Source organism: Panicum virgatum, chromosome 4K (assembly GCF_016808335.1).
Source record: "Panicum virgatum strain AP13 chromosome 4K, P.virgatum_v5, whole genome shotgun sequence".
In the NCBI taxonomy this organism is placed as follows: Eukaryota; Viridiplantae; Streptophyta; class Magnoliopsida; order Poales; family Poaceae; genus Panicum; species Panicum virgatum.
This window is the reverse complement of record NC_053139.1, coordinates 8,055,555-8,195,382: the sequence shown is the minus strand read 5'-3', so window position 1 is coordinate 8,195,382 and position 139,828 is coordinate 8,055,555. Positions and strand designations below refer to the sequence as shown.

Sequence of the window (139,828 nt, the reverse complement as noted above, 5' to 3'; positions counted from 1 at the left end):
TCAGCGAGGCAGCCTCTTTGGTACCGGCTGGCTGGTATTTCCAACCGGTACCAATGGAGGCATAAGCCACCGGTTGAAAAACCCGGTGTCTTAAGTAGAGGCCAATGGTCGCGGTTGCGGGGCACCGGTTGGGAAACCGATGCCTTTGGCCTTTCTCAGCCGGTGCCCAAGGCCCGTTTTCTAGTAGTGTTGGGTTATATAGGCAACGCCAGCTGGATATGGCCGGCTTCCTGCAAAAGGCTTGCACGCAAGCGATAGTGTGCGCTGGGATCTGAGAGATGAATGCGTGTTGTCCGGCTCGATCCGGTGTCTGTCTGCTGGGCGGGCCGGCCGTGCTTGTGGGCGAAGGAAGGAGGCGCAAGCCTGCACGTTTTGTTTCCATTACCGAAACTTTTATGAGAACTAGGAAGGCCACCCGCGTATTTGCACGGCTATATGTTACTATTTGTAACATTACTTTTTTTTAATTGTTTCTATTTATTACTCGTGCGGTTAGATGTTATAAGTATCTATTAGGTTACAACCTTCTTTTATTTTGGCACTCATAAAGCAATATTTTTTCGGAAAATCAAGATGTGTTAAAGTGTTACCTCAATTTTGATGAACAAATAATAATTTACAAAGAATAAAATATTAAATATCATGAACAATTAATTATATAGACTAAATAATAAAAAATTAATATCACGAACAAATGAGTCAACATGGCCGAACAAGTTAATCTTCAAAACCAACAAAAAATTTGGTTTACGAACAAATTCGTTACAGACAAAAAAATAATTTTACATGATGGACAAATGCATCTACATTATAAAAAAATATTCTTATAAGTATATATACAGTTATACACATACTAAATGAAATTAGTATATAAAAACATAAATTATTAAATTGGAAGTAAGGGCCAAACTAGAATGCAACATAAAAAAGAAATACTAAATATTAATTTATTTATATCAATCACATAACTTACTCGCTAGAAGAAAAAATCAGAAAATAATGAAAGAAAAAAGAAATTGAATAGAAAAGAAAGTCAAATTATACTTATATATTAGAGAAGAAATATCTGGAATAGCAAACAAATAAAGAAAGTAAAGAAAGAATAAAAAGAAATGAAAAAAGAAAGATAAGTACGGCAATTTTGTATGCATGTGTGTAGAGTCAAATCAATTTGCACGTGCATACGGGCATGCACAGATCAATTTGCATGTGACCAGCCGCACGGAGCTTCGCTATTAGGCTAATCAGCCGCAACGAACCGCTCTATATTGGCCCAAATACATTAATAAATTAGCCCAACAGAGAATCTGTATTCGTTCAGACGATGGTTTCTCGATTTGTAGCACGAGCGACACGGAGCCACATCCCGAAGAGAAAGAGCCCCCCACTTGATCTCATTTGGGCTCGTAACCTTTATTTTAGAAATCGGCCCACTGCTACGCTTTGTCATATGCAAACAAGCAGCAGTCGTGCACATCCGAAACCGAATTAGTAATTGTGGTGATGAAGCCAAGCAACCATCAACGGCGCCAGGGAAAAGCAGAAGATCATCAAGAGAAGTGACCCAGACTCAGGAATTTCCTGATCAAGCTCAATGCCCAAACTATCAGAACGGAGCTCAATACACAAAGTCACAAACTATCTGTACATTCATAGTACCGTACACGACTGCACATCATACCTCAGACACTACCATTTTTACATGTAATAAATGAAATTTTAGGTTTGGGTAATTCCTAGTATACTAGTTAGGCTTAGGATAGGTCGATCGCTAGCTAAATTTGTTTAATCAAGGTCACCGCCGAGAAAACCATCGAACCGAAGGATGATCACTTGAGCCAGCTCGCACGCTCATCATCAGCCCCCGGATTATCCAGCGGCGAAGGCGCCGGCGCGCCGACCTCCGGGACGTCGACGGGGACGTCGGAGAACGCGGCCAGCACGCGGCGGACGCTCATGCTCCGCATGGGGCGGAAGCTGAGCGATCTCGCCTTCGTCCTCCCCGGCGCGAAGACGTCCGACGACTTGCGCAGGATCAGGTAGACCAGCGCCTGGACCAGCGCGAACACGGCCACCTTGGCCAGCGCGTCGCCGAGTTCCGGCGACACGGCGAACGGCGTCGCCTCCACGTTCCCCATTGCTGCTACCAGTGTCGATCACCTTGCTCGGCTCGATGCGCTGTGTGATCGGTCACTCGCTGTCGACGGCTTCAAATGATAAAGGTGGATGATAAGCTCTCTGTGATCTGTGCAGCTAATTAAGCTAAGCTTGTGATGATCGAAGAGATAGATGACGGCGTATGAGCTCGAATGGTTGGTTTGGTTTCTTCAGTTCTTGGATGGGGATTGGTTTATATAGGCAACACGGCCAGCTCGATATGGCCGCCTGCGCAAGGCTTGTACGCAAGCGATGGTGTGCGCTGGGATCTGAGAGATGAATGCGTGTTGTCCGGCTCGATCCGGTGTCCGTCTGCTGGGCGGACCGGCCGTGCTTGTGGGCGAAGGAAGGAGGCGCAAGCCTGCACGTTTTGTTTCCACTACCGAAACTTTTATCAGAATGCACCATCAGGGTACGCAAATTTGTCTGCCTCCGACCTCGGAGCTTCAGACCCAGCTAGCGTTGAACAGAGTGTCTTGGACTTGGAGGTTGACACGTTTGGAAAGCAGGGGTTCATCAGTTAGGTCATTTTTGTACTTAATCTGAATTGTTTGGTTGGAGATCAGCTTAGGCGATCGAGATGAATGAAGGATGCACGTTCAAGTTTCTGTAATAAGAAGAAGCAATGCCTGACTCCATTTGAGAAAAGGCAGAAAGCTCGATCAAGCTTATCCAAAATTCCAGATCCGAGCTGATTAGAGTGCAGTGTGAGGTCATTATGTAGCACTTTGCTTGTGATTGATGGTAGAGACACACAGAGAGATGTGCAATGCAATGCTGATCCAGTCCCGACCGACCTGGTTAGCCGCTAACCTAGCAGCAAGGATCGATTAAGCGCGATCCATTCTCGTGGCGTGTTCTGCCGGGTCCGGGCGGCCTGAAACCAACAGGAGGACACAGCGTCAGGGCAACGTGAGTTCACGTGGCGCCCGGCCGGCCGGGTTCTCCGGACGCGGTTCCAGGCAGCTAAGCTGGCCCTTGCAAGCCAAGCAAGCGCTCAGTGGTTTTTGCAGCGTCAGCGTTCGAGCCCATGCTTGCCTCGCAAGCCCCTTGGCGATTGCCTTGCTTTCTTGTTCATGCACGAGAACGGACAGGGCCCCAGCCGCGCTGGTGATAAATGCAAATGTGTGGTGTCGACAGGCCCATTTTTAGGCCCGTGCGACCACACATGCCCCACAACTTTCAGGGCCCCCAAAATATAATGAGTATGCTAGCTATAGTTATATAGTAATATTTGTTTTAGTTGTATTTTGACCTAATACGAAGCAAACTGTGGCATAAATATATCATAGAAGAGGAAACGTGCCGCTCGATCGTTGTCTTTCGATCCAATCCGCAGACCGCCACACGATCTTTCCTGCTTCCGCCGTCACCGCTCGTCAGGCATGACGCGATTCGCGACATCTGCACTTTTGTCTTCTGAACTTCCCTGGGCACTAGAGCCCCAGTTCATAGTTTCGCACAGGCCTCCGGAATTGCCGGTACGGCCCTCGTGTCGTCGAGTCGTGTTACTTAGCTTTATGCAAGGTGGCCGGTTGTGTGTCCACTCCTGGGAAAACAAAGGCATGTATGTAGCTAGCTTTGCATTGGCAAATGGACGGAGCTGACATGTGGGAAATTAATCATACGGACTACGTGGTTGGCAGCAGCTGCCTAAGACGACATACAACATGCTAAGCTGCCGGACCAGCCCGTTTTAGTCGGGGAGACGCGCGTGGCATACTGGGAGCCCGGAAAAGATGGTTGCCAACATTTTTGGGACTTTATTTGTTATTAATTGTAACTTTGTTAGTGGGCGAGCAACTGCTTTGGCCGAGTGGTTAAGGCGTGTGCCTGCTAAGTACATGGGGTTTCCCCGCGAGAGTTCGAATCTCTCAGGCGACGTTTACCCTTTTTTATCTTTTTCATTTTTCAATTCTGTTTCAGCTAGAACTACGACTTCAGACTCGTTATCAAACCCTTATCACCTCAAGTACCTACCCTAGCTAACACTTCTCCGGGCAGCCATATCTACCACTACGTTGTGTGGCCTCCTAATCACATTTTTTTACGCCAGTACCACCTCGAAACTTAGTTACATCTTACATTTCAGGACGCCAATACCACCTCCAGTCAAACTTAGTTATATTTCCAGCAGCTAGATTGGCTTAGTTGTACTTGTTGTGCTGTTGGAGATGTTAAATAAAAAAGACACGAGATTACAAATGGAGCTCAACTTTTGCATGCAGTTTTCGTCCACGGGCCAAAACATGAAATTCAGCTTTTATTACAAAATCACTCAAATTATCCACCTCAAGAACACAAGTTCATTGTGAGTACATTGACATAGAAAATCAAGGTGCAATGAAACGCACTCCACACATGCTTAGATCAATCGAAGCTTCAGCTGCACGATGGGCTCACGGAAAAGGCGCTGGCCGGAAATGATTGCGTGAACTGCTGCACCTGGAGCGTGAGCTGGTCACCGGCACGATCAACTTGTCTTAACCCAAGCCACCCAAACTTGATCTGTACCCTCACACCGTACACCTCATGGATGGGATGGATCCGGATCCGGATCCGATGACACCACCAACCGTGGTGGCGAAACGAAACTCTTGGCCACCGAAGGTGATAGGGAAGTCGCACTCCCTAGGAAGGGTCACCCCAAATTTACCTTCTGGATTGAGAGTGTATGACTGCACGCCATTGGGGAGAAGGCCACGCGGTAGGTTGTTTTTTTTTCTAGGACATCGTATGCTGTCGTGGTCGCCGCTGCTGTTAAGTTGACTGAAGTTGTAGATGTTGTAGCATAAGCCACATGAAGGATTGAAGCTACCAGGACAACAAGGAGAAAGTGGCTAGCCATTTCTGATGCCTATGAATGGGATTATTTCTTGCACAAGTATATGGTGAACACTACTACAAAAACCGATTAACCGATGCGCTTTGAAAATGCCTAGAAGGCGGGTAGGTTAAAAAACCGCCTCGGTTAATGACTGCGATTAACTAAGGCGGTCATTTTTTATTAACCGAGGTGGTTATAAAAACCGCCTCGCGAAATAGATTAACCGAGGTGGTTGTCCTATTTATCGAGGCGGTTAAAAATACCCGCCTCGGTTAATCATTAATGGAGGCGGACGTGTATAAGTCGTCCGCCTCCAAAAATCAGGCCCAGATGTCCAGCCCACATGAGCCCACTAACACCTCCAACCTATAAAAGAAACATCAAACCCTAAAATCACTTCAATCTCTTCCTCACCCCCGCAGCCGCCGCAGCCTTCCTCTCCCTCTCCCTCTCTTCACCCTCCCTCTCTCTCCCCTCCCACGCACGGACTCCACGCACGGCAGGGTAGGCGGACTGGCCGGTCTCGGCGAGGCGGATGGCCCCCGGCCCCCAGCGGCGCGGCCGGCCACTGCGGGGCGGGCGGAGCTCCCGGTCCCGGCGAGGCGAGGGCCCCCGGCCCCTGGCGGCGCGGCCGAACACGGCGGGGCGGCCGGCCCCCAGCCCCCGGCGGAGCCACGACGGAGCGGGGTGGAGCGGAGGGCCGGGCACGGTGCGCCGTGCTCGTCCGAGGCGGATCTGGCTGCCGCAGGGTGGATCCGGCGGCGGTGCCGACGGCCTACGGCGGCAGACCCGGTGGGCAACTTCTTCCTCCCCCCGCCAACGCCTCCTCTCCTCATCGACCTCACCCTCACCGGCCTCCCCTTCACCGGTGGTGGCGCAAGGCGGCCGGATCCGGCCGGTGATGGCCTAGGGAGGCCGGATCCGGCCGGTGGTGGCGCACCTCTCCCCTCGCCGGCGGGCCTCGAGCAGGGGGCGGCGGGCCTCTCCCCTCGCCGACGGGCCTCGAGCAGGGCGGGGATCTCACGGCGGCACAGCGGCACGTTCTTGAGCGCGCGGGGGCTCCACGGCGGCGCGGGACCTCCACGGCGGCAGGGCTCTACGGGGGCTGCACGGGCGGGCGGCGGCGGGTGGTGCTGCCGCGATGGGCTTGGCGGGCCTTGGATGGGCTCCACGGGCTTTCTCTTTTTTTTGTTTTTTGTTTTTTTATTTACCGAGGTGGGCACCAAACCGCCTCGGTAAATACCATATTTACCGTGACGATCGATCTGAGGCGGTTGTGGTCGCCCGCCTCGGAAAACCCATTTCAACCGTCTCGGAAAATGAATTTTGTAGTAGTGGAAGCTGAAACTGATGGGATGATATGGAGTTAAGCAGGTACTCGTGGGTATATATAGACCAATTTCCAGCCATCCGTGCAAGGCCGAATTGAACAGAATTTAATTGCATTTATTTCTGTGTTAACGCCATTCCATCCAAACGTCCACCATGCACAGAATTAATCTGGATTTAATTGTTTTTATTGTCAACAAATAAATTCCTATTGCAACGTCCACAATGTTACATTATTTCACCATTTTTTTAAACAATGCTACTCCATTTTCTTTAATATAATTACTAGGTGAATGCATGTGCGTTGCTACGGGCAAAAAAAAATTCATGAACAAACATATTAGCGACCGAGATAACTATAAATGCTTAAGTATACTTGATACACACAGACATTTTGTATACATACCAATAAATAACATATAGTTCCAAATAAATCCATAGGTATATCATTGTCACTGAAGCACACTCATATACAAACAAAACTATAGTAAAGTATATTACACTCAACAATATAACCAACAATATTAAAGGGTCATATTTTTTATCTAAAAACATAGAACCATGACTCTAGTGGGTTTACCAAAGCAAGTAAATTAGATTATAATACAGAGATCAAACACCTGCAAATGAAAAGATAAACAAGCATGATTATTCCTATGAAATACTGTTCAGTGTGCCCAGCAAACATAAACACGGTCAAAAGTGCCAGGCCATTGCAATTTCGATACCACAGTACTCTCATAGGCTGAAATAAACAAGTAAAATATCCCCTTCTCACAATAGTGGCAAACAAGTACATTTCAGCATGAGAATTAATTTAGTACAGAGATTATACATAAATAGAAGAATATGCATAGGACTCTGCTCTGTTAAATTAACAAAAGCACAAGCAACATGTATTTGTATGGAGCTCTCTAGCCGCAATATATCCATGACCAGACCTGAGACGCATTTTGAAGAGTAAGCATGAGCTTTTCTCGGATAGAGGCAGATGAACACATTGTCAACAAATCTGCAGTGATGAAACAAAGAAAAGTGTTAGATGCATAAAGATTGAACTTGGAAAACAACAACATTAGTTATAGGCAATAATTAGTACTATATAATACCTCTGTACTATGCCGTTAGGACCTCCTTGTATACGATATTCTTCGTAAATGTATATTGGGATCTTTTTCTTTTCTTTCTTGTTATTGATAGTCTCCTTACCCTTCTTTTTAGCATTTTTCTTCTCTTTTTTAGCTACTTCCTCCAGCTCAGTGGCATTAGGTGGAAGTGCTAGAATCTTGTTGTTTGTTCTAGCAGTTGCCCTTGACATTGCAACATACAATTGCCCATGTGAGAACACGGGGTCAAGAAGGTAAACACCGACGTTAGGAATAGTCTGACCTTGTGACTTGTTGGCCGTCATGGCAAAACTGAGCCGGATAAGAAACTGTTTCCTTTTGAATTGAAACGGGAACATCTCGTCATCAAAGGGGCACAAGGGTATCCGAGGGAGGAAAACTCGTTTTCCAGCATGCTGGCCCAATACGATTTCAGTATCGATAGTATTTCTTTGAAAACCACGGACAACCAACCTTGTACCATTACATAAACCATTTGCAGGATCAATGTTCCGAAGCAATATTATTGGACAACCTACCTTTAGCTTTAACACATGTGGAGGCAATCCATTGGGTGTAAGGGTGTTAAGAAACTCCGATGGATAATAGTTGTGTGGATCATCTACAGCAGAATCAAAACTATGATACTCCACCTCTCCACCTTAGAAAGATCCAATCATCTTCATATTAATCCTATCAACCCAATCATTGCGTGTGGACAAAATAGCTCTGGAAGTGATGTAGTCCTTGTCTGCCATGTTCTCATTAAGGTTAGGGAAGATGCATTCGATTAATCTATCAAGATCATTGCCATCTCCAGTATATGGCACGCAACTTTCGTCTGGGAGACGAACTTCACCATCAGCATTGGCCTCCTCTATTCCATTGCCAATGCGCAAAAGATATTCAGCAAACCATGGTCACTGTGCGCTCACATGTTGCGCACAAGCTTTAGGTGGCGCATGTAATCCCAAAGGTATGACCTGCGTAACGAAGCATCCACTATCTGAGCCCTTGACCCCTTCCTGACAACCGGTAGAACCTGCCTAAAATCTCCCCCAAACACAACAGTCTTCCCACCAAAAGGCAAATCCGCCGTATCCATTATATCACTATGCTATTATCCAACGCCTCCACTGCTTGTTTCTTGATCATAGAAACCTCATCCAAAACAATCAAAGAAGCAGTGTGTAGCAGAGTAGCTGTACCACTTTGTTTAGTGAAACTACAATATCCACCACTATCAATGGTAAGTGGAATCTTGAAACGTGAATGCGCTGTTCTCCCACCAGACATTAATGCATTATGGATGCAGTAACCCCAGACGTAGCAGTCGCAACAGCGATCTTGTTCTGACTGTGGACTTTGGCAAGCAAAGCCCTATACAAGAATGTTTTTCTGGTGCCACTAGGGCCATCCACAAAAAACAACCCGCCGTCATTGGAATCAATAGATAACAAGATCTCATCGTAAGCAGCCCTCTGCTCATTGTTAAGTGACTCAGATAAGTCCACATCATCCTCGGTGCTCTCTATATTTGATTCCTCAAATATCTCTCGTGGAACACCACAAGCGTCATCATAAGTGTTATCAATCTCAGGAAGAGGGAATGATTTTATATCCTTCCCCATTGATTGTAGCATGTTTCTAATATCAATTAGGACCATCTGCTCAACAATAGCATCTGATGGATTGTTGCGACGATAATCCTCAGACATTGCGTCCAAGTGTTTTTGCCAAAGTGTGAATACATCACTCGGTTCACAAAATACCAATATTGTTGCAAAAAGCCTTCATAGTGATGATGGCATCTGATACAAGGCAGCTTCAGAAAGACACTCGTCAAGTGAGCTGTCCTCCTCAATCAACCCTCTTTTCTCCGCAGCTTCACGGAAAGAAGGTTGTATAACGCCATCAACGGTTCTCAAATCTTCATATGAAGTTGCTCCAGCCACATGATTTAGGAGAATCCAGAGATAGAAGCGTTCACCTTCAGCTGGATGAGCTGATACGATCCTCCCAACTTGCCCAGTGTTAGCTCGTTTCCTTGGACGCCAAAATTTACCATCAGACTGTCATGTGAAAAATTCTGGGAAATCACGATATAATATGTTACGAGCAAAGTCGTGCAATCCGTTTGCTTTAAAATATGAAGTAAACATTGATTCATCAACACCTGGTTTATTAACAACGAGCTCAATCTTTTGACGATTGTGAAATGACACCATGTGCATGTCGGGAAGATGAAGCTGGAGTTGTTGTACGGGGGATGATTCTTGCTAAGGTCAAAACCATATATCCTCCACAACGCCTCTGGAGGGGTCACCCATCGAGCGTCTCTGTATGCTTTGATCTCATCTACGTTCCCTTATTTATCCTCCTGACCAGACTCCCTAACTGCTATTGAAGCCCGATCATGACCTTTGTATACATACTTGAATAAATAGTTTACCGATTTAATGCTGCTACATGCCTCAACATTTATGTGACAATTGAATGCACGCAATAGGTGTGGGTTATAAGGGACAACCCACCGATTGTCAAGCTTATAACCTCGAACCTTCTCTTTACACCCATTGTCACGACGACGATATATAGGGTAAGAATCTTTACCCTGTGAGGTGGACTCCGCGAATGGACGTGGATAATGATTTTTGCATGAAGAACGACCCTTAGTACACAGACAATTTGGATTTAGCACACCGCACGGCCCATGCATCATATGCTTAGTCACCATCATGTACAGCTCTGGATATTTCTTCTTGTTTGGCAACTCAGCACATCCATTTCCTTTTCATTATGAGCAAGAAGTGAGCATGTGGTAGACCCCTCTTCTGAAACTCCACAACATACACGAACGCCCGAACCTTTTCAAGTATATCATTCTTCAACAACTTTATTTTCATAGCCTCCAGCTTCGCCCTGAACACACGGGATACAAGATCCGGCCGATCTTGTGCTAACTGGCCTGGATACAGTTCATTCCTGATTCTCATCCCAATTAGGATTGTAGGTCATTGTTAGAAAGATATCCGGTTTACCGTACTTGCGTACCAAGGCCATTGCATCCATATATCGACGCCTCATATCATGAGGACCTCCAATGAATGTTGTAGAAAGGACAGTACGTCTTCCAACAGCATCAGCTCGGCCCTCACCAGCGTTCAAACTATCGACAAGACCCTGGTACAGGTCGGCCCTGAGACTATCCTGATTATTTTGGATGTAATCTAATCGAGAGCTTTCAATCTTAACATATGTATCAATGGCAAATTGTTGAAAAAACCGCTTGCCATAAAATATTGGGTTGAAAATACCAGGACGTATTTGAAATTTGTAGCAGTAGTAGTCACGCACTGAGACACATAAATTTCCAGCACTCCCTGCACGAATGGAGAATGTAGTTGTTATTGTAATTACTAAATCATATAAAAAAGTTATTAAAATAAACAATAAATATATGCATTTGACAATGTACCTAGATCCTCGCCGCCTGCACGTGCCTTTCGGACTTCACGAGCAGCATTAACTTGCTCCGCTGTGACTCCCACCTTTGGGATGCAATTGTGCCACCCAAGCTCACCCCTAGGAAAGAATAGTGGGCATGACAGAGCATCATAACAACCACGGTACGATCGAATGCCGTGAATAGATCTATCCTTCCCTTAGAGTACAACACTATGCTCGAACTGCCAATGACGCTCGCTACCCTCTATCCAAACTGCAGCAACCTCTGATGTGATAGGTACATTGTAGGTTCGTTGGTCCAACCTTTGGTCAAGATTCAATTCCACATGATAATCCTCCAGATCATCAACTGCACCCATAGTCCTAAAATGCTCAGAGTATGGGTTGCCCCGCATGATCGCAACCAACCTATCGATGACTTCCTTGTCTTTCCTTAGGCATTCCTCTCGACATCTTCGATAACGAAGCTCGAGCGAAGGATCATCATCATGGAAATACAACTCAAGATGTCTTGGCTCAGTGCCCTCCTCTTTACCAAATGAACATACATTGTGGTAAAATTGACCATGGGCACGGAACGTATACATGCCTCCATTACGCATGTTCGTGGTCATGCGATCAAGGTGACAATATAGCGAAGTAAATGAGAAATGACCGTTGAAAAACCTGATGTTAGAATGGAAGTGCCTTGCATCAGCATCTGAAGCCGTCCACAACCTCATAAGTTCAGGCGGTGTGTCGGGTGTGGATAAATGTATCTGCCCACTGCGACAACAAAACCCTGGAGTTTCGTACTCAAACTTCTTAGCATTGCAGTGCTCGCAATTCTCCACCGCCTCTAACTTATGTGTTTCAGATGGAACATTAGCATAGACCACGTCATAAGGATCCAACACATCTGGCACACCATTATCTTCCTCGTCAAGGTTGATTTCCACATTGATTTCGTCTTCTTCTTCTATATTCAATACAATAGATAATAAAATATTTTTAAATGATCAAAGGTTGGTACTGGTCATATTAGATATGTAGGACAAATACCGTGTCCGGTAAAAAGATAACCCTCATCCTCTTCCTCGTCCTCCTCAAATACAACATCCTCATCACCATCTAGGTTTTGGAGAGATTTACAATTTTTTTTTTGTAATTAGTACATATCAAAGTGAATAGTTTGCCGAGTGTTAATCAAATATAACTTAGAATAACTTACCATCCTCAACGAATGATGAATTCGTATGTGGGTTGGTGTCAGGTGATTTCTCGTTACTCGAATGTTGCATCCCTTGGGAATGTGAATTTAATACTACATTAAAATTGAAACAACATATCACCAAGAATTTTTCATGTTACAGAAAGCTATAAGGATGGTTGTAAAATCACCTGCATTTGCAACAGATGGTTGAGACCCTGGAGTTGTGTGGTGAGCTGATTTTAAGCATGATTTTCCTATAGAAGCATGAATTATTTTAGTGATCAGCAACATTGGTGTTGATGGCAGCATATTAGGTAAGAAATAAGTGGTATTCACCGTGATTGATGACGGCAGATTGAGTGGGAACGCCATCTACACTGGAACTTTCATCGGAAGAACCCATGGTATTTCTTCCTATCATTGACTCAAATAGGAGATTACGCCGCGCTAATAGGTTTTGTCTCTCCCCCGCAGTAACTCCGCGTCGACGAAATTTTTGCGTGATAGGAAACTCAATGCTTTTTTCAAGCAGTGGGTTTTTTTTTGAAACCTGATCTGATGTAGTCTGGATGTACAACGGCGTTAAATTTGACTCTGGAAAAACCAAATCCTCAGCTCTTACTGTGGGTTGACCTTCAGAGGGCAAGATGAGTTGAGGTGTAAATTGCGGATTTTCCATGGCGATGGAATCTGGATGTAGATTGTTCTCGTGAAACTCTCTTTGTCTTCTCTTGTACTCTTGACTAAGTTGAGCACAAGTCTTCTTAGACTTGGACTTATTTATTGACATTTGGGTTGCCTCTTTCTTTGCATGATATGCTTCTCGTCTCCGTTGCTTTATGCTATCCCTTCGATCTACGTCCAATGGCGTCGTCGACTGTTTTTTCTCATGATATAATTCACGACGGCGCTTATTTCTATGGGCCCGCTGTTCATCAGTTAAAACCTTTGTTTCACAAGATTCAACACTGACACCAGGGGCATCCGCACATGCGGTCGAGGGTTGATAGCATAGTACTGTAAGTATAAAGTTATATAAAGTTACTATTACATCATCAAACGTTTCAAATTATCTGACATACTTACATGCATCACGCAATTTAGCATTAAACTCATCCTAAAACATTGATTTCTAACACAAAAAAGCCAGTATATTTTCTAACACACAATATATCTACAACATTTGGTACAAAACTAAGAAAAAGTATATGCACATCATACATAACAAACTTATGATTCAAATCTAAGCAATCATCTACCTGGTGGGACATCTGTGCATGTGTCAGAGAGAATAGGCTTCACTATGTTGACCGGGTTTGCATCTAATTAAGAATGTTCCTCAGTACAAGTCTCTTTCTAATAAAACAAAATTTGTAATAGGGAAAACACTCTTACCTACTGTTTCATCGTTGAAAGGTAGACATGTGGGAGGCTCGACGACAATTGGAGTGCAAATGATGGGTGCAAGGGGTTCTTATTAGCACAGTATGAAAAAAAGAGAATTGAATAAATATCAGGCTGTTTAATTAGACAACCTACGAAAACAAAAACAGTAGTGAAAATATGGGTGTACTTTAACACAAACCTGTAGAAATTGATTTGCTCTGTGTTTCATCATTCTTTTTCTGATAACCTTCACACCCCTTCTTATTTCGTTCAATATTTGAATCGAATGACTTCATTGGAGTCAATATTTTATCACTTTCTCCTTTGAGCAAATCCAAACCTGCATACACGGACAATTGGTTTTGTGCCATGATAAAATTGCAAATGAACTCGAGGAAATTAAATATGAATATATGCCGTTGTATGTTCAGCCACAACTGAAACAGCGCACACGTCATCAACATTAGTTTTAAGATTACTTGTGGTAAATACCACTGCATATTAAAAGTCCATCAGATAAAATAGTAATTTAAAACATAAGTGTGCACAATATCAGATGTCCATCAGATGGCCATTAACAATTCAACCGTTAACTCGAACATGTGCAAACCTGGATCATTTTTCTTGTTTTGCCTCTTTTTGTTTCTTTCAATTGTATCAACTGACTTCAAGGGAGACAGACTTTTATCACTTTCTCCTTCGAGCAAAGCCGAAACTGCAGAGACGAACAGTTGGGTTTGTGCCATGATAAAATTGCATATGGACCCGAGCAAATAACATATCAGATGGAACAATAATTTGAAATAGAAGCATGGACAATATTAGATGGGCACTAACAATCCAACCATTAACTCGAACATGTGCAAACCTGGATCATTTTCCTTGTTATGCCTATTCTTGTTTCTTTCAATATTTGTATCAACTGACTTCAAGGGAGTAAAATTTTTATCACTTTCTCCTTTGAGCAAAGCCGAACCTGCAGACACGAACAGTTGGTTTTGTGCCATGATAAAATTGCATATAGACCCGAGAAAATAATAAATCAGATGGAACGGTAATTTAAAATAGATGCGTGGACAATATTAGATTAACAATCCAATGGTTAACTCGAATATGTGCAAACCTTGATCATTTTCCTTGTTGAGCGCATGACTCTTCTTCCTCTTATATGCCTCACGCCGCTTTCTGTTCTTCTCCTCCCTTTGCTCATCTGTCATCGAGGGAGCACTTATTTTTTCACGGTGATACGCCTCACGCCTCTTCCTGTTCTTCTCCTCCCTTTGCTCATCTGTCATTGGGGCAGCATGGGGTCCTCTTTCATGTTCTGTGCAGTAAGAAGAGAAACTGTGAAGCGAATCATCAACGTTGGGAATGAATCGAGAGAAAACAATACTACCTTTAGTAATGTTCAGAGGATCCATCTGATTTCACACGTTGTAGACAGCCAAAATCACGTCTTCAGATCAGCTGCTGACATGGAAGTACTTGAGACCTGGCACAAGTAAAGTATATTAACATTTGTGTGGGAACTCAGCTAACAGTCCATACAGATGAATTTTGCAATCGATCATGGCACCATCAGAACACAAGTGCGAATAAATACATCGTTGGTTGGTTGCAGCACCGTACTATATACCATGCTGACTGTGATGTGTACAAAAGTACAGTGCTAATACAACCCGTTTATTGTTGATAGCCTGCACATGATGATCCCCTTGCAAAGACTGTTCTACTAAAAATGATCTGCTAGAGGATGGCACCTAGATAGATCAACTTCGGTGCTGCAGAAAAACCCATCGCCTTCCATTGCACAGACTGACAGACATGCGCAAGAGTGAATTCTTGTGATGAAAATTATGGAAACATTGACAGGCTTAAGCAACACACGTATCTCCTGTGCATTCTGTCAAGCAGATCATGGGCTAACGCATCATATGGTATTTAAATTCAGAGATACAGATCACCATCATTTTGGAGTTTCGTCCAAATCACCATCTTTTTGGAGTTACGTATGGACTTACCAGCCGGCACTGATAGGAGGCAGCCGTCGTGCCTTTATTTTCGGAGTCGAGGAAGGCGGCGTGCGGTACGCAGGGACGTGCGTCGGGGGAGGGGCTTGTTGGGATCGGCCGCAGTTTCGGCGACGGAACGGGATGGAGCGGCGGCGAGCCGGCGATGCAGGCTACCGGAGCACTGGCGGCGGCGTGCCGGCTGGAACGCAGGGGATGGGCGTGCGGGGACCGCGACGGTAGTCCGGGCCTTCGGGGATGCACGCTACCGGAGCACTGGCGGCGTCGTGCTGTCGCCGGCTGGAGCGCGGGGGAGGTAGCCGAAGTGATGATGATGGCGGAGGCGGATGTGGTGGATGCGGACGGAGGACGGCGGACAGTAGGGCGCAGATGCGGCGGAGGAAATGACGGCGGGTGACGGGCACTGTGTAGGCGGCAGTTTCGGCGATGGGACGGGACAGAGCGGAGGCGATCGAAGCAATCGATGGTGATGGGATGGGTGATGTGTAGGCGGCAGTTTCGGCGAGAATGGGGTGGGTTCAAATATGTTTAATGAATTGGATTTTAATATGGAGTGTATTTGGGTGAGTTGAAATGGATTATATTAGTTAATAGGGTGGGTTGAGTTGGATTGGGTTGGGTTGAAATTAATTTTTTTATAGAACCGGACTCTGAAATTAAAATCCCGCGTTTATACTATAAAATTTTATTGAAATTGATCGAAATTTGTTGGAGATGACTCAGTATGACTGGCAGCTACTCTGTGCAAAACAGTGTGGCTAGACCTACATGTGGGTTCCATGTCAAGAGTCGGACCCTGGAATTAAAACCTCGCGTTTACACTATAAAATTTTATCGAAATTGACCGAAATTTGTTGGAGATGACTCAGTATGACTGACAGCTACTTTGTGCAATGCAGTGTGGCTAGACCTACATGTGGGCCACATGTTAAGAGCCGGACCCTAGAATTAAAACATCGCATTCACACTATAAAATTTAATCGAAATTGACTGAAATTTTTTGAGATGACTTAGTATAATTGGCAGTTACTCTGTGCAAAACAGTGTGACAAGATCTATATTTTTTTTTGAGAAACGAGTTTTTATTGGGTTGTAACCATAGTTTGGTTAATAGTTATTACATTATGAGCACAAATGTTTGGGTTGGATTGGTGTGTGGTGGTGGTGATTTGGGATGGAGTGGGTTCATATAATTTCTCTCGTAAAAATGGGATGGTGTTGGTATAGATTGGTTTCCAACCCATTTGCAGGGTGATCGGCAAGCGGAGGCGTTGCAGGGATTTGGCAGTTTCGAAAGCAGCACGCGGCAGCGGCGAGATGACGGAACGAGAAGGCCCATCGGACGAAAAGAAGGTCCATCGGACGAAACGAAGGAGGAACCAAAAAAAAATCACCGTTAGTCCCTTTTTAGTAGTAGAGAAGTAGAGATTGGTTCCAGATTCTGCAGATATATGAAATAATGGATTTTCATTTACAAATCAGGAAAAATATAATAGTTTGATATTTTCAGGCATTAGTAATCTCATGATTAAAGTGTGAAATATTTCACACTTACTAGTAATATCCACGCACTAACGAGACTCCACAACCTTGTCGTGTACCTGCATGTGACCAGTAGGTGGTGTGCTGTTTCTGGTGCATGACGGTATAGCGGGCAAACAATGTTCTTGGCCATCCTCTAGTCGCCAATCTGTCGGAGTTCCATACTTATTCTTGGTCTCTAGATAGCCAATGGGCCGGCCCGATGTCGGGCCGGCACAGCCCGCTGGTGGTCGAGCCGTCACGGGCCGCCGTGCCTCACGGGCTGTGCCGCTGCGTGCTTCCGGCCTAGCCTTCATCCCAGACATGGCCCTATGGGATGTTTTTGTGCCGTGCTGGCCCGTGAAGCCCGTCCTTGCACACGGCCCACCGGACCACCCCTGCGTCATCCTGTCATCCTTGCACACGGCCCACCTCTTGCGCGGCCACCTCCCCGCAGAGGACCACCACTTGGAGCCGCTCCGCCGCCGCGTGCGCCGCCTACCGGCCGCCGCGCCCGCGAGGTGCCCCGGCAGCACCTCGACGCATCCTCGCCCAGCGACATCGAGAGCAGCTCCCACCCGACGCCACTTCGGAAGATTGCGTCGAGCTCGGCATCGCCATCGCCGAAGTCGAACGACGGCTCGTGGCATGGGAGATGGAGTCATCGTCTCCGCTGTTGATCCCTTATATCGCGCCCAGCAACTCCCGCTCGTTGAGGAATCTGTACATGTCGGCGTAGTCGGCATCGGCTCCGGCTCCTAGTCCCCGCCTTCCGCCTCCGGCCCTCTACCACCAGCAACAGCATCTCCACCCTTGCCGCCGACGTCGGGGGCAGCGTTGACAATCTCCATGTGACCCTATCGGCTATCGAGCAAGAGCTAGGCGCCGAAGTCCGCCATGGGAGGCAGCAGCGGCGGGGGATGGATGGGGTGAGGGTGGGGACGGGAGGGGAACGGATTGAGGATGGAAGGATGGTGGGCTGGGCTTTGTTTTTTTTAGCAATGGTGGGCTGGGCATTGGTGAGTTGTAGCATTGGGAGCGGGCCGGCATGGAGCCCACGTGCCTGGGGTGCAGTCCAGGCACGGCCTGCTTCCCCGGGCCGTGCCAGCCCGAGCCTGTAGGTCACCGGGCCGTGCTTGGGCCGGGCCAAAAAAACGGGCCGAGCTAACGGGCTCAGGCTGCATGGCCATATATAGTCACTAGCCATACAAAGAATTTGCATTTTTGCAGTGCCCACGGCTTCCCAATGAGCTGTTTGAGCTTTGTTTTGATCGAACCAGCGAACTGGGCCCAGTAGGCCGAGGACACGGAGTACTCTCCCGTTGCGGTCCATCTCCATGTAATGGCGTCCGCAGAGTCAGGGTCTAGCCGAACGTTTTGGGTGACGCCCCAAACTCCACAAACTGCTGGATGTGGTTGACGGTGATGTTGGAGTTGGTGTTGATATCCCAAATTCACTGATTGGCTGTGATTGCATCCACACGCATATGTTTTTTCTGCTTTGAGATAGCAAAGACATCCGGCGCAATGTCTTTGGGCCAACGGCTTGCCACCCAGCCTGAGTAATAGAAGGAGGTTCTGATTCCATTTCCGATTTGGATTTACGTGGATGCTGCGAAAAAAAGTAGCTTGTCTGTCTCGTCCCACGGCGTGCCCAAACTAACCCAGGGTTTTTCTGGTGCCATCCATTCCTACCAAAGCCACCGCAATCTAGGAGGCCTCACAAACTTCTCAAGATCCAAAAGGCCGGCCCCAATTCCATTGGCCAAGCGACAGTCGGCCAGTTGACTTTGCACTTCCCCCGGAGATGTTCGCGTCACCTGCACATAGGAACTTTTTTCTAAACTTATCAACTGATTTGAAGACCTCTTTTGTAGTGCTTAGTGTTGTGAGTAGGTAGACGGGTTATGAGGAAAGAACAGATTTCGTGGGATTTCGTAAGCATTACTTGCCCGCCTGAATCACATTGCGGCCTCACCAGCCTGAAATTTTTCTGCAGCTTTGTCCGCTAGTGGTTGGAAGTCGACTTTTCGTAACCGCCGGACGGCCAATGGGAGCCTAAGGTATTTGATCGGGAAATGTGCCCTGACGGTAGGGAAGCCGGTCGGCCAACACTTCGTCGATGTCAATCTTCTCGCAGCGAATTGGCACCACCGATGTTTTGTGCACGTTTTTCCTCACGCCTGTTACTTCCCCAAAAGAATGCAGGAGGGATTTAAGCGCTTCTACTTCATGCTTTGCCGGTTTTAGGAAGATGACGATGTCGTCCACATACATGGAGACATGTAGTCTGGTTTTGTCCCTTGACACCCTGCTGAGAATGCCAGTGCCAGTGGCCATGTTGAGAAGCCATTGTAGCGGATCAATGGCGAGGACAAAGAGAAGCGATGAGAGCGGATCGCCTTGCCGAAGCTCTCGACCGTGAGCGATTTGCGGCCCCGTCACCCTATTGAGCAGGTCTTGCGACGTAGCAGTGGAGAAGGACGCAGCCACCCAATTCCTCCATTGACACGGGAACCCCATTTGCTGCCTTAAGGATAGCAGGTAATTCCACGCCGCACGGAATCAAAAGCTTTTGAGATGACCAGCTTGACAAGGAGCATTGGGGTTTTGTTTATATGGTAGCGCCTTGCCATGTTGCGTACGCAGTAGATTCTACGCCCTTTTGATGAATGCACTCTGGCTTTTGGAGATGGTCATTGTCAGTGCCAAGCGTAGTGCGAGGATCTTGGCGAATAATTTAGCCACGCTATAAATGAGGCTGATCGGCCTATAGTCGGTGATCTTGTCCGCGCCATCTTTCTTTGGGATTAACACTATATTCACATATTTGAGCAGGTCGTGGATGGTGTTGAGAGCTGCGACAAGCTCTCCTCGAATAATTTCCCAACATGATTTGAAGAAGTTTGCCGTGTATCCGGAGTGGACTCCTAATACATTTTTTTATGCCAGTACCACCTCCAATTAAACTTAGTTACATTTCCAGCAGCTACATTGGCTTAGTTGCAGTTTCTGCTATCGGGAATGTTAAATAAAAAGACACAAGATTACAAATGCACTTTGAACTTTTAAATGCAGTTTTCGTCCACAGGCCAAGACATAAAATTCAGCTTTTATTACAAAATCACTCAAATTACCCCCGTCAACAACATGCAAGTTTATTGTGAGTACATGGACATAGAAAATTGGTGCAATGAAACGCACTCCACACGTGCTTAGATCAATCAAAGCCTCAGCTGCACGCTGGGCTCACTGAAAAGGCGCTGACCGGAAATGATTGCGTGAATTGTTGCACCTGGAGTGTGAGCCGGTCACCGGCACGATCAACTTGTCTTAACCCAAGCCACCCAAACTTGATCTGCACCCTCACGCCATACACCTCATGGATGGATCCAGATCGGATGACGCCACCAACTGTGGTGGCGAAACGATACTTGAACTCTTGGCCACCGAAGGTTATGGGGAAGTCGCACTCCCTAGGAAGGGTCACCTCAAATTTACCTTCCGGTCGGTAAATTTGAGGTGACCCTTCCTAGAGAGTGCGACTTCCCCATCACCTTCGGTGGCCAAGAGTTCAAGTTTCGTTTCGCCACCACAGTTGGCGGCGTCATCAGATCTGGATCCATCCATGAGGTGTACGGCGTGAGGGTGCAGATCAAGTTTGGGTGGCTTGGGTTAAGACAAGTTGATCGTGCCAGTGACCAGCTCACGCTCCAAGTTCAGCAGTTCACACTCATTTCCGGTCAGCGTCTTTTCCGTGAGCCCATCTTGCAGCTGAGGCTTCGATTGATCTAAGTACTTTGGAGTGCATTTCATTGCACCTTAATTTTCTATGTCCATGTACTCACAATAAACTTCTGTGTTCCTGAGGTGGGTAATTTGAGTGATTTTACAATAAAAGGTGAATTTTATGTCTTGTCCTGTGGAGGAAAACTGCATGTAAAAGTTCAACTGCATTTGTAATCTCGTGCTCTTGAATTTATTATATGAATCTCTGACACTTTAGATGCAATTAGTCGATAGAAAACCAACCAATCTCAAATTGCCTATCTTCTGTTTACTATGGGCACTCTTTTCTGCAATGACATGGTGACCGGGTGACGTGTTGTCTCTCTCTCTCTCTCTCTCTTTCAAGGCCCTTACTGAAGAAAGAAAATAAATGAAGTTTACTATTCCACCTGAAACTGAATGTTTTCCAACGGAAATTGGTAAATATATACCATTCTGACAATACCGGATAATTACTCGTTTTGATAACTACTTGTACAACATTTACACACAGGAACAAGGCTACATCAAGGGAGCAAATACAGAGGCTCTTGTGAAGAATAAGAATAATAATACAACACAGGCTCACTAGAGGAGCAATGCTAATTGGCATTGTTTTTTTTTTTGCCAGACTGTGGTCTTCCTATACGAGTTACATTTTTGAGCCATTCCCTCAACTGTTATACTCCCTCCTTCCCCGTTTATAAGGCATGGTGGAACATGACACGGTCTTCTAAACAACACTTTGACCATTTATTTATCATATATTATATCACTTTTGATTATAAACTTATAATCATTGTAAAATATATTTGATTATGAATCCAATTATATGAAATTTGCATTATAAAAATAAAATTTTAATAGTCAAATTATTGGTCAAAGATGACAAGGTTTGAATCTTGATATACGTGTATGCCTTATAAACAGGGAAGGAGGGAGTAGGTTACAACAGAGCTTGGCCTTTTATTGGTTCACAAGGTTGCACCTTGCAGCTTAGCTCTCAATTCTGCGTTCTCCCTCTGTAATCGCTCAACCTCAGCCTTAAGCGCAGCGTTGTTATTCCGTAGGCATTCAATTTCCCCTTCAAGTGTATTATTTTCTCCCTGAAAAATGAAAGGCCAGAATAAAAATGCCACAGTAAGAGAACTTGTTAGATGGCATTGCAAATTCTATTATAATTTAGCTAGGTTGCTTCTTGCTGATGTATGTCTCTTACATTCTCCTGCTGTTCAGTGACAGGTAAAGACGGGAATTGGCCAGTGTATGGTGCGCCAAGCAAGACCTCCCTAATGACTTCATGCGCCGCCAAGCTATCAATGCCCATGTTTTCGTAACTCCAAAATGCACCCAGTGTTCCCAAGAACCCTTCATGACATAGAAATGTAGTCTGGACTTCACCTTTGGACCTAGAAGCAAAGAACAAAGAGGTAAGGAACTAGACTAAGTGGACATGTAGCAAACATAGTCATGGCGCCGGATAGCAAATTTCAGTTAGTACAATAATATTTATCACATCTCCCTAGGAATGAAAATGGTTAGAATTTTTTTGAGGGGGAGTGTGGCGGGCAAGCTGCCAGCCTGAACAATATATTATATGGAGTGGCAAACCACAAAGTACATCGGTCAGAAATGGCTGAAAGCAACATCGTTTATGCGGAAATGATTACTAGTCAAGCACAAATTTCCATATTTGTGAAGTTAACCATTTAGTGGCGACTTCAATACCATGTTGAGAAAAATTGGGAAAAATCCACTTTACACCCTCAACTATTATAAAAGTCAAAATTTTAACCTGTAACTACAAAATCGGATAACGAGGGTCATCCAACTGTTGAAATCAGGCAGATTTAGCAGCTTCGTGGTTTCAAAGTTGATTTTCCATTTTATGGAAATTTTAAAAATTCCAATCTAAAGTAAAAACAATAATTTATTTTAAATCAGAAAATACGAAACTAATACCAATTTGTTCCCTCCTAGTGTTTTCTTTTGCTTGTACTCACACATATTATTTACGAATAAATCAGATCCAAATAACTCAAAATAGAACACAAACAGATAGGTTACATTTGCGAACGACCCTCTAGCTAACTAGGTTAGATGGATTCAAGTAGCACCTCCCCTAGGTCCTGGTGTTGGTGTATATGTGAGCCCATGTATAGAGGCCCACATAGGATCTATATATCCCACCCTTCTAGAGTTTGGAGGAATACATCCATTATTCTCTCCTACATGGTATCATTAGCCTAGCCTCTCTCTCCAGCCGCCGCCGCCATGGCTGGCCGCCGGCGCGTCCACCCCTCTCCTCCTTCCCTCCCCTTCCCTCCTCTTCCTCTGCTGCAGCCTCCTCTGGCGCGTGGTCGCCGGCCGCCGCCTCTAGCGCGCCCAGATCTGCTGCGCAGGGCGAGTGGTCGCCGGCCGCCGCCTCCTCTTCCTCTGCTGCCGATGCTGCACCTGTGCCACACGCGTGGAGGCCCGCCGCGCCGCTCCTCGCGCTGGCCGCCGCCGCGGGCGGACCCTCTGCTCCTTGCATCCCCGGCACCTCCCCTGCTCTGGGAGCCGCCGCTGTTCTGGGAGCCGCCGCCGCGGGCCGCCGCGACCTCCTCGCGCTTGCCGCCGCCGCGGGCGGACCCTCTCCTCCTCCCTGCATCCCCGGCGCGCCGGCCCAGCGCCCGCCGTTGCCGCCCCCTGTTGCTGCCTGCCTGTTGCTTGCCGCGCGGCTGCCCCCTGCCGCGGGCGCGGGAGCCGCGCCCCTGCACGCGCCCTCCTCTGCTGCCGCTGGGGCGTGGCCCCAGGGGGCTGCCGCCGCCTCCTGTGCTGCTCCCTCGGCCGGCGCAGCCACTGCCGCTGCTGCCCACGCGGGCGCGGTCCTCCCTCCTCTGGCCCCGGCCTCTGCGCGCGCGTGGACCTTCCAGGCCGCTGCCGCCGCTGCGAGTGGCACGGGCGCCCCAGCACGTGCGCATGGCCGCCCCAGAGCACCGGCGCTGCCCCACCGGCGCTCCGCCCCACCCGTCGCGGTCGACGACCTGCGCAGCACCGACTCGCACCTCAAGGCCTACGAGCGCGCGCAGGAGATGCTGCGGGACCTCGAGGCCAAGCTCGCGCGGGCGCACGCCGCGCAGGCCGCCGTCGCGCACGCCGCGCGGGCCGCCGCCTCCCTCGCCGCCGCGCACGCCGCCACCCCGGTGCGTGGCTGCCCCAGGGCGCGCAGGCCGTCGCGCACGCCGCGCAGGCCGCGCAGGCCGCCGTCGCGCCCATTGCCTGCGCCAGCGACGTCCGCGCTGGCCATGGCGCGCGTGCCCTGGCCTGGGGGTGGAGCCAGGCCGCACTGGCGCAGTCCTTCAGCGCCACGGGGCTGACACCGCCGGTATCCTCTCTTCTGTTCGCCGACTCGGGTGCCTCCTTCCACACCACCCCAGATGCCGGTATCCTCTCTTCTGTTCGACTTCCACACCCCTCTTGTCCTTCTTCCATCATGGTTGGTGATAGGTCTTGCCTTCCTGTCACCGCCGTGGGTTCTGCTCTTGGCTCTTTTCGTCTTCCCAATGTCCTTGTTGCTCCTCAAATGGTTCATAACCTACTTTCCATTCGTCAGTTTACAGCTGACAATTCTTGTTCCATCGAGTTTGATTCCTCTGGCCTCACTGTAAAAGATTCGGCCTCCTGGCGTCCGCTACTCCGGTGTGACAGCACGGGGCCCCTTTACACCCTTCACCTTCCTTCTTCCGCTGCACCACTTTCGCCTTCTTCGTCTGCCGCTTTTGCCGCGACGCCGTCTTCCACAACCTGGCACCGCTGTCTTGGTCACCCCGACCACGACGTTCTGGCTCAGCTCAGTCGTAGTACAGATGTTCCTTGTACTAGGGCTCCTGCTGAGCACCTCTGCCATGCGTGCCAACTTGGTCGTCATGTTCGGCTTTCCTTTTCTTTTTCTTTGCATGCTGCGCATGCTTTTGATCTTGTTCACTATGACCTGTGGACATCTCCTGTTCGCAGCCTTTCTGGCTACAAATACTATCTGGTGGTGGTCGATGATTTCTCACACTACTCTTGGACTTTTCCTTTGCGTGCCAAGTCCGAGACCTTCCCCCCTCCTCCACTTCTTTGCCTGGTGTCCACTCAGTTCAAACTCACCATTAAGGCCGTCCAGTGTGACAACGAGCGTGAGTTCGATAACTCCACTTCCCATTCCTTCTTCCTCTCTCGGGGTGTTCAGATGCGTATGTCTTGTCCGTATACCTCTCCTCAGAACGGCAAGGCTAAGCGGATGATTCGCACGACGAACGACGTCGTGCGCACCCTTCTGATCCATGCCTCTCTGCCCCCGCGCTTCTGGGCGGAGAGCCTCCACACCGCCACCTACTTGCTCAACCGTCTTCCGTTCACTGCTTCTCCTGCTCCCACTCCAAACCACGCTCTTTTCGGTACCCCTCCTCGCTACGACCACCTTCGGGTCTTCGGGTGTGCGTGTTACCCTAACACCTCCGCCACTGCTTCTCACAAGCTGGCGCCCCGCACGACTTGTTGTGTGTTCCTTGGGTACTCCCCTGACCACAAGGGGTACCGATGCTTTGACCTCACCTCTCGCCGCGTCCTGATCTCCCGACACGTCGTCTTTGACGAGTCGGATTTCTCCTACTCCTCCTCCACACCTTCTCCTGACCCCGAGCTGGAGTCTCTGTTTCCGACTGACCCGTTGGTTCAGCCACCTTTTCCTGTCTGTCCTCTCCCTGCAGGTTTTCCCGGCACACCGGCGCCGCTTCCGGTGATCCCTGCTGCGCCGAGCGCGGCCCCGGTGCCCGCGGTCGCCCCACGCGCGGCCCCCGGACCTCCAGTCGTGCCGCGCGCGGACCCGGTGTCTCGTGCTGTGCCACGCGCGGCCCCGGTGCCTCTCCCTGCACCTGCGCGGTACGCTCAGCCGGTGCAGGTGTACCGGCGCCGCCGCGGTACGCTCAGCCAGTGCAGGTGTACCGGCGTCGTTCGGCGCCGACACCGGCACCGCCTCCAGCCCCGGAGGCTCCTGCGGCGCCTACACCGGAGCCGTCGCCACCGCCTCCTACACCGGAGCCGTCGCCGCCGCCTCCACCGACTCGCTCTCGAGTTGAGCCGACGGTGTACCACCCGACAGTCATCCATCGGGATCCTCGGCATATCTATCCCATGGTGACTCGGCGGATGGCGTCTCAGGCCGCGACTCTCTCAGCCATCGAGAGGGAGCCGCAGGTCTCTCTGGTACCCTCCTCTGTCCGCGACGCCTTGGCAGATCCTCACTGGCGTCGCGCGATGGAAGCGGAGTACGCAGCTCTTCTTGCCATCCAGACGTGGGACCTCGTGCCGCGTCCGTTTGATTGCAATGTGGTGACTGGCAAGTGGATCTGGACGCATAAGCGTCGGGCTGATGGCACGCTGGAGCGCTACAAGGCTCGCTGGGTTCTCCGGGGGTTCACTCAGCGGCTTGGTATGGACTATGATGAGACCTTTAGTCCTGTGGTAAAGCCTGCTACTGTGCGCATGGTCCTCTTGCTTACGCTCTCGCGCTCTTAGCCTGTGCACCAGCTGGACGTGAAGAATGTGTTTCTTCACGGCACTCTGTCAGAGACTGTCTACTGCTCTCAGCCAGCGGGATTTGTGGACTCGAGTCGTTCGGATATGGTCTGCCGGCTCAACAAGTCCCTCTATGGTCTGAAGCAGGCTCCTCGGGCTTAGTACTCTCGGTTCACCACGTTCTTGCTGACATTGGGGTTCACCGAGGCCAAGTTTGACACGTCTCTCTTCATCTACCGCCGTGGGGATGAGACTGCCTATCTGCTGCTCTATGTCGATGACATTGTGCTCACAGCCTCCAGTCAGCAGTTGCTTCAGAGTGTCATCTCCTCTCTGCAACAGGAGTTTGCTATGAAGGATCTTGGTCAGCTCCACCACTTCTTGGGCGTCACTGTTGAGCCTCGCCCGTCTGGTCTTCTCCTTCACCAGCAGCAGTACACACTTGATATTCTGGAGCGGGCTGGGATGAATGATTGCAAGCCCTGCTCCACTCCTGTCGACACTCAGGCGAAGCTGTCTGCTGATCTGGGTGATCCGGTGGCTGATCCTACTGCATACCGGAGTCTGGCTGGCGCTTTGCAGTACCTCACCTTCACCAGGCCGGACCTCACCTACGCTGTTCAGCAGGTCTGTCTCCATATGCATGATCCTCGAGAGTCACACCTTGCTGCGCTAAAGCGTCTCCTCCGCTACGTCCGTGGCACTGTGGATCTCAGTCTGGTGCTTCACCGCTCGTCCTCTGCTGAGTTGGTTGTCTACACCGACGCTGACTGGGCTGGCTGTCCGGACACTCGCCGCTCCACTTCCGGCTACGCCGTCTTCCTGGGCGGCAACCTGATCTCCTGGTCGTCCAAGCGGCAGCCGGTTGTCTCCCGCTCTAGTGCCGAGGCGGAGTACCGTGCTGTCGCTAACGGCGTGGTGGAGGCGTCCTGGCTACGGCAGCTCTTGGCGGAGCTCCACAGCCCGCTCGCCAAGAGCCCGCTCGTCTACTGCGACAACGTCAGCGCCGTGTATCTCTCCACCAACCCCGTCCAGCATCAGTGGACGAAGCATGTGGAGATCGACCTACACTTCGTGCGCGACAGGGTCGCCATCGGCGATGTTCGGGTACTCCCTGTCCTGACTATCTCCCAGTTTGCCGACATCTTCACCTAGGGACTACCCTCCTCGACCTTCTCGGAGTTTCGCTCCAGCCTCAACGTAGCAGGTGACTAGTTGTGGCTGCGGGAGGTGGTAGTTGCCCTTTGTACTCTCTATGTACTCTCTTCTTGTCCAGTCTTGAACACCGCTGCGCCGGTAGTTCAGACTACGGGGGTGTTGGCTTTCTTGTTGTCCAGCCTTGAACACCACTACGCCGGTAGTTCAGACTGCGGGGGGTGTTGGTGTATATGTAAGCCCATGTATAGAAACACATCTAGAGGCCCATGTATAGAATCTATATATCCCACCCTTTTAGGATTTGGAACAATACATCCATTATTCTCTCCTACACCTGGGTTTGACTCCCCGCTGTGTTGGGACATGTGGGTGGCGGGGGATCTGAAGCAAGGGCCATGCTTGGCTTTATGCTAATGCTGACAATGGTGACACCTTGGGCGGCATGTACCTCCTTGGAGGCATCGTTGTGTAATCCCCAACCCAACGGTTTTCTCTGGTTGAAAAACCTTACATTGGCGTCGTCGTCAAACCTTGTTCCCTCCTTGGAGGCTTTGCAAAGGAGATCTCACACCCCTAGTGTCTTTTGCTGCGGTAGCAGAGTCTGCGGTGGTGGGTTGGTTGGCGACTACTAGTTTTGCTGGTTGTCATTGTTGTGGTGGTGATTGGTGGCGATCCATGGGGGTTGGTGACAGCTTGGCAAGAGGCGGTCTATGTAGACCGGAGCTGAGGCAAGTCAGGCAACTACTCACGCATGCCTCTAACTACCTCTACTTCAGTTGAGATAGCCAAGTGAAGGAGTCTCCTTGCAATCATTGTCATGGTGGCGCAACAACGGTAGCACCTGGTTCTTCATTGGAGTTGTGATGTGTTTTAGAGGTCACCAACTATCATTGTGTGGCCATTTTTGTCGTGTGGAGGTGGCATTGTTGTGTGTTGTAATTGTGTTTTTTTCCCACCTTCTCTATTAATACATAGACGGGCAGTTAACCTGGTTGCTTCTCTCGAAAAAAGATCAGAAGCGCTTGTAAACTATCACTTTTATGGAAACAACCCCGTAAAGGGGATTTTTCATCTCCACATTCACTCCTACTAAATCATAATCAAAATTCTTACCAATATTTTAGGGAACGAGAGATCTTGTCCATAGTCTTTTCATGACCACAGACATAAGCACCTCTGAAGAAAATTCGCTTTAGGCCTGAAAGATTAGCCACGAAGTAGGCTATCTAGAAGAGAGGGGAAAATAAGGTCAGGATAACTAATGGATGATAACTAGTAACCACATATCTGGAGAGAAGAATACCTGTCCAATGTTGTAAGTGAAAGAATTCAGTAGAGCAGCAGCAAGATCCTCCATTTTGTAGTCTGATAGTTTGCTTGAGTTCACTTTTCCAAAGCTAGCTGCAGTAGTGGATGCTGGAAGACCAATCTGACAAAGAGAAACAAGAACTAATGGACACACTGATAATTATTCATTACAATGTCACATTAGGTTAACAACTTAAAAGTATTCCAACACCAATTCTGCAAACATATAATATATCTTGAACTTATATGTAAGGATAATTGAATATTACACATAATGGTTCAAGAATTCTAAGCTAATGTGCTTGAGTTTTATTGCTTCCATGATATGTGCACCAAAATACCTAAAACTAATCATATAAAGGAAGCATTTATTAAACATCCATCTTTTAAATAATGATGGTGGTATATCAGTATATGTACATAAATGCGAATAGGAAGCCTCTGATATTTACTGTGCCCTGATGGATGGAAAGTGTTTAGTTCAACTAAGATGACTGTTCCGTGCACTTTCTCCAATATAGTATTTTCGTATGTATTTTTTACTATGTATTTTTCTGATTTTCTTTTCCTGCTACAGAACAGAATAGAATACTTCCCAGGTTATCATTCAGCAGAGGCAGTGTGATTTTCGTGAAAAAGAATCTTAGAAACAATAAGCAGAAGACAGCTGTTGCACATAAAAGGCCTCTTTTCTTAGAGGATATAGATAAGTACCTTTGGGTAGCCTTCATCACCATATATGTCTCCAACAGTCAAATCAACGGACAAATTATTGCCCCTCTGGCTCAACTCCAAGAATTCTTCATAACTAAAAGGAAAAGATTTATTATGTAACCAAAGGAGAATCTCATACCAGTAACTGGATAGTACCTTGAACAGCCAGTCAAAAGCCTGGCGAGACCAAGAATAGTACCGCCACCTAGATGGGATCCTATAATTCTTTCAAATTTCCCCTTACCAATTACCTGTTCATGAAATCATGCTGCTGTGAAAAAGATTTTTAAAAGCATGTTGCTGACAACAGCTGACTTGTGAAGAATATGATTACTGGAAAGAGACGCAGTTTCAGTGTACCTCTATCATGCTTACACCTGATCCGATATTAACAAGAAGATAAGGAAATATATTGCCATCGTTCTCTTCATCTGATGATGTTCCATCAACAGGTGCTGCTGACTCGTGATGAGGCTCCTGTATCAATAAAAAAGCAGAGCAGTGAAAATACTACATTTAGCTTGGCAACTAAAAATCCGTGTATGTAGAACCTACATACTGAAAAGGTTAATAAAAACATATAGATCAGACTGGTCAAGGTTTTGTAATGTTGGTTACTGGATAAAAGCATTTTCATTATACAAAAAGCAAGAGACTAAAACTTCATGTGAATAGGGAAACAATGATAAAGATGCACAGGATATCCTTGTTGAAACTCACCTTCTCCTTTGATTCCTCAACGGTAAGATTTTCACCACTGAGATCTCCATAACTCATCAGGGCACCAAGAGCTCCCAAATACCCCTCATGTCTCAAGAATACTGCTTGCATTTGGCTCTGTGACCTGATCCATACATATGTTTAGATTCTTGCCAACCTAGAGTAACAGAAATCCTACCTAAAGTAGTTCTGAACGTAGAATCCTCATAATGATAAAGCTAGAGAATTCAGAGTCAGACACTGAAATATAGCATACAGTTCCCCTTTTTTTCTTATAACTAATGTATGTACAAAGTAATTGATTGCATACGAAATGCTTACCAGAAATCAATTGCAAAAGAAATGTTTTCCATTGTGCTTTTATGTCCACGTATATATGATCCACCAAAGAAGACCCTTCGGAGGCCCAGGAGTGATGCAACAAGGAAAGCAATCTGAAAGACACATACCGTGAATTGATAACAACAATAAATATAATAGAAATAGATGAAAACAAGATCGAGCAGTCTCTGACAGTGCTCCTATCTTGTTGGAGCTCATTTCACAAACTACATCATAGGTAAATCTTTCTATCCATCCGTTTCACCCAATAGAAATAAGGCAGCAAACTTCCATTCTCTCCACTCAACTTTAGAAAGAGGTGTTCTCATACCATATTTTTCTTCAAAACAAGCAAATATCTAGATTGTTTCCTTCAATAAAAGAAATCTTGGGTGTCACAGATGCAAATAGCTAATGAAGTAGCTGGCAGAATTTATTCCTATTTGCTCAATATTTTCATTTGAGAGTAAGAAGTTTAGAAGCACTGAAGCAGTCAGTAAAAGAAAAGGAACTTGCCTGTGCAATGTTGTAGGTAAAGGCACTCAATAATGTGGATGCAAGGTCTTCAGGCTTATAATCTGTCAGCCTTTTTTTGGAAGTAATAACTTTCCCAAAGCTAGAAGCAAGAGTTGATGTTGAAAGTCCTTGCTGGCACATGTAAGAAATGAATCAATCAACCATCCATGAGGACTGATGCACAGCGATGATAAAAGAAAAGATAGATAAGTTTCACCACAACAAAAGATCTCTTGTGGAATAAAAGATGATGACAGGCATTTCACAGCAACTAAGAAAGGAATATGCTAGAAACAGTCTTATCTCAAATTGGAGTTCTTTTGATTATGATTAAAGAATCATTAGATATCATTAGGGGAACTTATGTAGACTTAAAAAAACTACTATAAAAAGATTCACATAAACTCCCATCTCTAGGTTTACATAAACTCAAGATAAAACTCCTAATAAAGCTAGCAGAAGTCCTCTAATACATGAGATATCCCAAATATTAACACATGAACGCGATATGTTAGTTCTCGAAGATACACATGCATGCAAATGCACAGACCAACCAATCTAGTCATCAGAAACATAGATGTATGTATGTCACCAATCATATGATAAGCAGTTATGGTGTCACATGGATTCAGCAATGCTAGACAAGTGAGTCTATCCAAGGAAATTATATCTGTATTCTGTACTTCTGTAGGTTGTTATGGATCTTCACCCAGCCAAAAAAAGGAAAGAGAATTAAATATGAAAAACCTACATTACTACATAGTACATACTAGAGCAGTAGTGGCCCCACCAAAAGCTGAATCAGAAGAAACAAACATGCATATCAGAAATTAAAAACAAATCGTGACAGCGTCATAGAAGAGAAGTGATAGGCTCTATAATCATAACACAACAACAAAAGGGTGAAGACAAACCTTCTGGCAGACAAGCTCTCCGCATATATCCTTGACAATTAGATCAAGAACAAAGTTGTCCCCTTTCTGGCTTAGTTGCAAGAATTCGTCATAACTAAGAGAATTGTAACAAGTTAGTAGGGGGAAACAGTAAACAAGTCATTGCAAGATGCAGAAAAAGGTTGATATTACCTCTTACAGCCTGTTAAAAGTTTCGCTAAACCAAACATGGTACCACCACCTATGTGTGTCCCAGTTACCCTTTCAAACTTTCTATTTCCAGTGACCTACATTATGCTTAATAACATATTGTCATATGAGTTACATTGCATTGCGCTTCCAAAAAAGTATCTCTGTGAAGAATTACAACCTTCAATATGCTAACTCCTGAGCCAATGTTGACAAGTAGGTAAGGAAATAAGTTGTTTGGAGAAACATCTGCTGGATTCCTCTGTCCATTCATGTGTGTGAAGGCTGCACCAGGGACATTCTGCAAAATTCATAAGGAAAAACTTGTTATGCATCAAAATAAATAATGTACGGCTAATGAGCTGACTATGTAATTTGCTCAAGACTGTGATGGAGCCAAATAAAATAGTAGGTGAGTAAAACTTCAAAATAAAACTTAATTATTGTTAGATGTATATACATTCCTATGTAGTTTCTCACTTGTATAGGGTGCTTTATGCACATTTGTAGCACCATATCTGCCCCTTTGTGGCATTGCAATAGAGTTGAGTTGCTATTCCTAACATGGTATCACAGCCTAGGGTTTTGGATCCCCATCCTGCCGTCGCCGGCGAGCCGCCGGCGAGCTGCCGGTGAGCCTCCACCACCGGCCGGCGAAGCAGCTCCACTCCCTCTTCTTCAACCTCCACCAGTCCCGCGCCGCCTTCCCCTGTTTCCGCCGGCCATCCTGCTCGACGCCCCTGCGCGGTCCCGACGTCCGCGCGCCCCTGCGCGGCCCCGCCCCGCCGCCGGCCTGCCCCCGCGCCCTCCGCGGGCCTGCACCTGCGCGGCCCCGCGCGCCAGCCCCCGCGTAGCCCCGTGCGCCCGTTCCCCTGGGCGGCCCCCGCCCCGCAGCGCCCTTGCGCGGGCTCGAGCTGCGCGCGCTCCAGCTCCGCGCGGTCCTCCGCCTCCCGCACCTAGCCCCGTGCAGGCCGCGCCCGGCCCCGCCCAGCTCTGCTTGCCTCCTCTCTGCTCTGCTTTGCCTCCGCTCCGCTCAGTGTACTCTGCTCTGCTCTGCTCTGCATTGTCTGCCTGCCCTCTGCCTCCCTCCCGAGGGTTAAAAAAAAAGAGCAGGAGCTGCTCACTTTGTTCCGCCGCCTCAATGCGGCTACTTCCTCCCTTTCTGGGACTACTGCTTGTGCTTCTACTTTTCCACCACTGCCTCCTAACCCAGCCACACCATTTTCATGGTTCCTTGATTCTGGTGCTTGTTTCACATGACCCCCGATTCTACCCAGTTGTCTTCCTTGTCCTCTGTTGACCATCCTCCTGTTGTTCAGACAGCTGACGGCACCTCTCTTCCTATTACTGGACGGGGTGTTCTCTCGACATCTTCCTTTCATGTGCCTACGGTTTCACGTGTTCCTAGCCTCACTATGTAGTTGATGTATGCTGGCCAGATCACAGATCATGGATGTCGCATCATTCTTGAGTCCGACTCTTGTTGTGTTCAGGATCTTCGCATAGGACTTTTAGTGGGGACTGGGCCTAGGCACCATGACTCCTAGCGTCTTTGGGAGCTTGACTGGCTTCGCCTTCCCTCATCCACTGTGGCGAGTCCCTCCTCCACCTCACCTGCCCCCGTGGTTGCTACTTCTGCCACTGCACCTACCTTTGCTCAGTGGCATCGTCGTCTTGGCCATCTCTCCGGTTCGAGGCTTTCCACTCTTGTGGGCAGTGGTGTTTTAGGTCCTGTGTCTGGTGATGCCGCACTTCATTGTATGGGTTGCAAACTTGGTAAACAGTTGCAACTTCCTTATACATCCAGTGATTCTGTATCTCAGCGTCCTTTTGATCTCATTCACTCTGATGTCTGGGGCCTGCTCCTTTTGTCTCCAAAGGGGGTCACTCCTATTACGTCATTTTCATCGATGATTATTCACGGTTTACCTGGATCTATCTTATGTCCTCTCGTGGCCAGTTTCTATCTATCTACCAGCAATTTGCCACTATGATTCGCACTCAATATGACTCTCCCATTCGTGCATTTCGTGTTGATTCTGCTGGTGAGTACATCTCTGCTGCGCATCGCCGCTTCCTTGCTGACCAGGGTACCCTTGCTCAATTTTCTTATCCTGGTGCCCATGCTCAGAATGGTGCTGCCGAACGCAAGCATCGTCACATTCTTGAGACTGCTCGCGCTTTACTACTCTCCTCTGAGCTTCCACCTCACTTTTGGGCTGAGGCTGTCTCTACGACTGTTTTTCTTATTAATAGACAACCTTCGTCCGTACTTCAGGGCTGTACCCCGTATGAGCGCTTGTTTGGCCATCCACCCAACTACAGTCATCTTCGTTGATTTGGGTGTGCCTGCTTTGTCTTACTTCCTCCTCGTGAGCGCACCAAGCTAACTGCTCAATCAGTTGAGTGCGTCTTTCTTGGGTGCAGTACGGAGCACAAGGGTTATCGTTGCTACGACCCTGTTGCCCGTCGGATGAGGATATCTCGGGATGTCACCTTTGATGAATCCCGCCCTTATTACCCTCGTTCCTCTTCCAGCTCCTCTTCCACTACTGCGGAGTCTATCTCCTTGACTCTTCCTTATGAGTCTTTTCCGCTGTCGTCCACTCCACCTCCTGCTCCCTCTATAGTTCGTCCACCTCCACCTGAGCCTTCTCAGTTGCTCTCTGGGCCCCCTTCCGTCGAGGCTCCTCCTTCCCCTATTGTGTCTTCTCCGTTGCCCCTTAGTCCCACTCCACCTCCACCTCCACCCGAGTCGTCTTCCTCACTCCTCGGTCCTACTCCTGTGATGGTCCCTCCTCGTGAGATTACTCACGTCTACTCTCGTCGTCCGAGACCGCCACCTCCACCTTCACCCGAGTCTTCTTCCTCACTCCTCGGACCTACTCCTGTGGTGGTCCCTCCTCGTGAGATCACTCACGTCTACTCTCGTCGTCCGAGAACTCCACCTTCACATTCACCCGAGTCTTCTTCCTCACCCCTTGGTCCTGCTCCTGAGTCGCCATCTCGGTATGATCTTCGTGATCGTGGTGCTCTACGACCTCCAGAGCGCTATGGCTTCACTGCTGCTGCACTTGTTGAGCCAACCACTTACCGAGAGGTTGTTGTCCACACAGATTGGCAGCACGCTAGGGCTGAGGAGATTGCTGCCTTGGAACGCACTGGTACATAGGATCTTGTCCCGTTGCCTCCTCAGGTGACTCCTATTACTTGCAAGTGGGTCTATAAAATCAAGACTCACTCTGATGGCTCCCTTGAGCGCTACAAGACTCGTCTTGTAGCTCGTGGTTTTCAGCATTAGCACGGTCGTGATTATGACGAGACTTTTGCACCTGTTTCTCACATGACCACAGTTCGGACTCTTCTCGCTGTTGCCTCTGTCCGACAGTGGTCGATCTCCCAGCTTGATGTCAAGAATGCATTTCTCAATGGTGAGCTACATGAGGAGGTTTACATGCAGCCACCTCCAGGCTACTCTGTTCCAGATGGCATGGTTTGTCGTCTGCGTCGCTCCCTTTACAGCCTCAAGCAGGCTCCTCGGGCTTGGTTTGAGCGTTTTTCCTCCGTTGCCACTGATGCTGGTTTTAAGCCCAGCGACCACGATCCTGCTCTTTTTGTCCACACTTCCCCTCGTGGTCGCACGCTTCTTCTTCTCTATGTTGATGATATGATCATTACTGGTGATGACTCTCAGTTCATTGAATTTGTGAAGAAGCGTTTTAGTGACAAATTCTTGATGTCTGATCTGGGTCCTCTTCGTTACTTCCTTGGTCTCGAAGTTTCTTCCACGTCTGATGGCATCTACCTCTCCCAGGAGAATTACATTCAGGATCTTCTCTCTCGTGCTGCTCTCACCGATCACCGCACAGTTGACACACCCATGGAGCTCGGTGTTCAGTTGCGGGCCACTGATGGTGAGCCTCTTGCCGATCCGACTCGCTACCGGCATCTTGTCGGTAGTCTCGTCTACCTTGGGATCACTCGTCCTGACATCTCCCATGTTGTTCACATTCTGAGTCTGTTTGTCTCTGCACCCACCCAGCTTCATTACACTCACCTCCTTCGGGTTCTTCGATATCTTCGTGGCACTCCCTCTCGCCGGTTGTTCTTCTCTCGTTCTAGCCCTCTTGAACTTCAGGCATACTCTGATGCGACATGGGCCAGTGACCCTTTTGATCGTCGCTCTCTCTCTGCTTATTGTGTCTTCCTTGGATCCTCCTTGATTGCTTGGAAAACCAAAAAGCATACAGCAGTTTCTCGTTCGAGTGCTGAGGCTGAGTTGAGGGCTATGGCAGCGGTGACAGCTGAGATCACCTGCCTCCAGTGGCTACTTGAGGATTTTGGTGTGATGGCTTCCACACCAACTCCTCTCTCCTCTGATAGTACTGGTACGATCAGCATTGCTCGGGACCCTGTGAAGCATGAACTCACCAAACACATCGGTGTTGATGCTTCTTACATGAGATCGCAAGTGCATGATCAGATTGTGGCTCTTCACTATGTGCCTTCCGAGTTTCAGTTGGCGGACTTCTTCACGAAGGCTCAAACAAAGGCGCAGCATAGTTATTTTCTTTCCAAACTCAGTGTTGTAGACCCACCATGAGTTTGAGGGGGGGTGTTAGATGTATATACATTCCTATGTAGTTTCTCACTTGTATAGGGTGCTTTATGCACATTTGTAGCACCATATCTGCCCCTTTGTGGCATTGCAATAGAGTTGAGTTGCTATTCCTAACAATTATAAAGAGACACGCAAGAATATTTGTCAGTGAAATAAGAAATGACAAATGCAGCTAATGAGCTAAGGCTGACCTGCAACAAAAAGTTTGCTCCAGAAACAACACTATCCATTTCATCAAGCTTGTCCAAACAAACACCAAGTTTTTCCCGAAAATCATCAGCAAATTTATATGCTCCACCGCCTGTAGCCTGTGCATGGTATCTATCATATAATTTTCTCGATTCTTTGGAAAATAAAGCACAAAAGCATGTCACCCAACAATCTTCTGTTCTCATGTCATGCAACAATCTTCTGTTCTGAATGATTGATACTCATAACACCAGACATCAGATTTTGACAAGGATAGTTCCAATAACTACATGTACATATACGATGTCATACTAGGGAGCCAGGTAAAAACTCTGTTTTCAAAGCTCAAGGAAAATTTATACTAATTTTTCTCAGAGTACAATATACCAATATTATTTCTGTAACTCTATAAGAATTACCAGTGTCAGTAACAGTGGAGAACAATTATTCAAGAATAACTTGCAATCAAATATAAATAAGAGTATAAATATAATTAGACCATGTTGATAATTTTTACATGCCATCTAAAGAAAGAATAATGATTTCAGCGAATCTTAACCGCAGCATCTCCAGTGGCACAATGAACACAACAGAAGTCAATTGAAACATTAAAGTTAACAGGGAATTTTGGTGATAGTTTGTTTTGTGTACGTATAGGGGTAACCATTTTCCCAGAATGACCTTGCAAATAAATACAAGAATTGCCAACTGCCGAAACGGACTCCCTTTGCATTAATATCTCTATCATTTTGGCGATATAAATACATTAGCACAAGAAAAAGTTACCTTCAGCTGCACGTTCTCTTTGCTTGATCTTGTCCCTGACATACAAAATTACAATATTAATTCACAATAAAAAAGCAACTCACGACATAACCAAACAGGTAGGTTGAATTTAAAATGTGGTAAGAACAATATCGTGGTACGGGTCAGCACAGGAAATTACTGGACCAATCTATCCAAAAATCCAGAGTAGTTGTCAATTTAGATGCCACTTCTCAAAAAGGGAAACAAAAGCAGATCCGCTGCGAGTTCGTCATACACTGCGATGGAAATTTCTAAATGCGGCAAGGAATATCCCAACTCCTGAGCAGCTAGTGACCCTGTCATCAAGCCTCTAATGCTGTCCTGTACTCAATTCTCCCAATCAACAAGCTACCGAATTATCCGGTGCCCACATACTGAGACTGGTGATCTCAAAATCCAGGGGTGAGCGCCGTACCGTTGCAGCCGAGGAGCCCCTTGGCCCGGATGAAGTCGAAGCACTCGTGGAGCCGGCGCCGCTCGAACTTGGCGAACCGCAGCTCCGCGCCGCCACCGCCGCCCTCGCAGCTGGCCGTGTACACCAGCTTGATCAGAGTCCCTGCGACCACAAGGAGCCCGCCGCACCCAGCGGAATTCAGAAGGGCAGGAGAGCAAAATCGGGAGCCAGTGGAAGTGGAGACCGGAGGAACGCACCGCCGATGTCGAGGGCGACGAGCGGGGCCGCGGCGGGCTGGCGCGGGAGGAAGATGGGCGGGTTGCGGGCCTCGAGGTCCCCGCGGATCTCGGCGCCCGAGAGGTCGACGGCGCGGCCGCCGCGGCAGTCCATCGCTTCCCCCATGCCCGCCGGGCCGCCGTCAGAGATCGCCTCGCGGGTCCCGGGGTCGCGGCGCCCGCATTCGCCTCCTCGTCTTCGCCGCAGCCGCCGCCGCCGCCGCCTCGGTTTGATCGACTCCCGCGGCTGCTGACCTGCTGTGCTGCCGGCGGTTGGGACTCTCCCTCGCTGCTGGCTGGCTCGGTCGCGTGGTGGCGTGGCGCGGGCGGAGTCGGGCGCAGGCAGCGCGTACAAGTGTGCCCGCGCGATCTCTCTCGCCTCGCTGCTCGCTCACGCCGCGCGGCGGCAGTTGGTGGTGGCCTGGTGGCCTGGACGGGGCGGGTTGGAATTATACTCGGAATTATTTGGGTGGGGTTTGGTGGTCGGTGACGATAGGAGATTTCCTTGTTCGTGAAAATTTTTAGATTTTGACACTGTAGTGTTTTTGTTATTATTTGACAATTAATATTTAATTATGGACTAATTAGATTTAAAAAAATCGTCTCGTGCTAATCAATTAGACTATATAATTAGTTATTTTTTAACTATATTTAATACTTTATGTATGTGTCCGAATATTCGATGTAACGGATACTGCAGAGGGCCCAGAACAAAAGAGGGCCCACAGGCCAGAGGAATGGTAGGGAAGCGGAATAAAAACTGGGCACCTACAGCGGCCGCCCGCGCCAGGCTGGGCCGCCTCGCGCCGTCGCCGTGCGCTGGTTGTCTGCTTGACGACCCGACCCGGGGCCTCGGGCTTCCTACGCCGTTTAGCACAGCTTCACCTGAAATAGTTTCACTAGCAAAGTCAAAACTGGTAAAGCTAAAAACAACTAGTTTTACGAGATTTCTAGTTCAATTTAGCGCGGGTTTATAAAACGGCTTCACGCTACTGTATCTCGATTTGCGTAAATAGATGAAACTGAAGCTAAAATAAATCATTCCAAACAGACTCTTAATATGTCCACCAGCAAGTCGTGATTCGTGAGTGGTGGGGTCAGGTACGTATTGAATTGCCCTTTCGAGCTCAGTCAACCGTGATCGGTCCCAGTAGCATGGCGTCCATGTTTGGATTAGGCCGGGCGAGTCATTGCTGACGAAAACGAGCTGAGAGGGATCTCCGGCAGATTTTCTTCTATTATGTTTTCCTGCTGGCAGCGAGTGTGTGCGAGACTGACAGCGATCCTGGCGCGGTTGATCCACTTGCTCGGCTCAGCGGTCAGCACTCAGCACATGGATCACGCCCGCCGGGTAGCCGGATGTTACAACTGTTGCCGCCCAACCTCCCCCCGGTCAACTCTACACTTCCCGAGCACGACGAAAAATTGGGTGCCCGGCGATCCGGGCTCCGGCCAACCAATAACAAGAAACAACCCGCGCCCATTCAGCACGAAGAGAGGAGGGGGTCCAAGATGCTGTCCCATTGATGACTGCTAGAGCGAGCGGTCGCGGTCCAAGGGGGAGCTCGTTGGCGTTGCATTGGCTCTCGTCTCGTGGCGGCGTCCAGGGGGGCCGGCTCTTGTCCTCAATCACGGCACCGGGAGCACGCGATCGATTTGGATGGCCACACATTTCTCGCGCGACGCACGCGCAGGTGGGCGGAATCCCCGCATTTTTTTTTCTTTCTAACTCTTTTCGCAAAAAAAAATTCACATATAGACCCTTTTCATAATGAATTGCGCAAATAGACCTGGTAGTTGGCATCGTAGTCTAAGGCATCGAGCTAACACATCTCGACGCTGTTGTATGCGGTGCCAAGATGTCACACCCGCTCATCCAGCAGGTTGACCTGGCTGACGTGGCCGAGCCGAGCTCAGCGCCACGCCGCGCCACCCTCCCCCCTCCCTCCCCGCCTTGCGCCCTCCTCCACCCGACAGTTTGACAGCGCCGCCGCCGGCCACGCCTTGCCATCCCCAGCATTGGCTCGCGTTTTCTGTCGTGGTCGTCCTCGTCCTCTCCTCCCCTGCCCGAAGGCGCCCGAGCCATAAAGGCTCCCCTAGGGAGCCGACGCCGGGGAGGGGGGAGGCCTGCTGGCGGCCGTGTGGCTGTGCCACCTCTCGAGGTACATAGAGACGCTTCAAAAAAATCATTTTTTTGCAAAATAGTTCGGATAATTAGAAATTTAATGTAATTAGTTTAGTTTACATAGTTATTTATTATAATTCTTTTAGTTGATATTTAGTTAGCAATGTTTTAAAAAATATACTTAGCTATGTACTTATGTAGTTTAGTTATCAAATTTATTTAGAAAATAATGAACCATCTGTATGTAGTAACTATATAATTATGTAAGTTAGCTAGTCAGTATGTTAAGGTAGAAATGGAAGATATCTTCATGACTGTTGACATACCTCTTCCACCCAACCTCATACGTAATTCGGACTTGCCAGCTATAAACTCGCCCAGAATTACTATAATGAATTACCCCTTCAACTGAGATGGCATCCTCATTCGAATTCCATTGTAGCTCATCACAAGCACTACCAACCAGCTCACTAAACAGCGGCCAACTATCGAATATCAAACCAACACTCTCCATTCCAACATATTTGACATTCAAAAACTCATCTTTCTCCATAATTCCTCCATGATACACCGTCACTATATTGTCCATCTAGTTAGTATGTACAACACGAATCTTTGTATGAGAATGATACATTTTCAAACTAAACTTGCTTATATAATTACCAAACTATATAAAAAGGTCTGTAACTAAACTAAATTGCTAACTATAGTAACTCATTATCCACCTGTGATGCCTAACTACTTCTGCTACCTATCTAAATAAATTGTATACCTAAAGTTGATAGCTAACTACACTAAATATGCTCCATTTCTACCTAAATATACTGACTAGCAAACTTACCTAATTATGTATTTACTAACTACCTAAACAACATCATTTCCTAAATAAATTTTATAACTAAACTACCTAACTACATATCTACCTAAATTTCTAAAATACAATTGCTAACTAATATCTAACTATATCAATTATATATACTAATTATACTAAACAACTATGTCTACTAAACAAATTGAACTATTTTCAAAAAAAAAAAGCGGAGTGGTGGCCTCTCTATACCTCATGTGAGGTGTGAGATGGCCGCTGGCCAGCCGGCCCCTAGGGGAGCGGTAGATGCTCGGGACCGCGTCGCGGCGCGTGCCCTTGGGGGCCGTGCCCCCGCGCAGATGGCCGTCCACGGCGCGGGGCAGGGCGGCGCATTTGGGGAGGGCGGCCGGCCCTAATGCCGGCGGGGATGAGGCGATGCTGGCGGCAGCCGAGGACGCAGGGGCGAGCGCTGGAGGCAGCAGTGGCGGGAGGCGTGGGCCAGCCGGTGCGAACCACGCGGCGCGGCAGGCGGTGGCGAACGTCCCAGGGTTGGTGCTGGGTGTTCGGGCAAAAGGAGATAACGCGTGGAAGAAAGAATGAATGAAATCGTGTGCTCTATGGTTCGGCTCGGTGACATGATCTGTGGCACCGAGCCCTCAGCCACGTCAGCGCCCGCTCCGCACGACTCAGCATGCGGGCATAGCACCTCGGCGCTGCAGATTATGACGCCGAGACGTGTTAGCTCGGCTCCGTAGACTACGGCGCTGACCCATAGTCTATTTTCGCAATTCGTTACGAAAAGAGCTTATATGTGAAATTTTTTTCGAAAAAAGCTTTAAAAAATGCGGGCGGAATCACGCGGATGGCATGGTAAAAGCGTCGGGGGCTCCCGTCCCTGGAGCCGCTGGCTGGACTCGTCGGGATCGCGCGCCACGGGCCGGTGCTTTGTGGGCTTCAAATATGAATTCTCTGTGTGGGCTTTTTTCCCTCCCGTCATGTCGGCTGTTATGGGCTAATCTATACGGCCTATTTAGCGGGCCCATTTCCTCCTCTTTCTTGCGGGCCCGGACGTCCCCTCGCGCACCGGCTCGCTAGCTAGCCCATCACGACGACCCACGCCCCGCTAGCGGCTAGCCTCTCTCGTGGAATCTGGCTGGCACGCACGATGATGCAATGATTTTGCCAAACATGTACGTGCATCGAATATTCGGGATTCGCCCATCATTCATGCGGAGGCATCATGCGAATCTGTGTGGTGAGGAGAGCCGAGGCCCACACAGATGATCAGCTCGGAAAGCGACTTTAAGTTTCCCTTGGCTAATCTATCCGCCCATCAACAAGTAGAGCCGAAAGAGAGGACAGAGGCGGCAGTGCGGCGGCACAATTGTCCAAATCCACGAAAGGCGATGGAGATTCTTCTTCCTCTCCTTCTCGGCACCCTTTTCTGCAATTGCAATTTGCAATGCAGGTACGCTCTCCGACGATGTTTGGTCCATCAAATGATACCAATTGTGGCCATTTCTTAAAAGAAAGGGAGATTAGTACTAAAAGTTTCCTTTTGAAAAGTTTGCAACAACAAAAGTTGAGTGCTGTTAAGTTAACTAAATGTAATATTGGTTGATTTTTGAGATTTGAGAATGATACTTCTTCATCGATACCATATGGATCGGCTGGCTAGCTTGTATGGAAAACAAAAGCTCTAGTTAGACTAACTGCAACCGGTATAGCCGCCAAAGGCTCTAGCTAGCTCTATATATGCCTGTTGATTTTAGCAGTAGGAAAAGGATAACGTGCATGGGAGCTGCCAATACGAGGCGATAGAACGAATATTCTATATATATATTGTCATGCGATGCGGAGATTCTAGATACTGTCTGCAAAGCAAGGGATTTTGATCTTGCGGCGATAGAACGTGCATGGGATATACTACTAACATCACAAAAGCTTATCGATTCTGCATGGACATGTTTATCATAACTAAACTTTACTAACATCACAAAAGCTTAGATCGGCATCCATACTTAACGGCAAATGATAGTACAAAAGGACGACCATAAATAATGAAACTGACGGACCACCTATGTTACTATAATAAAATATGAAATTCAAGGCATCGCCATGTGGACCGAGGCTGCTGCTACATACCTGTACCTGTTCCAAAGCATGTTTTAAAGTTTGGCCCTCACGTTTTCAAGCATGATTCAAGATCAAGATTCATGTTTAAGAATCAAGATTATCTTTTTTTTTCTCAGCAAGATTTATGTTTTAGGAAAGTTTATTTTTTTTCCAAATTTATGAGTTACATTTTTAAACATATTTGAGATGACGGTCAAAGATTAAAAGATTGACTTATGGCAAAATTATATTTAGAATTGGAGGTGGTTCAAGATGTTGGCCTGACCCGGGTGCATATGGTTCCTTCGATGCTGGTTAGATTTATTTCTCGTGCTGAAAATTTAAGTTCCTTATTAGAAATACCACATCTCGATTAAAGTACATGGTGGCTTGATCTTGCTGTTCTAAAAATAAAGATGTACATAATCTTTTGCTACCATAACAACGTGGAGATAAAAATGCAAGCTGATCTTGTCCTATGCCATAGCGTGCAGCGGATCTCCTATAGCAAGCTTTCACCGGCCAAACAGAGGAAACCACCTCTCCTGGAACGACGAATGGTACGAGACCAAGAAGAGCACGAGCATCAGCGCCAGCGCCACGCCCCACGGCGGCGACCCCGCGCCGCCGACGCCGTACCCGTACTGCGGCCTGCTGTCCCCCGCTACCATCTCCGCGAGGACGCACATGACGCCGCCGCCGGCCGCCACCCAGAGCTGCACGGCGAGGACGAGCAGCAGCGGGGAGAGGATGAGGAGGCGCCGGAGCCGGTCGAGCAGGCCCCCCACCGCCGACTCGCACCACCCGTACAGCGTTGCGGCCGCGATGAGGGAGACCGTCGCGAAGAGGATGAAGGCGCACACCGACGCCTGCACGCCGCCACCGCTGCTGCGGCGGGTAGTTGAAGTAGTACGGCGCCGGCTGGTAGTACGGCGAGTAGTAGCCGCCGCCGCTCGCCATGTTCAGTGTTCACGCAAGAACTGGCTGATTATTGTTAATCCAGGGCTCCCGGAAAGGAAAAAAAAAACGCTTCTTTTCTGAATCTAAACAAGCAGCCTTGCGCGCTCGTGCTTGCTAGTAGTTGGCTACTGCTGAATGGCGATCAATGCTCATTGCGTTCATGGAGACGAAAGGTCCCATGTCCATCTATATATAGGCGCTCGGCGGAAGGAGGGCTCGAGATGGGCCACGGGCTTGGCTTGGGAGTTGGGAGGAGGGGGATTCCTTCACAGCGACGCTGACGTGCCACCAACGGTGGCCGGACACGTAGCGCCGACCAAGCGGCCGGCGATGAGGAGAGGGATTGGAGAGAGCGGCGGGGAGCATGGCTCGCAACGCTGGCATCTTGGAGGCTTGTGTCAAGTGCCCCGGGCCCATGGACATGCCGCTTTAGGCGATGGCAAAGCTGGGGGGATCTTCGCGTCACCCATCGAACTTTCGATTTCCGATATGATTGATCCATTATCCGAGCACTTTTGGCGCATCACTGTAGCTCGCTAATTGCCGTCCATGATACCATACCATAGCACATGCCTGCACCCCTTTTCGTAGCGTACGGGTCAATGAATACCGGGTCCTTCCCGCCGCCGATCGTTAGGCGACTACAGTGCAGCGCGTACCAGCTGAAACAAGCAACAACGAGCATGCATGTAATTTGTAGTGTAACGTGGCTCAAATGATTAAATCGTCAGGAGCGCAGCTCGCTGGTGTGGTTTTCTTGCTGCCCTTGTCTCTGCATGCTTGTTCCTCTCGCCTTGGCCGTGCACTACTAGAAAACGGGTCTTGGACACCGGCTGAGAAGGGCTAAAGACACCGGTTTCCCAACCGGTGCCCCGCAACCGCGTCCAATGGCCTCTCCTTAAGACACCGGGTTTTTCAACCGGTACCAAAGAGCACTACTACAAAAACAGCCTTTTGTCCCGGTTCCATATGGCCATTTGTCCCGGTTTTGGAACCGGGATTCGGCCGCCGGGACAAAAGCGCTGGAGGCTTTTGTCCCGGGTGGTAGAACCGGGACAAAATGTCCCTCGTGCTAAAAAATATTTGCGCCCTGCGGGATTGGAACCCAAGACCTATTGCCTAGCGCATGACCTGCTTGCCAACTCACCTAAGTAGTACATGTGACTCAGTAAAGAATAACTCCCTTTTGAACTATCACGTGGAGGGGCCTTTTATCCCGGTTGGTGGCTCCACCCGGGACAAAAAGGGCCTTTTGTCCCGGGTGGAGCCACCAACCGGGATAAAAGGGTCACCCTTTTGTCCCGGTTGGTACCACCAACCGGGATAAAAAGGGTTGGACCTTTTGTCCCGGGTGGAGCCACCAACCGGGACAAAAGGGGGGTCTTTTGTCCCGGTTGGTGGCTCCACCCGGGACAAAAGGCCCCTGTCCTCCCCGCTCCTTTGGACCCGGGACAAAAGCCACCTTTTGTCCCGGGTCCAAAGGTAACCGGGACAAATGACCTGGAACAAAGGCTGTTTTTGTAGTAGTGGAGGCAGCCACGCTGACGTAAGGTGGCAGCCCCTTTGGTACCGGTTGGTATTTCCAACCGGTACCAATGACTTTTTCCCTTTTTTTCAAATCCAGTTTTGTTTATTATATTTATTACTGTTTATTCTTTTATAATTGCTAAACGCACTCAAGCTCTACAGTACTATACGTTCATTGGGCGTTCGTGTTCGTTTTCAGAGAATATTTTAAACTAACTAAAAGTGAAATGCGAGCATATAATTAAACTAATTAGATGAACTAATATATTTATAAATTTACAAACATCAAGGCATAATGTTTAAAAATATTTACAAATGTACAAGTCATGTTAGCAGTCCAACTACTAGTCCCCTCAGAAGGTCGACGGAAGTCCTCTATAGATGTGACCGTCGTGGTAGAACTCGCCTCTAGGATCCAAGATCTCGTTCAAAATAAATCCGGCGAGCTGCTCGCACACGGCATTGATCCGATCAGTAGAGTAACATTCATCCCCCACTTGAGACATCTATCATTTAGGAAAAAGGATTAACATCATGTGCGTTAGTACAATTATGAAAATATATTAGTGAACGGTTTGGACGTACTCTCGTTTCTTCATCAGTAGTCTTCCCGCATGGAGTCATGATGTGCAAGTAGTCGCATATGTAGTACCCGCACCAATCAGTTCCTTGTTGTTGTCTCGCACACTTAAGGAGAAACAAATAAATTACTCAATTTATAGAACAATTTGGGATTATATACTTAACTAGACAAATCTTTATGAATGAACATACCAGATAATCCATGTTAACGTTTAGTTCGGGCCTCCATTGACCACGTCCTTTGTTATTTTTCACAAATTTTTTCCAAACCCTGCGCTCAAAGTTAAGTTTGATATTCAGAAATTGTTATTAACAGAAAAATGATTTGATTGTGCAAACTGAACTTACCTGTTCAAGGGGTCTATGATATGTTGGATTGCGGACTTTGGATTTCTCATTGAGTCAAAGACTATAAGATTGCCGGTCTCTACGGAAAGTATGAGTAAAATCCAATGATAACTGCAGATATAGATAGGATATATACATAAATGTATTAGACAACTTAGTATTTATTTAGTAATATAATAGAGGATTGAGTCGACCAAGGCTTACCCAAAGTTGTATGGTATGAATATATAGGATTTGTAACTTTGCCTAGTCAACGAATCGTACATGTTTTGGCACATTTCCTTGTAACTTTCGTTGATCAATTTCTGGTTGACTAGCAAAGGAGACATGAAGCCGATCTGATGGTGCCATCCATGTTTTCGGCTTCTTTGGGTCTCCTGTCTAAACGATGTAATTATGTTCTTGTTAACAAAAAGTATTAATATAGAGGTAAGTGATACTTACAAAACCCAAATGGTGATGATAGAGGCGTCGAAGGCTTGTCGATGGTAAATGTGATATAAATTTTGGAAGTACACCCAGAAGTCGTCCTCCCCGCGGAAGAAATCATGGTCACGATACTTGACTCCAAACATTTTCCCTTCGTCTTTCGCCATTCGCAGGTACCATCTATGCAAATTGAACATCTGTGTGCCTAGACTTTTCTCCTCTTCCTCAGTGACAAAAGGTTTTCCATGCTGGAATGGAGTAATAGTGCGAGCTACAGGGATTTTTGCCTCCACATGCCCCGTTGCCTCCTCTAGCGTTAATCCAGTTTCAGAAAGAAATATTGCGGCCTGTAGGTCCGCCTGGAGTTGTACGTCCGTCGGGTGTAGGAGTGGCAACCCTGGCACCCGGAGGGGCTCAAGTTCTTTTTGTTGTGTGCCAAGCTGAGGAATGGTCTTGCCACATTTTTTCTTCAGATTTCTCACCTTGTGTGCCTTTGTCAGAGTACGATCATAGTCTGAGGGTAAGCTTTTCGGTTTTGGTGGGTTGTCTAGGTTTGCGAGAAGCTTTTTCCCTAGTTCTAGAGGTACCTTTTCCCTCGGCGGTGGGACTTTAGGCTTCAATTGTTCTTTTATATATCGAGCAGTCTCCTCTTCCAACTCCTCAGCGGTTTTCTCGTAGGTTAATTGTCTTTCGACCGTTTTCTTCTTCTTCTTTGAGGGTCCAGCCGCTGGGAGGGAAGCTGTCTTTTTCTTTCCCTTTTCTGGTGCAGGAGGAGTTGGAGTACTCGTGGCCCTTTGCGCCGGCGGAGACGGTGGTGAAGGAGGTGGCAGTGGGGACGGCGGTGAGGTAGGCCGCGGAGACGGGCGATCAGTCTGCACGGGAGCCGTTGTGCTTGCAGTAAATTTGATGTCGGCCTTGCGCCATAGAACGACCCCGTGCAGTGCGTCTCCCAATGTCTTCTCTCTATCCCCTCCAACGAAGTCAAGCTCAAGATCCTCATTGTTTCCAACTATCTGCTCGACTGTGATGGAGGTTTAGCCAGAGGGTCGGCCTTCCATGAATTGTAGTAGAAGGATTTAGGGGCAGGGCTGACCCGTATGCGATATGAATGGATATATTTCTTGCTCGCACATGAAGCTCGCACGGTGTCGGCATGGTGACATCATCCACTGGATACCTCTGGTCATCTACCATCGTTGGCTCAATCTGGGGTTGCTTTTCCGCTTGTACTTCGGGCGCCGCTGTGGATGCACAGCTGCTGCGTCGCTGAGAGGCCGGGCTTATCACAACATCCGGGTGCGACCCAGCAGTGCCCCTTTGGCTCAGAGCTAGCTGCACCGCCTCATTGACCCTAGCGTCCATCTGAGATTCCAAGGACGCAACCTTCTTGTTCATATTTTCTTCTATGGCACGAAGTTTCTCTTCCTGTTCGGCTCTGCTCTTTCGATGAGTCTTGTAAGAGGAATCTCCGGCCCAAGCAACTTTCCATGGGACCACACCGATGTCGCGGGCTCGTCCAGGGTGTTCCGGATTCTTTAATGCCCTTGTCAGCTCATCATTCTCCCTTTGAGGATGGAATGTTCATTATTGAGTCTCATCTATTGCAGCGACTAGATCGCGGGACACTTCTTGCATATGCTCGGGCACGACCAAACTTCCATCCAACTGGTTTAGTGTCACGCCATTAGCAAATAACCACCACTTGGATCTATCCGGCCAATCCCAAGTCGTCGGCCTGATGCCTCTATCCATAAGGTCCTGCTCCATCTTCTGCCATTTTTTAACTGACTTCTTGTACCCGGCAGCCCCAAGGTGGTGGCTGTACTTCTTATTTGCTGCATTCACCTTGGCTTGTTCGGATTTTTTTTGGGTTTTCTCTGATAGTTTGTATTGTTTGAACTCCTCCTAGTATGGTTTAACCTGAGGAAGATCGTCCCAGTTCGGCTCCTTATCCTTCTTGATGTAATTGGTGTACAACTTCTTCTTGAAAGTTGCAAAGGCAAGGGCCATCTTTCTCAAGGCACATTTCTTCACAAGTTCTTGGTCAACTCCTTCAGAAAGAGTGAACATATCCTTGAGTTCTGCCCATAGCATTTTCTTCTGATGTGCAGGCACGGCGTGTTGCTGTTCTTCGGGTTTGGTCGTTTTCCATAGTCTTGTTGTGATCGGAATTCTTGCCCGAACAATAACCCAACATTGGTTGACAAATTTTGTGCTAGCATCCTCTGGAGCACTTGGACAGCCCTCTGCGTCCACTTCTATGACGACCTGTCTTCCCTCCATTTTCTTGGTTGGTCGGCGTCTCCCTTTTGACTGGCTCAACGAAGTCGATGCGGAGGTCGACTAAATTACAGAAAAGATACGTTAATCGCAAAAATAATCTACTGAAGTCACCATGCATATAGTTTTAAGATTCGTACTGGAACATGCTGCTGTTGATTGGGTGGCGGCGCAAAGTCATCATCTTCTTCATCGGCATCTCCAGATATATTCAGGAACGAATCAGCTGTCCGAGCATCATCTTCAGTGATTGCCTGGGTGGTGTTGGCCCTCGTATCTTCGTTTATTGCGTCCAACATGTATTGCCCGGCGGCCTGCTCATCACCGAAGGGGTCCATCCTTAACTGAAACCATAAAAATGTGTTAGAGTATGTGTCCATCCTTAAATGAAGCAGGAGAATTCAATTCTTTGAACGAATATGCGTGTTTGAGAGAGAGTGTGTGTGTATGTTAGAGGGACAGAGAAAGAGAGAGAGTTAGTGAGTGTGTGTGTGAGTCAGTGTGTGTGTGTGTGTGTCTCGAGGGTTGATACTTTATACAATTGTGTTAGAGTGTGTTAGAGAGAGAGAGTGTGTGTGTGTTAGAGTGTATTAGACAGTGTGTGTGTGTGTGTGTGTTAGAGGGAGGGAGAGAGAGATAGAGAGTGTGTGTGTGTGAGTGTGAGTGTGAGTGAGTGTGTGTGAGTGTGTGTGTGTGTGAGTGAGTGTGTGTGTGTTAGTAAGTGAGTGAGCGAGAGATCGAGCATGTGTTTGCGTGTTAGCGCGAGTTTGCGAGCTCGATCTTACAACGGAGCTAGAATTGTTCTACGCATTACAATGATCGCGTGGACTTAAAGAACACCTAAAACGGAGCTAGAACGCGAAAACTAGGCTAAAAACAAGATCTAGGGGCTTAACTGTAATAAAAATAGAGTTTCTGGGGGTTTTCTGCAAAAACCGAGGGCCTAAACGTAATTAACGGTTAGATACAGGGGCTAGCACACAAAAACAGCAGGTCTGGACCGCGGGTTCTAAAAGAGAAAAGCGCAGGGGCCTAAGTGCTAAAAACAGGGTCAAACTGGACTTATTTTTAAACTAACCAGGACAGCGGGTTGATTTCTAAAAAGCTCAGGGTCTCTTTAGCAAAACTGCCAGGCTGAAGGGGTACGCGTGGATCTTGGCCGTCGGATCCAGATCTGGTGGCTCGGATCAAAGGGGTACGTGCTTCTAATCTTACGCGTCTACTCAGGATCGGACGGCAGGGAAACATCCCGCGCGCGGGGCGGCGGCGCTGCGTCACCGGAGCTCTGCTCCGTGGCGGCGCTGCAAGGGGGCTCACCGGACTTGGCCTAATCTGGTGCTCCGAGGCTCGATTTAACTCGGTTTTGAGTCTAGGAGGGTCATCACGCCATGCGTGATCCACCTAAGGCGTTAGCGAGGCACGGCGGGGCTCTAGGCTGCGTGCGCAAGGGCGATGGCGGCTCTGCGTGGAGGAGCTCGCCGGCGTGCGCGCGTTCGCGCTGCGCCGGGCTCACTCAGGGGTGTAAAAACGTGCCTAAGGCATCTGTGTAGCACGAGCAAGCCCGTGCGTGACTCGTGCGGGCTGTGCGGGGTTGCAGAGGGCTTGCCATGGCGAGTTCACGGTGGCCTGTGGAAGCGGATCCGCGGGCGCAGGTAGTCGGTGGCGAGGTCGAGCGGCGGTGGCACTACTCCGGTGACGGGCTCGGGCGGAGAGTGTGCCGGGGAGGTTTGCTTCGACCTGGTGAAGCTCTTTGGGGGTCGTCTTGCACGGATTCGGCGCGGATGAAAGAGTTCACCGCACGGGTCTCGACGGCGGCGTTCGCGGCGGCGGCGAGCGGCGTTCTCAGCGAGCTCCGAGCGACCTTCATGGGGAAAAGCGGTGTGTGAGCTTGAGGGAGGGAAGGCGAAGCTTGATAGTGGGTTGTCGTGGTCTGGGGGTGCTCCGCGGCGGGGTGGTGCTCGGCGGTGGCAATGGCGATGGCGGGCGGCGTTCCAGGGCGCAGGGAGGAGAGTGGGGGCTCGGATTGGGGTGCAATGGAGAGGAGAGGGGGTGTACATGTCGAGGCGGCCGGGGAGAGCCGGACCGAGGTGGCGGCGCGAAGGGGAGGGGGCGCCGGCGTCGAAGCGGAGGCGGAGGCGGCGGCGGCGCACCAAGACGGGTCGGGCGGGGGTGGCCAGGCGTCCAGGCGGAACAAGTGAGGAAGAAGGAAACAGGGCAGTAACTTATATATCCCAAGGCCTTAGGTACCGGTTGGTAAGTCCAATCGGTGCCTAATAGGGCCTAAGGCACCGGTTTGTAACTCACCCGGTACCTAAGGTAACCCATAGACACCAGGTGATAAGTCCACCCGGTACCTTAAGCCTACAACGGACGGGAATTGAAAAGTGCCTAAGGCACCGGTTAGAAACAAAAAACCGGTGCCTAAGGCTTCTGAAATATTTGTACTTTGAGCCTTTTGCCGCCAGTGAGATCGATAACACCTTGTAACGCAGTGGTAACCCTAACTATTCTAATCGCCGAGGCCCGGGTTCGACTCCCGCGCGCCCGTTTTTTTTCGCTTTGGTACCGGTGCAAAATCAAATAATTGAATAGTAAATTATTTAATTGCATAATAAATCATTTTAATTGCATTATAAATCGGATAATTGCATAATAAATCATTTAAATGCCTAATATATCTAATAATTGCATAATAAATTATTTAAATGCACAATAAATCATTAAAGTGTATAATAAATCATTAAAGTGCATAATAAATCATTAATGTGCCTAATAAATCGGGTAATTGCATAATAAATCATTAAAGTGTATAATAAATCGGGTAATTGCATAATAAATCATTAAAGTGCATAATAAATCGGGTAAATGCATAATAAATCATTAAAGTGTATAATAAATCAGGTAATTGCATAATAAATCATTAAAGTGCATAATAAATCGGGTAATTGCATAATAAATCATTAAAGTGCATAATAAATCGGGTAAATGCATAATAAATCATTAAAGTGTATAATAAATCGAGTAATTTCATAATAAATCATTAAAGTGCATAATAAATCGGGTAATAAATCATTAAAGTGCCTAATAAATTTTATAATTGCATAATAAATCATTTAAAGGCATATTAAATCTGATTATTGACTAATAAATTAGGTCATTGCATAATAAATCTGATAATGTTCACGGAAAATATTACAACACATAATCATTCAACTAAGGGAATATTAATGATGGTTCGCTTTACAATCGTCCCTTCATTATGATCATGACGTGCGTACGGAGCCTCCCCTTCGGCTAAAAGAATACTTGTGTCAACCTCCACTGCGAACGGAGTCATATCTTCAACCTTATTGTATTCTTCTTCATCTGTGACATCGTCGACTCCCACAATTTTTCTTTTTCCTGCCAGAACAATATGGCGCTTTGCCTCATCTCCGGAACCTACAAAACTTGATTTATTCCTGGACTTGTCCTTTCTCGGTTTGCTAGACATGTCCTGCACATAGAAAACTTGAGTGGCATCTTTAGCTAGGACGAATGGTTCGTCTCGATAGCCAAGCTCTTTGAGGTCTACCGTTGTCATTCCGTACTCGTCAATATCGACACCTTTTCCTGTGAGTTTAACCCATTGACAACGAAATAGAGGTATCTTCAACGGCCCATAGTCGAGTTCCCAGATCTCTTCAATGTAACCAAAATATGAGTTCGTTTGGCCACTAGAGTCGGTGGCATCTATACGGACACCACTATTTTGATTGGTGCTCTTGTTATCTTGTGCTCTTGTATAAAATGTGTAACCATTAATTTCATATCCTTGGTACATCAGGATTGAATTTGCCGGACCCCTGGCCAGCCAAGCTAGCTGCTCATGAATTTGATCATTGGCCATGACTTCCTTCTGCAACCAGGTGGCGAATGTATCGTTATGATGTTTTGTAATCTATGTCTCAGACTTCAAAGGGTATATGCTTCGCACAATTTGCATGTGCTCCTCCATGTATGGAGCCACCAAGGCTGATTGTTGCAGAACTGTGAGATGTGCTTTGCTCAACGTGGCATGATCTGTGGCATTTACTGATTTTCTTCCAAGTGTGCCCTTTCCAACCAGCCGCCCCTCATGACGTGATACTGGAATCCCAATTGGGCAGAGTTCTTCCACATAGTCAACACAAAATTCAATGACCTCCTCTGTGACGTAACCCTTCACAATGCTTCCTTCTGGACGAGCCCGATTACGAACGTATTTCTTTAGGACTGCAAAGTATCGTTCAAAAGGGAACATATTATGAAGGAAAACAAGACCGAGAATACCAATCTCTTTGACCAGGTGAACTAGAAGATGCGTCATAATATTGAAGAATGATGGAGGAAATATCATTTCAAGACTGACTAAACTTTGGACAACATCCTCTTGTAGCCTGCTTAAACTCGATGGATCGATTGACTTCTGAGAAATTGTGTTGAGAAATGCGCATAGCTTTATGATTGTTGCTCGAACATTAGCTGGTAGAATACCTCTAAGTGCAACTGGAATCAATTGCGTCATCAACACGTGACAGTCATGGGACTTTACGTGTGCGAATTTCTTCTCTTTCAAGTTCAGTAGCCTCTTTATATTCGAAGAGTAGCCTGATGGGACCTTGATACTGTTCAAACAGTCAAACATGCTTTGCTTCTCTTCCTTACTAAGAGTGTAGCACGCAGGACCTAGATAATGACGTCCTTTATCCCTTTTTTCTGGATGTAGGGCGGCCCGTTGTTTCATACGTTGAAGATCTTGCCGCGCTTCCAATGTATCCTTTGGCTTACCGTAGACACCAAGGAAACCTAGAAGGTTCACACAAAGATTTTTTGTTAGGTGCATCACATCAATTGCGTGGCGGACGTCTAAGAATTCCCAATAAGGTAACTCCCAAAAAATACTCTTCTTCTTTCACATAGTTGCACGTCCGTCATCACTCTGCACTGATCTGCTGTTGGGTCCTTTTTCGAATACTACTTTTATATCTTTGACCATTTCAAACACCATTTTCCCACAACGGTGCCTAGGCTTGGTATGATGATCTGCCTTTCCATCGTATTGAGCATGCCTCCTCTTAATGGGTGCTTGATCGGAAGAAATCGACGATGACCCATATACACGATCTTCCTACAGTGCTTGAGGTACATGCTGTCGGTTTCTTCTAAACAATGGGTGCATGCCCTATAACCCTTATTGGATTGTCCGGAGAGGTTACTTAGTGCTGGCCAATCGTTGGTGGTTACGAAAAGTAATTCATGCAGGTTAAAATGATCCTCTGCGTGCGCATCCCACATACGAACACCCTCATCTTTCCACAACAATAGAAGATCCTCAATCAGTGGTTTCAGATACACATCTATATCGTTACCGGGTTGCTTCGGGCCGGGGATAAGCACCGGTATCATAATGAATTTCCACTTCATACACAACCAGGGAGGAAGGTTGTATATACAGAGTGTCACAGGCCAGGTACTATGGCCACTGCTCTGCTCACCGAAAGAATTCATGTCATCCGTACTTAAGCCGAACTTTATATTCCTCGCATCATTTGCAAATGTTGGGAATGTTCTGTCCACTTTTCTCCACTGCGACCCATCAGCGGGGTCTCAACATATTGTCTTGCTTACGTTCTTCTTTGTGATATCGCATCAATTTAGCATTCGTTTTGTTTATGAACAAACGTTTCAGACGTGGTATTAGAGGAAAATACCACATCACCCTGGCAGGCACCCTCTTCTTGACACGCATCTCCTCAACGTCGCCTGGATCATCTCGAGGGATCTTATACCGACATCCGTTGCATACAGGGCATGAATCCAAATTTTCATACTCACCTCGATATAGGATGCAGTCATTAGGACAAGCATGTATCTTCTGTGCCTCTAATCCTAAAGGACAAACAACTTTTTTTGCCTCGTATGTTGTCTCCGGCAAGGTGTTACCCTCAGGGAGTAAGTTTTTTATAAGTTTCAGCAACTCCTCGAATCCCTTGTCAGACAAACCATTTGATGCCTTCCATTGCAATAATTCCAATGTGGTACCCAACTTCTTTTGGTCTTGTTTGCAATCAGGGTACAACAATGTTCTGTAGTCCTCCAACATACGCTTCAGATCTCTCGATTTCTTTTTTGTTTCGCAACCTTCCTCAGCTTCGCGCAGCATCTGACCAAGATCATCTTCTACAACGTATCCTTCAGTATCTTCTTCAGGCTCACCCATTGCAGTGTCATTGAAAAAGGAATTATAATTGGCTGCAAAGTCAGGAATCCTGTCCTCTTCTTCTACATTATTATCCAGCACAATTCCTCTTTCGCCGTGCTTGGTCCAAACATAGTAGTTCGACATGAAACCACTATTGAAAAAGTGACTATGGATGGTTCTTGATGATGAGTAATCCTTCTCATTCTTACAAAATTTGCATGGACAACGAACGAAACCGCCATACTTGTATTTCTCGGCCGCTTCTATGAATTCATGCACGCCATCCATGAACTCCTTTGAACGCTGTCGGCCATGTACATCCATTGCCGACTCATCTGGGTCCACAATACATTTATATACATCATTGTACTGTACAAATAGTTCATTCATACTACCAATTTATAACAATATATTTATATAATTGATAATGCATATAACTATAATAAATAGATACTATTCACTTATCAAATAAATTGAAAAACATATAAATATAATAATTTGATAGTATTCAAATATCAAATCAATTGATAACGTATATAACTACAATAAGATGCTACAAATAAAAATAATTATCACATATATAAACTAAATCAAGTAATAACTGTTTCTAAAAATTAATTGCTAAGTTATAAAGAAAAATAACTAACTTTTTTTTCAAAAAAGGCAAAAATTCGCCTTCCCTCACCCCACTCAGCTGCCATGAACAGTGAGTTCACGGCAGCTTGAGAGGGGGAGGGGCTGGGGTATTTATAGGCTCGGGCCAAAGGCACCGGTTGATTTCAATGACCCGGTGCTAAAATTAATTCAATAGCACCGGGTCAAGGCACCAACCGGTGCCTTAGGCCCGAGCTCTTGGCAGCTGCCATGTTTCATTACCATAGGAACCGGTTATTCCTATAAATCGATGCCTTTAGCGCAGTCTTCATTTGGTACCGGTTGGTGGTTCGAACCGGTTCCTATGGTGACACATTGGAACCGGTTGGAACCACCACCCGGTGCCAATTGCCCTCCACAAGGTCGGTCGATGGCCAAAAGTACCAGCTGTTGCAGCTGGTACCGATGGTATCCATCGGTACCGGGTGCAACAGTAGCTGGTATCTTTGGCCAGGACTGATGACCGTTTTCTAGTAGTGGTGCACATGCTTTTTTCGCTGTGCCACTTAGCACCAGTGTGGCGGTGTCAATTGTCAGACTGGCGACGCGCGGCGCTTTACTTCCACGAGTTCGTCCGTGGCCGGTGCCTGCGCTCCTTTTTTTCCCCGGCTTGTGCGTGCACACCCGCACCACCACAGAAAATTCCGTATCGGCCTAACCTACAGCAACAAGGATACAAGAAGATGGGATGAGATTACGTCCTGACCATACAATCGCCGCGAAAATATTCAGAAATCAGATCGTGCACGCATCGTTACCATTGAAGAGGAGCGGAATGTGACATCACAATATCACAAAAAGGTCAAAAGCACTGGAGCCTGATCACTGTACAGTACAGTTGAAAAGAAGCCAATAGGAAATAGACGAATATCTCAAGAATTTGGTGGCTTAGTCATCAAAGATGTGTATAGAGGTAGGGTTTGCGTACGTATATTTATAAGGGTGAGTGTGCGTGATAATTACAAGCTTTCACCCAATGCATATACACGGATTCACACCAAGGCAAACCCCCACACAAGGAAAGTGCAATGCCGAAGCTCAGCCGATTTGATGATTTGATTTCTGGCTTGATCCTGTCCAGGCCTCACAGGTCATGCATGAATCGGATCAGGCTCCATTGAGTTTGGCATCCATATCATCTTGGTCAACTCCCCGACCCTTCTTCAGTTTTGCGACTAGAATGCACATGTTTGCAAGCTCTCCTTCATTTCAGGAAGGCTTCCTTCTGCTTGGACTACTCCTCGATTTTCTTGTGGAGTTCTGCCTCTCTTTGGTCCTTCTCCATAAGAATCACTTCCAGAGCTTTGCCCCCTTTCATAGCTTGCAACTTGCATGAACGTCGTCTCTTCTGCTAGCTGGCTCATGCCGTTTAGTATAGGTATCATATCCCTTCTATCTCATATACATGGTATTCATATTTAGGATCTTTTAAGTTACTCTCAAATCAATAAGCAGAGCCTCTTTTAAAGAATTAAAGAATGTAAATATCTCTAGTATAATTTTTTTTCTTTTCAGAGGTAATGGGGGGAGAGTCCCCCACCAATATACTACTACCGGAGTCATTTGAGTGCATGGTGTCTTTGGGCCAGGTTTTCCTTTTCTTGCAGTATTGGGTTGGGTAATATATAATCGATGGAAAGGAAGTGTGGGCTGAGGTAGAGCCCAATAAGGCTCCGTTTTATTTGCAACACAGGCCCATTTGCTCTGGCTGTGTGCTGCTGAATCAGTACTGGCATGTGGGCTGTGGCAACAAGGCCGCAGCGCTAGAGATCCTATATATGTTCCGGAAGGTAAAATCTTATATAACTTCCGCTTTAAGATTCGTACGCATGTACAAATCCAATACCTGCAAAACGAGCAGGAGCTGTTGATTAGTCATCTGAGCGCTGGCACCAGGCAACAAGAGGACACGTGCCTACTGCTGAGTCGTGGCGCATCTAGGGTGCAGTGAGAAATCGGATGAGTTCCCTTTTGAATTTGAGACTTTGATTTTAATTTTCTTTCAAACCATAAGTGCGTTTTAGATTCCGTTTGAACCACAATGTTATTTGGAATTTTTGCAACAGAACAAGATCCAATATGAATATATTTTGACTTCTCAAATAGTTTTTGAAAATTCAACATTCAGATTATAACACTTCAACATTTTAAATATGCATGTTTAACATTGTAGATATACTGCATCAATAATTCCATGTGAAATGTTGAAATAGTTCATTAGAATTGTTGAACTAGGTTTTTGATTCATGTTGACTGTAGTGACTTAAAATGTTGACTATACCAGTTTAATATTTTAAACATGCTAGGTCTTAAACATTTTAAAAAAACTATGAATCATGGTCGCATATACTAGGGAAAAAAGCAAAGAAAGTTTACCTGCTGCCAGCCAATCCTCCTGCCATCCTGTCCGTTGCTTTTTTTAGTGGACCTGTCCATTGCTGTGCTGCATGTGTGTGTCGGTGTGTGTTAATGGCTGCATGCTTGTAATGGGCCGTTGTGGTGCATGTATGATGTAATAAGTCGTTTGTGGGGTTAGTGGGCTTTAAAGACACATCTCTTAACCATCTTCCGGAAGCAGTATAGGAAACCCCCCATCACATCGGAATTCTTATATATCTTACAGAAGATATTTACTTATACATCTTTCGCTTTAAGATTCACGCATAGCATTTATTGGATGGATGAGATGGAATGCATTGGCACATGGGCGGAGATAGGACGTTCGTATGCTGTCCATACACGCCAGTACCTAGGCCGAGGTGTATTGCTGGACGATTTGTACTTTTGCTTCTCAAATTTCAAAATTGATTTTCTCTCTAGTGATTCATTCAAATTTAATTCTGTTTGAACTACGGAGTTATTTAGAATTTTCCTAACAAAATGAGACCCGATATGACAAGTTTATTTTTGATTTGCTAGTGCAACATCTTATATAATCCCTTTCAACATTTTAAATATACCATTTCAACACTATCATGTAAAATGTTGGACTATGTTTGCCAAAATGTTGAATAAGATTTAATGAAATGTTGAACCCAGTGTTTGAAATGTTAAATATGATATCTCAACATTTATACATGTTTTCATTTGCAAAAATAAAATTAAATACCACCCATCACTAGTTTAGTTTTAAGGATATGACAAGAGCGACAAAGAGGATCGACAAAACAAGTGATAAGAAAATAGTACCTGTTCGTGAGACGATGTACTTATAGTATATTTATTAGCCGCGGAAGTTCACTTTGCAGTGTCATCGTATGAGCAAACCATATTGTTTTTTATTGCGCACATAGAAAAGGCGTAGCAACTCGTATGAGCAAACTCTGATGCATTTGTGCTTAATGGGCTGTTCTAGATGTATACTTGGGCCACTGATGGATCAAAGATGTATAACTAACTATCTAGCGGAAGGTAGATAGGGACCCCCCGCAGCACATTGCACAGCCAGAGAAAGAAGCAGGGAAACCGCGCGTTGCGTGGCTTGGCAACGATGACACGCGGCGAGACTCCTGTCCATGGAAGGCTGGGGTTCCACTGGGGATTCCAATAGCTGAGGGCGAGGCGTGAGCCTGTGTTTGGAAGTCGGAGTTGCTCTTTTCACGGGGTGCTTGAGCTTGGCAATGATGACTGGTCGCAGACTTTTGTTTTGGGGCATTTGGTGGAGGATCCGTAGGTGGCTTGCTTTGGAAAGTTGGAGCTGCTGGTAGCATTGCTACTATACTTGGCAACAATGACCCATGACAGTGTGTCGTGTTGTGCTCAGCAGTGTCGCGTGGGTTGTTTAGTCTCTGGTGTGCTGTTTGGCATCTCGTCGACTAGCTCTCTTATACATATTAATTTCTTTTGTCTTAATTGAGCGGCAGAGTTCTTGGCTTTATTTATAAAAAAACCGTGCGCTGCATGTCGCCGTCATCAGCCCGCGCGCTGCGTTCGCGCCGCCGGCCGGTAAGCGCCCTCAGCGTTCACCTTACCGGCAGTAAATCGCCGGTTACCGGTGATTTTTACCGTCACCGCTACTTGGCGGCAACACTTACCGGTAGCGGCAACCGGTGTTTTCCGATTCAAAATTTAAAAATACAAAAGTAAAAAAAACGGTTACCACTACAGTAAAAACGGTAAAATCTACGGTGCAAACGATAAGGTGAACCCTGAGCGCCCTCCACGGCGGCGCTGCCCGCCGCGCGGCCGTCCGCCTGGCCGGTGGGCCCGCCGGCGACGACGCACGCACGCATGCCTACCTTCAGCACTGCATGCCGGCCCGCTCAGAGGGTATAGACGTATATAGTACTGCGCGCGCGCGGCGGCATATATGCTGCCGCCTGCCGGCCGTGCACCGCGCTGCATACGTTACATACGTGCACGGTGCACGCACGCACGGCGGGCGGGAAACGGGACCCGACATCAGCTGCGTGCCGATCGTGTACCGCATGGCCTATGGTGCGAGGGACGTGTGCGTACGAATGGTACCTAGCGCATTGCTACAGACGGTACACGCACGCGCTGAACATGCCCGCTAGCTAGCTGCATGCCTGCACTGCATGCATCTATCGCAGGCACGTACGGCTGCGCTGTCGTCGTCGTTGCCCCCCTGCTGGCAAGTTACTGCTGCTCATGTACTACGGTAACTAGTTAGCCACCAGCAAAGCTGGCAGAGCAAGCGGGGCCTTTGGGAGTGTCCGCGCGCCGGCAGTTTCGACTTTCGAAGCTGGCCGCATATATCTCCAGCCAAACTGTGAAAAATAATGGTCAAGTCGTGGCTCGTAAGCTGCAGGTGCATAATACAATCGATGGAAATCAGACGCGGGGCGGGTCTAGGGGCCCACCCTAAGATTTGGCCCATAACCATCACCATCTCTATTTTTCATATTTAATCTTATTTATTGGCCCCGTTTGGTTACTTGTGCTAATAAACAGTGATTCGTACTAATTTCTATGTATGAGCAACTAGATGAAGTCTATTTGCAAAATCTCTTCACGGATGGGTGCAATTTTTCGTGACCTAATGACAGTAATTAATTAATGATTAACTACAGTGATGCTACAGTAATCATCTTCTAATCGCGCGGTTAAAGGCCTCATTAGATTTTTCAGGGTTCCTAGCGTAGGGTTTGTGGAGTTAGTTTTGCAAACTGTCTTTATTTAATATCTTTAATTAATGATCAAAGCTGATACAATTTATAGCGTAGCACAAACCAAACGAGATCATTACTACTCGAAAGAATAATTAGTGGTTACAAGAGCCTCGGTACCAGCTTAGGACCTGCATTCCAATAAATAAATTTATTAGAGACAAAATTACTAACATTTATATCTTCAATAAATTTGGTATGAAAATATTTTAAGTGGTTAATTTATCAATTGTTATTTTGTAAGGAGAAAGTTAATATTTATTTATATAAATTTGGTCAAATTTTAAATTGTTCGACTTGTCGGGGAATGAGAGTTGGATTACGAGGGGGTAAGCCTAGCTAGCTAGGCAGCGAGCGCACACTCTGACGTGCTGCACGACGACGTACTGAAGCATGCATGCATGTACACGCGCGCGAGCAGGCAGGAGCACACAGCGCTGGGCACTGTTGCCTGTACGGGCTCCGACTAGCTAGCCTCACGTGTCCTACGGCGGATTGGCACACTACTACCACTTGGTTTCAGTCACCTCCAGCGAATCAAACGGTCCATCGTGCTGATTCGGTCTGACAGTCATGGTTCTGATAGGGTCTAGTCATAATTTCGCCCAATTATTTGAATCCGACAACATCAAAATTTGCCAAGACGATCAAACTTTCGTAATTTGTTAACATTGAAAATCCACATCTTTTAAACCCAACGACACAGCCAAAACACACGCCAGGCTTTGACTCGCCCATGTGTGCTATATATAAGGTCAGGCTTGTCAAAGGCTCAAAAAATTTAAAAAATATCGGACCGGCTGAGGAAAATTGTTTTGATTTATTATCCGATAGAGAAGTAATTAATGGGAAGCCCTAGCCGCATCTGTTTCTGAAGCCTGCACGAAAAATTTTCAAAGTCTCTTATTATGCGTTCTTGGTGGAGATCGCCATTAGTATGAAAAAAATGATTTGCTAGAGTACTTTAGGATTTGCCAAAATTATTCCCTTTCGCCGTGCATGATTAAACCGTCATTCAGTTGATAATTATAATTTACACACCAGCCGAGGTAAAACATCAGGTACTCACATGGATATTTTTGTTAGTTCGCACAGTTTCTGATTGAACTTTTTCGTAGGAAAAAAAAGAAATGTCAATGCGCCAAATTAATTACATGATCTGCAGTGTGTAAATATATGCAGAAGCTGATATTGGAAATTAATTAATTAATTAATTAATTAATAAGAGGCTACTGCTTCCTGCAGGCTAATTAAGGATCAATGTTAAACTTTTCAGCAGCAACTTTTTATTGCTGCTAGTGTGGGTTTTGGGCAAAAAAAACTTGATATTTATGAACTTTGACTGGAATAAAACGAACTAAATAAGTTCAAAAACTGGATACATAAGACGTATACATAGATTGTTGTTGTTGGAGGTAGCCGCTATGACCGAAAAAAAATGTGCCCACAATATATACTGTGTTATTCGATCATGAAAAATATCAAAAGAACCAAAGGAAAAAAAACAAGATAATGCATAGTAGTTAATGATAGTTCAAACGAAATTATCTCAAGTCAACGACTTGCATGCTTACCTTAAACTAAAGAGAAGTACAGATCATCCGACGACAGTGCTAATGAAAGTCTCTCTCGCAATTTAGCAGAAGAAACAGTACTCACGTAAAACCTCTCTCAAAACAACAAAAAGAAGAAGAGAAGAAATTGGAAGCAACGACCTAAACAAAAGCAGAAGCTACGGATCGGACGATTACAAACAGAGGTCCAAGCTTAAGATGCCATCCTTATGTCCCAACTCAGGTCTTCCTATCATCTCCGGCGACTGGCCGGACAAACACGTCGGCGGCAACGCTGGCAGCGACGTCACCACGCTCATCGCCACCTTGTCGCCCTTGCCAGCTATCTCCGCCGCGTACGTCGCGAGCTCCCCCTCGGGCCGGCTGCCGGCCGCGCCAAAAGCGCCGCTCCCAGCCGGCGACGGCGGCCTCCACATCGCCGGCGCCACGGGCATGCCGCCGTACACGGGAGGCCGCCGCGGCACGGGTGCCACGGCGCCGGCGCCGTACAAACCTGGCACGCCGCCCGCCCACACGGTGGCCGGGTAGTGCGGCGGCGCCGGCGGCAGCGCGGCGTGGCCGGCGCCGTAGCCGAAGAGGCCGTAGAGGTGCGCCCCGGCGGGCAGGTAGGCGCCGCAGTGCGCGGCGAAGGAGGCCTCGAGGTGCGCCCTCCGTGCGTGCTGCCGCTCCCGCTTGTGCGCATTCTGGTGCCCGCCCAGCGCCTGCGACGTCGGGAAGTTGCGGCAGCAGTAGTGGCACTCGAACTTCCTCTCCCCGGCCGCCGCCGCCGCGTCGCCGCCCTCGCCTGCGACGACGACCCCATCCTCGCCGGCCGCGTCGTCTTCCTGCTTGCGCAGCAGCAGCGGCGCCGCCTGCTGCTGGTCGTTGGAGAAGTCCCGGCCGAAGAGGCGGATGGTGGAGTCCCCGCTCGATGGCGGGGCCGCCGGCGCGCGGATGAGCGGCAGCTGCGCGAATGAGTGGACGCCGTGCACGTCATGCGGCGGCGCGGCCATGACGACGACGACGCCGGCGGCAGTGCAGTAGAGGTTCAGTCGTCGCCTGTGCGCGGTGAGCAAGTGAGCAGTGAGTGTGGAGGAAGATGGGGTGAGTGCCGGCGGTGTGGTTTTAAGGCGAGGGACGAGACGGCCCGGCCGGCCGGAATTCGCATTGCAATGAGAGGAGGGGGACCGAAGTACAGTACGTGCGTGACAGCAGCCGGGTCGTTGATTAAAAGCTAACCATCTCGTCAGCGAAGTACTCCACACCAAGGCAGCCGCGTGTACCGCACTGCCGACCTGTGCAAATGCCCGGCTGCCCGTGCCGTGGTTACGGTCAGCCCTACGGGCGATCACTGCTGCCGGGGATGGCTAACTTCCTCCGTCCTAAATTAAATTATAGATTATCTCAGTTTTTTCTAGATACATAGTATTTGATTTGAATCTAGATCTACGATATCTAAATGCATCATCTATAAAAGCTAAGACAAACTATAATTTGGAACAGAACAAAGGAGTATGTAAAAATAATGCTGATATCTTATCATGCTTTAAAATGTCTAAGCTTTCGGTATTGGCAATTCTGTCACAAAAAAAAAGGATATTTGAGAATTCCCCCACAAAAGGAAAGATTTTGGAATTCATCAAAACATTCATATAAAATAGGAAACAAAAAACATCGTATGAAATTATATTCTCTTTTTTTTAAAAAATATGGCTACTTAGTTCATTTTTAATTAGTTAGCTTGTCTTAAAAATTATTTATTAAAACGGATGGTTTTTAAAATTTGAATGCTATTTTTTATGCCCAGTTAGTTGTTATAGACTTCACAAAACAACGCCTAAAAATGAAAATGCAGCCATTATATTCCCAGGTATAAGAGGCCGGTCATTTTAGATAATCTATGTCACCTCGCACATAGAACGTGATGAACTGTTGCTCCAAGTAACAGAGATACGTACTAGATTTTTATTTTATTTTTTTGGAAAAGAAACAGGGTAGGAGCTCCACCGTTCATGTATTAATAGAGTAAAGGAGCAGAGTTTCAATAAAAAAAACAGGGACTAGACCCAAAGCAAAAAAAAATAAAAATAAAAGAAGATCCAAGATCTCTAAAATGCCTGTTCGGATAGGCCGTCTAATTCTCCGGAAAGGATTAGTTGAAATCCCCTAATTGTTTCTGCAAGACCAACATACTTTCTTGGGGAATCGGTAAAAACATCTATCACAAAGAATGGTTGTATAAAGAACCGCTCGATTTTTCACGCTCTTGCTACAGTTAAACAATCCTCCTATGATAATTCGTCCAACCCAAGAATTGCGATAATATCCTAAAGTTTTTTTTTGTAAAGTTGTAAAGTTTCCTTAACTCTTTGCGCAATTTCATAATGTTTGTTGCCAACGATCCGAGGCTCCTTGTACAAGGCTTAGGCGTCTCACAACAGATCCCTCGCACACACCAGGCGCCCGCTAATAAGGACCATGCACTGATCTCCTCCTTAACCTTCGGCAACAAGGGTGTGAATGGAAGACTCTTTTTGCCGAAAAATTCTCCCGTTCCTCTCCTTCCAAACCTCACTACGAGGAAACCAAGATCATTAGCGTGCAAGTTGTCTTGACTGGCAGTATTAAGAAGATAGTTTTAGAAGCTGCTGATAATGTGCAAAACTATGGTTTAGGAAAAAAAAAAAAGAGGCTCGGAATGGGTGTTTCTAAAACTCCGAAAGGACTACAGTTTTCAATTCTAGCATGGTTTTCAAAATTATTTTATTTTTCTAATAAAACTCAAAAAATATTTTGAATCCAAACAAGACATCGGACATAAAGCTGCATTCGTGTTGCTTTTTCGCTGGCTCTGTGTGTAGATAGAGGAGCAGGTATCAGTAGCGGCGGCATGGATGAAGCCATGAATTAAGTAGTTGATGTGAAAGTGGCATGCATGCTGCGGCTCATGGATATCTCGTCTCGCTGCCTGTTTGTCCCTCTGCGTGCTGCCATTGCCATGCTGGGTTCTTAACAGGAAGCAGACTGGGCTTGCATGGTTTTCAGGGCATGGCGTGAGACTGACAGACTAACACTACACATCAGGTGGTCCTCCGATCATGTCCCCAGGATTGAGATGGTTTCATTGCCTGTTTGCTTGCTGCTATACATGCATGTTAGCATTAGAGTAGCTTGTCCCATGATGCCATGATTTCTGCTACCATGGATGTTAGAAATGTACGTGCTAGCTCGTAGAACGAAGGATGCATGGCTGTTAAAGGTCTCTCCTTTACGACATTGCTCTGACGAACTCTGAACTCTGCTTGTTCCCTTTTGTCGCCCCTGTCTTTGATCAGCGCTCATCATTCTTGGTGCTGCGTCCGATGGTTGAATAAGCTTTCTGTGGGATCTACTGCTACGTGCATGCATGCTCGCTCGAATCGTCTCTCTCGCTTTTGCTGCATGCTCCAAGGCCCTCAATGATTTTCCCAAACTTTCATGCCGCAGTAGTAGTGGTACTGAAATCCTGTGCATCCTGCAAAGCTCACAGAGGAATAATACAGAAATTGGGGGCAGCAGCCAGCATCAGACCGGCCGGATGGACGGACACGACGGTTTCATTTGGTCTGCAGCGGCTGGCCTGCATTGTCGTCAAAGCTAGCTAGCTAAGCATCGCTTAGGACAGTACGAGCTCGCCCATTACTCGCAACCGCGTGGCCTAGAGTTCTACTCATCGTACGTGTACTACCCCTCTTCGCTGGAATAGAATTGAAGATTGTTATCCTGAGAGATGATTAAACGACGCCAGTACGCCATGGTAAGGGGCTAAGGGCTGACAGTAATTCAGGTACTCCAGACTTGCAACCAGCCTCTAGCTACCTACTTAATTCCCTGCTCCCATCTTTCTGCGACAGTCATCCTGACTCCCGATCGAGTGAGCTAGAAGCTCGTGCCTGCTAGCTGGAACGCCGGACTACGGTACTCGGAGTACGCGTGCGCGTAGCGGCGACGCCATCATTTGCGCCGCCGTGCAACTTGTGGTAGCATCCGTCGGCCGGTACATCGCCGCCGTGATCGCGGGCGGAAGGATAGGCTGGCCTGTTACTGCAGCGATTCAGAGACAGATCAGGACGGAGCACCGGCCGGCACGCGTTCTTCTTCCCGGCCGAGCGCGCCGGATACGGCGGGAGGACGCGGCCGGCGTCGCGCGGCCGCGCCGCTCGACGAACGCGGCATGGAAACGAACTGCCTGGAAATGGGATCGATCGGTGGCGGGCGCGCGCTCCCCGGCCCTTCTCCTTTGGTTTCCCCGATCCATCTCGGGCCTCGGCTGAGGCCGGCCGGGTCTCGTTCTCGCCTCGGCCTCGGCAATGGCAAAGGCAGGGTATGGGCGTACGCTCGAAGTTCGGTGGCTGATGATGATGATGGATGGGCCATGCGCGCGTGTTGATACTGCCTAGGGTCCAACCGAGTTCACTTTCAGGTTTAATTTTCATATGTTGCGTATGAAAATTAATCATAAACTGTTTGCTGCATATGCTGTAACAGCACTAAAATTATTAAAACACAGCATGGAGCATGCATATGCTTTGGTGAATGGTTGCATTAGCATATATAATTTTGATGAGGTGCCTCAGAATTATATAGGAAAAAGGCGCCTTAACACACTTGCTCCGGAACAATAATTGTCAGCTACTCCATGCCGATTATGCGTCCGGTGTCCCCTTGACCCTTCAATGTAGTAGTAGACCTTTGGAGGCAGTCTTTTAGACGCTTGCTGTTGCTTGGGACATGACCGAATGGACTCTGATCTGCTGCAGTTCAGGGTCTTGTGGTCATGACTTCAATTCCTTCTTCTCCTTCAGCGTGTGTGCAGCTTCGTTCGTTGCCCAACAGATGATGGATGCCGCCGTGGTAATAATCAGGCTTCCACGCGCTAGATAATCCATTTTAATTACCGACGAGATGGTAGTGAAGCATCTAACCGCCGCTGATCACTAACATCGATCGTTTGTAAACTTCATTGGTACCTAATAAACACACGTTCATGGTAGAGGTACAAAACAAGCATCCAAGTGGCTGCGGGACACTATATGGTGTGGTTTTACCAAGACAGCAACTACTACGTACGTTTGTCGTTTGCTGATTTATTTAGAGTTAAATATACCAGTGACGGTCTTAAACTTATCCCGAGGTGCCACTTAGGTTCACGATCTTATAAAATCGAAATCTGACACCTTTAAGTTGTCAAGTTGTGCCGATTTAGTCCATAACCCCTCGGTGGAGCTTTTTGCCGACGTTGACTGGCCACCGTGCAGCTGACTAGGCACACGTACTGTGTACATCACGTACCCCGCCATCGGATCAATGCAGACACGTACGGCAGATAATTGGCGGTATGTGGGCGTGGCACACGCACCCAGTGCGGCACCGGGCTCACAAGGCGCCTGTCGATCGTGGGTTGCAACATACTACAACAAGGAAGGGCCCGGCCGGGCCGGGCCGGCCGCTAGGACCTGATCGGAGTTGGGCGTACGCGTACATCCAGACCCACATGCGCGCGCGGGCCCCGGCCGGCGGCCCTCGAGATCTTTCCTTGGCGCGCACACAGGGTCCTTGCGTACGTGTACCCCCACATGCTGCCCGCGCGTACACGTACGCACGTCCTGGACGCCGGCTTAGGTCCATGTCGTCGTCGATCGTTTGATCCATGCTGATCCAGACAGTCAGAGATGAGCATTGCATTAAGCATACGTACGCGGTGTCGTCGGAGAATGGCGAGATGCATTAATTAATTGCTCAACTCTTCTAACAATCTAGCAATAGAAATGCTTTACTAAATTTTAAGGGACCCACACGTCCAATTAGTTTACTGAGCTCACGGACTCTTTACTCTACCGTGGGTGTCTGCCTGGCTTGCGGGCCATGTTGCACCTCGCGTTCCGTGGGAACATAGGAAACCGCGTTGGTGGGGCTATTGGCATGGAAAACCGTGCTAACGAGGATCGCTGCGCCTGGCGACGTTTTTCTCCTCTCGTCCTCTCTCTCTCCCCGACGTGGACAGCTAGCGACGTTTCTTAACGGCCCGTTGCGGGCGCCTAAGAATGCAAGTAGGTTAGTTTCGGGTCAACTAGGGTCCAATCCATTCAACCTAGTCGGAATCATCAACTTAATGGGTTGATTCAAAAATTAAAAACTGGATTACCCAAAACCCATTGGGTTACCCAGAAACTAAATTAATAAACTGATTTTCTTGCTGTTAGGCTATCTCCAACAGACGGAACCCAAATACGAAATGTTTCACATGTTTGGGTAGCGTGAAAGTAAAGGTCGCTTCTCAGCCGACACAAATGGCGCCCGCTCCTCCCCGCGTTGCCCAAGGTATCCACGCCACGCCGCTTGCTCGTCGCGCCGGTGGCTCCCTGACGCGGATACACCTCCCCGGCCGCACCCCATCCTCGTCACGCCGGTGGCTCCCTGACGTGGAACCGCCTCGCCGCCGTCGACTCGGCATCCGCGGGCCGTCGTGGATCCGTCTCGCCGGCCGTGCCCCGTCGCAGGCCTCGCCGGCCGCGCTCTGTCCCGAGACCGCTTCGCGGCGCGGCATCGAGGTGTATCCGCGTCAGGGAGTGGCGCGGCGTCCATAGGGGGCGCGTTTGAGGGGAAAGTGGAAGGGTCTGATGGGGAAAGTGGAAGGGAAGGACAAGATTGGGTTGACCCAGCCTTTTTTGCACCAATTAACACTAAATTTTTATAGCCAGCCCAATAAATTATTGCACTAAATTTTAAAATTTGGGTACCGGGTCATTGGGTCAACCCAGTAAAATCTGCATCCTGACGGCCAGTGTTGCAGCGTTCTGGGCTAATGGATGGGGATGTACCCTCTCGCACATGCGCTTGATCCGTCTTCACCGCCGACCGGCATCTTGATGATGGGCCTTAACCTACGCCGCCGTATACTACGTACTTACTCCGATACGGAGAACAAGACGCGGTTACCCGAAAAGTCGATTTTGTTCCAGGCACTCGCGGGAGACTCAATCCTGTCCGTGCAGTCTGTATCGAGATGCGTGTTTTTTTTTCTTCCTCGTGTATTACATTTGTATTTATATTTTTTTTGAACCATGTCAGGTACACGCAGTGGATCTGTCCTGCTATCTGACATAAAGAAGGGTGAGCTGGTAGACATAATGGAACATAAAGTTACTTTATGATGATGAAAGTTTTACTATTTTACTGTTCTCTCATTTAACTCCACTCCACCAAATTTTTTGAATCGATAGGTGACGGACACGGACGGACACAAAGGTCTCGTGGACCGTTGAAAGTGAACGAACTGTTACTAGTAGAATGTTGTTACTTTTATTATTTTTTAGCTGCGGCTATAATATTTTCTATTATTTCAGCAGATGATGGGACAAACATGTACACTTATACATGGAACTGATCTGGTACCTTGCTGATAAACACTCATTTTTAGTGTTATATTTACATCATTTTCTCTAACTTCACGTGAATGCTAGTACCGAATACACTAATGGTATTTTTATGAATACTTATTTGTATTGCCATATCTATATAAAAATATCAATAAATTTACTACCCGTTAAGCTTATCCTCCATGCCATGATACCGAATACACTAGTACATTTTTATGGGTACTTATTTGTACTGCCGTACATATAAAAAATATCAATGAATTTACTATCCATTGAGCTTATCCTCCACGTCATGTGTGCATGCTATTTTATGTACCATGAAGTACATGCTATGCATTAACCAATTTATATCAATGAATTTACTATCTGTTGAGCTTATCCTCCACGTCATGTGTGCGTGCTATTTTATGTACCATGCTATGCATTAACCAATTTATTCGGTACCATCCAGTACGTGAGCTTAAGCAAACGTATCTATTACAATAAAAGACATTACAAATACGACCCCTTGTGTAAATCTCTGTTTAAAAGATATTACCCGATACCATCCAGTACCCAAAATACATGATTTATCTACAACAACATGGAAATGGAGAAGCGCAGGGGAAGGGATGGTACCTACATGATTGATCCAGTACCAAAGAAAAAACTTAACACATCAAAAACTAAAAAGGCTGCTGCGCGGAGCTTTGCTCATCACCCAAATTACTAAGAACTCGCATAAACAAAATTACCAAGAACCCTCCGAACAGACTAGCTATTAGTCCTGACTCTCCAACCGACAGTCCTATATACATTACCAGACAAATGGAGAGCACCAACCGATGGAAATATGAACAACAAAATGTAAGTGGCAGTAGTAGCATCTTCAGTATGAATGTTGGACTATTTTTGCTGCATTTACTCAACTTGCTTCAGTGGTGGAAACATGGCCGAATCCTTTTCCCAAGGAGAAAAAGATTGGGATGTAATTCAGATGTTCCAAATATGTCTCTTTGGAACCATAAGTACATTGGATGCAACAACAGGAATGAATAAAATAAATTGATTCTCATTTGATAAACTTTAATTTCTGAACACTTCCTATCATATACACACAAAAAGAAATGTTTTTGTGGTCAGCAACTCCTCTAAAAGGTGGGTACTAATTGCAGGGTCAGAGTTAGTTTATCTATGATCTATCTACAATCTAAGAGTATTCAGAACATAAACTATGCTTTGGATCAATGTCCTGAACAAAGCCTCAACTCTGCTCTCAAGATCAACAATATGCAACTCCAACTCCTGCTATTTCTCCTCCTTACAGACAATGCATCTCTTATGGATTATCTTGGAGACAACAGACTACATGCTAGAACTAGGCACTACAATTTGTTTCAACAAATAAAGTTGTGATGAGAATTCTAGCAGAGATGTCAATCTCTCTGATGAGAATTCTAGCAGGAGTTCGAGCAAAAGAGATTTCTAGCAGGAGAGTTCGAGAAAAAGAGAATTCTAGCAGGAGATATCAATCTCTGGATTCAGACAAGACCTTTATGATACTGCAGCTTTCCTGATAAGCTATAGTTGATTTAGAAAGCAAATCAACTATGAAAGCAAATGGAGAGCACCAACCGATGGCCAAGCAAACGGAGAGCACCTGAACAAGACTCTGAATAAGCATGTCAAACAGATTTAGAAAAAGCTTATATGCCAAACAGATTCATTTGAACTGATTCTTCCAAAACAAAAAATGAGGCCCGTTATACTACAACAATTACTAATCCACCATCTCTGAATATTTTGGACTATGCCAAACAGCTTTCATCTGAACTGAATATACACGGGAAAATAGAAATGCGACATATTGGGTGCAACATGCTACGGTGGTGGATATCTTGATATATTGAGTGACTGTACCAGATCGATTGTCTGTACCATGAATATATTGTGTGCCAATCAATATCTTTTCTCCGAGAACCATTCTTGATTGGTTCTACGGAAGAGAAAAGATATCTTGATAGAAATGGGTCATCAGGTCATGTCTCTCTCCCAATGTGATAAAAATGCAGAAACCAAAACGCACACTAAGGAAAAAGAAGTGCTGGGGAGGCAAGAACAGGAGTGGACGGAGTGGAGACCTGCAGGTCGCTAGTAGCACATGGTGGAAGCCGAGGAGGACAACCAGATCGGCCGCCGCCCTGCTAGGCTCATCGATTGACTGATCGATCCACGCCCAGCGCCAGTGCGGGGATGGCCCGGCCCGCACCATCGACGCTCGCGCCAGGCGGCCACGGATCTGCACCGCCGCGGCCATGCACCGGATGGCCACCGGCGACGTGACGTCCCGGAGGATCCGCACGAGGTCCAGGAACAGCTCCGGCTTATCGGCGATGGCGGTCTTGGCGTTGGCGTCGGCGTCCGCCGCGGGTGACGTCAGGATCCGCCGCTGCGCGTGTCCTCCTCCTCCACGCACCACCGCGTGTGTCGCCCTCCTCCGTCGTGTGCGAGCTCGCCGGCCTCCTGCGGATCTGCGTCCGCAGAGCTCGGTTGGCCTGGAGCTTGCCGGCCACGTGCGGATCTGCAGCGCAGCTCCGACGCCCCATGCCACTCCGCCGGTCGCGGCCGCACCGCGCCGCCGCGTGCAGCCTTGGCGGCCAAAGTTGCACGCCACCACGGCGGCTGCGTTCCTCTGCCCCGCCCCCGCGCTCGGCTCCGCAGGCCGCGGTCGCGCGTCGCCGCCGCGCGCCGCACCGCGAGCAGGGGGGTGGAGAGGCAGGGCTCGACGCGGGTCGGCGGAGATCTGGTCCACGGCGAGACAGCGGAGATCTGGTCCGCGGCGAGGCGGCGGATGAGCACCACGCAGCGGAGGCTTGGGGTCGGGTCTGCCGCGGCACCTTCTTGCCGGCTTAGCAGGGTGGTGCTGCCGCTAGGGATGCTCCCTCCACGGCAAGGCTGCTGTGCGGCCCGCTGCGCCGTGCCGCTGCCAGATCCGGTGGTAGGACGCCCAGATCTACCTCGTCTATGCCTGGATCTGGCCTCCGAAATAGTGGATCTGGCCCGGAGGCAAGCCCCGCCGCCGCCGTCATTACGGGAGCGACGAGAAGGAAAGGAGAGAGACGGGGGTGCCGCTATTTCAAATGATTTTGAGTTGCCGAGAGAGACGGACCGGTGCGCTATTTATTCATCTGTACATGTACATAACCCAACCATATACTATACATATTTAGATGTCGATATATGTATAGCGAGAAAACAGTCCCTCCTGTACAGATCTCGAGGTACATATCAATGGTCCAGATAACCCCCTCCATGGTACCCGGCTCCTAGAAATCTTCTCCGAGCGTATACGCACGCTCGCGGGAGAAAAGTCGATTTTGTTCCAGGCACTCGCGGGAGAAAAAACAGTCGTATACGCACGCACGCACGCCGAGCGGTTGGTCGAGGAATTCAGTGCAAAGACGAATTCATACTGTCGAGCAGTACTCCGAAACGGAACGGGCCGAGGAAGCCGGCGGGCGGCGCCGGTTCAGAAATCGAAACCCAGTCAACCGCCCTGATCGCTCGGGAATCCACCGCTCCGCGCGCGCACGGGGCTCCATAAAACGTGGCACGCGTACGTGCAAACGCGACCCTGTAGGCCGTACAGCCGCCGGACCGGAGCAAATAATGGACGGCGGCGGCGACGCGGCCTGGGACGACGCCGGCGACGATCTCGCCGTCGAAGGAGATGGCGGTAGTGCTGGAGGGGCGGCGTCGACGTCTACGCCGCCGCCGCCGATGATGGAGGTGGTCCTCGCGATCAGGAACAGGAAGCGGCGCCCCGCCGCCCTGCGGCCGAGGCGGCGGCGCGCAGTGGTGCCCGCCGGCGCCGCCGGGTCGGGCCGCGGCGCGCGGCGGGCCAAGGAATTCATGCAGTGGCGGGAGTGGTACCTGCGCGAGAAGAGTCGGGAGAGGGAGGAGGCGGCGGCGCTGTGGTACAAGGTCGGGATCTCGCCGCCGTAGCTTCAGCCAACTCGACTCGACTTTGTTTGATGCATGATCAAGAAATTAGGGTTTTGTCTGCTTTTGTTACCCAAATTGAAATTGTCGATCAGCCACCGTTTAGCTATTTGCGATTGTGCGCACTGTATTCATGAATGCTGCTTCATGGTTTATTTCATAGTCACGCAGTGCAGGTCATGTTCTTGATGACTGCAAATAATGTACCCCTTACAATTCACTGCGTGTTCTTACTAGTTCACCTCACTACTCTGCATATAAAGTCGAATTCTAACACAATGTTACCCAAGACAACAGTTTCACCAACATAATTTGACTTGCAACAGCAGCAGTAATCGTTCGTAACTACTTATATACCATGTACATGGCACCATTGGAGCAGATTGACGGCCAAGAATTCATCTAGATTTCTCTTCAGATTCTGAAAAATGGGCGCTTTCGATTTGCCGGGTGATCTGTGAAACTGCATAGTGAGAGCCACTTGATGCCGCGTAGTAAGACGTCACCGTGAGCTGAGCAAACCTTGGAAGTGCATATGCTGCAACAAGTAACAGATCATTAGATACTAGGCAGTAGCGACATTTCCAAGTTAAATGTGTGAATGCGGGAGAAAAAGGAGAGGTCTACTAAGTGAATAATTTTGTCAAACCACATGTAAGCAATGTGTCAGTTTTAACTAAAGAAGATATGAAGCCAGGATTTGCTAGTTGGATTTGGCATGTCTGTTGTTTTTGCCATAGGAGTACAAGACATTGAAGGGAACGCAGCCTGGGACAGTTCCAGTTCCATCCCTTGAGGTCATCAGACTGGCTAACATAATATATATACCCATACTTTGATTAGCTCGATAAAATCTAAAAACTATAAAAATTTGTAATTTTCCTTGCTCCCATTTGTTCAAGGTAGCTAATCTAGTTGTGCTTCACATGCTAGTAAATGTTGGCATCGCACCTGACGTTGTGGCTATACTTTCAGAATAGCAAATCATGTTCTATTGGACAACCAAGACTATGAAAACACTAAATAGAACAATTCACGAAGGCCAAGATTTGAAATAACTTTAGAAGGAACTTCACAGTATTTCAGCCTGAACAACTAGGAAGAATAAGCCATCTTGTAACTAGCTTCTTTTGGAATTGAAAACTTGAGTTTTCTCATATAACAACACACTACGACATTTACAAGTCAGTATTGTCGAACATTCAGTCGTGGTTAAACAGAAATACTTTTAGACACAAAATTCTGAGTCGAGGGATCTGGAAAGAACTACTAACTTTGTATTATTTATTATAAAGCGTATAGAAAACAAGAAGATGTAGAGGCTCAATTCATGTTTTGACATGAACAAATTGATTACGTCTAATCCAACCACTGAGACATAATTCCTTTCTATTGCATATATAATTTCTGTTTCTATACCCCTGTAGCCAAAACACATCCATTTTTTTTTCATATTTTCGTGCATAGTGCTCCAATCTATACATATGAAGCATTTGTTTAATATAATCAGATAAGAAACCTTAGTGCTTAGAATATTTTTGAGAAACAAATATAAATTGGAGACTTACCACCAAATACAGCACTGGCACCTGAGAACAGCAGCAGTGGCGGCACCTGCAGAAAAGTAGCAACTTCCAAAGTGAATAAAGCGTAACAATGCATCCTTTCCCTGACTTCTATAGCCAAGCAAATCACAAAATTTATTAGCGATTACCACTGAAACATAGGACAGCAAATGCCCAAAACAAGATGCATGTACAAGACCACATACCACAATATCACTAATCCTATAGACAAAATGGAATTTATGTTAAGAAGGTTGGCTACCTAAAGTTTCAACCAACGAAACTATGTAGGTAATCAAAGATCTGACTTGTATACAATATCACTAATCCTATAGACAAACTGAAATTTATGTTAAGAAGGTTGGCTACCTAAAGTTTCAACCGACGAAACTATGTAGGTACTCAATATCTGACTTGGATTATTTCTTTTCCTTTCGGCAATACTGTTTTTCAATAATCCACAATGCCATATTCATATCTTTAAATGCAGTAGCATACATCTCAGTTTGGACTTTGGAGTTCAGTTGAGCTTGATGTCTATGTGTGTCTAGCAACACAATTTAGTTTTCTATTTTTCTTTGGATCATATCACACCCGGTTTTAAGGATCCTGGCATACATATAGTTATGCATTCGGTTTTGTCCTTAAAACCGGGTGTGATTGATCAAACACTCCATCACCTCAAACCTTATATACTTTATGTAATTTTTTTAAAAAAAAACACACATTCAAAAGCCAGGGCATATTGCAGGTGTTCTTTATTTACCTATCCTTGTTAAAGCTGATTCCACAGAATCACGAAATTAGAATTTTTTTCGGTGATAAATTTTTTTACCTAAGATCGTCATGTTACCTAACAGAGGATAAGTTCCCGCTACATATTTCAATGCAACACAATTGTATTTGTAGTAAGATGTAAGATGTCGAACCAGACTAATAGAGCAATCTTCCCAAGGAGAAGAAGAAAGCTACCAAATATAAATAACAATAGAACATGTAAAGTGACTCGATTACTCAAACATGTACATCATATCAGTTAATAAATACGAAGACTTACCCCAACAAGCAGCTGGAGCCACTTCGGTCCCTTCACATGCTTCTGGACAAATGGGATCCCTGTTCCAAAGGAAGCAACAAAAATATCTCAATTTCTGGGCACCGGGCTGCCTACTGATTCAACCCCAGAATCAAGGGCGATACCTGTGTTAAACCCGTGCACAGCGCTGAGCAATGCGCCGGCGCCGGAACCAGCCTACAATAACAGCATAAACAGGACAAGCAAAATTGCACAAGTTAGCAACGGTTTCCTCCCCAGCAATAACACCCAAGGCCACGCGGATCTAATCAGCAGCATCGAGAGAGCGAGGGAGGGATCCCGTGGTTACCACGGCGGTGGCGTCGTGCAGGACGGAGGTGATGGCCCAGTCCCCCTCTCCCTGCGCCGCGGAATAGAAGAACGGGGTCAGATGGAACACCGCGAAGGAAGGGGCGGGGATGTATCGGGGAGGCGGAGAGGCGCACGGCGGTGGGGTTGAGGAGCGAGAGGCAGCGCGGGCAGCGAGGCGAGCCGAGGCCGGGGTTGATGGTGGGGTCGCGGTGGAGGTGCGCGCCGCTGCGGAGCTTCTCCTCGTACACCTCCCGCGTTCCCATGGCGGAGGAGAAGGTTGCGCCGCCGCCGCTGTCCGGAAGGGAAGTCGGGGCCTCGTGGGCGTGAGGCGTCGATGACTCGCGCTGGGGTGTTGGTGGTCTTGGGTTATTTACATTTTTACCATTATAGGGAAGGTCACTCGCTGGTTTAGTACTCTTAAACGAGCTCCTACAAATTTAACACTACTGTAGCTGGAAATCTTGCGTTTTTACCATTTTTGCCTACGTGGCAGGACACGGCGGCAGGCCATGTTGGCGTCCGGTCAGCAAAGCGAGGCGAAATGTCCTTTGTGCCCTGCTCGTGACCTGCACCTCTCTTCTCCATCTCCGACAGCTGGGCCCTACAGATCCTCTCACCACCAAGTGGGCCTCATTTGTCAGATTCATCTCCTACCTCTGGCAGGTGCGCACGGACGCCGCCCGCCTCATCCGGACCCTGCGCGCTGCCGCCGGCGCCGTCCCTCACCGTGGCTCTCGGTCCGCGGCGACCGTGACCCAGACGACGTGGCGTGGCGTGCTGCGCTCCCGCACACCTTCTCCGCCAACGCGCTCTTCACCACGCTCGCCAGGCTCCCCTCGCTCGCACGCCTCTAGCTCGTCGGGCTCGGTGCCTGGGGCCCGCTCCCGGGCGCAAGCTCCGCCGCCTCCCGGCCAGCGTTCCTGGAGGTGGGGAAGACAGTGGCGCGACTGGTCCTCACCGACAACAACTTCATTGGGAAGATTCCGGCGGGGTAAGAAGCACCAATAATTTGAATGGATCTTGGCATTGCTTTGCTTGCATTTCGATGAATTGAATGCATTTCTCCTATTATCTATCTTCCGCGAGTAACTAACGAAAGCACTAGCTTGCTAGCTCTCGCTCCTCTGTTCCTTGCTTGTCCTGCTCTGTTCTGTTCCCCAAGCCCTGTGCCCCTGCCCCTGCTGATGGAGCTAGCAAACCGGGCAGGTTACAGCACGCACACGTGCAGCGACGCAGGCACGAGCGGGCGTAGGCCGGGGCGAGCAGACGACACCAGACGGCAGCCCAAATCAAGCAGGAGCAGGTCAGCTGTAGCAGCACCAGGAGCAGCGCTGGTCCGAGGGCCAGGGGCCAAGGGGCGCGCCGCGTGCGGCCAGCGAGCAGGGCGGGCAGGTGCCCGCCTGGCCGTGGCGCGGGGCCAGGGCCCAGGGGCGACGTGCTCGCGCGTCTTCCCGCCATGGCCTGCTCCCGAGCGTGCGCCTGGAGAGGATGGCGCTCCCGAGCCATGGCCACCAGCTGTGCGCCGCTCCCAATGCCCCCGGGGCTAGGGCCCAGCGGCACGGGGAGCGGAGGCCGGAGAGGAGGGGGGAGCTCGGTGACCGGGCTGGTGACAGAGGTAGAAGACGAATATGACAAGTGGGTCACGGGCACATGAACAAACGGCAGGGGCACAAAGGACATTTCGCCTCGCCTTACTGACCGGGTGCCAACGTGGCCTGCCGCCGTGTCTTGCCACTTAGGCAAAAGTGGTAAAAACGTAAGATTTCCAGCTACAGTAGTGCTAAATCTGTAGGAGCTCGTTTAAGAGTGCTAAACCAGCGAGTGACCTTCCCTATAATGATAAAAATGTAAATAACCCGGTGGTCTTGGACCCGAGACGGTCCACGGGCTGGGTCGATGTGCGTATGCCGGTTTGTCGGGTTCGCCGGGTCGGGATAAATGCTAGGCAAATTCTCAAAACTATATAACCTAATAACCTATAATAACAAAAAAAAAATCATAATATAGAGAATTAAGTTCACGTTACCCTCTCAACTCTTTCATAATTCTAAACTTCAACCCCCAACTATGAAATCGCGTAGTTGACAAGACCCCCTTGTCGAAACCAGGTATGCGTACTCCTGAGGCCACTAGAGGCTGATTTTCATTTAAGGTAGCGTCTCCCACTGCATTGGCCTCTCCCACTGCATCTCATTAATATGTTGCTCCTCTCTCTCCCGCCGCTCTCTCCTTTCCCTGGTGCTCTCTCTCCCAACGATCTCTCTCTGCAGGGAAGCTGGAGCCTCCGTCCCTCCCTCTCTCGGTTGCTCAATCTCTATTTCCCTCCTCCTCGGAGCTCTTCGAGCGTCCAGGTCGGAAAGCATGTAGCAGCCAAGCCGCTGTAAAAGGCAGAGGCACCATGCGCTTCTCAGCCAAAACCAAATGTCGGCAAGGCAGCGCCCATGTAAGCAGATCAATTATGGGGATCACCACGGGGAGGAAGCTTTTGACACCGACAATCTCGTTGCTCACCGTTGTTGTGCTGCTGCTCGTCCTGCCGTGCGCCGCTCCACGCCCTGTCCCCGAAATGGACAGCATCGACGGCAGCCAGAGCCTGCACCTGCAGCTGCTGCATAACCCAGAAAGTGTCACATTAATCTACGCGAATCTCCTTCATCCTACTGCATTTGCTCAAGATGCAGAGCGGAGAGAGAGAGAGAATGGAGGCTGGGAGGGAGAAAGAGATTTTCGGGAAAGAGCGCGCGCCGGAGAGAGAGAGATGCGGTTGGGTACCACCTCGGATGAAAACCGGTCTCAGGGGTACGTATACATGGTTTCGACAGTTCGGGGATGGAGGTTGAATTACGGAAGAGTTGAGGGGGATAATCTGAATTTAATCCCAATACAAAAAAAATTGGCAGATTTCTTACACGTTATAACTAGCTTTAATTTGTAAGAAATTTAAATGAAAAATTAGAACTTGTACCGGTACTAAACAATCATGTGCTGGGCTGCTGGCGGACATGAGCATGCTCTACCCGATGAAATGATGATAGCATCCTTCAATTCACAAACCATTTCGCGCACTCCTTTTCAAAAATCGGTGCATGTATAGGGATTCAAAGAACCAACAAAAACCCTAAACATGACTGAAGACAAATAAAAATGATGACTGCAATACTATGTTGGATACTCATTTTGTTCTAAAAATCATAAGATATTTTGATTTGCATAAATCAAAATATTTTAATTTCTACTCGCAAAAAATATTTTAATTTCAAGAAATAATAAGATGAATTATGAAATCAGATGACTTATATTATTAATTTGACCATGCAGAATTGGATCGATCACATTAGAATTTACAACAAAAACTATCTATGCTTTCCATCAACACTTCAGTTTCTCATCTAAAAATGATAGGCTAGTTCACTCGCAGGTGATACTTTCTATGATCATATTCTAAGCATCCATGAAGATTGATTCAAAAAAAAAAAGCATTCATGAAGAGGAGTTTGGATCCCATACACCCACGCTAGTCTGCCCATGAAGGATGGGGTCCGGAATATTCCCATAAAAACGTAGTGCCCCAATACTAATAAACCATAATAAAACTAGTGTATAAAAAGTTAACAGATCGCTTAACTTCTTTAATTGGACAGATTACTTAATAGTAGTACATAGCTTCATATAAATCGCCTTACAGGTTATTTATCTAATAAAGTGTCATGTAAGATTTTGGATGATACGAGGAAGAGAGGAAGGTCGGACAAAAAAGTGGTTGTTTGATAAAACGTCTCATGACCTAAAGTTTAGTACCATGTCTTCTCCAATCATTATAAGTATAATATTTTTTTTCATCCACAAACGAAGGGATATAATTTGTTTTATGAGGCAACAAAATAGAGAACAAATATTGCGGAGGTTGTTTGTTAACTCATCCTACGTGACGTACTTGCCCTAACTAGCTTGACGTTCTTCACACAACATAACTAAAGGTTAAAGTTGGAACATATACAGGAAGCGGGCGGTTTAGGGGCGACGCCGGTTTCCGGCTTTGATCTGCCTGATTCCCTGCCTCCGGCGACTGCTCCGGCGGTGAGCGGAGCGAGGAATCAGACGGATCGAAGTCCGGTATAGTTTTTAGCTGCTTGTTTAGGGTTGTCTAGCTAGTAGCTTAGGTGTGCCGGTGAGGTTGCCGGCGTCGGGACGTGTAGTCTGCGGGCTGTGCGTTGCTGGCGTCGCGGACTTTATGGCGGCTTCTTTTGCCCCCGATGGTCCTTCCTGGCCTGTCGGTGAGGATGCTTCTCCTCTGCTGTTGTGGGCTTGACGGTCGTCGGGGGAGGGGGTCTTCTTCTTCTCCGGTTTCGCCGACGGCAGCAATATGAGGTTAGTTCCCGGCGGCACTTGTTTGGTGGGGGCGGCGCGCCACCAGTGGAATAAAGTTCTCCAGGTCTTCCTCCACCTCGTCGCCATGTACTCCGGTGGCGGCGACGAATCTGTGAGAATCGAGCTGCTCGGCTCTATTGCTCCAGCGGGAGCCTCGGAGGGAGTCGGCTCTTGTACAGGAGTTTGGGGCTGGCACCTGCTGGCCATTCCTTACCTCCATGCCGGTTCTGGGGGCGGCGGCGGCGGCAGCGGCGGCGGCTTTCCGGCGTGGAGGTTCCTCTATCGGGGATGGGGAGGACTGGATGCAAGGGAGGAGGAAGATTGGCGGGCCGGAGCTGCCTGGCCGGCTCCGGCATCGGAGAAGCGCGGGGTTCGTCCCTGACTGCGAACCACAACGAGTATCAGATATCGGTTCCATTTGAAGTCTTTGTGCGAGGGAAGCTTCTTCGGCTTGGGTTCTGTTCTTGCACCTTCGTGCTCCGGGGCTTGGGTTCTGTTCTAGCACCTTCGTGCTCCGGCGATCGACTGGTCGACGGTTTGGTGAAGACGGCAGCACTTCCGGTGAGCACAAGGGATCCATGGGACCTTCTTGTGTTTTGTTGTTTTTCTAGGATCCTCTGTGTAGCCTTTGTATCCTTCATATCCTCTACGGAGGCGTCTGTATTGGTATGTTTTCATGGATGTTTTCCTTACCATATAATTCAGACATCTTTGCACAAAAATTTTTTGGAACATATACCGGATGACATCTGTAGAAACTGTTTTGCCCATATTGTACAGCCTTGTTTGGTCATATCGACTAACTTCTAACTCTTGTTTCTTCCACTAACAGTGCACATGACTCAGGTATTCAGAAAGTAGCCCAATATTGTTCGGTTAGACACAGTTTCGCATCATTATTATGTTGTTTAAAAATCTTTGAATGTAAATCATTGCAGACGTTTATTTTCCAAAAACAAAACGTAGAACAATGTACAACACACGGTATAATAAGCATCTTTCCCAAATAAAAAAAAACAATCCTTTTGATAATGGAAATACTCCAACAGACTCCAAAATCCACTCGGTACTAAAACAAATATTTTAGGTGATTACCAAAATACACCTCCTCCTCACTCAAATACAGAAAGATTCCTCCCTCTACCCTATCATTGAGTAATCTACTACAGCACTCCCTACCAAAAATATATAAAAAAGTGTTATTGGTGATGAAGATATGCGAGATGAGTAATCTACTAGAGATGCTATTAACAACACACATTATAGACCACTTCCCAGAGCATCCTAGCTTATCCACCACGGAGTTTGAACTTCGAAGAGCCGTCAGAAAACCCAAGCAGAACAGCAAACAAGTGATGACAACAGTGTTCAGCTGTTTACATGTACCATATGAAACTGAAAACGCAAACAAGAAGTTGACAAACTGAACAATGTCTTTCCCTCGTATACTGAACGAATGATGAATACCGAACATTATAATATTCACTTGTCCTCTAGCAGTTTCAAGAATAATTAAATATACTGCCACAAGCAATGGTAACGTAATTTCAAAAGGAGCCAACCGAGTTACATTGCCTGATGATTCATGACGTGGAAGGCCTCAGCTACAAAGAACCCCAACAGGTTATCACATTGCACTTAATAGCGTAACACAAAAAAAATGCTAACTGCACAACTAAAATTCCTCACCCAATGTGTAAATAATTTAGATTAGGACACGACAGAACAAAATGGAAAGCACTCAACCTTGGTGCTCGTGCGAGAACTCGCCCAATGTTTAACTCAAATCTACATCATACCAGTTCAGATGGGATACTGAATTCACCTGGGGGAAGGAAAAGCTACCAAAAACCTTGTTATAGCTTAAAATAGATCAGAAAGAGCTGCACTAAAAACAAAGGTGCTTCCTGTTAAAAGGAGCCTACTCTTGTTACATAAAGGCTCTTGTGACCCCCCTAATTACAGACAATTAAGAAACCTTCAAAAGCTGGGTCTCCAATTCATATGACCGAGCTGTGGTTGCTGGTAAGCCCCAACTTGGGGGCCAGGAGCAGCCACCCCAACACCAACATTGGGGCCAATCGCTGACGGCACCTGTTGATGCACCATGGGGTGCGGACTTACAATAGAGGGAGGTTGCTGGGGATGGTACATGCCTGGGAACTGAGCATGAGAAGATTGGGCTGTAGCATTGAAAGATGCATTCGCTGGATTTGGCACAAAAGCACCAGGTGTTGCTTGACCTGATATGTTGTAGTACGGAGGAACCTGCATAGTTGGAATCTCTCTAGCTGTCTGAATCCAGATGTCAGAGGACTCGACCTGTGGAAGATACACAAATTAGTAAATAGGAAGTTGCCGACAAGAAATGCAGAAAGCCCCACCTTAAATACACCAAAATGAAAACTGAGCCTAAAGCTATTATTATCAGTAAGAACCCAATAATAAACAAAGGCGACAGTCCTCCTAATGCGCTACAAAACTATAAGCAAAATTAAAAAAAATATCAAAAAAATGTGAATTGTACCTGTGGAGTCGAGGCATAAATGTTGTTGTCCTTGTACTTCATCCTATTGACATCATCAACACCAACTGCAGCACCAATAACACCAGGAGAACCAATTGTAAAACCAGCTGGATGAGTGTAGTTTCCATACCCAGACGGGTTACCAGTTGGGACTGGTTTATACTGTGAAACTCCATACTTCATGCCTCCTGCAGTTAAATGTGAGCCTCCACCTGGCATCTGAAGATAATTGTTCCCATTTGATGGGTATGGGACATTTGAAGAGTAGTTTGGCATAGGCACAGGATAAACTGGAGAATATAGCTGTCGGTATGGTATGAAATTTGGAAAATGTTGCACATGCATTTGAGGGTACATCTGTGCTGCAGCTTGTTGCTGAGACATATGTTGCTGCTGTGAAGAGATTGCAAAAGGGCTGTTGCTCACCATCTGAGGATTTAGTGCCTGCAAATGTCAACACGTCATAATTTCATCCTGAGATCTGCAGACCTAATATTACAGAGGAGTTATTGCAAAATTATCATTTTCCCTGAACTGCGAAATTTTGTTTTTATTCAGATCAACAATGAACGCAAGTTTAGTTTATGAAAACAAAAAAGGACAACATGTGGCAACAGCCCAAACGTCTTGTCATCTTTCATCCTGAGATAGAACACTAAAACCAAGACTACGAGGTGATAAATAATCCGCCCATAGAGAGTCAAAAGGATAGCGAGTAATACAAAAAGGGACTATAGGAGAGAAATGGCTACCTCAGAAGTGGAAGGAAGTACTTGTGAGTGAACATTAGAATCTGGCATCCTGAACACTTGCACAGCATTATCTGCTTCCGGGTTTTCTGAAGGGTACCCCTGATGAGAGTAAAATTGTAAGCAGTGGAATAACACATCTCATCAAATCACTCTACTAAAAAACAATTGTTAATTTGGGATAAGAAGTTAATCTCTGTAATATTTCCCCACCAGTATATGTTTCGAATCATTCAAATTGAATGTAATGTTGGTTTCATAAGGTACTTCACAATATTATAACATTAATAGTTCTACACATTAAAATAGGAAACAGTATTTTAAGTTGCATAAAAATGCAACTACATCCAGAAAAAGAGAATATGTTTAATAAGAAAAGAGTGTATGAATTTTCAGGGAGACCAATGAACAACTGAATTTCAATAGCACAAATACCTGAGAAGAGGAAGCTAATACTTGCTGATGTACATTAGGTTCCACCAGTCCATATAGCTGTGCCTCATTATTTGAATGCATATTAGGATCTTCATGACTATATGTCTGCAGGACCAGTTCTACATGTCATTCAAGATACCAAGAAACTCTCTGAAAAACAAATTGGCTTTTCTATCTAATAAACAACATAATAACAATAAAATGCATTTTGCCAAGGTATTATGCTAATTCCTCATTAACTTACAGAAAAAGCTGTCAAAGTTGTGGTGATCTGGGTACTTTCTCCATCTGCTGCACCGATTGGAGTGTCACTCTGAACTAAGCCCAGACCATCATCATTCTCTACTTGTCCACTCATTCTGTCACTATCCTCGGATGGTGGTAAGGAAATCTCAGCCGTTGATGTGGAGAGGTGCTGTGAAGATCTGGCTTGCTCATCCACATCATCATGTCCAGCACCCAAACTATCATCTTCGCTAACCTGATGAACCGGTTCTTGTACACTACATATAACAAAAGGATTATCAGAGAATGCCATATTGTCTAAATTACACACAGCCCACATCAAAGTGTGTTTGCAAAGCGTTCAGAAATGGCATGCTTGAAATATTAAGGGAAAAACAAAAGAAAATATCATTAGGATCTGTCAAATATTATCACCCAAAAAGACACAAGTAATCTAAACACCAAAATGGCTATATCAATAAACCTGCAGGACCAAACAATTTACCGCGTAAAAGAATAGATGATGTTAGCAAATTGTATATTTAGCTACAGATGTGATGTTAAACTAATGAATCTTATTGAATAATAAAGTACTTTAAAATTTAGAAAATCCATCATGAATTGCATAATCTAATTTAGTATTTTAAAAAATAAATAATTTCCAAGGGATCAGCTTCAGGCAGCAATATTGTTTAGTTATGGCAAAATAACTGATAAAAAATTGGAAAAGGTTCACCTAACTGTTCTGGTTGTTCAGAGTCTGGAGAGGTTGAGGTCGATACTTGTTCTGAATCAAAACCAGATGTAAAACTGCCAAACCTTAACTTTGTCTGCTCATATTCCGGCACACGAAGATGTTCCGGGATGATAACATGTTCTACCTCGTGCAAGTTAGATTGCGAAAATTTATCAGACAAGCCGTTTACATCTGATGCATTAGTATTTTCAGTATTGCTAGCTGAAGGAGAAACAGCATCAGCTACACTGTTATCTGCATCAGTTGTGGATGACTTCTTTGTCGATTTTGGCTTCCACTCCTTAATAGGATGAACAGCTGCAGAGACAGAATTTATCATTTTATCAGATTATTTCACATACAACATGGCTAGAGAAAACCGAAGAAGCTAAACTAAGTGGCAAGGTCTAACTGTTCAATTTGGCAAATTTCTGGAAACATGGAATATTTTCAGAAACCGTATGTTAAATTAAAAACCCATTCAAGTAGATCTCCACACGAATGCGAAAAGCAAACACAAGTACAGTTATAATGAAGTTTTACGGGAGAGCCATTTACATGAAACATACAAAAAACTGCAGTAAAAGTTCACTGGAGCACAAAGTACCCAGTAATAAAACTGATAAAAACAAGCAAAAGAAATTATTGTACATAAAAAATATGTACTACGTTTGTTTTCAAACATAAAAGACAAAGCACATCACTAATCCAAGTATTTTTTTCACAAAATCCATACAGTTACTAACCCAATTACAGCATAACCATCAATGAAGAATTTTACCTTTTTGGTTACTAGTAGCACCCTGGTGATACCTGTTGATGTTTTGGGCAACAAAAGATCTACCAATAGGCCTTCCACGGAACATGATGTCAGGTCTCTGGTTTTGTTGAATGTTTCTAGACATAAAAGCTGGGTGCCACCCAGATGTCCCAACTGAGGAAAAATTCCCCCTCTGATTATTAGCATAAGAACTGCCCGGTGCATGCATCTGATAGCCCAAACGGCCAGCAGGTTGCCTAGTGGAATTAATAACACCAACTTGACGTCGAGCAGGTCCAACAGGTCCACCAGCATTCCTCACATTGGATGGCACATGGGCTGGGTCAGAACCTGGAAAGTGCTGCTCGTTCTGAGAGTTCTTCAGATATGGCTTTGCATGCTTCTGCGTAGCACCCTGAGCATCCCTCTTCCCTTGAAGTGTATCAGAGTGGGAGTTGTGCTTAACATTTTGATGTGTGATCTGGCCATCTGAAGTTGTAGCTGGTGAACGGTTTCGACCAGACTGAACAAAACTGAACATAGACATCCAACAAGTATTAGTTTGATTACAAAATGTGCATATGCAAAATAGCTTACATAAAAGTTTGAAGGAAGAGAGCACTTTTCAAATTTATATTTTGGTCCATGTGGTTATTGACTTATTGTAGAATGGCTCTGAATCTAGCAACATAAATCGCAAAAATGCCTGTAAACAAGATGTAAGACTAATGGATATGCAAAATGCACCTTCAGACAAAGCAGCTACCTGTCAGCATGTTCCATTTACCTCAAGATATGTATCCCCTCCATTTGACAAGATGTGTTAAAGTACCATAGGGCACAGAATAAAGAATCATCAAACCCGAATCACTATTTCTCACAGCATTAAATTACGGTTGATAGTGGAGGTGATGTGATATCTACAATGATTTTCTTTAATGGCCGACAATCAACGAGAAACAGCTTTTAGCTATAGGGAAATATAGTGACATGGAAAAGTGGACGACTCATCATATAACTTAGCCTGAACTACACGAAATGATGACAAGATTGTTTGACAAACAGATGAGCGTGACAAAGATTAACAGTAGCAACAGAAATTGTCAAAACAATAATACCTCTTATCAGATGTTTGTACATTTGGTGAATCTTTGTTTCCTGGTTCTGGTCTGTTTTCCACTGTACCATGTTGAACTCGGTTGTCCCTCACAACCCGAAATTCCCTACTAGGGCCTGCATCAAACAATGACTTACAATTCAGTGAGAGACCAAAATCATGCAGACATGCCAGGTAAAATAAAAAACGCTTCCAATATGACAGCAAGTCGGCAACAGACTACAGAGCATATTGAGAAAAAGGAACGCAATACTTCATAATGAACCTGCACATTTTACACGCAGAACAGCAGAACCAAATGGAAAATTATGACATTTCAAGAACCAAGTAATATAAAAAGTTCTACTGAAATTATTCTAGAGGTCCATTTCATCCACGATAAACACCACATAGAAAGAGACTGCTAGCCAGATTATATTTTTTTTTTTAAATGGTCATTTTGATAATTCTAGCTGACAACAGCCAACAACATTTGTTATTTGTTCACTGAAAAGGCTGAAATCCAATATCACTAAATCTAAAGTGTTATTTGTGAGACATTGCAAAATCCAGTTCTATGGAGAGGGACTGAGGAAATAAAAGCACACATCATAAAAAGCATAATGACAATAATCAAAGGGTTTTACAAGAATACGTACAATGGAATAACACAAAAAGGTGTTACAGCAAGACAAAGATGAGAGGAAAACAACCTTAAACAGTTTAAAAACCAATGACAGCTACATAAGGCTTAACTTGTGTAGAAGTTCACTTATGCTACCTGACATCTGACCCTGATTAGGAGCTCTTCTTTCATTCTCAATCCTTTGTGCGTGCGGCTTCATCCATTGTGGGTTCTGCTCAACCTGTGCAGTACTATCAGCATAGCTCTTCTGACCAGAACTCTAACAAAGCGAGAGAGAAAAATCAGCAAAAGAGAATGTAAAAGTAACTAATTATTTACACAGAGGATTTAAAGAGACACTTTGATAAGAATTGATGACCACCCAGGCGAAAGCACTGGTGAAGCCTCGTATAACACACTCATAAAGATGCAACAAAGGGCATCTTTATTCAATTCATAGAGAACAGAACTAATTAATAATTGCATATCTGTGAAAATAATTAATAGCCAGTGCTGAAAGCTTGCACATAAGGTGGGGTCTGAGAAGTGAATTTCTAGGTCATTCAGAACCTGGATGATAGCCCTACCACTGCACAAGGCCCACCTTCACAGTTCAAATACAGTACTCATACCAAATACTAAAAACCTTAGATCAACAACAACAACAACAACAACATAGCCTTTTTTCCCAAGCAAGTTGGGGTAGGCTAGAGATGAAACCCGAAAGAAATAAGTTCAAGGTTCAGGCACATTGATAGCTAGTCTCCAAGTGCTCCTATCCAAAGCTATCTCTTTAGAGATATTCCAATCCTTAAGGTCTCTCTTAACCGACTCATCCCACGTCAGATCACCGTATGAAAATTGCACAATGTACATGATTAATAAGCGGTTAGCGCCTCTTTGTCGAATGGCTAATTTGGCGGCACGACCACACTTTTGGAGCGCTTAAGGTTAACTTCTGTATCAATCACAACCATAATTTTGGTGTGTCTAACTTTCGTTGCCACGAAATCCTACCTGAGGAGCTAGTATTATGCCTAAGTTCTTGAAGGTCAGTTTCACTATAGTCAAGAGTACAATACTCTCTAGGTCTAGTATTCATTATCTGTAAGCTACAAACCTGTTAAGGAAAAACAAAAAAGTGCACAAAAGAGCAAATGGGCTGTTGGTGTATGCATATCTTGCACAGAAACAATGTATATATACCATATTGCATCTAATGTTTCCTACGGCAGGTTTTCTTTTGCTGGCACTTGGAGTGCCTGCGTGTACACAATTTTAAGGGCATAGAACCCCCCAAGTGTGCTTTTGTGCATTAGACTGTATTTTCAATTGCTTACCAAAACACTGTGACAAACCTAACATTATGACAAAAACACATCTTGTACGCTACAAACAAAAAAAAGTGTAATGCAAAAGGTAAAAAACTTTATTATTTATAGAAACCTTTGGCTTGCCATTGTATTGAAAAATTACCAAAACTGCTAAAGTACCTCTTTCTTCTTGTCCCTCTTTCTTTTCACTTCGTGGAATGGATCTGCAAGTGCAAATAAAAGAAGACTTACTTCCATAAAGAGTGTAGTAGAAGAATTACTACCACAGAGGCAATGGATTACATATAATGGTATCTATCATCCATCACCTAAGTTGATAAATATAGAGGATGCCACATGTTTGTAATATTTGCCAACAATGGACACTCCACGAATTAGCATCACAAAAAACTTAAAAGCTACCTCTCAAAAACAATTAATGGAAAACATCAGTATCTATCTAATTCTTGAGTGGGTAACAAACACCACAAGCTAATAGTTCGCGCTGCCTGACAAATTTACCGACCAACATAAAAGCCAAAAATACAAGAAGTGAACAACTAAAACTAACTATTATACGCTGCATAAAGGCCATTGGCATATCGACATCCTTGACAACTCAAGATCACAGGCTACAACAAGACCCTCGTGGTTACTAGTATTATTATTCAATGAAACACTGACCAACCGTGTGAATATAACATCACCTCAAATCGAGTGTCAATCACCTGCAGAGCAGTGCCTCCCCAAATCGCTACAGCTCGAAAACCCTAGGCCGTACAGCGCACCCCCCACGCACCCCCGAAGACCACGCGTGTAGCGGCAGAGCCCGACCCAATGCAGCTCGGCGCCCCCCCCCCCCCCCCCCCCAAAAACCCTAGCTCCCGGTGCGGCACGAGATCGACCAAGGCGACCCAGATCGGGGGGTAACAGGGCAGAGAGAGAGGGGGAAGACCTTGGTTGAGCAGCTTCTGCGCCGTCTCGTTGGGGTCCATATTGGACTCGCGGAGGGTGTCCAAGATGTCGGCGTCGGAGTGGCCTCCGACGACCTCCTTGATCGACTGGATGGTGGACTGGATCGCCGTCGTGGTGGTGGGCGAGTGCGCCGCCCCCGCCCTGTCGGAGCCCCCACGCGCCCCGCCGCCAGCCATGCCCGCCGCGAGAGGGGAGATCGCCCGAACGCACGCTAGGACGGGGGAGCGGGTGGTGGTGGAGGCGCTCGCGATCGCCGCCGGAATCGCATCAAACGACGCGAGGCCCTGGGTTTTGGTTGGAGTGGTTAAGGGCCGGCTGGGCTCGGTGGGTGCTTGGTTTTTCCAAGGGAGGGGAAGGAGGAAAAAAAATATACTAGATGGAAATTGAAAAGGTTGCGCGACTTGCGAGGAGGGGTGGTGGCCGCTGTGCACGAGTTTTACGGCCGGCGAGACGAGTGAATGCGAGGCGGCGGTAGAGATGTTCGAATGACGGGTATGCCCCTTGCGTGGGAGAGCGGGTTTCCGCGTTTGGCTTGTGGAGAGGGGTGGAAGCGTCATTTTGGGTGGCGGCAGGGTAAATTCGATTTGTTTTGGAGAGCACGCGGATTTACGAGTCTTGTTTGCACTTCATCCCGGTTGATTCCGTGGGCCGGGCCTGCATTCGTTCCAGTTGTGATTTGGGCTTTCCGTCGGCATCGCGCCTTGCTGGACCGAAAGTAACAAAAGGTTTTTCTTTACCTTTTCGGCTTTGCTTGCTCCTTTTGTTTTCAGAAAAATTCTATGCGTTTAAATTTGAAGAGTTTGGACACCCCCTGTTGTTGCAAGTCATACATGCAAACGTACGGCACATTTTGGATTTAGTAGATTATGTATTGGCTTCAATATTATTGTTCTTGTCTTTATGCTGGGCCAACAAATTATCATGCTGGTCTCCTGGAGGATGGCACATCTGTCAATTACTCCCCAAGATGGGGAGTCGGACACTTGGACTGCGATACAACACAACCTCATCAAAATTCAGAAAAAGTTTTTGGCATCGGAGATCAGTCAACTCCAACATGTCAAAGTTGTCAAAGGTCGTACATGTCAATGTTACACTAGGGACTAAGCAGAGGCATCTTGCTGCACAGCTCAGAGCACGGTGTCACTGACCAGAGCGTCTTCGCCCTCCACTCCCCGGGCGCCGTCGCTTGCGGACTCTCCACGCCTCTGCACATCCACCCATCGGTACAGATCTCGTCTCCTCTGCATCCCCAACGGGAGGTTCTCCCTGATCAGACCACAAACGCACGGTCACAGAAGCAACCAAATTTGAAGTGTGAATCTTAGATTCTCAATTATCTTGTTGTGCCTTGTAGATAGTATCATGGAGAGGTCGATTTCGCCGATGACGGTCGCTTCCTCGTGCCCAGCTGCTGCAAGAACTTCGCCAAACTGTAAATTTTGCCAAAACATATTAGCCTCGAATCCGGTTGAATCCATACTGGTGAGAGGGAAGAATGCAACCGCTTAGCTCTTGCGGTGTTCATACCGGTCCGATGAGGCTCGAATGGCCCCAAATCATGTAATCCGACTCCGCGTTAGGGTCTCGAGCCGGCGAGCATGTTGCCACAAACAGCTGAAAAAAAAGGAAAATTCAGTATTTTCTGGATGATTGTGTACAGTTTCAGTACAACGCCAGAAAAGAGATTATGCGCTAACAGTGATTACTTAATGAGTACTCCTACCTGATTGTCAATAGCCCTGATGGAGTGAAAGGGTACAGGCGAAAACAAGGTCAGTCAGATAAGAACATGGAGAGACAGGTGTTCTAATCCCGACTTGAACAAAAAGTACATCTGAAACTAACAGTGGCGTATTACTATTTCTGATGGCATCTTGGCACAGAGAGAGAACTTAAGAGCCAGGCTGGAAATGGGGTAATGGAACCTGGATTTCTGCATGAGGTCCCACAGGAGCTCCCCAGTGCTCATGTTGAATGCAGAAGGATAGCATATCAGGTGTGCACCTGGTATGGCAAGTCACAGGAAGAGAGGCTGAAACCTGTTGAGCTGTTCATGGAATTTGGAGAGGATCTAGCACTGCATCAAAGAAGAAATGGCGAGACGTACCTCTTGATCTGTACAGCATTGCTAGTTCTGGGAACCTGATATCATGACATATCCCTATGCCAATCCGTCCAACATCTGCAACGCATTCTCACGAGTTTTCACAAAAATAGAAGCAGAAAGAAGTTTGTGCACTGTTCTGTGTGTGCACTGTACATGTACTTCTCCACCTGTACAGAATCTTTCTCTTTTTTTTAATAAAATAAAAAAAGAAGCCTGTACAGAATCTCAAAAGAGTATTGCAGGAGCTTCATGTAGGTAGCTATTTTCAGACATGATGTTGTCACAAGTGATACTTTCTGATAACATAGCTTATAAGCAATTAGCAGTTAACACACACCTGTGTCAACTACTGTAGGTTCCTGTCCACCTGTGAATGTATCAGACTCCTTGAGCTTGATGTCTCCTGGGATGTCAATCTCAAACAAATGCAACTGAGATCGAATTTTCTCCAGCATTGGTCACACGGATCAATCCAATTACAACCCAAATTCCACATCAAAATATCTGTATGCAAAGAACAGGCTGTCGGGCTACTCACTTTTCTGTGCTTGGCCAATATCTGTCCATCTGGTCCGATGACACAGCAGGTGTTGAACACCTTCCCAGACGCCTTCTCTGGTATCGATCCACCTACAATGGTGATCTTTCTAGCAGCAGCGACCTCTGACAGCATCGAGATCGACGGTGATACTCCGCCGTCTATGTCTTCGGCGTAGCTGGCCAGGATCTCCAGTGAGTAGGGGCAGCTCCATATTTCCTGAAACAAAGGCACAACGCAGAGCAACAATGTCAAAAGAAGCAATGCCTATAACTTCTGTTCAGTACTAAGATGTTCGATCAGTCCAGTTAGGGATGCAAGTTATATATACTTTGAGTCATTGGATCGACCTAAAAAGTTGATAAAATGAATTAAAATAGTATTCTGCGTAAATAATTTGGGACGAGAAATAAAGTAGAGTATGATATCATAATTAATTAGCTGACAGAAAAATATTATTTAGTACCCACTTGCATCCTTAAGTTCAGTAGTTAACAGTTTCCCCATTTTTAAGGCAGCAAATACAGTCAATATGACCGGTTCGTTAAAAAAATAGAGAGAGTGAGAGGACGGCTTGCCGGCATGACGATAAGCATGGCGCCGGCGTCCGCGGCGGCCTCGATGCGGGAGCGCGCACGGGCGATGTTCTCTTCCCTGTCCGGTGAGACCAAGAGCTGGCACAGCGCGACCTTGTACTGGAGATGCGAGCCGACAAGATCACCAAGAAAGTTGAACAAAAAGAAACCTGAACGACTAAAATAAGTGAACCTGAATTTGCAGCTACCATGATTCCGTGAACATGTTATGCGCGAATTGGGGTTTGAGAGCTGAGAGATCGATGTGCTATATACCTTGTGCGTGTTGGCTTTGGAAGGACGGAGCGGCGGCGGCGAGACCGAGGTCTGGGCCATGGTGAGGTCGATGATTCGGCTTGGAGGCAGGGCGATAGGGGATCTGAACTTCTGAAGAGGGACGAAAGGAAGGCTGGGGCTGTTGACTAGTTGTGCACTAAGCAGAGTCAGACTAAATAACTTATCACTCATTTTCTACGAGTCCGTCCTATAAAGGAACGATTGAATAAGGCTAATGCCACATCGCCGATCCTCCCCCGCTGAGGAGCCGCTTCGTGCACCCGAAAAAACATACCCACGATTTCCACTCTATGAAGATCTATGGCTCACGTCGCTTCTTACCGGGCTTCAACGCCATCTGACGGCTCAGATCATGCAGCTTCAACGCGTTGAAGCCTCACCCCACCGCCCCCGCACTCGCTCCCGCACCAGCGCGCTCCACTCCGCCAGGCTTCGATTCCCACAGGCAGCAGTTTTTGCCGAGAACAAAAAAACCCAGTGTGCCTCTCGCTCCCCAACCCTAGCGCGCCTCGCGCCGGCCGCTGCCGCCGCCACCACTCCCTCCCGATGTCCGAGTCCGCGGAGCCACGGAAGGGGTATGCCTGCTCACGTCCCGGTTCCCTGCTGCAGCCGCCGACCAGGGACCCTCGCGGCGGTGGCTCTGGAGATCGTCGCGTCCCCCTCTCCATCCCCATCCCCCGCAAGCCGGAGAGGGCGTTTCCGTCCTCACGCAAAACGGCCCGAGCGGCGGCCGCGCAGGAGCAGCACCCTCAGCTGATTCCCTCTCCCGCCTCCCACCCTTCCCTCGTTAGCAGAGCGGTTCCAGCTCGCTCCCTCTCCCTCCGACACTCGCTGGCCTTAGATCGATGCTGCCGCCAAGGTTCGCTGAGACATTCTTCGTTCTGTCTGTAGCCTAATGATGTTGGTGAATGCATGTTTCAGGAACATAAGCGCCAAGGGGAAGGTACCTCTGCATCGGCTGCAAAGAAATCACACAAGCTTGGTATGATTTTTACACTTGGGGCCTGTTGGATTCCAACAAGACAGATCAAATTCACTAAAAATATTCTAGATTAGTCCTGGGTCTAATCCATTTCCATTTTTACTTCTGGATGAGTCATGGATCGAGCTTTTATCAAACCTTCAGTATGGTCATCCATTCACTATAACATATTCATTTTTACTGTCAAAAACATGGTTCAATAACCTACTTTCTGTCTTTTATGTCATTAATCCCTGTCAAGCAGGTTCTTTAGATGTATAAAGGGGATCATATAATCTTTCACAATACTGACTGAATCACACTTCTCAAAACAAAATTGCAGATGGAACTGAATTTGCTCGTAAGTTCAGATTTTTGTTGTTATCAATACATCATTACCTATGAGATGTGGTTGATATTTAGGCTTTAAATCAACCTTCCTATCTAATGTTTGGTCCAGTTCAATACATAATAGTTACATCTTCTTCCTCCATTTCTTACTAAACATTGTGCAGTTTTATATTATATGATAGATGCATGCTCTAACCTAACAGATGCATGCTCTGAACTAATTCTTCTTGCCCCTACTCCTTATCATTTTATTTTTTCAGGCTATGAACAAGAGCTATCTGATGTGCTGCTGATTTGAAAGAAGCCTAAGGTTGAGGGTACACTTTTGCGTGGATCAGGTTTTGGAGAAGAAAAAGCTTCAGGTGATGTTTCTTCCTGGTTTCTGCTTGATCGAGATAGAAGATGCTAGCAGTAAGCAGTGTGCTATTGGATAAAAACAGAGCCAAGCAAAGAGCCGGGTTGCTTCTTGCTGTGTGCGTTTCTTGAGAGAGAATATAGCAGAAATGAGCTTCTCCATCACAACATGAAGAGCTGAGAAGGAAATTTGCTTCCTACTATACAAGGTAGCTAGCTCCTTTTTTTTGGATTTTTTACAGCTACAACATGGATAGTTCCTAGGTTGCCAGCAATGCCTATGAATTGCCACGACACTGAATTTTGGCTATTTTTTATTCTGAATAAAAATAAAATTTTATATTGTTTTTTCTCCTTGTAACCTTGTATGTCTTGATAGGTTTCCTAAACTGCAAGGTTGTGACACTCAAATTGAGGGTTTGTTGCTAGAAAATAAATTATGTCTTAGCCATTAGTTGCTCTGAAACTATTTAGCTTGCCTGCACCATATTGAGGGTAGGGCAGGTGCATTCACTTATGAGAGTGACCATCTGTGAGCTATATTTTAGTTGTATCTCTGCTTGTGATTGGAATAATGACCTGAAGTGGATTTTAGGGTAGGGCAGGTGCATAGAGTTTCCAAACCTATGCTTATGGGTTCTTACTCTGATTCGTTGAATGGATCTGCAATAATAATGAAGGTAGTGAAGAATATATTGTGAACCACATTTCTCTTGATATATTGTATCATGTTTTTGGCCAGGATGTTTTTTTTTACAATTGACCATTGAAGTATTTTTTATGCATGTTTCTTTTTGCATTACTGCCGTGGCTTGCCTTGGAATTACGCCAACAATTGTAGGATTTGTTTGCTCTGGCCGCATAGTGCTTTTTGATATTTTGAAATATTTTCATTCTGAGTTTCTTTCCTTGAAATTTGTTGATCAGGATATTCTCTTGTTAGTTTAACTCATTTCATTTGATACCCTCTGATTCTTGACTTTATGAAATTAAACAGGACATTCTCTTGGCTTTTAACTTATGAAATAGGATTTTGAGTGCAATAGTTTTACAGGTTAACCAGGTAAAAAGATAAGGTTGCTGCCAAAAAAAAACACAATGCACACTTGTAGAAGAAAGATCTCTTGATTTTCTTTTAAGAATTTTTTTTTGCTGTGGTCATTTGACTGGCCATCTAGAGTCTCATCTGATGACAGTTGTGTATAAAATTCAAGCATTTTCTATACATTGGAAAAATTATAATATGAGAAGGTCTCTGCAGAATCACAATTCGCAGGTGGTCTTGCCAAACTGTGCAGGTAGTTGAGGCATCATTATCTTGAATCTTCGAGAGTTTTGTATGTTCCTTATGAAAAAAAATGAGTTCAGTACTTCTTTGCTATTGGTGATCTGTTAGTGTGCCAATATCATCACTATGGGTTTTGAAGTTGGCTGTATGATCAGTGAAGGTCTGTGGTTTTTCATTGATATACCTAATTCGGTGAAGGTAAGTAATACTTCCAACTTTGTGCACTACTCACTGTTTCTGAAGTTGGGGCCACCTAGCCCATCATATGTGGCTCTTTATCTTGACTCTCATGCTTAGCATTTAATTGCCTATGTGACTCTCATAATCAGTAATTGGACACTAGGCACCACTGTTGCTAGGCTAGCTCTTTTTTTCTGAAATATATCACCATTGGTGTTCTACATGCATGTGAATACATGGTTTATTCCTTCAGGTTTGGAATATGCAAACAGCAGCAGAAATGAATCTTACTGGATCAAGTGGGAAAGTCTATGCACTCGTTGTTGCCACTGAGTTAATCTTTGCTGCAACATAGGTAAGCTTTCATCTTTTTTTATTATACTATTATGTTCTCATGTTTCTTATATTATACTATTATGTTCTCATGTTTCTTATATTAACCAAGTATATTCACAGCCCATTGTTATTCTCTATTGGCCAAACATACATGTTATGGAGTTTTTTTTTGTCTGACTTTAATTCAGAGGGGTAAGACAGTGAGGCTCTAAAATCTCACTGTTTGAATAACCCTCTTTAGGGTTTGTACACAGAGGACGAGTAACTACATAAAATGGAAGGGGGACTTAAAGCAAGGCTGCATAGAATGCTTACTACAAAGGTAGGGTGGCTGCTCAATGATATTCACCATCCTTTTCAGCTTCTTTTTTCATGCAGTGCTTGTCTCTTTATGGCTAGCATTGAATCGATGTTGCAAGAATCATTGTTTCATCAAAGAAAACAAAAGATATTGCCTTGGTTTTCGATTCACAGGGGTTATGTATTCAAATTTCAACCAACCAGTTAGAGTCTGGTGATGCAGGTCAGCATGTACGTCACCATGTATGATTCAGATCAAATGGAACCAAGCAGTTCAGAAAGAGATTGAGATTAAAAGTCCAGGAAGGCATGTTCATCTACTGATAGGTGGCACGATTATTTGTAAATTTCTAGCTACTCAAGAAATTTACAAATAAATTTCTAGCTACTCAAGACAAGAGGGTGCCACAAAAGCTAAAAGGCAAATTCTATAGGACAACAATTCGACCGGCGATGTTATACGGTACTGAATGTTGGCCTACAAAAAGGCGACATGTCTAGCAACTGAGTGTAGCAGAGATGCGGATGTTGCTGTAGTTTTGCGGGCACACAAGGAGGGATAGAGTCCGGAACAAAGTTATTCGGGATAGGGTCGGGGTGGCACCAATTGAGGAGAAACTTACCCAGCATCGGCTGAGATGGTTTGGACATGTCCAACGAAGGCCTCCTGAGGCGCCGGTGCATAATGGGGTTTTTGAGCGGGTCGATAATGTAAAGAGGGGTAGAGGTAGACCTAAACTGACGTGGGATGAGTCGGTTAAGAGAAATCTTAAGGATTGGAATATTTCTAAAGAGATAGCTTTGGATAGGAGCGCTTGGAGACTAGCTATCAATGTGACTGAACCTTGAACTTATTTCTTTCGGGTTTCATCTCTAGCCTACCCCAACTTGTTTAGGAAAAAAGGCTTGTTGTTGTTGTTGTTGTTGTTCTAGCTACTCAAGCTAGCCTGCTAAAGAAGGCACAGAACAAAACGTAGAAATACCCATGATCAAGCCCATGTAATGGTTCAATGTATTGGTTGCTTCTTCTTGAATATTTGTCCAATTATAAACATTTTAGTTGAGTTTCAGAAGTTCAGAAACATAAAATTGCATTTATCTTGTTGCTTAAATGTACTATTTTGTTTTATTTAATGTAATTATTGTTACACATAAATATTACATGTGTTGTTTTTTTCGTAGCGTTAGCATGGGCCAACTTACTAGTCCCTAAAAGCTCCATCATTTTATAAGAGGGGATTCCCATCGAGATGGATGAACTGGATCACCTCCATCCTGGCCACCGCGACTTCTAGGGTGCTGCTCAACGGTATACCACTTGAACCAATAGCGCACGGCCGTGGATTACAACAAGCAGATCCGCTATCTCCACTCCTTTTTGTCTTGCCAATCGACCCGCTTCCAAGACTCCTATCCATTGCTACGGACATGGGCCTGCTCAGCAGATTACACGGTCATGCAGCAAGGTTCCAGGCTTCGCTCTACACGGACGATGCTGCAATCTTTATCAAGCCGGACAACATTAACATCACCAACTTGGCACGATTACTTCACAATTTTGGCGAAGCGTCGGGGCTCATCACTAATCTGGCAAAAACAAGTGTTACCCCAATTAGCTGTGATGGTATTGACCTGCGCACGCTCTCGGCTGGATTGCCGGTCAAGGCATGCACCTTCCTGATCAGATACTTGGGCCTACCGCTATCACCTAGAAGACTGTGCAGAGTAGACTTCCAACCACTCATTGATAAAACAGCGAGCAAACTTTCGGTTTGGCATGGCAAAAACCTTACGCAAGCTAGAAGAGCAACACTCACAAAATATGTCCTAACGGCTCAGCCGGTTTACTCGCTCACGGCACTCAAGCCACAGAAGGAAGTCATCGATGAGATAGATAAAATCCGCAAGCGTTTTCTACGGGCTGGCGACAAGATGCTAACGAGGAAAAATGCAAAGTTAACTGGACACAGTCTTGCCTACCTAAGGAATTGGGTGGTCTTGGGCTACTAAATCTTGAAAAGTTCTCACGGGCTTTACGGCTGCATTGGCTATGGCACGAATGGGTCTCTCCTGAAAAAGCGTGGATTGGTTCCGATATCCCTTGTGATGACGTGGACCGACTCCTCTTTGCAGCCTGCACAATAATAGCTCTTGGCGACGGGAAAAATGCAAAATTCTAGCAATCAGGTTGGCTACATGGATGTTGGCCAAAAGACATTGCGCCCAGCTTGTACAGAGCTTCCAAAAGTAAGGGGCGCACGGTCGCTGATGCCCTACATAGCAACAACTGGATACGTGAGATAAGAAACGCCCCTGCCTTAAGCTTAACACACTTCGCAGAATTCGTGCAACTTTGGGTGCTGGTCCAGCCGACCGTACTGCACAACGACAGGCCCGATACCATTATATGGAAGCTCTCGGCGACGGGCGAATACTCGACTGCATCCGCATACAAGGCATAGTTCATCGGAAGTACCACAACGCCCAATCTGGCAAGTATCTGGAGGACGTGGGCACCGCCGAAATGCAAATTCTTCGCATGGCTTATACTACAAAATCGGGTCTGGACAGAAGATAGGCTGGCTGCTTGTGGATGGCCGCACAATACCACTTGCGCCCTGTGTAGGCAGACAATCGAGACTGCTTTACATCTGATAGCTGAATGTCGCTTCACAATGAGAATTTGGGATCATATAGCTCTCTGGGTTCAAGAGCCCCAACGAAGACCATCAATTTGGAAACCTGTCAACACTATATTTGAGTGGTGGATCAACATCACGACTATTCCTGGAACGCCAAGGAAAGCTTTGCGCACTCTAACACTACTTATCATGTGGGTCCTTTGGAACGAGCGCAACGCAAGAATTTTCAACCGGAAAGAGTCCAGCTTCGCCTCGGTCTTAAGCAAGATAAAGGAGGAAGTTTCCGCTTGGATTGCGGCAGGAGCGTGGCCCCTTGCGGTCTTAATTGTGCGAGATTAGACTTATGTAACCTTGCTCTTTTTGCTTTGTACTCGCTTCATCCTTATCAATGAAATAGGCACACTCTGGTGCCATTCGTTAAAAAAAAATCAAGATTTTGACTGTAGAGAACTATAAAGATACTACCAAGATTTGCCGTAAGAAAATCGCATTACTCGATATTTTTTTTATGCAAATTAAGATACGGCGAGCTCGGAGTCGCAGAGACGGCGAGCGCGTGCCGCAGGCGGCCTGCGGTTGGCTCGTGCCGCCACTGTCCCACGCACGCGCCCCAGGGTTTTTGTTGCTCGGAAGGGCCGGGGGCCATCGTTCAGTCAGGTAGCATGACGGCCGTCGTTTAGCCTGTACAGGCGCCAAGAGATAGCGCTAGTATTCTAGCATAATCACCTCCCACTTGGATTTTACTTATACCATTGTTGTACACCTGTGGGGGACCGCTAATTCACGGGCGCGCGCTCTGGGATCATTTGCAGCGAGCGATTCCCGACAGGCCCATACTTTCCAATTTTGGAAAGTTTTAATTCCCGCAACTTTCTATTTCTAAAATATCATAATTTATATACACATATAACTTTTTGTTAATATCTTCTTACGTAATAATTTTGTTGCACAACTTTTTACAACATACACGCCATATAGTTATAACTTTTAGGAATAAATTTTAAATGACAACTTAGCAGTATATGTATAACTTGCGTGCATAATTTTTTCACATGTTCTCGCGTGATAATTTTGTATCACAAATTTTGTGTCATATGTAACTTATACATGTAACTTTTGTCACAACTTTCATAAGAAATGTTGTTCGCTAACTTAAAAGACTTAATTTACAGATATAAACAATATACACGTAAGCAATAACAGTCTAAAACATAATTGAATAAAGAAAAAAAGAAAAGGAAAAGAGATCTCACGGTCCCACGTCTTGGAGGTGAGCGCACATGGCTGCGCAGTACGCCGGTTCGTGGGTGCATCGATCGCTCCTAGCGAGCGAGCGCAGAATCAGCTTTGCATACACGTGTGGCTGTTGCTTGATTTCATTGGTCCAAAAGTGTGATCGGAGGCTTCAAAGTATTTTTTCACTACGTATCTAATATCTGTGTTAGTTCTTGGAGGTGGATCTGGGCTCTGGTGCTCTTTCAGGCTTTCAGCCACATGAAACCTGAATGTGTCATACAATTAGGGGTGGTAATGGGTCGTGAACCTAGTGCCCCCTTCATAGCCCAACAAGATCCTTAAATATTTTAGCACAAAATTATATAAAATTAAAGCTCAGTCTTTTTAAGGCCCGATGCTTAGATTTTTTAATTCAAAATTTTGGACCCTTTACCACCCCTACATACCATACGCGTTTCGTCCGTTCAAAATCATAGTTAGCTTTTTTTTTGAAATTTACATAGTTAGCTGTTGCTCCTTCTGTTCTGCCGTTCTGGGTACCCATTGGGTCCAGAGTGTGAGCATTCGAAAGAGCAATACAACAGTGTGATTAGTCCTTGAGCAATACTCCCTTCATCCTAAACTAATACAATGGATTTGAAGTATCTTGTAAACCAAACTATTTCAAGTTTGAGCAAGCTTGCAGGAGACAAAAACATTCACAGTATCAAAGGAGCATATATAGATTAATCTTGAGATATAGTTAGTTTGCCTCTTTTGAGTGGCAGATAGCAATCTCTTTTCTATAAATTTATTTAGACTTCAAATCCTCAGATATTTTAGGACGAAGTTAGTATCACTTTGCCGATCATAATAGGCGCGAGTTGGTGTCCGAGTTATTAACAGTTTGCCACCATCCTATTTAGTCCGTTTTCGATTCTTTTTTAAAAAACGTATTTTTTTAAAAAAAATACAGCACCCCATGGCTCTAGTTTCTTTACAACTCAACGAGAAGTCATTTCTAGTAGATTATGCGCAGAACAGTATGTGCCTTCATCTGAATATTCAGATTTCAGAACTACACAGCTCAGTGCTGGTCGGATATGTTCGGGTACAACAGTAAAGTGCGTGGCACACCATTTCCGTTTCCATTAACTTGCAATCGCACATCATTAATGTCTAATGATGATCTTGACATTCCATTTGCCTACGCATTTCCAGCGCAGTGTGCTTGTTTCCATCACCGCCTTTGTTTAACTCTGACGAACCGAGCTGCTGTGATACGGGGAGATTTCGGTCGCTGAACTTACATCAATCATGCCCTCAAAAGGGCCAGCATTTGGTGGCTGGTGGACGCCCCTATAGCAAAAGCTTAAGCGTTTGCGCTTAGTGCTACGGCCAAACCGCCAAAGGGATGTTTTGACGGGGACGGTTCTGATGCGTGACTAAAGTTTAGATCCCAACAAGTAGGGCCTGATCGATGAACTTGCGCGGTTTTCCTTTGATCAGGTAGTAACAACAGTAGCACGAGTACTTTGGACCATGAAATGAGCATCGTGGTGGAAAATGCGTTTGGCAGATGATTTGCGAGGGCCTAAAAGTGTCTTTATTTGAGGGTTACGGGCTAGTAAAAATATAAAGAAAAACGTTTGACAAAGGGGTGCCTAGGTAATACTGCATTTGTTTTCGATCGGTACCTAATTTGGTATCTCTAGTTGTTTCTTTTTCTTTATCATAGAGTCCGACTTCCCTCTCCTGGCCTGCCCGCCAGTTTGATCAGAAGCCACCACCGAGTGACATTTTCATCTTGCCTTCCACTCATCACTGGTCTCTAGTAACTCCAGCAGCAGGATCCGGAGCTTAAGACAAAAGCATTTCTTAGAGCTTACCTAGTCAAAGTCGCCGCCGTCGCCATGGGTGGGGAGCTGGCAAGATGGCGTGGGGAGGAGTTGGGGTGGCACACGCGAGCCTGCGGGTGGCACGCCGCATGAAAGGAGGCTGCGGAGGCAGCTGGAGCTGATGGTAGAAATTAACGGATACGAGTGGCATGTTAAGAATTTGAAATCCACGTGTACGACATACTCGTATTTACAAGTTTAGGGGCGTGTTTGGTTAGAGGTTACATCAAAATCACACAAAAAGACAAATATCCGCATGGAGTATTAAATGAAGTCTATTTGCAAAAAAAAATTCAGGGATGAGTGTAACTTTTCGAAACGAATCTAATGAGCTAAGTTCTATCATGATTGGCGACAGTGATGCTACAGTAACCACCCTAATTATTCTATAATCATGCGGTCAAATGCCTTATTAGCTACAATACATGCTACAGTATCATAATTGTGAAGATTATTTTATAATTAGATTTTATTTAATACCTTTAATTAGTAATCAAAGAGGCAAAAAAATGTTTATGAAAACTTTTTCACCCCTAACCAAACAGCCCTGAAATCTTGATGTGTAAATTCTCCGCAGGATGAAAATTACAGTTGACAAAAGCAAGCGAACAGATGAGGTCGGAGAGGGGCCAGGAGACACATTTGTCTGGCAATAACTTGGGCCACTGACTCCACTGACCACAGTGCAGCGCAATGTCCCCTGTCCTTGCGTTTTTATATTCAGCCCTTAGTCTCACCCCCATACACCCCGTAAACACAAAAAAATCGTCACATCAAATATTTTAACACATATATGGAGTATTAAATGAAGTCTATTTACAAAACTTTTTACATAGATGAGCTGTAAATCGCGAGACAAATCTAATGAGCCTACTTAATCCATGATTTGCAATAGTAATGCTACAGTACTATCTACTAATTATTGATTAATCATGAATTAATTAGCATCATTAGATTCGTCTCGCGATTTACAATCCATCTGTGTAAAAAGTTTTATAAGAGCATCTCCAGCAGTTTGGCAAATCGAGTTGTCATCTTTGATTTTTGGCAAAAACGTTAAAAATACTCCTCCAACAGTTTGGCAAAAGACTTGGCAATTTTTGGCAACTTGGGAAAAACCAGCCTCCAGCGCGTAAATATACGCGCGCGGCGCGGTTGGCATCGTGATTTCTAATCAGGTGGGAGGGTGAAAAAAGAAATAAATAACAGAGAAGGGTTCCTGATTTAAGTTTTTAAGAGGTGGAAGGGCATAAATATAATTTTGTTTCTCTCAGGGTTCCTGATGTAAGTTAGATCTGGATTTGGCAAGTGAATTATGCCAAATTATTGGAGATAAATTCTTTTTTTACTTGGCATATTTTTTTAGAAGTTGGCAAAACACAAGATATGCCAAATAAAATATGGCAAACTCTTGGAGATGCTTTAAATAGACTTCATTTAGTACTTCAAATTAATAAGATTCTAAGGCAAAAAAAAAAATTTCGCTGTAACAGGGCCTCACTACCTTTTGAAATGGAAGATCGGAAAGAGTGAAAAAAAAAGCAATCGCCACCACCGCTGGTTCGATTTTGATTCTGCCTCCCACCCGGCCCCGGACGGTGAAGCAAAAAAAGGAAACACAGCCAGCCACGAAGCGTGAAACCCGGGCCGCCGCCACCAGCCGATCCCCAGTGCCGGGGGCTTTCTCTCGCTCAAAGCTTCGAGAAACGGGCCACCGCCACCGTCCTCCCGTCCCGGCCGTTCCCACCACGCCACCCGGGCGGCTGCACGCCTGCGTCGCCGCGCCGCTGCCCCCAACATTCACTCACTCCAGCCGCCACCGCCGCGCTTCCGAGGTTGCCTGCCAACTCCCGCCGTCACCGCGCATGGACCCGTCCGCGGCGAAGGCGGCGGCCGCGCCGCCGTCCGGCAATGCGGCGGACCACGTCCTCCTCATCCCGCCCGACCGCCCCCCGACGCCGCCGCGCGCGCCGACCGGCAGCCAGCAGCCGAACGCCGCGGCCGCGGAGGGCCCCAGGCCCTCGCAGAACCCCGAGAAGCCGCTGCCGCCGGTCTCGAGCCCCGCGCGCCCGCCGCTGCCGCCCGCGCTCCTCCGCCGCCGCTCCTCCATCGGCCGGCCCAAGTCGCGCTTCGCCGAGCCGCCCACGCCGCCGCACCCGGACTCGGCCCATCCCTCCCCCGTCCACCCCGCCGCCGCCGCCTCCGCGGCCTCGCTGGCCGCCACCCCGACCCACCGCGTCGCCGCGGCGGGCGTCTCCACCCCGCACACCCCCGCGGAGGCCGACGACGACGAGGACCTGTTCCGCAACCGGGACGGCTCCCGCTCGCGGGCCGCCGCGGCGCGGTGCCGCCGCCGGGCGCGCGTCGGGCTCGAGCTCTCCGTGCTCGTCCTCTTCCTCGCGCTGCTCGTCGTCAGCCTCGTCGCGCGGCCCCTCCGGGGGCGCGTCCTCTGGGGGCTCGAGATCTGGAAGTGGTGCGTCATGGTCACCGCCGTCTTCTCCGGCCACCTCCTCAGCCACTGGCTCGTCACGCTCATCGTCTTCGTCGTCGAGCGCAACTTCCTGCTGCGCACCAAGGTGCTCTACTTCGTCTTCGGGCTCAAGAAGAGCTTCCAGGTCTTCCTCTGGCTCGCCCTCGTGCTCATCGCCTGGTCGCAGCTCTTCGACCAAGGCGCCGGCCGCTCGCGCAAGACCGCCAGGATCCTCAACAACGTCTCCATGTTCCTCGCCTCCGTCCTCATCGGCTCCGTCATCTGGCTCGTCAAGACCTTCCTCATGAAGCTGGTCGCCTCCACGTTCCACCGCAAGACCTTCTTCGATCGGATCCAGGAGAGCGTCTTCCACCAGTACGTGCTGCAAACGCTGTCGGGCCCGCCGCTGATGCAGCTGGCGGAGAATGTCGGCCGGGAGGGGAGTGGGCTGGGGCGGGTCAGCTTCAGCACGGCCAAGGAGGAGAAAGATAAAGGTGTGCCGGAGGTGATTGATGTCGCCGAGCTCAGGAGGATGACCCCGGAGAAGGTGTCAGCATGGACAATGAGAGGGCTCATCACAGCAATCCGGAGTTCTAGGCTGTCAACCATATCTAATACGATCGAGACCTTTGATGATGTTGATGCCATGTCCAAGGATAAAGAGATAAACAGCGAGTGGGAGGCGAAGGCCGCGGCATATGCCATATTCAAGAACGTCGCAAGGCCTGGCTATAAGTGAGGACAGCTTCAATTATTTTTCAGTAGCCATTTCATATCTATATGACTATATGAGTACCTCAACACGCGCATTCTTTTCAATTGTTTGCATAGGCACATTGAGGAGGTGGATCTGCTGAGATTTCTCACCAAGGAGGAGGTGGACCTGGTGATTCCGCTGTTTGAGGGAGCACCAGAGACAGGAAAGATAAAAAAGTCTGCTCTGAAGAATTGGGTGGTAATGGAAATATTGAATGCCTTCACCATCTCCATTTCCTTCTTATTTCAGAATTTATATGAACGTATTATAGATTGGTTCAAATGTCTTATGTCTTGAATTTTAATTTTGCACACTGATGCAGTTGTAATTGTGGGTCTTGAGTCCTGTGTAGTAGCTGAAATTTGTAATTTGAGTATGCAAATAGCCTAAGTTGCCTAATTTGAGGATTATGATCATCTGCCTTCATTTTGTATTTACAAGTCATATTCTTTTTTTTTTCCCCTTGCAAATTATCTGATTCATTGAATTAGACAACACTGTTGATAATAGCAAAAATATATATATTTTTTGTAAATATCATCATGGATATAGGCATCAAGTTGATTCATACTGGAAGGATGTCTGTTTGCATTCCTGATCTTGTTTTACTACCAGGTCAAAGCATATCTCGATCGCAAATCACTAGCACATTCTCTGAATGACACAAAGACTGCAGTTATGCAACTTCACAACCTCATCAGTGTTATAGTCGTCATTATAATCATTGTTGTCACACTACTGTTGATGGGCATCGCGACAACCAAAATCCTTCTTGTCATCTCGTCTCAACTTCTGGTAGTGGCATTCATTTTTGGGAATTCCTGCAAGACTGTATTTGAGGCCCTTATATTTGTATTCATCATGCATCCGTTTGATGTTGGTGACCGCTGTGTTGTTGACGGAACACAGGTAACTTCTAGGCCACCCTTTCTATTACCTGTTTCCATTGATTTCTCATGTTATGTTATGTTTCTGACATGAATCTACTATCTGATTATAGATGATTGTTGAAGAAATGAATATATTGACTACTGTTTTCTTGAAGAATGACAATGAGAAAGTATATTACCCAAACTCTGTACTTTCCACAAAGCCAATCAGCAACTTTTACCGAAGCCCTAACATGTATGACACAATTGATTTTGCTATTGATGTTTCAACTTCAATTGAGAGCATTGGAGCTTTGAATTCCAAAATCAAAGGGTAAGTTCTGTCACTTAATCTGAACTGTCATAGTCCATATTTCAACTTCAGAGGTTGTAGTTCATCATAATAGATATTCAAATCTGCATATGATGCGTACAAAGAATCTGAATATAATCGCATGTTCATGTGAATAGGTTTTGTATCCATGCTATCAATTGTGACTGGTTCCTTCTACTTTCAGGTACTTGGACAGCAAACCAACACACTGGCACCCTGTCCACACGGTAAACCTGAAGGACATACTTGATGTGAACAAGATCAACATGTCTCTGTCCGTCCAGCACACAATGAACTTCCAAAACATCAGGGAGAAGAACATCAGGAGGTCTGAGCTTGTCATGGAGCTAAAGAGAATATTCGAGGAGATGTCCATCCGGTACCACCTTCTTCCTCAGAAAGTTGAGCTCACCTATGTCGGCCCAAACCCGTTGCCCATGGCTGTCGCTCATACAAGGTAGAAGATCGGGAGCTGTTATACTGACAACTGATGACGGATTTCATGGTCTCAAGGGGTCTGACAATGATCACCAAGTTCCCGGGCTGATGGGGTCTGAACCGAGGAGCCCCCCGATGCACCACTTGCATAAGTTCTGACAAAGCAGGGATGATTATCTGTGTACTCTGTACTCAAGTTCCTCAAACTGTGTGCTTGCCTTGCTGGACAGATCATGCTATAATTTGTGCTAGATAACTAATCTGTAAAAGCTGTGAATGTGTGGTACTGGTGATCGATGATTTTGGGCCTGGCTCTGTTCGGCCCACAGTTTTTCTGGGCTCCAGTGCAGAGAATATGAACAATCACCACGGACAGCGTGATTGTCTTCGTGTATAGCTAGCTGCATGCATGCTGGCCTTTTCTCCAAGCCTTGGATTGCTTTGCTGTCCTGGACCATGGTTCTTGCTTTTTGCTGCGTCTGAGACGGACTGAAAGGTTAGACAATGGAGAACGTCAATTTGCTGAGCAGAGTCTCCAAGATGGAATGGTCACCGAAATTTGGTCGCTCGTGTAAGATTGTCATGGGTTTTGCTGGCATTGTCAAGGCTGCCGTAGATTTTGGTTTTTCATTTATCCAAGTCCAAAGTCGTCAATAAATTGTTTATACTGGTTTCCTGGCTCATTGTATGGTTTGCTTTTTTCTTATATCATTTCTATTTATGATTTTTTTCTTAGAAAGCTAGCTAGGCCTGAATAATCCCCGTAGAAAATTACGTAGTGCAGACGGAGCAGCCCGTGCAACTGTGTCGTCACGTTCGATGTTTGACACCTACGAGACGTGGACATCGCCTGATCGGACCAATGCTGCGCGGCTAAGCTGCTTGCACATAAGCTCGTTGCCTCGCAGCTTTCTGATGGAACGGAAGAGGTAGGTTTATACCGAGGGAAAGCTGGACCTCGCAACTGACAAAGCGTCCAACGGGCATCCACGTACCCAAATAAAAAGGGAGGAGACGTAACCGGTGGAGTGGACCCTTTCTTTCATATTGTGAGGAATTGAAAGTGTCGTCAGCTGAGTGAGTGGGCCTTGACGTGGTTTCAGATTGAAAATATTGGGAATAAATCATGCAATTGCCTTTTTTTTAGTTATGACTGTATACAAGTAGACCCACTTACATTTTCCATTGACAAAAAAATGGTTGTAGAATTTTGACAGTGGTGGTTCTGTTGTGGATGGCTTTGCAGCCTTTGGCAGGAATTGCCAACAACTACAAAGGAGCCTCCTAGCAACAAAGAAGCGCCAAGTCCTTTCCAAATGCACCTTCAAGGTATGCCAAGTCCTTTTTTATTTTGGAAATATAGGATCCACTTGAGTTTTGGAGAGCACAGTTCACCAATCACCACATTCTCCCCGTCCCCTGGGTATAACAAACCAACGAGGACAAATAATGTCAAACTCAATAACTCCTAGATCTATATATCTAAGAGCATCTCCGGCAGACTACCTGCCCTTTAGGTAATGGGAGGTGCTCCAGCAAACTACCAATCCCATCGCCAATACAAAAAAATTTGGCATTCGTCAAAACACATCTCCCTCTCCCTAAAATGTAGGGGATTTCTCCCTCCACTTTATCTTTTGAGTAATCTGCTACAGTAGTTGCTATAAAAAATATAAAAATTGGAGAGTAAAAATATATAGAGTACGAGAGATAAGATCCTATTTGGTTTCTAAAAGTCCCTGAGCTAAGTAGTCTCGAGATGCTCTAATCTTGAATGGAAATAGGAGTACACTAGCTACACCGAGAGTGGTAGTAGTACTCAATATCTTGCATCCACCTCACGTGCATATTATCTTCCCTAAGCCCTCATAGTGGTACTACGAGTAAGTACTTTGCTCTCTACACCAGCTGCTCGGTCACCTGGCACCGGACCCACTCCTCGTCGTTCTCGAGGAACGACGCCAGGGCCCTCACGTCGTCCATCCAGTCGCCGCCACCGCTGCTGGAGAAGCACGACTCCCCGTCGACGCCCGCCGCGAATGTCGACGCCGCCGAGCTGCAGTCGTCCGGTCCTTCTCCCGACCCTCCTGCGCATGCTCCTGCCCCGGTCGTTGGCGTCTCCCCCGCGGGCGGCGTGTCCCGGTCCGAGTGGAAGAAGAGGCTGCCGGCCCTGCACCGCACGGCCTTGGGCGCCCACACGGCCGCCGAGGCGGCCGTCTCGGCGGCAGCAGCGGCGGAGCCAGCCGAGTCGGGGTCCGCGCGAGGAGGAGCGGCGGCGCCCTTCTGGCCGGTCTCGCAGCTGCCCGACGCCGCCGGGGCGACGGCCCTGCTGCCGCCCGCGCCGACCCTCCGGCCGAGCGTGCTGTTCCAGTAGTTCTTGATTTCATTGTCTGTTCGGCCCGGCAGCCTGGCTGCGATCAGAGACCACCTGCCAAAACGTAAGAAAGGGAGACATGCATGAGCGAGGCTCGCCTTTGACAACTGATCGACCGACACCGAAACGGATAGCATGCGGCTGGGCTGTTCATCAGCTCATGCTCATGTGCTGATCTGTGATGGAGCCACCGATCGATGAGCCACCCACTGCACCTGTTGCCGAGGAGCTTGTGGAGGCGGACGATGAGGTCCTCCTCGTCGTCGGAGATGTTGCCGCGCTTGATGTTCGGCCGGAGGTAGTTGAGCCACCGCAGCCGGCAGCTTTTGCCGCACCGGCGCAGACCTGCACACACGCATCATGTACAAACACGAGCTCCATCAGCCGAGATCAGCTTTACATACACGACGAGATGTTTATTTCTTACAAGTGATGAACTCAAGATATCCCCGATCGATAGCTAGCTAGCTAGAATTTTTACCGGCTTTTTGGGGAACTTCCCTCCATTTGCCTTCGCCGTGGGCCTTGACGTAGGCGGCCAGGATGCCATCTTCCTGGCTCGTCCACGCCCCTCTCTTCATCCCTTCCTTGGCACAGCACGCCCTCCTCCCCATCTCGCTCGCTCTCTGCCCTTCTCCCTCTCCCCTGATCCGTGGGATCAGTCTGCTGCAGCAGGCCAGCAGCTAGCGCAGGGGCGTGCTCGTCTAGCTCCGTCGGCGGCGGCGTATTTAAGCACGCGACCTCTCTGTGGCACTGGCACTACGTGGCCGTGCTGAGGCCCCGCACTGCTTGCAGGCTCCGTGTCTATTGGCTAGTGATCCCGGTGACCATGCCCGGTTTTGGCCCAGCGCAAGTGGCCCGACGACAGCACCGCCCCCAAAATTTAGGGGCCCCATCTGTAGTTTTTGTCAGAGCATCTCTATAGTTCTCTATAGTTTATTACCTGTGCTGTGCTGCGAGTAGTGGTAGTTAGAGAGGGGGAGGCGACGGGGCGGAGAAGAGGTTCGCACGGCCGGCGTGAGAGGGAGCTGGCCGCTGCGGCGGCGGTGGCCGCATGGTGGGAATCGGTGGCGTGGATTAAGGAAAAGACGAGGAAGGAGATAACAAGAGCAGAGAAAGAGAGAAAAAAAGAGAAAGAGGAAAGAAAAAAGAAAAAGAAGCTGGCATGTGTGCTCCACTACCACGTGTGGTTCACATCAGTAAAACCACCTTTAAAACTGCCAGATGGCCAAATATAAATGATTTTTATAGTTTGATGGTCAAGAATACCCGATTTTGGAGTTTGATGGACAAAGTCGAACTTGAATGATAGTTGGATGCCAAAAAAATGGACTTATATTTATTATTTAATGAGGAATCTAATAATACGTTGGTATCATAAATGTTAACTCTTTATTGTATCAAGTTGGTCCAACTTGAAATATTTTGACTCTCCTAAAAATGGGAATAACTTACAGTAATTTAGAACGGAGGGACCGAGGGAGTAGGTGGCAAGTTGCTAAATCCCCCGGCTCCAAAATGGAGCACGTTGCGGCGAAGCCGAGTGATTAGCAAATGGGCGTCGTTGTCGTCTTTTGGTGGCAAATGTTTTTGCATGCCAGTAATGGAGAGCTGGATAAAGGGTGTCAGTTCATTTTTCCAAACAAACCATGCAGTTTTTTTATAATACATGGGTAAAGTTTTAAGCAGTTTGATTTTGTGAAATATTTAAAAATGGTGTTAAGGACGTGGGCGATACTTCACAAGGAGGAGGATAGGAACACCATCGTAGCAGCGTGTCAGACCTTGGAATCAACCGCTATGGAGATCTTCGCGAGGCACAGGTGACAGTTTAGAAATATGCTTTGCTTTTAAAACTGTTTCCCTTTCTCGTTTGGATCTGGTGGTTTTCACTTTGTAATAACGACTGGATATATCATGCTATATAGAGGTCGAGATATGACTATTCTATTATCTAAAATATTCCAGAATAATCTAGGTGTAGTAATAACCTAACCTTTGTCCTTCACTTTGTTACCACCTTATTTATGCACTAGTTATGTTCTCAACTTGGACAGGTTCATCTTCTGAAAGTATACATATGCACTCTTATGTTGTACGTACATCTATGACAGTGCAATATATGATGCTAGAGCTACCTAGCACGTGAAACAGTACTATTTATATATCTTTGTTTTAAAATATACTCACTCCATTCTCTTTTGATAGTTATGTTTCAAAAACTCAAATGTTCACAAATGGTAGCTATATTATTTGCTATTAGCATGGGCTATGACAATAAATAACACTAGTAACAAGGAGTTCTCTGTTCAAACATTAAAGGACCGACAGAAAAAAGTTTGTATTTTTTTTGAGGTTATACAGTACAACTAAGACACTCACAACGCACGCACACTCACACCCTATGAATACACGTACGCACCTACTCCTATGAGCATCTTCGAAGACTGAGCCGGCAAATCGTCGAGATTGACGAAGTCACCACAGACGTCTCGCTGTCGACGGGAACATCGCCTACCACTGAATGCACAACGCCGTTAAATCTCAGAATATTCGCTCCCATGGGGAGTCGAAACCAGGACCTCAGGTGCTACCGAGGCTCTTGTAACGCTAGGCTACATGCCCTTTCGCGTATTTTATTTATTATATGATAAGTAAGGTTATTTTTTTTGTCGTTGTGAAAGGTGAAATATAGCTATCAAAATAGAATGGAGGGAGTATACACAAAACATACGTATGACATACAGAGGGAGTAGCTTCGAGACTTTTAAGTGTTTCAAAGGATCTACACATGTGGAATGGGGAAGACTGCTAAGTTTGATAGTGGCACAGTACCATACTGCATTCCAAATGTGTGGTGCGCTGTGTGCATAGTATATAGCATAGATGCACAAGAGAAATGGCAGCACTAGCGACTCCAAAAATAACTGGACAAAGAAGCATCAACGTGGACGATGATTTTACCGCAACAACGACGGCAGTTTTTCCAATCAGGTAGGATTACATGGAGATCACCACGATGACGACGAGAAGCTGCAAGTTATTGCGCCGACACCGACGCGGAGAAATGAACACGGTGATGGTATGGAGAACAGCGTCTGACCCCTGATGGGATCGAGCAAACATCTTGCAGCAGCCAAAACAGAGCATTCATATAGCGATAGTGTAGATGTAAAGCTGCACTGTGAAAGATGCCCGCCAGGGGCTGCAAATACACTGAAACAATGGGCGTGCTGAACTAGCTGGGTGAAATGTCTCAATTTTTATGCTGCAGATGAAAGCAGGGGAAAGAAACAGCTACTGCTATTGCCATTATGTTAGACGTCAAGACGTCTGAAGAACAGTATCAAGCGTGCTTCAATTCTCGGCCCTTCATACCTGGGGCCAGAATTGGATTGTGTATGCCAACACATTTTGTTTCCGTATCAAGCATACTAAAGCATCTTCCTTTTTTTAACAAACTTGGATGAGAATTTGCCGGTTCATTTTGATATCGAAGGAGTTTTTACAGCAGATACTCCTGGGAGTTAAAAGGCAGATCGAAGCTGTCGATACTAAGGCATCTGAACTCTGAAACAAAAGTTGGATCAGAAACTGACTACAATCACCCTCTACCCGACCCGGCAAAAACACACACCAAATCCCTGACAAAAGACTACGTTAGAAGTTAAACAGCCACACCATGACGCACTAGAAAGTAGAAACCTACGTCCTCAATTCGGCAACATCGATCGTCGCTGACGAACTAATATAACTACTCCAAGTAAATGTAACCCATTAGCCGGCACCGACACGGATGAGCCAGCCAAGCTGCGTGCGTACCGTACATTTCGTCTTCATTACACAGCCTTCCTGATGCTAGCATGCCACGTTTGGTAATAACTGGTGCTCCGCATACGGCATAGGGTGTACCATCGCCCATCAAAGTCTTACTTATTAAATAGGCAAACCACTTGCGTAGCGCCACTGCAGCCTTCTCCATCGCAGCGTTTTCATTCTCCCTGTTGGGCTGTTGGCGACAACTGAAGCCACGTTGCTGCGGGGCGCTCCAGCCATCAGCATTCATTCCGGCCCGTTGTTTTGCAGCACTATTGGTCCGATCGAGATCCTCTGAAGGCTGCACTGCACGCGGCTGCGAGTTTATTTCCTTCACCGGAGAGGCGAAGCCCCATGCAAGTGGCCGGGATAAGTGGTTTTCATCGACGCTACGGGAGTTTTATGCTGAAGCTTCAATGGAACAGGGGATCACCGATAGTGTGTGTGCGGCTTGAGGGGGACGGTCCCATGGAGGAGTTCGGGCTGCTGCTCTAGCTTGCAGCGGGCCGCGTCTTCGGCGTGGCACAACATTGGCGACGACGGCGCAGTTCACGGGTGGCTTATTTTGGCTCCTCTCCTAGTTTGTAGTGGTGTAGTATTTTGTTGTGTGCGTTGTTGGTGTGCGTTGTTTGTGTGGTGGTGTTCGCTGTTTGTGTGGTGGTGTTCGCTTCGACGTATTATGTATAATTGCTTCTTCTTCTTATATGATGTGGTAGTGCTCCTGCCTTTTATTAAAAAAAAAATTCCTTCACCGAACCAAACGCACCCCGAACAGGTAATAAGAAACGCGTACCATACGCAAGAATGAACGCGGGATAACCTGGTGGTGCAGTGCAGTGCAGACGATGGATGGATATATATGATCTTGCAGGGAGGAGCAGTGACGAGAAAAGGAGGGCAGGCAGGAAAAGCCCGGCCGCACCTTGAACTTGGCCTGCTTCAGCCTCCACCTGCGCCGCGCCGCACCACCTCATAGGCCTCGCCATCCTTCTCTCGTGGCCCACCGATCCACTGAGCTTTTGATGTACAGACTCTATTCATCGCTCTTTGGTGCCATCTTTGAGGATGCGTTTAGTTGGAGAGCGAGGTAGAATGGAGCGGTTCCATCTCTATTTTTTAGGATGAAATGGTTCTTGTAAGAGTGTTTGGTTGGGGGACGGACTGATTCGATTTCTTGTTCGGTTGGAGGGATAGGACAACAGAAATTTTGGATCCATCATCCTCCATTTATGGGTCCCACTTGTCAGATCATCTTCCACCTCTATCTTCTGCTCCTCCGGCTCGCACGCTTCCCATCCTCGCTCATACTCGTCGCCATGGGCAGCCCTGGGCCCTCCCTCAGGCCCTCCACCACTTATTGCCACTGCCGCTGCCCTCCTCCCCACCGCCGCTGCCTAGGATTCTGCTCCACGCCACTGCTGGGATCTCTACCTTGGGTCCGCCAGTGCTGCCGTGGATCTCCCCCGCCACCACCGCCCAAGACCTCCGCCCCGCGGCCGCACTCCGCCTACGCCGCTCGAACTTCCCACGCCGGCCGCGCTCCGCCCGAGCTTCGCCTGGGCTGCCCGCTCTGCCTGAGCTCCGTGAGTCCGTGTGCTCCGGCCGCGTTGTCGAGCTCCACGCGTGCCCGCACCAGCGAGGGGCATAGGGACGCAGGGCAAGGGCGAGGTGGCCACGACGCGGCATGGGAGGGACCGAGGGGCCTGGGACGAAGTTCACACCATCCAAGTGGGACGAGCACCTTCGGTCGATTTTTTGGAACGAGCTGGTCCCAGTATCTGCTCCATTCCTCCCCCTCTTCAACCAAACGCGGGATGGAACAGCTCCATTCTCACCCGCTCGTGAACCAAACACAACCTAAGCAAAGAAGACGTTGAGCTCGTCCACGAAAATCTATACATCCGTGGTCATCTAGCACAACAGCCAAACGGTGTGACTAAATAGTGTTGGAGCTTCATTAGCATGGTGAAGGACCCAATAAGTTTCCAGTAAGCGGCATGAGGCTGTCTGCACTGGCTCCGGGATAGCTTCCACTATCCCTCCCACCAGTACTGATATAGAGTAAAATATGCTATATTGGGGTACTCTAACCCACACACTATCGCAGCAGACGAGCTCCCCCATGCCAAATCTGGCGGGAGACGGAGCGGACGTCCTCTACGCGGGGACGTGGTGTGGGGCTCGCACATCCGCGGGCCATCCCAACCGCCCGGCCGCCAGGGTGGAGTAGCTAGTGGCGGCGGCCGCTGGGAGGAGGCGTCGGGCTTGCCCATGGCCATCGGGAGGAGGCACACGCGGCTAGCGCAGAGCTCGCCCGCATGCGGAGGCGCAGCTCACCCACCCGCGAGCAGCTTGGGGCCATCAGAGGAGGAATCCCCACGAGCATGTCGAGGAACTCGCCCTCGAGCGCGCTGCGGGTGGAAGACGTGGCCGTGGTCCCATAGGAGGGCGTGCCCGGGGTCTCGCGGCGCCGAGGCAGTCCACCCTAAGAGGATCTTGCGGTGGTGGGAGGAGAGAGAAGGAGGAGGGGCGCAAAAGGATCTCGCGGCAGAGGGAGGAGGAGGAGGTGCGCCGGCAGACCTTGCGGCGGAGGAAGGAGGAGGAGGAGGAGGAGGGGCATCGATGAATCTCGCGGCGGAAGGAGGAGGAGGAGGAGGGACGTCGGCAGATCTCGCAGCGGAGGGAGGAGGACGGGTGCCAGCGAGGGAGGAGGTAGGAGGGGCACCAGTGAGTGAGGGAGGGAGGAGGGAGGAGAGGCACCGGTGAGTGAGGGAGGAGGGACGCCGGCGTGCTCAGTGGAGAGGGGGAGGGGGACAGAGAGAATGGGGAGGGAGGGCGCGGGGTAAAAAAGAGAAAAAAATCTGACGTATGGGTCCCACGGTTGGTAGTTGGTACAAGAGACAGAGTATAACGGTGCAGAAAAAATTGGTATATACATGAGAAAATCTCGATAACTAAAATAGAATATTTTTTATAGGATGAAAATAGAGTACAGCGATGCGGTAAGCAGCTATGAAAATAAAAATTGACACTTGAAGCTTGAACAGGGCGAAAGGTCGGGCGGTCGAGTTAGCTAGCCCAGTTCAGTAACGTCGTGCCTCAAATAGGTCCTGAGTTCAATTCTTAAACCCACCCCTCGTTATGCTTGCCGCGAGACACCTATTCTCTTGGGCATGAGTCAGGATTCTGAAGATTTCTCTGCCTGGGTAAACCGGCAGGGCTTAAAATTGGTGGGAAGTTTTTGTTTAAGCTCGGACGCGCCCCTATCCGAGTACGACGAGTACCTGGATCCAGTCATTCACGCACCCCGCCGCTGGTCGCTGCGCGCCTGCGCCTCCGCAGCGCCGGCTGCCCGGTGGCGCAGGCCAGTACCGCATTTCGCCGCGGGCGGGTACAGTCAACACGAGCAGCAGGGAGGCAGGCAGCGCGGTGGGGCCACGCCCAGGCGGCCGTAGAGGCGGGTCGCCCAGCCCTGACCAACGTGTAAGCTGAAAAGCTAGCTGCTAGGATCAGAGGGGGAAAACTGCTTGGCAGGCACGGTTAAAACATGGCTTCTGCGGCAGTTCTTTGAGAAAACTTTTTTTTTGAAAAGAGATCATTGAGAAAACTTGTATTTCCAAAAAAGAGCATCAGTCCGGTACCAATTTCTAATCTATCATTGTTTGTTTCCAAGTACTAGTTGTACTAGAAAATTTTGACCATTAATTACAAGTATTAAATGAAGGTAGTTTGTAAAACTAATTATATAACCATGTGTTACTTCACGAGAGGAATCTAATGAGGACTTTGACCTTATGATTAGAGGATGATTACTGTAGCATCACTGTAGCCAATCATCGACTAATTACCGTCATTAGATTCGTCGCGAAAAGTTACACTCATTTCTAAAAAGATTTTGCAAATAGACTTCATTTAGTACTACATGCATACGAGATTCTTTTTTCGGATAACGTGCGTTCTAGTAAATAGCACAATCCAAACAAAGCATGTATTTGATTTTAATTGGAACACATAGAGATTGTCTAAACTATCCAAACCGGTTCTTTGCATTGCATACGCGCCGGTTGGTCAAAAACAACCCACCGTTCCTCACGGAAAACGAAATGAACCGATGGTGGGCGGCGGATCAGATCAATGGTCACCCCTCCTCCTCGCCCCGGAGAGGCCCGCGACGCTTGCTTCTCACGGAGGTTCTTTTCAGCGGAGGCATTTCTCCACGCTCAGCTCATCCTACTAGCAACTTAGCAAGTGGCCGAGCGACGGCTGCTCCTGCTTGTGATGCCATTTTCAACGTTAATAACGAAACAAGCGACAGGTGACAGCGCCTCCTGACGGCGTCCCTACCCGTCTGGTCGGGCGTTTGCTCTCCACACGAGGGACCGAAAAAGCGATAGAGGGGGTGAATGGGAGCCGATAAAATTTTATCGCAATCGGAAGCTCGTCTTAAGATATCAAGTGCACACCTAACCCTAGAATCCTAGGTGAAGTGTAGAGTAGCTATGGAAGAGCTAGACCAACACGAAATAACCCTAGGAAAAAGTGAGAAGTAGCGCGGAAGCAAACAGCGAGAAGTAGCAGCTGAAAATACGCACGGTATACACACCGGTTAAACCGACATGCCCAGAGGGCACCTCGTCGGTTTAACCGACGCGCAGAGCCTGCAGCAGCGAAAGACAATCACCGGTTAATCCGACGTTCAGATTTGAACAACGTCGGTTCAACCGGTGTTCGTACACCGGATGATCCGACAAAATCGAAAACGACATCTGTGCAGTTGTCCAGAGCGGCACGAAAACAAACTCAGAGAGCACCGGTTGATCCGATGAAGAAAAGGTCAGCGCTCAATGCAACGGTGAACGCAAAAATGATAACGCCGGATGAATCGACGATGAAGTAACACAACGTTCACAAACAACACCGGTGCAATACGCCTGAAACCTTAAAACGCGAATCTGAGCAAAACCCTGATCACCGGTTAAACCCTCCCAGGCGTCTCCTCCTTCTCCTCCCTCTTCCTTCCTTCTCTCTAGGATTTGCATTTTAGGGATATGGATTTTTGAGACTCTTGTATGAAATTGATTGGGAAAGGAGGCCCTCTCCTCCTTGTGCCATCGGGGCTTTTGAATTCGTGTCAATTTCATACATCTTGTGTCTTGTTTGATTGAAATTCGATTTTCCCGTGTCGATTCTTGTGCACGAGATGAGGGGTTGTTTCTTAATGATCACGTGACTCTTTGAAGTGATTCTAATCCATCTAGCCTAGTGCTAAAACCCGCGGAATCACAAGTCCCTTCGAAACGATGTTTTTGCATTCTTGAGAAAATCCCGTTCTTGCTCGGGAATTCCTCAATTCCTCCCAAACCATGGAGTGATTCGTCGATTCCTTCCGTGGACATGTTCACAAGTCCTTTGTGATCATGCCTACAAAATTTGGTGAGATTTGGACTTGATTTGGCCCTTCGATCATCAAGTTTGTCAAAAGTCGCGGGCTGAAAAATTCGTTTCTGGACACGGGTAGACTTTTTCCTATCACCGGTTAAACCGGCACTTGTGATATGTTGCGTCGGATCAACCGGTGAGTTGGTTTTTCGGCTGATTAGGGTTTTTGTGTTTGGTTCGTTGCACCGGCGTATAGAAGTCTCTTAGCATCGGTTCAACCGGTGCTCAGGATGATCCGTTTTGCAGTCTCTCTGGACAACTGCACCGGTGCTTTGGATTTGACTGCGTCAGTTTAACCGGTGCTTGGTAAGTCAGTTTTGAGCCTCTCTGGACAACTGCACCGACGCTGAGTTTTGATTTTGTCGGATCATCCGGCGCACTATCGCCGGTTGAACTGACGCTGTTTAAACCGTAGCGTCGGTTTAACCGGTGAGTACTTCTTCTTTGCTGCCGGCTCTGTGACGTCGGTTGAACCAGTGAAGATTTTCTTCACACATCGGTTTAACCGGTGTTCATATACCATGTCTGTTTCGCACTGTTTCTTCGTGTTTGCTTCCGTGTTTGTTCTCGTTTGTTCCTAGGGCCGTTGTGTACTGGTGTAGCTCCTCCATAGCTGCTCCACACTTTTCCTAGGACTCTAGAATTTGGGTGAGTTCTTGGGATTGGGCAAATAGCTTCTGTTCGCGAAATTTTGAATCGGCTCCCATTCACCCCCTCTGGTCGCCTTTTCGGTACCGAACCACAGCGGGGCAAGCTCAAGCAGGTGCTACGCTCACAGGAGTGGCGTTCGGATGCGCTCAATCGCAACAAGACTATGGTGGGGCGGGTCTACCAGAGGAGGATTTGCGGAGACGATGGTGGACGGAGGCGGAAGGGAGGAGGGAGGCGGGACCGCAGGCAAGTGTAATCTTTAGGTTGTTTGGTTCCTGATCACTATTGGTAGCCACGTTACAGCAGCGGTGCTGCCAAAGATTAGGTGCTAATTCTGAACACCATACTAGTGATGATATTATACTATTTGTATAACTTTAATTAATAATAAATAAAATAATGGATGAAGTGCCATTTGTGATATTACCATATATTTGTAACCTCCTTCGGTAAAGTCAGTTTTTTTTTAACGGTGGCCGGCAGCCAATTTTGCTTGAGATCAGGTGTGAGCTGTGAGATCAGGCACTAAAGTTGCCGTGTTTTGGAGCGTCCTGGCAGAGATCATCATGTGAATCAGTGAATGAATGAAAATGTTAAGCCTATAGTACGGGGAGTCACAGGAGCCTCGAGGAAGAACCCACGGATGTGACAAACGATCAAAGGCAGAGGCGCAGAGTCCGCAGAGGAATCAGGGAAAGGAATCAAAGGCGTGGGTCATGCAAATGCTCTGACAAGGCTTGCTGCTTGCATCACAGGCCGGAGGAAAAAAAAAAGCACAGAAGAAATGCAACGATAGGAGCAACCTCTCACGTCACTTGAGCTCTTGAAACGAAAATGTTACACACAACAACAAACTAACATTTGATACTGCAAATACAGACAAGTGAAAGAACAAGGATGATCAAAACATAGGGCTAGCTAGACTCCTGGTACTACTTGACTTGGTTCAGGCTTCAGATTCAGACCGAGCTGCGCTGCATGCCCTTTCTCCATGCTGAGCAGGGGAACACGCAGAGGCGGCATGCGCCGATCACTCCTCGCTGTTTTTGGTGCAGGCTTTGAAGCTATGGAATGCACCGTCACTCCCCTGCGTGATAGGATCAAGCGCGACAGTGGCCAAGACAATCAGCAAACGATTGATTGCACGCCAGGTGGGATCAAAAGGGAATCCTTTTGCTCGGGGACTCACCGCTGCGGTATCGAGCGGCGGCGAGGTCGGAGGGGGAAGCCGTGGGGATGGAGATGGAGAGCTGCGTCGCGTCCTCCGCCCCCACCGTCCACGGCCTGGCGTCGCCGCCCTCCCGCGGCCAGTCGTCGAAGAAGCGCCGCAGCGGCTTCTCAGTGGCGGCGGCGGCGGCAGGCGGCTTGTCGAGGCTCAGGTCGGCCCCGAGCGCGAGGTAGTGCCGCCGCCTGAGCTCCGCGTCCTGAAGCTCCTTGGCCTGCGCGTGGCCGTGGCCGTAGCCGCCCGGGAAGAGCGGCGGCGGCGCGTAGTGCGCGTGGGCGTACCTGTGGTAGGACGGCGGCGGCGACGCCGCGTGGAGGCTGGCATCGAGGTGGAGCTGGAGAGGGGCCCCGGCGGCGGCCTGGTGCGCGGGGGCGCGAGCGGAGGAGGCGCCATGCTGGGGTTGCTGCTGGTAGTGGCCGCCGAAGCCGGGCGCGGCGGCGTCGGGCGCGCGCGGCGGCGAGATGGAGAGCGCGGACGGGCGGTAGCCGGCAGCGGGGGAGGTGGCGGAGGACGCCACCGCTTGATCCACAGGCTTTCTTGAACGGCTCTTGCCGCGGTGGATGTGCTTCTCGCAGTACTTGGAGTCGCCGTGGGCCTCCCGGGAGCAGCGCCACTTCTTGCCGTCCGTCCGCCGGCACCGCCCGGGCTCCGGGTCCTCCGCCTTGCGCCCGAACGGCGCCCCCGCGCCGTAGCAGCCCCAGTACCCCACTGCACACACCATTCGTCAGCGCGAGGCATCAAACACACGCGACGAGAAGACAGGACAGGACACGTACGGGACGGCGAGGTCTGGGGCGGGAAGGCGAGGGAGGGGGCCGTGTCGACGCCGGTGGCGAGGCGGAGCGGCAGGACGAGGTCGTGCGGCACGGGCGCGCCGGACGCCATGTACTTGTAGATGAGCGCCTGGTGCTCCAGCTCCTGCCACTGGGACGCCGTGAACAGGCGCCTCCCGCCGCCCTGCCCGCTCAGCATCATCTCCTCCCCGGCACCGGCGGTGGCTCGCTGCGCAGCCCAACGGAGGACAGACAGTGGCCGGCGTGGAGAGCAGCTCACCCAGCAGCCAGCGATGGAGACGACGGAGCGGAGGGTCCGAGTTTAATACTGGTAGCCTCCAGGTTCGTCCGTGGCGGGGCTCGGGAACGGGAAGCCGTGCCCGTATCATCATCCGCCATCATCATGCATATGGCGGGTGTCAGCGCAGGGCCTCCTGCTGAAGACTGAGCTGGTGGTGGCGCAGAGGATGGGTCACTTCGGTCAGTGTTCGCGTCAGGCGCGGAGCAGAGTGCGCGCTGCAGGATCTGCGTGCGCTGCTGCGGCTGCGCAGGCAGGGGCGGCAGCGGGCACAGCTGCCAGGCTGCGCAGCCGCTGCCGCGCGCTGCAGCGGCATCGGCGGCAGCGGGAGCAGGGGCGCAGCGGCCGGCAGGGCTGGCACCTGCCGCTGCGCGCGTGGGTGGAGATGCTCGGCTGCACCTGCAGCCGTGCAGCGCCTGGGCGCACAGGCACAGTGCGCTGCCGCTGCGCACCCGGGCGGGGACGGCACTGCTCTACTCTGGTCTTTGAAACGGGGAGGGAGCGGAGCGGTGGTCTCCGAGGGCGCAACGCAAGAGCACTGGCCTTGGGCTGGTCAGTCAGTGGTCACTTGTCGGTCAGCGTGACGAGGTGGTGGTGCTGGTGCTGGTAGACGGGCTGGCAACTGGCATGATGGCAAACGGTCGAGGAGGGTCTGTTTAGATCTTTGCTCGTAAAAAAACCGTCACATCAAATATTTTGACACATATATGGAGTAATAAATGAAGTCTATTTATAAAACTTTTTGCATAGATGAGCTGTAAATCGCGAGACGAATCTAATGAGCCTACTTAATTCATGATTTGCAACAGTAATACAACAGTAACTATTCGTTAATTATTAATTAATCATAGATTAATTAGCATCATTAGATTCGTCTCGCGATTTACAACCCATCTGTGTAAAAAAAATTATAAATAGACTTCATTTAGTACTTCAAATTAGCAAGATTTCAACACAAATTTTTTTTTCGTTCGAACTAAACACGGCAGAGGAGAGCTGAGCCTGATAAATCCAGCAGCAGGGGGGCTGGCCGGGTGGGCGCGGCACCGGCACGCCGTGTTCACCAACAGTCTCCTGCCGCCGAGACTGCGCCAACGCCGCTTTGACCCTTCTCCTTTTGTGAGCACTCTTCCCTTTTCCTAGGCCACAGCCCTCTCAACAGGGTTCTGTGTTCCCTCAATCTGGGGCTAAAAGTTTCGGCAGAGATAACCTGCTGCCAAGGACTAATAATTACTGTAGAGTGCACATGCATGTCGCATGTGTTCAAACAAAATTATGAAAAATAAAAAATTTATATTTATGAAAAGACATGTAAAGCACCAACATATTCAATATCATAATAGGCGCCGTTCGGATGAGCTTAAATTGCACTGGCTGGACTGATTCCCAGCTGGTACTGTTCCAGATACAGTAGCCGCTAGGAACCACTGTAGCAGCTGGAAACATGTACTGGCCAAGGACGACGACCCAAACCTCCCAGCGGCTTCCGCCGCGACCGCGCCCACGAAGCTGCCGAATGGCTGGGCTGCGGCTGGCGCTAATCAGCCCAGCCAGCCTAGCTCATCCGAACGGGGCGATAATTTTTATTGACATCGAGCTTTCAAAAAACAGAGAAGGCCCTGTTTAATCCCGTAAATACAAAAAAAAACATCACATCCAATATTTCGACACATGCATGGAGTACTAAATGAAGTTTATTTACAAAACTTTTTGCATAGATGAGCTGTAAATCGCGAAACGAATCTAATGAGCCTACTTAATCCATGATTTGCAACAGTGATACTACAATAGTCATCCGCTAATTATTAATTAATCATGGATTAATTAGCAACATTAGATTCGTCTCGCAATTTACGACTCATCTGTGCAAAAAGTTTTGTAAATAGACTTCATTTAGTACTTCAAATTAGCAAGATTCCATTGCAAATTTTTTTTGCAAAACATCTAAACACGCCCCAAACCGATGCAAGATGAAGTGAAAATCAACTACGATGGAACGTATACTGCTGAAACAGGAGGATGGGGGTACATGATCAGAGACAAAGAGGGCAGGAGGGCTGTAACGAGAAGCGTAAATTTGATCAAAGCATGATTTCTCTAAGTAGCTTTTGCAAATCCAGAAACATCCCGATGGAACAGAACTTGAACAGTCCGAAACATGACAATAATGTTGCTGAATTTAATTCGTCCTCGCAAGCACAATGAACCAATTAACCAGAGATCCACTTCCTTCCATGGTTCTGAATAAAAACAACATTCTGTCGTGGCCGAAACATGCATTACTCATAAGATAATATTTATTACATAAAACAATAGCTGTTCCTAATTCTCACAGGCCAACTGGTAATTCAACATTTTCAGAGATACAAGTTCAGTGATTGCTGAAAATATATCTGGCACCTCTCCAACCATTACTATTGGGTGACCTACAAAGGAAAGAACATAGGTGGGGCACATTCATAAACTACTGTAACAAGGCCCAATTTCCTTAAGATACATGAATACTGCTAGTAGAGGACAGAAACACTTCAAAGGTAAGCTATTTGTCTGAGCGTTCTGAATATTGCCAGTACAGTGGACAAAAGAAAGAAAAGTAAAACTCAGTTCTTTTGATAGTTTTATAAAGAAAGATTTATACATCAAGTTTATGTTTCAAACAGGTCGTGTAAAACCTGTATGCATACATACCTCCAAAAGTTTATAAATTTCAGAATGCCCCCCATGCTGTTCCGTTCTAAAGATTCCATTTTATCTTTCTAGCAAGTTTAATTAGCTAAACCTCCTGTAATAAAAAAAACTTATTAGCTAAATGTTTATCCTGTAATAAAATTCCATGTGTATTTCTAATTGACCATCATATCCAGTATCTAGTTACTGGACGCTAATTATTATTTATGAACATATCCTATTCAAAATAAGCAAAGTAACAGCCAGAGTGTATGTCTACATTATGTCAGGAAACTAAATATATTGCAAGCTAAGATAGATTACCTGAATAATGCATTGAAATGTTCACTACCCGGATAATGAGATAATAAAGTTTTGCTTTTAAAAAATTGCAACTGAGCTACCCATTTCAAAAAGAGTGCCACTTGTAGTTGAGAACATATCTGAGCTGATCAATACCACAGTGCCGTATGATGTTGCAGGCAATCATAGGACTGAAATTGAATTACTGAACTGTGAAAAACCAAAAATCTCAAAACAAGGATCGCGTACTACCATTTGGCGTGGCAAAGTTTTGTTGGCAACTAACCAAACAAATAAGAATCTGCAAGGCTAACTAAGAAAAAAAATGTATTTAGAGGACATGCACAGGATAATGAATAATGATGCACATTCCCTAACTACAAAAGGAACAAAAGTGGAATCAGAATGCTCATTCTCTTGGTGAATGCGATTACCTGATTTTGTACAAGTGCATTATTTTGACTGACTGTACCAAGGACCCATGTAGAGGTGGTCCGTATTTCTTCATTTTCATTATTAAGCTCTCGAGTCACATGAAGAAGGTCCCCAAGTTTGTCAAGATCTGAGCATATGCAAGAACAAAAGAGTTTCAGAAAATCTTAGAAAAAAGGAAACTAACACAAGAGTTCACATGCTATCACTCGCTATTTTCTTTTCTGGAAGAGAAATCTTTGCAAGCTATAGTTGCATGGTTATACAGTTTTACACTGAAGGTTTGCAGAAACACAAGTGAGCACTTCAAACAATGCCTTTGGTATTTTTCACTACACTTGAACCATGAAGCATTTTAAGAATACAACCAATACAAGTAACAAAACAGTGGCTACATTATGTCAGCAGCCTAGACTATAAAGGTGTTTAGACTTAATAACTTAGAGGTCTCAGTTTTCTGTGGACATAAGAAGATATTTTGGTTGGTATGCAGAGCAGTAAGTAGCATACAGATGAACTAAAAAAGGAGCAGACTTACCATTAGCATTGTCAATGGCCTCAACAAGAACAAAAAGTTCCTGCAATGCACGCTGGCGACCCTCCAGAGAAATGGAAGAGTTTTTTTTTTAAGTCAGCAATTGCAATTTTCATTAAGTCAGCATCTGATGGCATCTTTAACTTCTCTATCAACTCCTGCAAGAAAATACATTCAGTGTAGTGTATAACCATCTTTCAACTAAATAGAGAACCAGCTGCCTGACTACTGAAAGAACACATACGACAATAAATTTATCTTTTCTTTGGCTAATAATAACAGTTACAAACAAATGTGCGGAATAAGTTGGGGCACTGCAGGAAGAAGTCTACAACTTTAGCTTGTGAAGTCTACAACTATAACCTTGTGAAGTCTACAACTATAACAAGAACATGCTAATAACTCTGGGCACTGCAGGAATAAGTTTTTCCATTAATGTGCTGGAAGTCCAAATGATATAACAAGCGCAAAAGCATGTCCCCAGCTCCAGGCATTGAAGTAATAATTCACCTGCTAGATGTACGAGCTGTACAGTAAAGCAGAGCGCTCCAAAACAGCACAAGTAATCTAGATCATGATCAAACCAAACTCTTATGTGTACAGCCCAAGCAAAATGAAAGCCATACATTGCGTTGGAATCTTTTTTTATGTATGTTGATCTTTATCTATCTCCAAAATCATAGATAAATAACTGGACAATGCAGAAGGATTTATGTATTCACCAACTTGCCCTGAGAAGATATCTTAAAATTCAGGTACGAAGAGTCCTTGCCCCCCCCCCCCCGCGCGTCGCTCTCCCGAGCGACTCGGGGGGCGAACCCCCTCGCCGCCGCGCAGCCCCTCTCCAGCGGCCGCCGCCGCCGCCGGCGACCGGCCGAGCGGCTAAGCCGAAGTCGGCTCAGCTCGCCGCCTCCCTCCCTCCACTCTCTCCTTCCCCTACCTCCCTCCCCACGATCCCAAATCTCGTCGAGCTCTGACTTCACCGTCGGCCGCCGTGGCCAGATCCGGCCTCTCCCTTGCCGGATCTGTGCCACCCTGGGCCGGATCTGGCCGCCCTTGGTCGCCTTCGGCGGGGAGAGCTCCTCCAGGCTGAGGGGCACCGCCACTTCGGGGCCCCTCCAAGAGCTGTGCGGCTCCCACCACGGCCGCCTTCCTGGGCCCTGCCCACGGGGCGTCCCGGGGGTGCGGCGGCGGCTTGCCCACACGGTGCTGCGGCTGCAGCTGTGCTGGCCGCTCGACGCGGCCACACGGGCGGCGGCGCCGGCGGCGGCCGCGCTCTGCGCGGCGGCGCCGGGTGACGTCGCGCGCGCTGGCGCAGCCGTGCGCGCTGGCATGGCCTTCGGAGCTCTGGCGGTCAGTGGATCTTGCTCGTGCTTCTCAAGTGATGCCTCTGCGGTGCTCAGGTTGCTGGTCCTCCTACACCTGAAAGGAGACCTAGGCGAAAGCCGTGCCCGGCACTCTGCCGGTGCTGACGACGGCGATGTCCGAGGGCGTCGCTCACCTTCTTGGAGGCGTCGTAATTGCTCTTTGCCCTGCAGTCATGGTATCCCTCCGGGCGAAAGCCCAGCTCTGGTCTACCAGACCGGCGGCGGCGGCGTTTCAACGTGCGTCCTACCTGTAGGCGTAGTCGTGGAGGAATACTTCCCGGCATCATCACCAAGTTCTCTACTTTGGCCCTTCGTTGACATCCCCCTCTGGTGGTTGCATAAGCCAGTAGCTGGCGAATGTCTTCTAAGAGTTTCTATACATCGTCATCATCCATGTTCCTTGATTGCATCGTCTCATCAAATGCCGGGTCGCGAGACCATGATCCCCTCTCTTGGATCAACTCGTTCTCCTCTCGTCGACCCTTCCCCTTCAAGGTTTCCTCTCCTCAAATGGCGTTGGTGGCTCGCCGTTGTGGATCCCGGATATGCCCCATAGAAGATGCAAGTCACGGCCGTCGTCTGTCGGTTTCGACTTTGAGCTTCACGGTCGCCTGTGGAATGGAGATCACTGGTGTATGGCTACTTCGGAGATGGCTTTGTTTTCGGTGATTGGCGACATGCCTTCACTTTCTAGAGGAGCAATCCTTGACCTTGTAGCCTTGGATGTGTTGTACCTTCTCCCTCCCGTGTGTTGTGAGTGTTTTTTAGCTCTAAACTGCTGAAAATGTATTGTGGACTTTGGCTGCCAAAAGCCCTATCAATGAAATTCAGGTGGGGATGCTCCCCCCCCCCCCCCCCGGTGACCGTCAAAAAACAAATACAGGTACCAATAACTGGAATCACCATGTGCTAATAACTGGACATAATGCAACTATCCTCTGCAAGTTGTCTACCCCAACTTGCCTACCCCAAATTACTCTACTCAAGATCCTTTTTAGGTGAAGGATAGAAATTTGGTCTCTACTCTACTCAAGATGCAATTCTCAACTGAAATGCACTACCACACAGTTGCATCCTGATAAAAAGACCAAGAGCACACCAACCTCTAAGTTTCCCCCTCAGGTTAAACTAAAATACATAATTTTCTTGCATCTTTATCCATTACTGTGCAATAATCCGTAGGCACACTGACAAACTCAATCGATCGATATAAAAAATGAACATTGAAGCAACATCCTTATGTAAAGAAAAAAGAAAATTATGGGAGTTTACAATTTCCTTACCAGCACAATATGAAAAATGGCCTAATGCTTCAATGAAAGGCATTGATTCAATGTCTCCTGCATCAAGAATGCCACTGTTGTTATGAGGCGAAAATATTTTATCTCCTGCACCGGAATGCTGGCATCTATGGGAACGATTGAGCAAAATAATATGCTACTTCGCAATTGGCTTCTATGATACAGAATAACTTTTTACCTATTGTGCCACCAAGTTCGATGACACAGACATCAACTGGCTCTTCTGTGCCAGCAACTGGATTCATTGCGACGCGTTCAATCCACTCTTGTATTTCACCTGTGATGTGTGGCACAACCTGATAAAGAGAATATCAGCATAAAAAATGGCACATTTCCGTTATTACGGAATGCATTGAATCATATACTCTGATAACCAGATCTCACCTGAACAGTTTTCCCAGGTAATCTCCTCTTCGTTCTTTGTCGACAACAGACTGTAGTATGAGCATTAGTAAAGAAGTTATTACCGGTTATACTAAGAAACCAACCAGTATAGAAGTTATTTTGTATTCTAGGAAAACTATGTTGAATAAGCAGGAAACCAGGACATCTCATACGAGGTGTATATATATAAGCATTTATGCTCCAGTAGTTCTAAACGCTATCTGACTACAAAGTGATAGACAACAGTTACCCTTTCGCATTTAAACTGTATATTAGTCCCAGGATTCTGTACCGGGGCTCTTTCTCATTGGATTCTGTATCAGGGCTCTTTCTCTTCACTGAAACCTTAACAGGTCTCCTCCTGAGACCATATAATGACTTTGAAAAAGAACCATCTGAAAGAAAACAATTTAGAACAGTTAAAATAAATACAATCAAAATTTAGTCTCCGAGATCAAGCTTGCTTAGTTAAGATTGTCATTTAATCAGTTTGTAATATATCACATACATAAGTAGATTAAAGTAAGTTAACAGAGCAGTTGGCAGTTAGGCCTAGTGTTTGGATTCACATACATAAGTAGATTAAAGTAAGTTAACAGAGCAAATAGACCTGTAGGGCTGGATGGTACCATTCCAATAACTTCAGGTGGTATGTAAATTATGAGACAGATATGATGATAGTAATGCAAGTATATACATAAAGAAATATGGCTCGCTTTATTAAAATAATTAGTTACTGCTGCAAGAAATCTCTTTTCGCAATAGCTGCATCCAAGGGGGGTTTGCTGCAGAAAATAAGACACTCAGAATCAACACTGTAATGCATGTTCCATTAGTTTCTTGTATTACAATTTCGTCCCTTACAAGTGTCCTAAACAGATTAGTGTTTTCATGCAGAAAGAGTCTTATGATACAGCAACAACAAACCTGTTGTTCGTAGACTGTGAGACTCAAGGACGCCCATTAACAATGTTAAGAATTCATCCTCATAATCTAAAACTTTGTGTAGTAATGGACTTCTTAGTGCAAAAACCTGCAAGTAAAAATAAGTTGACCCCAATCCATATAATTGGTGAAATAAACTTTTCCGAAATGCATGGACATCAGATTGTAGGAGAGAACATCAATAAGGAAGGATCAAAAGTTTTTTGAGGGTACTTTCATGTTTCCCTAAGTAATGTTCGTATGCAACTTTGCACAATCAAACATAAAAAATGAGTTAACCATATGTTGTAGCAACCAACTAAATTCGGTTGCTACACAATAAACAACTGATTTGTCCCGATGTGGCAACCAACTAAATTCGCAGTTCACGGAACAATAAAATCCAAGGTCAACAGCAATCGCATAGCTGCATCATCACGGAGCTAGCAAAGCACCGGTCGAATCCTGAAACACAAATCCACAGCAGCACAAATTCAGGGAACACAAATCCACAGCAGCACTAGAATCAAGCATCGGACGCGGGGGGCTACCGACCTGCGGGAGCAGATGACGACCACGAGCCCGGCGGCGGCCGTGACCCCGATGGCTACGGCGGTGTTGCAGCGGACCCCGCTGGCGAGGGGGCCGGCGGCAACGCGCTCGACGCAGCCTCCGGTGCTATTCCCACTGCCTCCGGTGGTGTTCCCAGAGCCGCCGAGCGCCGCTACTGCGCAGGAGGCCAGCGGGGTTGGGGGACGGGTGTTGCGCCGCCGAGTGGCCTCAGGTGCAATCAGATCGAGGGAGAAGGGAGGCGAGAAGAGCAGCAAGGCCTCACCAGATCCGGACGAGAAGGTCCTCCTCATCTCCGGCGCCCCGGCCGCGCCACTCCCGAACACAAAGTTGTCGCCGCGAGAGGCACCTCAGGAGCCCACGGACGGCGAGTACTCCTGCTGGGTGAAGGCGGACGTCACGGGGCGGCGCGAGAGGTCCATCCCGGAGCGCCGTATCGGTGTGAAGGCGGCGGCGGGGTGGTCGGAGCGGAAGGGCGTTGCGTGGAGCCGCGGCCTCCTGGCCTTTCCTCGTGCGCGCAATCACCGCGCGTCGTCCTTTCGCGCGATCAAGAAGGGTTTCTCCGCGGCAATCCCGGAAGCCCGTCTGATGAGAATGGCGCGTGGGCGGGTAGGGGTAGGGCGAGCGGTGAGAAAAAACAATGGGGAAGGCAGAAACATCGCGGAAATGTTGTTTTTGCCGCTAGTGAGTTTTCGTTGAGCCTGGTTCAACCAAAAAATTTCTGATTTGTGGACCCTCTATGAGAGGGTAGGAGTAAAACTTTTGATGAGAAGGAATTTTAATTTCTTTGAATCCTTATAGTACCGATTTTGGTTCCCACGACCGAAGAGATCAGGTAGAGGGTGCATTCACGATCTCTGTGTTACTATGGAGCAAACAGTTTCCTGCACAAAACATTCTGAATCTGCCTCTTTCAAAGCTGTAACTCTTAACTTCCTGAAGAATGAAATATACTATGTTCGCTGCAATCAGTTAATAGTATTTTTCTCTCACACTAAACCAGCACCAACCAGCAGCCACCAGTCAGCCAGCAGTACTTTTCTCTCACAACAAATCAGCACCAGCAACCAGCGATAGCACAGCGAACAGAGTGATAATGTTATCTGCAACGACGCTAGGCCCAACCACATGTTCTATGATCAAAACCAGTACCCATTCTTGATGAAGGCCCTCACAGCTGCTCTTGTTGATATGAAGCTTCGTCTTGGTGAAATTTTCCCTTCAAGACAGCTCCGAGCGATGTAGGTACCTAGACGTTCAACGTCCTGGGGCAGGCAAACTATTACCATTTCGAGGACCGCGCGTAGCGCGGGTGGCAGAAGCCGGTGGGTGGCTTCCTGCCCGCCCGGTTCGATCCCTGGATCGACCGGGGTGTCTCACCGGGGGATTTTCCCCAATGGGGATTTGTGTTTCTTGTTTAAATCTACAGCCTCTCACGCGTGGAACCACAAAGGAAATGCGACGCGTCCGTCGCCTATGGAGTCATCTGGTGATTTCGAGAAGGACGCGGTCTTCGTTTCTAAGTGTAGTTGTAGGGTTGTTTGTACGTGTACAGTGTGTGCGTGTGGAGGGTGGGTGGGTGTGGATGTGTGTACATGTATGAACAGATAATACAGTCACGCGTGGAGCCACAAAGGGAATGCGACGCGCCCGTCGCCTACGGAGTCATCCGGTGATCTCGAGAAGGACACGGTCTTCGTTTCTGAGTGTAGTTGTAGGGTTGTTTGTACGTGTACAGTGTGTGCGTGTGTAGGGTGTGTGTGTGTAGGGTGGGTGGGTGTGGATGTGCGTGTACATGTATGAACAGATACTACAGCTGTACCCAGATGAGAGGTCCAAAAAAAACTATTACCATTTCTGTTAGCTGTATCTATGGTTAAGACCTCTAGAGCAGGGGCATTCTCCACTGCGTGGACGAGGAAAACAAGCTTGGCCTTGGATCCCGCTGAAACCAGTGATGCACATACTCCTCAGGTGCTTGTATGAGCGCTTCGGGAGGTTCCTAAGGCCTTGTTTAGTTCTTTACATGTAAAGTTTTTCAACCATACGGACACACATTTGAAGTATTAAATATAGATTAATAACAAAACTAATTACAGATTTTGCCTGTAAATTGCGATACGAATTTATTAAGCCTAATTATTAATCTATTGTTAGCAAATGTTTACTATATCATCACATTATCAAATCATGGCGCAATTAGTCTCAAAAGATTCGTCTCGCAATTTACACACAAACTGTACAATTGATTTTTTTTATTTTGTCCATATTTAATACTCTATGGATGTGTCCAAACATTCGATGTGAGGCCCTATGTCTGCATTCCCGTCGCCAGAAGTATTGAACTGAAAGATTCCAATGAAAGGATTGTGTGACCAATACTTGTACTTCGTGCATAAAAAAACTAAGACATGCATAAAAGATCCCTGATAGGCTGACCGCTGATGATAATAAGCATAGTAGGTGGATGCCAGGTTACCATAACAACAATTACATGCAACAATAATGGTAGTGGCGATGGATATACAGATAGATAATCAAAGGACAAGTAGTAGCAAAGGGACAGACACCTTGACGTCTCTAGCCTTTCTCTAGTAGAGGAAGCCATACCAAGAAGAGTACTTACATGGATCTCCAGCTCTTTGATGAGCGGAGCAGCCCTCAGAAAAGAGGTCAAAGAGAGAATATTATCCAAGTCTTCAGGGGAGTGGCTCAGCAGCAACTTTAAATGCTTCAGCTGAGAGAAATTAGATGAATTTTCCAGCAACGCAGGTGACTGAAAAATAGGAAACAACAATTCATGTCAATAGAATGTGAGTATATATAATGGCTTCAATAACAAATGTTAGTATTAAGACCATGGTCATGATTTTACAGAGCATTGCTAGAACTAACCTTTAGTCGAAGAGGAGCTTGCAGAGATAGATTTTGAACCCTAGCAAACATTTTCGGAAGCACAGTGAGGGCATGTTCAAAAGTTGTAAAATCAGTAACAGCAATATCAGCATCTTTCAGTTCCTGTGCTTGAATGGTTGGGACAGGCAGCAGCCTTCCGTTGTAGATAAAAGTACTCAGATTCGAGGCATGTAGTTCAATATTCGTCATCGTGCAGTGGGCAACACGCAAGTATAGCAGGTCTGACAATGGACGAGCAACTATTACCTCATCTTCCAAGTCGCATTTAACTAAACTCAGCCACTCAATCTTAGAACAAGCTGACAGCAAATCTTGAAGGTCCATTCTAGTGACACGCAGTGAGTACAGGTCAAGTCTTTTGAGATTTGGAAAACCACTGAACTGGGATGGTAGCTTGAAAGATACGAAGCTTAGTTGAATTTGCTGCAGACGGGACGCGGCTTCTCCATCAAGAAGTTCAAAGGGTAACGCATACCGTTCAATGCGGTTCCAATAATATTTTGGCACTAAATCAAGAGCTAGATTCTTTGTACATGACGCTGCTGGAGAACTGACCCAATTATCCAGATGAACAGCTAGAATACCGGCAAAATCTACTCTCATCTCGAGGGTTTCAACCACCTTGCCATGTTGCAGTTTCAAGACTCGATTTACATGGTCAATAAAATTTTGGAATGTAGTACCTACATGTCATGCATTTTCCAAACATTTTACTGGCATCAAACCTTAGTTTTGAGCAAATCGTCCACGTGTTTCTCCATTTGCTTGACAGAATGCTAGACTTTACGGCCTCTTTGAGCAGGAACTTTGAAAATATAATGCACTGCACATCCTGCAGAAAAGTAATACAAATTATCGTGTTTGCAAATTAAATCTTATAGTCAAACACCAGTCTGAAATAGAGAATCTTGACATACCTCTGGAAGATCTTCAAATTGAGCATCATATTTTCCCCTTTCGCAGATTCGATTGCGGGAGCAAAGATCTGGCAGCCCAACACTCCAACTTCAAAAAATATACCACAAATAACATGCCAACATACAAGTATAGAATTTGCTAAAAGCACAATATGGATAGATCAATATGATCTTAAAATCAATAATTAATTCTAAAATTTGCCTTAAAAGAAGCTTGACCATGGTGTATTGCATTTGCACAAGCCGATTAGGCTGCCTTATTGTGGGTTACATGTGCTCAAATTCTTAGGGTATGCCATGGCCCACCAGGTATACCCGCTAGATTCTCCCCACACATTGTTCTTTGTTCTGGTGCTACATTAGACAACACGCCATCTGCAAAATATCCCTCTTGATCCAATATATTGCAGCTACAATGTGAGGAAGGAATTTATCAAACACAGTAGCATTCATTGCTTTTGCTTCCCTTTATATCAGTTTCCACTGGGTGGATCATAATTTTTGTTGCAGACACCGATATCTGATCAGTGATCATGCAGGCATAAAAAGTGGATAAATTCATCAATTCTGGGTAGCGCTTTTTCAAGTTAACATTAGACCGTTCAGTGGGTTCAAATCCTTTGCATAATCAGTTTGAAAGGCATGGTTAGAAACTATTGAACACTTTAGCATTCATTGTTTCCCTTTAGCTCAGTTTCCACTGAGTGGATCATAATATTTGTTGCAGGAACTGATATTCGAAGGACCTGATCAGTGATCACCAGAGTGTGGCATAATACAGGCGTATTAAAAAAATGCAGCTGTAAAAGGTGGATAAATTCTTCCATTTTCAAGTCACCATTAGACCGTTCAGCGGGTTCAAATCCTTTGCATAATCAGTTTGGAAGGCATGGTTCTACTTAACGCAAGCATGCAACTGCAAAAGGATGCTGGCACAATGCAAAGTCTGAACCCACTGATAGAACATTATTATACAAGTTGGTTGGCTCCCAGGGTTCAGCGAGGCAATAGTGAAGATATGATTAATCCAACAATCGCAATATTTAAAATTCTCTTAACCTACAAGTTCTTCTACAATAGGGATAAGAATTATTACTAGGAAACATACAGTCATACAGAACAAGCAGATGCACGTTTGCATGTGCAGTATGGTAGTTCAGCAGACTGATTTCATGAAACTATTGGTGTAAAGAAATTCTTTTATGAACGAAATCTAAATGATGCTGCACTTTTATATATACTGACACCCAAAATCCTGATCATAATGTCGCTCTCAAAAAAATCCAGATCATAATAAGTTAAAAATAATTTTAAGATGATGGGGATGCATCTTTGGCTACGCATAACACTATCCCAATCTAGTGACAATGCAGACAGTTAAACACTCAATCGAAGCATCGATGTGGGGGGTTTGGTTCAAGATACCTCGAAGACTCGCCGCGGAAGCGGGCTAGGGCGCCGCGAGCGTATTGGGTGAAGTCACACGCGCCGACGACGAAGTCGCAGGCGCCGACCACGACGTCGATGGCGACGACGACCTTGTCGCCCAGAGGCATCGACTCGTCCTCGCCCAGGCCCTCGCGGGGGCGTCCTTGATGCGCCTCAGCGCGCCGCCGACGCGCGCCACCCCGGACCCGGAGCCGAGGCGCAGCAGGCCGCCGGTGACGCCGGGGCCGGGCAGGTCGTAGCCGTAGACGATGATGACGTAATCCGCCGCGACGGCGTCGGAGGCGGCGCATGTTCGCATCGGTCCCGTGCGCCGCCGCCGACACGGCGCGCCGCCTCGACAGCATGGCCATGGATGCGATTGCTCTTTTTTTTTTTGAAAAGGGCATAGTCACAGGCTCCAGTCAAATCGCTGGAAACCAGGGCTGATACAAAGTCCGGAATATGACTCATGTACTTAGATGAGCCATCCTTCAAAGTACAACCAAAGCTAGCTAGAGCATCAGCAACCCTATTACATAGTCTTGAGCAAATAGACACAGTACAACACACAAACTGTGACACCATAAACTCTCTAATCTGCCTAAATAGGCAGCCATTTGCCCATTTGTGCTTCTGTCTAGAGTTGTTGATGTGATTGCCTTCCCGACAACTGCTGCATCTGTCTCAAGAATTATTCTCGTCATTCCCAAAGCTGCAGCACGTTCAAGGCTACGTAGTACACCCAAAGTTTCTGCCTGCAAGGCATTAGCAGCACGGACAATCATCCCAGCTCCCCCTTCTAGGAAATTTCCTTTATAGTCACGAGCAACAAAACCCCAACCACCCTGTTTTGTTTTTTCATGAAAAGAAGCATCCACATTAATCTTATAGACATCCACAGGAGGAGGTTTCCATGCTGGACGTGTAGCACAAGAAGGAGCATCGCATTTTGCATTTAGCTTCTCATATTCAAAGATGTGGAAGTTTACTGACCCGATAATGTCAGCGATTGTAGGCATATTTTCCCCAGCATTTGCCTTGTTACACGCTGCCCACCACCGCCGCATCCATATAAAAACTTTATTTCACTCATTTTCCTTCATATTCAAAATTCTCATTACAGTTTCCTTTCCCGATGTGCACAGCTCCAATTCAGTTCTGATATTCTCCAAGCTCATGATTTGCCAACATTCTCGGACTCTTTTACATTTGAAAAACAGATGCCCACAGTCTTCATCTAGCCGATGGCATACAGGACAGATTGTGTCCATCTGGACTCCTCTCCTGGCCAAATTCCGCCTAACCGGAAGACTATTATGGGCTAGCCTCCAAATGAACATTTTAACCTTGTTTGGGAATTTGAGCTGCCATATCTTATGCCAACTGAATTCATTATTAATCATACCTGCAGCCATCGAAGAAGAGGCATCCTCCCCCAATTCCCAATCCCGAAATTGTACAGCTAGTTTGTAGGCAGATTTTACTGAAAAATTCCCAGTGCAGTCAAAATGCCATGCTGGCCAGTCAGTTGTTTCCACATCAGTTGGGATTGTTAGAATGACATTTGCATCCTCCGGCCAGAAAGTATCCGTGACAAGCTGCTCATCCCACGTCCCTGTTACTGGGTCAATTAGTTCTGAAACTTTTGTCAAGAGCGATGAGCCACGCGGTGTGATCGGTCTCCTTGTAATTCCACGTGGAATCCATGGGTCGGACCAGATCTTTGTATCATTTCCATCACCAATACGCCAGATTATTCCTTTTTTGAGAAGCTTAACACCCTCCAAAATACTGCGCCACGAATAGGAAATACCTCCCTTCGCTTTGCACTGTAGTATACTTGTACCTGAATAATATTTTGCTTTCAAAACCTGACCAACAAGAGTATCAGGATTGGTTAAAAGCCGCCATGCTTGTCGAGCTAACATCGCTAAATTAAAAAGATGTAGATCACGGAAACCCAGTCCACCTTTCTTCTTGGATCTTGTTAACTTCAGCCAGCTCAACCAGTGAACTTTGTTATCTTTATCTTGCTGACTCCACCAATACCGGCCAATTATTGAACTCAATTCATCACATAAGCCTTTTGTTAGATCGAAACATGACATTGCATAGGTCGGTATTGCTTGCGCCACAGCTTTCACCAAGATCTCCTTTCCTGCCTTCGACAGTAAACGCTCCTGCCATCCTTGAATGCGAGCCCAGATCTTTTGTTTAATATACTCAAATGCTTTTTTCTTTGATTTACCCACAGAAATAGGAAGCCCCA

At 47.1% G+C, this 139,828-nt stretch overlaps 11 protein-coding genes, 1 long non-coding RNA gene, 1 other non-coding gene and 3 pseudogenes across 44 annotated transcripts; 3 read left to right on the top strand and 13 right to left on the bottom strand.

The window, feature by feature from the left end:
• Positions 1–1,595: 1,595 nt before the first annotated feature.
• LOC120704608 lies at positions 1,596–2,320 on the bottom strand. The gene has a single exon (XM_039989067.1). The coding sequence runs from the start codon at positions 2,136–2,138 to the stop codon at positions 1,830–1,832; it is 309 nt and encodes a 102-aa protein (XP_039845001.1). The 5' UTR covers positions 2,139–2,320; the 3' UTR covers positions 1,596–1,829.
• Positions 2,321–3,959: 1,639 nt separating this feature from the next.
• Positions 3,960–4,041, top strand: TRNAS-GCU. The gene has a single exon. It is a non-coding gene; the product is annotated as a tRNA-Ser (tRNA).
• A 3,397-nt stretch (positions 4,042–7,438) lies between these two features.
• On the bottom strand, positions 7,439–15,963 carry LOC120704607 (transcriptional regulator ATRX homolog). Its single transcript, XM_039989066.1, has 9 exons — positions 15,487–15,963; positions 14,862–14,957; positions 14,589–14,789; positions 14,334–14,441; positions 14,076–14,180; positions 13,665–13,805; positions 13,475–13,552; positions 10,898–13,401; positions 7,439–10,802 (listed from the first exon to the last, which is right to left on the bottom strand). The coding sequence occupies exons 2-8, from the start codon at positions 14,884–14,886 to the stop codon at positions 13,331–13,333; spliced, it is 729 nt and encodes a 242-aa protein (XP_039845000.1). The 5' UTR covers positions 14,887–14,957; positions 15,487–15,963; the 3' UTR covers positions 7,439–10,802; positions 10,898–13,330.
• LOC120701843 lies at positions 8,715–9,137 on the bottom strand. Its single transcript, XM_039985651.1, has one exon. It carries the CDS (start codon positions 9,135–9,137, stop codon positions 8,715–8,717), a length of 423 nt encoding a protein of 140 aa, XP_039841585.1.
• Positions 15,964–21,205: 5,242 nt separating the features above from the next.
• Positions 21,206–38,840, bottom strand: LOC120704605 (pantothenate kinase 1-like). The gene is made up of 18 exons (XM_039989065.1): positions 38,416–38,840; positions 38,180–38,320; positions 37,744–37,778; positions 36,960–37,076; positions 32,329–32,448; positions 32,151–32,245; positions 31,980–32,073; positions 31,066–31,197; positions 30,550–30,662; positions 30,229–30,352; positions 29,869–29,985; positions 29,665–29,759; positions 29,509–29,602; positions 28,790–28,915; positions 28,600–28,712; positions 22,004–22,193; positions 21,729–21,890; positions 21,206–21,469 (listed from the first exon to the last, which is right to left on the bottom strand). Exons 1-17 carry the CDS (start codon positions 38,558–38,560, stop codon positions 21,759–21,761), a joined length of 1,983 nt encoding a protein of 660 aa, XP_039844999.1. The 5' UTR covers positions 38,561–38,840; the 3' UTR covers positions 21,206–21,469; positions 21,729–21,758.
• A 4,938-nt stretch (positions 38,841–43,778) lies between these two features.
• LOC120701842 lies at positions 43,779–44,450 on the bottom strand (annotated as a pseudogene).
• An 18,661-nt stretch (positions 44,451–63,111) lies between these two features.
• LOC120704604 (zinc finger protein 8-like) lies at positions 63,112–64,332 on the bottom strand. Its single transcript, XM_039989064.1, has one exon. The coding sequence runs from the start codon at positions 64,177–64,179 to the stop codon at positions 63,361–63,363; it is 819 nt and encodes a 272-aa protein (XP_039844998.1). The 5' UTR covers positions 64,180–64,332; the 3' UTR covers positions 63,112–63,360.
• Positions 64,333–71,092: 6,760 nt separating this feature from the next.
• On the bottom strand, positions 71,093–73,652 carry LOC120701841 (translation initiation factor IF-2-like). Its single transcript, XM_039985650.1, has 3 exons — positions 73,581–73,652; positions 72,705–73,492; positions 71,093–72,223 (listed from the first exon to the last, which is right to left on the bottom strand). Exons 1-3 carry the CDS (start codon positions 73,650–73,652, stop codon positions 72,172–72,174), a joined length of 912 nt encoding a protein of 303 aa, XP_039841584.1. The 3' UTR covers positions 71,093–72,171.
• Positions 73,653–74,691: 1,039 nt separating this feature from the next.
• LOC120701839 lies at positions 74,692–91,647 on the bottom strand (annotated as a pseudogene). Its single transcript, XR_005686284.1, has 18 exons — positions 91,307–91,647; positions 90,532–90,575; positions 89,195–89,318; positions 88,436–88,550; positions 87,339–87,850; positions 86,563–86,875; positions 85,841–86,099; positions 85,597–85,701; positions 85,165–85,263; positions 84,413–84,856; positions 83,869–84,207; positions 80,029–80,125; positions 77,652–77,877; positions 77,516–77,566; positions 77,331–77,382; positions 77,188–77,246; positions 76,134–76,179; positions 74,692–75,103 (listed from the first exon to the last, which is right to left on the bottom strand). The product of XR_005686284.1 is annotated as an uncharacterized LOC120701839 (transcript).
• A 668-nt stretch (positions 91,648–92,315) lies between these two features.
• LOC120702954 (omega-amidase, chloroplastic-like) lies at positions 92,316–94,999 on the bottom strand. Of its 2 annotated transcripts, none has more exons than XM_039986952.1 (10): positions 94,826–94,999; positions 94,553–94,669; positions 93,975–94,193; positions 93,774–93,867; positions 93,437–93,511; positions 93,255–93,333; positions 93,053–93,068; positions 92,857–92,943; positions 92,677–92,759; positions 92,316–92,595 (listed from the first exon to the last, which is right to left on the bottom strand). In XM_039986952.1, exons 1-10 carry the CDS (start codon positions 94,883–94,885, stop codon positions 92,457–92,459), a joined length of 969 nt encoding a protein of 322 aa, XP_039842886.1. In that variant the 5' UTR covers positions 94,886–94,999; the 3' UTR covers positions 92,316–92,456. The 2 variants fall into 2 exon arrangements, with proteins under 2 accessions (XP_039842886.1, XP_039842887.1); XM_039986953.1 differs by having other exon boundaries at positions 94,553–94,719; positions 94,826–94,980.
• Positions 95,000–95,262: 263 nt separating this feature from the next.
• LOC120702955 lies at positions 95,263–99,014 on the top strand. Of its 8 annotated transcripts, XR_005686616.1 has the most exons (8): positions 95,263–95,828; positions 96,419–96,520; positions 96,599–97,192; positions 97,774–97,810; positions 97,909–97,998; positions 98,234–98,335; positions 98,558–98,638; positions 98,840–99,014. It is a non-coding gene; the product is annotated as an uncharacterized LOC120702955 (long non-coding RNA). The 8 variants fall into 8 exon arrangements; XR_005686617.1 differs by having other exon boundaries at positions 96,599–96,721; positions 97,909–98,335; XR_005686613.1 differs by having other exon boundaries at positions 96,599–96,721; positions 97,108–97,192; positions 97,774–98,335.
• A 7,222-nt stretch (positions 99,015–106,236) lies between these two features.
• LOC120702953 (mechanosensitive ion channel protein 10-like) lies at positions 106,237–109,922 on the top strand. Its single transcript, XM_039986950.1, has 5 exons — positions 106,237–107,576; positions 107,673–107,796; positions 108,214–108,507; positions 108,599–108,801; positions 108,986–109,922. Exons 1-5 carry the CDS (start codon positions 106,237–106,239, stop codon positions 109,260–109,262), a joined length of 2,238 nt encoding a protein of 745 aa, XP_039842884.1. The 3' UTR covers positions 109,263–109,922.
• A 647-nt stretch (positions 109,923–110,569) lies between these two features.
• On the bottom strand, positions 110,570–112,336 carry LOC120702952 (anthocyanin regulatory C1 protein-like). Its single transcript, XM_039986949.1, has 3 exons — positions 112,095–112,336; positions 111,829–111,958; positions 110,570–111,667 (listed from the first exon to the last, which is right to left on the bottom strand). Exons 1-3 carry the CDS (start codon positions 112,225–112,227, stop codon positions 111,139–111,141), a joined length of 792 nt encoding a protein of 263 aa, XP_039842883.1. The 5' UTR covers positions 112,228–112,336; the 3' UTR covers positions 110,570–111,138.
• A 9,968-nt stretch (positions 112,337–122,304) lies between these two features.
• Positions 122,305–124,275, bottom strand: LOC120702951 (growth-regulating factor 2-like). The gene is made up of 3 exons (XM_039986948.1): positions 123,521–124,275; positions 122,709–123,452; positions 122,305–122,606 (listed from the first exon to the last, which is right to left on the bottom strand). The coding sequence occupies exons 1-3, from the start codon at positions 123,717–123,719 to the stop codon at positions 122,599–122,601; spliced, it is 951 nt and encodes a 316-aa protein (XP_039842882.1). The 5' UTR covers positions 123,720–124,275; the 3' UTR covers positions 122,305–122,598.
• A 1,723-nt stretch (positions 124,276–125,998) lies between these two features.
• Positions 125,999–132,917, bottom strand: LOC120702949 (CTP synthase-like). 23 transcript variants are annotated; one of them, XR_005686603.1, is made up of 10 exons: positions 132,564–132,916; positions 132,284–132,455; positions 131,055–132,193; positions 130,805–130,854; positions 130,599–130,716; positions 130,403–130,459; positions 127,756–127,910; positions 126,807–127,347; positions 126,504–126,597; positions 125,999–126,371 (listed from the first exon to the last, which is right to left on the bottom strand). XR_005686603.1 is itself a non-coding variant. In XM_039986944.1 (7 exons), exons 2-6 carry the CDS (start codon positions 131,110–131,112, stop codon positions 127,873–127,875), a joined length of 279 nt encoding a protein of 92 aa, XP_039842878.1. In that variant the 5' UTR covers positions 131,113–131,837; positions 132,564–132,907; the 3' UTR covers positions 126,018–127,347; positions 127,756–127,872. The 23 variants fall into 23 exon arrangements, 4 of the variants coding, with proteins under 4 accessions (XP_039842878.1, XP_039842879.1, XP_039842880.1 ...); XR_005686604.1 differs by having other exon boundaries at positions 125,999–126,241; XR_005686605.1 differs by having other exon boundaries at positions 127,220–127,347.
• A 997-nt stretch (positions 132,918–133,914) lies between these two features.
• LOC120701838 lies at positions 133,915–137,126 on the bottom strand (annotated as a pseudogene).
• Between the last annotated feature and the right edge of the window lie 2,702 nt (positions 137,127–139,828).

What these genes read in the sequence shown, in the direction of transcription:
- LOC120704608 (XM_039989067.1), bottom strand. Translation starts at nt 2,138, where the DNA reads ATGGGGAACGTGGAGGCGACGCCGTTCGCCGTGTCGCCGGAACTCGGC.
- LOC120701843 (XM_039985651.1), bottom strand. Translation starts at nt 9,137, where the DNA reads ATGTCTGAGGATTATCGTCGCAACAATCCATCAGATGCTATTGTTGAG.
- LOC120704607 (XM_039989066.1), bottom strand. Translation starts at nt 14,886, where the DNA reads ATGGATCCTCTGAACATTACTAAAG. An exon ending in AAACAAGAAAAATGATCCAG is followed by an intron (nt 13,806 to 14,075) that starts GTTTGCACATGT and finishes CCGTGTATGCAG; the next exon opens with GTTTGGATTTGCTCAAAGGA. An exon ending in GAGCAAATCAATTTCTACAG is followed by an intron (nt 13,553 to 13,664) that starts GTTTGTGTTAAA and finishes TGTGCTAATAAG; the next exon opens with AACCCCTTGCACCCATCATT.
- LOC120704605 (XM_039989065.1), bottom strand. Translation starts at nt 38,560, where the DNA reads ATGGGGGAAGCGATGGACTGCCGCGGCGGCCGCGCCGTCGACCTCTCG. An exon ending in CGTCGCCCTCGACATCGGCG is followed by an intron (nt 38,321 to 38,415) that starts GTGCGTTCCTCC and finishes TTGTGGTCGCAG; the next exon opens with GGACTCTGATCAAGCTGGTG. An exon ending in AAGAGAACGTGCAGCTGAAG is followed by an intron (nt 37,077 to 37,743) that starts GTAACTTTTTCT and finishes TACCATGCACAG; the next exon opens with GCTACAGGCGGTGGAGCATA.
- LOC120704604 (XM_039989064.1), bottom strand. Translation starts at nt 64,179, where the DNA reads ATGGCCGCGCCGCCGCATGACGTGCACGGCGTCCACTCATTCGCGCAG.
- LOC120701841 (XM_039985650.1), bottom strand. Translation starts at nt 73,652, where the DNA reads ATGACGGCGGCGGCGGGGCTTGCCTCCGGGCCAGATCCACTATTTCGG. An exon ending in CAGATCCAGGCATAGACGAG is followed by an intron (nt 73,493 to 73,580) that starts GTAGATCTGGGC and finishes GAGCATCCCTAG; the next exon opens with CGGCAGCACCACCCTGCTAA. An exon ending in GTGCTACTAGCGACCTGCAG is followed by an intron (nt 72,224 to 72,704) that starts GTCTCCACTCCG and finishes AGTCTTGTTCAG; the next exon opens with GTGCTCTCCGTTTGCTTGGC.
- LOC120702954 (XM_039986952.1), bottom strand. Translation starts at nt 94,885, where the DNA reads ATGGCCCAGACCTCGGTCTCGCCGCCGCCGCTCCGTCCTTCCAAAGCC. An exon ending in TATTGGCCAAGCACAGAAAA is followed by an intron (nt 93,868 to 93,974) that starts GTGAGTAGCCCG and finishes ATTCGATCTCAG; the next exon opens with TTGCATTTGTTTGAGATTGA. An exon ending in AATGCTGTACAGATCAAGAG is followed by an intron (nt 93,334 to 93,436) that starts GTACGTCTCGCC and finishes TTGCCATACCAG; the next exon opens with GTGCACACCTGATATGCTAT.
- LOC120702953 (XM_039986950.1), top strand. Translation starts at nt 106,237, where the DNA reads ATGGACCCGTCCGCGGCGAAGGCGGCGGCCGCGCCGCCGTCCGGCAAT. An exon ending in GTCGCAAGGCCTGGCTATAA is followed by an intron (nt 107,577 to 107,672) that starts GTGAGGACAGCT and finishes TTGTTTGCATAG; the next exon opens with GCACATTGAGGAGGTGGATC. An exon ending in GTGTTGTTGACGGAACACAG is followed by an intron (nt 108,508 to 108,598) that starts GTAACTTCTAGG and finishes ATCTGATTATAG; the next exon opens with ATGATTGTTGAAGAAATGAA.
- LOC120702952 (XM_039986949.1), bottom strand. Translation starts at nt 112,227, where the DNA reads ATGGGGAGGAGGGCGTGCTGTGCCAAGGAAGGGATGAAGAGAGGGGCG. An exon ending in GGAAGTTCCCCAAAAAGCCG is followed by an intron (nt 111,959 to 112,094) that starts GTAAAAATTCTA and finishes GCGTGTGTGCAG; the next exon opens with GTCTGCGCCGGTGCGGCAAA. An exon ending in CACAAGCTCCTCGGCAACAG is followed by an intron (nt 111,668 to 111,828) that starts GTGCAGTGGGTG and finishes ACGTTTTGGCAG; the next exon opens with GTGGTCTCTGATCGCAGCCA.
- LOC120702951 (XM_039986948.1), bottom strand. Translation starts at nt 123,719, where the DNA reads ATGATGCTGAGCGGGCAGGGCGGCGGGAGGCGCCTGTTCACGGCGTCC. An exon ending in GCCCCAGACCTCGCCGTCCC is followed by an intron (nt 123,453 to 123,520) that starts GTACGTGTCCTG and finishes TGGTGTGTGCAG; the next exon opens with TGGGGTACTGGGGCTGCTAC.
- LOC120702949 (XM_039986944.1), bottom strand. An exon ending in CGAACTTGGTGGCACAATAG is followed by an intron (nt 130,460 to 130,598) that starts GTAAAAAGTTAT and finishes TTCTTGATGCAG; the next exon opens with GAGACATTGAATCAATGCCT. An exon ending in CCATTTTTCATATTGTGCTG is followed by an intron (nt 127,911 to 130,402) that starts GTAAGGAAATTG and finishes ATTTTCTTGCAG; the next exon opens with GAGTTGATAGAGAAGTTAAA.